The sequence below is a fragment of the Rutidosis leptorrhynchoides genome, chromosome 2, assembly GCF_046630445.1.
Source record: "Rutidosis leptorrhynchoides isolate AG116_Rl617_1_P2 chromosome 2, CSIRO_AGI_Rlap_v1, whole genome shotgun sequence".
Taxonomy (NCBI): domain Eukaryota; kingdom Viridiplantae; phylum Streptophyta; class Magnoliopsida; order Asterales; family Asteraceae; genus Rutidosis; species Rutidosis leptorrhynchoides.
In genome coordinates, this window is record NC_092334.1 from 482,890,420 (window position 1) to 483,034,598 (window position 144,179).

Here is a 144,179-nt window from a genome sequence, read left to right on the forward strand (position 1 = left end):
CCTGTAATTTGGGCCTCTAGTGTTTACATTGATACAGATATTTTACCTGATTATTTAATTCCTTTGAAGCACGTTTACTATCTGACATCCTATCTAGCCAGAACCTTATATTCTTTCAAAGTACAACTTGAGCTTCCAAGTCCATCCAAAGAGATAATAGTAGTTAAATACGTAGGGAGTATTACTTACTAGTGTATATTATTTATTAATAGAATAGAACTTCAAAGAATACAGTAAAAGTATAATCAAAGATTTGAAAACTGTTAAAAGTTGGTTAAATTTGAACAAGGGCTGCTTGAACATTTTTTTTTTTTCCGTAAGGCAAGTAGTCGGCATCGAATACTCTCATTTGCCACGTACGCACGCGCTTTCGGGAGAAAACCCAAATCACATTTCAAGAACCCGATCCTTAAACCATCCCGAGGTCAGGCGGACCGGGTTTGAATCCTCAATGAATCCGGGAGAAAACTCCCTCGGGTCAATATGGGGCTCCATCTTTCAGTTTTATTTGCGCAAACTATTTTCACCAACAAACAAATGAACTACGATGCGAACAAATTGATCCATTAATTTTTTTACTGAACAAACAAATATTTTAAACATAAAAGGAATAAATGTTAGAAATAGGGTATGATTTGACTGTCCGAATCACTCATCGTGTATTTACTTTCTCTATAAAGTATTTCGACCCAACGATTGCCTTGGTTTCACGAAATCTTTACAGTGATAAGACAAGAATGCAATTAGTGTTTTTGACAATGAAATCATTAATCAATATATCGGAGAGAATCCGTGTTTTCTGTTGTTTTTTTTTATGAATGCAGTATGCAAAAAATCGAAAATAACAAAACTGATATATTCGGCAGTTAGAATTTGAAAGGATGTAACCTTTCATTTCGGGCGGGAAAATTGTTATACCACTTAGCGGGACCCCTGCTAGGGGCGCTGTTCCTTGGACCCCGCAAGGGGGCCCAGCCCCCTTGACCCCAGCAATTACGTGACAGTTAGTAGCCAACTCTTACGGGCGTGTACTCCACACTCTCCGAACTCATTGTTAAGTATAACTAGCTAACTCTTGCATTCAAGTAAATCGCTATTAACTAACATGAATGTTTGATGACACTAAAATCGCCAACAATAAACAAATTCGCTACTGAGTTTGAACATTAAACACGCTCAATTATTATATATATACTGAATAAATAAACTGGGTTTGATAGTGACGATGTAAAAGACGATGGCGGTGTCGGATTTTGTTACTTGGTTTCGATGGAGATTGTTGCCGGAAGTTTTTCTAAGATCCGAATAGTTCATATTTGTTGCCGGACTCGTAATAGTTCACTGGAGGTTTCCATTGATACCTAAAGCATAGAAGATTGTAAATCATGGTGGTGGCATGAATCTTTCAATTTTGTAATGGTTTGTCCTTTTAATGGTTTGAATCTTCGTTGCCCTTAACACACACACAAAAAAAAAAAAAAAAAAAATTTGGGATTTTGCAGGTCTAATGGTCATTGTAAATCGTAGGTTTACTGTTTTAAGTTTGAGATTTTGAGCAAACTAGGTGAAGAAATTACGGTTTATCTTTTTTTGGTTGAAGATAAAGGTGAAGCACTTGTTATTAAAGAGAAGAGGATCCTAGTCATAATATGTAAAAGTCATATGTAAATACACATGGCAATAAAAAATATAAAAAAAAATTGATGGTGTCAGATATTATATCAGCTTCAACTATTTTCAAATCTTAGACCTTTCTAAGCATCAAATTGAAATCAAACTCCATGGGTGATTGAAAACCTCCTGGTTGTCTCTGTACCCCTACCTCCTTTATCACTGAGCGGTCATTTAGGGGCCTTAGTAGGTGATCCGGGCTGTTTTCCTCTCGACGATAAGCGAAAAAAATGTAAGGGCGTGCACTTGTACTCCTGCAAGAAAACGACCTAGTTAACGCACCCCTTATTGAATAGTCGAGGATACTGAATGATTGATATGAGAAAGAAGCGACCAAGGAGTTAGCCACCTTCCGAGTGAGAGGAAAACTAGACCCGACTAAACGACGTTGGGAGTTAAATATTTATTATCTTATTTTAAAATGACAATTCACACACCCAACATGTCATACCCCCAAATAGGGCCGGGGAAATATGACTTCACAATATCACAACACAAGTATGTATAAACGAGAACGACTCTATATGAGACGTTTTTAATATAAACTAATGTATTTAAAACAGCGGAAGGTAATAAGTCGTTACAATTGTAAATTCGAGATGTAAATGTAACTTAAATGTTTTAATGCAATAATATGAATGTATAAATGCGGACTCCAAAAGTAGCGAAGTCCAAATAGCAAGTAATCTTTAGCAATCTTCACCTGAGACAAAACATGCTTAAAGTGTCAACCAAAAATGGTTGAGTGAACAACATAGGTTTAATAATTATAACAAGTTTTTAGACCACAAGATTTAATTATAAAGTTTAATCAGTTCGGTAGTAGTGCTGAGGTATATGATATCGAAACTAACCATAAGTTACCTTAAACACATCCCGTTCGTGTCGTTGAATCATTATTATGTATCCATTTACCAGCGGTCATCCGGATAGAGACGTCACTCTCAATAGCGCTACTCACAATAACTAAGCTTGCCAAAATTTCAGCAATTAACGATATCATGGCAGGGATTTAGCATGAATCAAAGCATGTTAGCACAGTTTGAACTAATCAAATTAAAGTTTTCATGTACTTGTGTCTAAGCGTAAAACAGTTTGAAAGCAAGCATGTGTCTCACCCCAAAGTTTATAAAACAGTTAAGTAAAAGTAAAAAGAGGGGCTATGAAGTTCACCTTAGTAGCAAGTAAGAAATTCCACGCAAGTCGTAAGAACGGAGTACGTAATCGGAGATCTCAACCTAGAGATATAACCTTTAATTAGTTAATGTCTAACAAACATAAAGTTTGCTTATTAATATAGCAAACTATATTAACAGTGGTTTTCGAGGAAAGTTCCTATTTGTCAAAAGTTTCTATCTTTGGAAACCTACTATTTATGGAAAGCTTCCACTTATAGTAAGCTTTTAGTTTAAGAATGTTCGGGTTATAATTCTTAACAAAGATGTTGTACAATCTCGCCCAAACTTCGTTACTAACATGCAAGTCACTCGAATGATCTATTGTTACCGAGCGGCCCAGGATCTCTTGACCAGAATCTAAGTCATGGTATTCGAGATCCACAAGCGTCCCATAATGGTACCAAGGATCACCCTAGGCCACAAGTAGCGGTGATGTTTGTACCATTTGTACGCTATCTTTAATTATAACCTTCACGTTAATAGTGTATACACTTAACAAGTTATTAATGTACTTATTAATTATTTATATAGGTGATAATATATTTAGTGTAATTAAGTGTTACTATATAGATAAGTGTATAAGTTATACTAATAATAGTATTATTATTTAATTAATCAACTATTATGTATGCTTATCATTATATGTTACATATATAATTAAACCTATGTGATACATATATATATATATATATATATATATATATATATATATATATATATATATATATACTTTTTATTATTATTATACATGTATGTGTTCATAACTATATGGTATATATATATATTAGGTGTAGGTGTTACATATATATAAGTGTAAGATGATACATATATACATATATATACACTTATTACTTTTATTATTATATTTACTAACCTTATATAACTTACATAATTCACATTCATACATACATATACACGTACATATACAAACATACATACATATACATATACACGTATGTATATATTTACATATACACACACATATACCTACAATGTATACATGCACATACGTACGTATGCATGCATGCATGCACGTACACCATGATCATAATTACTTTACTAATTCATAATCATAACCTTTTATCATAAACTTAACCTAGTAACTTTAATATAAAATCATAAGTTTTTAACATAATAACTAATCATCTTATTAGCCATAATCAATTCGTATTCATAATCTTTATCTCTTTTAATCAACTTCATATCAAAGATCATGATCATAACTTATATTCATACTTGATTATCACTAGTTCATAACTTTCTAATTATTCACACAACATAATCTATTAACCATATTCATCTTACTCATAATCATTATCTATTTAACTAGTTCATAAATTAACCATATTATTTATAGCTAATCATGATTAACCTCATTAACAATATACTTAATATCATCTTAAATGTAATAGATTCAAAAGCAATATTAACTAGGGTTTAGGGTACACCTTTATAAGGTAAAGATCAAGTATTGATGATGATTATGACAACTGAATAGCAGCAGCCTTCCAGCAGAAACCCACGACTCAAAACAAAGTTTTCTTGGGTCCTCTTGTTCACGAACAGAAACCAACAGGTAGCAGCAGCAGATCACGCAAGCAAGGGTGCCAAAACAGGTTGTTTTGGGTGGTTCCTGGTCACGTAACAAAATAGCAGCAGAGGTGGGTTTCTTCGTGGTGTTTTGCAGCAACAAAGGAGTTGATTGTGGGCTGTTTTGTGGCGAAACAGAAACAGATACATCAGCAGGAATAATGGCGACTTACAGCTGCAATTTGCAGCCTGTTGTGGCTCGATAAAGGGCATCGGAAAAACAGGTTACTAGCGACTGTTTGGATTAAACAAAGTGGCGGTTTGGAGGGCTGAATGGGTGACAACTGCAGGCTGTTTTGGGTATGGGTTGAGTGTCGACTAATGAGAGAAAAAGGCTGAGCAAACTGCCGAATGAAAAGAGAAGGGAAAAGGAGAGTTTCAAGTAATTTTGGTGATTGATTTGTGAATGAAAAGCTAGCCTTAAGAGTGTTTATATAGGATGATCACTTAGAGTTTGAGTCCACTTACAATTACTTAGGAAAAGTATAGATTGTTAAGTGTTGGAATTTATATCTACTAGTTCAAGATTAGGATTTGTTAAATGTAATTTGAGTTGAATTTGGAACTTGAAGTTTATCCCTCTTTTTTTTTTTTACATGGACGACACCTTTCTCTCTCTTTTTTTTTACGGCCCATATTACTTATTTATATATATTTTATATATTTTTTTGTTACATTTATTTAAAATACATTTTATTTACACACTTATTTATTAGTCCATGTCTTTTATTAAATTTTTATTTAGTTCTCAATAGTTTTTAATTCATAATTGTCACATTTAAATTTAATACATATAGTTTATATTATTAATTTAATATTAGGGTTAGGATTTAAGGTCTTAAGTTAAAAGCATTAATTTACAGGACGCTTAATTAGTCAATCACTTATTATATCTGTATAACAACTCTAACGATAATACACAGAACATGATAATGAACCCTAAGGCAGTTTAGTAGATTCAGAATGAAAAAATGAGGGTTGTTATACAACACAAATTTATATATAAATATGTCACAACGGGGAATGAACCTCCAACCTTTTTGATTGAAAGGCTCTTCAAATACCATTAGACTACAAGCCCTTTGATACAAGAGAAACTATATTAATATTACCCTTTTATGCTTTACTTATATATTACTTTTACCCTTCAAAATTTTCATTCAAGCTCCAACACTTTTGACAAGAACTTACGATGCGTTTGTTTACCTCTTAATTGAATGATTAAGCATTAAATGCGGAACTATTCAACATTCAGTATTGAACCATTCAGAGCTGAAATTATCACATAACCATTAAGCACATAATTTTAAGTAATATTCTTTACAATTATAACAATAACACTTATTAAACAACTATATTGTAGTTTTTATTCTTGTCAAAGTTAATAAGGTAATTTATATCGTTTAAATTATTCGTTAAATAAACGCACCCTTAATGAGTTGAATGTGTCATCAAGTTAAAGATTTCGTGCAAGGTGATCTTTGTTAGTGAAACTTTCACTAAATTAGGCACAACTAAGAGACTGTTTACTTTTCACTTAGGTAAAATTGTTATTTCTTTGTCTCTCAATCTATCACTTAATCTGAAAATTGGTCTATTTGTAGGAGACATAGAATAATCAGACAACCCTTCTCATACATAGGTAAATGAAAACATAATTTAATACGGGAACAAAAATATACAATATTCCAATCCCTCAGTGAAATATTAGTGTGTAAAATATATATCTCTACCAAAAAAGCGTGATGCATCTCAAGGTTTTTGTAGGATTAATGTGCAAGGTACAACATATAACTATATGGCCAACTTCATTTGAGCCTTCGGGGTCACACACATATACACCGAGATGTCAAATAAAATATATATATATATGATGTATATATATATTACTCAAGTAACAAAATAGTAAATCGAAATTAATTCATTTACTATTCATATGAATATTAAATGAAACGAAATTAATTAATTTACTATTCACATGAAAGCGACATGATATAAATTATTAATTATAAGTTACATAACATACACCTGAAGTATTTGAGAAATACAACTTTTTAAAACAAAATCAATCGAAATATTAGATTTTGGGAATCAAAATATAGATAGAAACAAAATAACTTTGTACGCGTTTTGTTTCACGGACTTCACAATTCAATGTTTACTTTTACACATATATTATAAATATAAGCATTGATTGGTTTTTGGAAGAGTAAGTCATAAAAAAAGGAAACACATACATAGCAAATCAAATGAAGCCTTTTTATCTCATCCTTGGCTCTTTAATTCGTGAAATTAATTAGCATGAAGAGATGCTCGAGTGTTCTTGCAAACAAGAGTTATACGGAGGATTATTATTGTTTCATTAAATTAATCAAAGGTTGATTAATTGTTACTTGGATTTGGACTAGCATCCATTGACGGTCGTTTGAAGTGTAGTGTGGACTATCCTAAGAGACGGTCATATTTTTGATCGTAGGTTTCTCTCCTTCAATCAGTTTCTTCAAGAAAGGTATATCGTTTACTCACTTTATGAATTACATATTTTGACAATTATTATGGTGTAACTGGATCTTTGGGATCGTTAATCATGTGCATGTTTTATTAAATTTAAATATATGAATATTTAATTCTGTAAATGATTTATAAAATAATACTACGTAATTGATTATTATTTTAACTATCCGCTGCGTTAATCTGATTTAAAAGTACACACGATTCTCCAACAGTGGTATCAGAGCCGCTTTTACATCATCTTAATTGTCGCGTGATTTTCTTTAGATTTAGCTTTGTGGTGAATTGGTAAGAGTCAAAACCTTTATGGTTTTGAAAGTCAACTTTGTTGATTACTTCATGACGCACAAATAAGATCTGGAAAAAAAATCACTGTTATAAATTTTAAATTTATTTATTATGGCTTGAATAATTGTTGTTTATTTCATTCCATGGTTGTACACATGCATTGTAACCATGGACAAGCCATATGTAGGTTTTAATAATGTAGTTATTAAAATTATGATTGCACACATAGCCCATAATGCCCCGACCTATGTATGATTGTTGTGATTGTTGATTACGGCAATATTAAGTCATATTGATTATTTATTTTTATAAGAAAGGCCATTTTGAAGCCAAAGTTGTATTATATTTATTTTTTATTTTCATAGTATTGTATTTAAGTTTATTCTAAATTGTAAAAGTATTAGATTAGTTATATTTTTCAATTTTAAATAAATGTAATAAGATGAAGATTAAAGATAAAGATGCAACGTGGAGTTTGACTTAGAAGATGGCGAACAGGTCAATTTGACAACGATGACGTTTGTCAAGTTTTCACTTGATTCTTGAATTAAGAGAGAGCTACGATCTTACCCTTAGTTTGACCTCTTGATCCCATGTCGGCTCATGGGATTAAGCATAGAATTTTTGGGCTAGGCTATGTGTGTGTGATGCATGGTTGTGTTTTAATTTTGCATACATATATATATATATATATATATATATATATATATACATATATATATATATATATATATATATATATATAATTGTTGATTAGAATATATATGCTAAATGTTTTTGATGAAAACATTAAATAAAACCAGTAACGAGTTTCAAATATTAAAATTGATGATTTTAAAAGGTTAAACTCTAACGAGTTTAAAGTTAAATAATTTTGAGACTTAAATTACATATGTTTTTGATGGAAACATTAAATAAAACTCTAAACGAGTTTCAAAGATTAAAATTGATGATTTTAAAATAAGTTAAACTCTAACGAGTTTAATGTTAAATAATTTTGAAATTTAAATAATATATATGGACGACATCTTTTAAAACTGTTTTAAAACGATACACGTTTGTGTATTTGTTATTTTTATATCCTATAAATTAAATAATAAATTAGATCACAAACATATTTGACATATACAATTGGAAAAAAAAAATTAACTAATAGTGTAGCGAATCTTGTGTGCATGCATTATTCGTTGACACAAACTTTTTCCAAAATACCCGTCAAATTTAAGTCATGCCATCCAATAAGCTTGCAAACACTCCTCGTTATTTTTCTGATCTAGTAAGACTAAGCTGAATTATAGCCACGAGGTGGATTTTTTGATCTAGTGAGACTAGCGTGAATTTTCATTGTTTCCAAATTGGACGACTTAGTCGTATTCACGGTGAACCCTGAGTTCGAGGCAATGATGGGACAAACATGCCATTAGATAATAGTGGTTTGTTGGACTACATATATCTCTAGGTCCTATAAAGATCTAAGAGTTGTACTTGTAATGCAATTGGTAACCGCAACCTACCAATAGACTCCAAAACTGCTAGCTGATCAACAGATGTAGCTATGGAACCTCTATGTGGATCTTAGGCTTTCGTAAATTAATTTTTTTTTGAAAAATATTATAAAAAAACTTGGGTAGTTAATTTATTAAAGATCAATATCGAAAATACTAAATTGAATAAAGTTTAGAACCCATATCCTTTCTTCCTGTTGTGGCAGTTGCTACTGCTTAGAAAAATGTTTATCGAATGTTGTTCGATGATCAGGAAGAAATTGGATTGAAGGATGAAAAAGAATAAGCCGAATACTTTGTGGAAGGAAAATGACAAATCATTTGCTAAAAAAAATATTCCACCTTCCAAGAAGGAAAGCCCAACAAAAGACGCCGAATGTTTCCATTGTGGAAAGGTTGACAATTGGAGAAGGAAGTTGTCCTATCTTCCAATCTGAGCTGAGAAAAGGCAACGCTGGTGAGACTCGCAAATCAGTATATTCCATATATAGTTATATACTTCTTCTAGTGATTCCTAGATCTTTGTTAACTGGTCGTGGCCTTCACACCTGTAACAATATGAAGGGAATGAAAAGAAGTAATAGACTGAAGAAAGATACACTGGATTTGCAAGTAGGCAAGGGGGATCAAGCTTTTGTTAAAGTTATTGATACCTCTGAACTTACTTCTCTAAGTAGTCTTATTGTTTTGTTGGAACAATAGCATTATGCTCTCAATACTGCGAGCGACATAGTTTGAAAGATGTTAGTATTGAACTTGCATTTACACACTTAGGTATTTCAGTTTCTAAGGATAATATATTTATCTTAATACCTATCCATGTGATGGTATTTTTGAAATTGATATGCATAGTGTAATTTCAAATGAGAATTATGTGTATACCTACATCGCCAAAGTCTTCAAGCAAGACTTGAATAAGACCTATCTATGACATTGTCATATTAATCATATAAACAAACAATGCATTTCAAAACTCCAATCTAATGGACTTTTGAAATCAATTGACTCTGAGTCATTTGATGTATGCGAGTCATGTTTATGTAAAAAGATGACAAATGCTTCTTTCTCCGATTTAGGTAAAAGAGCTAAAGATCTTTTAAGACTATACATACTGTTGTATGTAGCCCTTTAAGAACAATGTATAGATTTAGTTAATTTTACTTCATTACATTTACTGATGAGTACAGTAGCTATGATTATGTTCACTTGCTGAAACATAAACATAAAGATAAACTATTCTAAAATGAAGTAGATAATCAGCTTGGAAAGACCATTAAAACACTTCGCTCCGATGGAGTAAGTAAGTTTATGAGTCAAGAGTTTTTTGGACCACCTAAAGAATTGTGGGATTGTCTCATAGTTCACTCTACCTTACACACCACAACACGATGGTGTGTCTGAGTAAGAGGAATTGAACTTTACTTGATATAGTTTGATTTATGATGAGTCTGATTTCTCTACAACCGTCTTTTAGGGATATACATGAGTGTCTGCTGTAGGCATACTCAATGTGATTCCAACTATGAAGGTAGAAAAGACACCATATGAGTTATGGCACGGGAAGAATCCCAAGTTATCTTATCTGAAAGTCTGGGGTTGTAAAGCGTACGTGAAGCATGACACTTCAAACAAATTAGAACCCAGAACTATCTAATGTTACTTTGTATGATACATAAAGGAAACAATGGGTTACTACTTTTACTACCAAGCTGAAGAAAACTTGTTTTCTGCTCGGTCTGCTGAATTCCTGGAAAGAGATCTTCTCTTACAAGAAGTCAGTGGGAGTAAAGTAGATATTGAAGAAATTCAAGTACTTTAAAGTAACATACCTTCAGTAAGCTCTAGCAATTCACACGTTAAAACTGAGCGCACTGTTGGTGAGCCAGAACGTGTTACACCTGCACTTTATAGATCTAGTAGAACTCATCAGCTTATGAGGTTTAATTATCTGATTAATTCAGATAAACCTCAACTAAGGGATTATGATGAACCCTCTAGCTGCGTGAGGCCATATCAGATCCTGAATCTGAAAATGACTAGATTCTATGAATATAGATATGCAGTCCATGAAGGATAATCAAGTATGAGACTTGATTGATCTTCTACCCAATTGTACGACAATGAGGTAAAAATGGGTCTTCATAGGAAGACTGATATGGACGGTAATGTAAACACTTTTAAAGCTCAATTGGTGAGAAAAGGTTATGTTGAAAGTTTTTCACCAGTCGCGAGCCTTAAAACAATTAGGATACTTATTGCCAAGTTTACTTTTCATAATAATAAAATATGGCTAATGAATGTCAAAACCACTTTCCTAAATGGCGACCTAAGCGAGGACGTATATATGGTTCAGCCGGAAGGGTTTATGAATCCTAAGCATCCTAATAAAGTATGCAAGCTTCTAAAATCCATTTATGGATTAAAGCAATCATCCATGAGCTAGAATCTTAAGTTTAATGAGAAATTTAAAGTGTTTAATTTTCCTCAAAACCAAGATAAGCCCTGAGTTTACATTAGATCTAGTGGGAGCAAAGTAGTCTTCTTGATCTTATATGTTGATGACATATTACTTATTAGAAATAACATTCCAACTTGCAAGATGTCAAGTCTTGGCTTGGAAAATGTATTTCCATAAAGGATCTTGATGAAGCTACTTATATTATTGGAATGAGGATATATACAATAGATCCAATTGGCTTATTAGTTTGAATCAAAGTACATACATTATCTTGCAGAGATTTAGCATGCAAAACTCCAAGCATGGAGTTTTGCCAATGCAAAAGGACATAACCGTGAGAAAGTCTCAAAAGTCTTATCACAGCAGATGAGATGAGACAAATGAAATGTATCATATATGCTTCGACTATATGATCCATTATGTATGCCATGATATGTACTATACTCGATGTTTAATTAGTTTTAAGTTTGACGAGTCATTGTCAACATAATCCAGGTGAAGTACATTGGTTGTTGTTAAGAATATTATTTAGTATTTGCAGAGTACTAATGATATGTTCTTGGTTTACGGTGGTTTAGAAGAAGAGTTAAGTATTAAGTTTTATACTGATTCTAGTTTCCAAACTGATCAAGATGATTCTCGATCCAGTCACGTTGTTTCTTTGTCATAATGGGCAAGACAGTTGATTGGAAGAGCTTTAGGCAGAGCACTATTGAACAATCTACAACAAAAGCAGAATACATTGTTGACTGGTAAGCTACTCAGAAAGCTGTCTGGATAAGGAAGTTTGTTGTTATACTCAGATTAGTACACAACATTTAATCTTCTATAATATGTATTGTGATAGTTCGAGTGTTAATATACTTTTGAAAGAATCACATGTACATAAAAGTATCTGGCACATTCTTTAAAAGTTTGACTACATTCATTAAGTCATTAAGAGGAATGATATTAGTATTCTTAAAGGTTCATACAAATGATAATGTGGCTGACCCGTTCATGAAGCCCATGATGCACAACAAGCATGATGATCATTCTAGTAATACTGGACTTCGTTATGCTGCTGATCTTTTTCATTTGTAATTTAGTATTTGGATATTTTTGGAACATTAAGCAGTTTTATATTAACGAATTGATATATAGTTGGTATGATCGTTTTCATTTATATTACTGTGTTCTATATTAGCATGTTTAATCCATGAATAATTTTTGATTATTCAAAATCTCCATAATCGATCATGTTATGGGAATAACATGAATTAAGATTAATATGAAGTTTTAGTTATATTTATTTATGATAAATAGTTAACTTGTAGAGACCAAAATTCATATGTATTCATTTATGATGAATATTGGAATGACCCAACCGAGATGTCACTACATGGATCGTTGTTAGTAGTGAATCTTTTAGTGATTATGTCTTTATGTCCTTAGACTTGAGATGCACACTAGTTTTGATGTGTGGAACATTGTACTTTGATATGGTTAAATGCTGTCCTGAATAAGGCTGTTATTGTAACACCCCGTTTTTCAGTTACGCGTTATTTCGAACGTTATTCGAAATACGAGGCATGTAAGCGTATATTTGGATCCCAAATAAATTTAGAGTTGAGGTTCTAAAACCTTACCATTGGATAGTAAATCTCATTACGTTTCCAACGATATTTGATTCATCAAAAATGGAGCTACGGTTTGAAAGTTATGACCAAAACAAGTTCCAGTTTCTGTCTCAGTTCATTGGGACGCCGTCCAAATGGTCTGACGGGCCAGCTGTGATATTTTGAAATTTTTAAAAGAGGGCATTTGGGTCTTTTCACTTGGGGTCGTTTGGGCCATCAAAACTGATCCAAATTCATTCTTATCCCCATTTCCACCTTCCCAAACACTCTCATCCATTCCTAGAGAGAGGGACCATTTTAGAGAGAGAGCGAGAGAGAGAGAGAGAGAGCTTGGTTTGGGGAAGAAGAAGGGTGAATCGGGTCGAGTCGCGAGTGTTAATGTTGTTCACCTCGTTCACGGTGGTAGTGTTGGTAAGTTCTAAATCCGAATTTCATTGTTAAGATTATTGTTTGAGTTAGAGTTTGTGCTAGTTAGAGTTATAACCCACTTATTGTGAAATTTGGGTGTTTTTGGGTAAGATTCATGTAAGTAAACCTGAATTGGTGACTTAGGGTTTTGATTGATGAAATTGTGAGTTTGGATCTTGCATGTGTTGGTTAAACTTAGAACACTTGTGTACTAGTGATTTTGGTGTGTGTTGACTTGATTTTGGGTGTAAACCCTAATTTGGGTCAAATGGGTATTTTGGGTCAAGTAAGCTTGATTCGGTGTCAAATTAAGTTTTGAGTCAAGTTTTGGTAAATCAAGTATGTAAATACTTGATTTAGGTGTTATTTGGTGTTTTGGAAAGTTAATCACTAGCCGTTAGTGATTAAAGATATTTTTGGAACATATGTCAAAATGGGTTGACTTTGATGGGTCAAAATTGGTAATGACACTAGTTTTGGTCAAATGGATGTTAAACGCTTTTGTTAAGTATTAAGTGGCGTTTTCGAATGAAAGTAATCATGGGAAGTGATTTTGATTTAAATGGTGTCAAGTATAATTTAGATTAAATTGTACTTGCTTGATGGGTCGAAATTACCACCCGTAGTGGTAATTGGTGAAGTCCACTTTAGGTGTCTAAATGAGCGGTTTGTGGAGGTAGGTACAAACCCTTGGTTAAGGGTGTTGAAGTCGAATTCTCTCGTAGAGAATGTATGTTGATTGTTTGTATATCTATATGCACATTATAGGTAAAAGGTTTGCTCGGTTGCGTTTGGAGGCGATTTACATATATGACTTGTGCGGGCAATTCGATGTGAGTGGAATAATTATATGCGTATGTATATAATGTATTTATTTATATGCTATCGTATGAACCAAAGAGCCAGTAGTGCCATAGTATGTGCGATTGTGCTATGATGTGAACCAAAGAGCCGGTAGCATCATAGTACGTGTGTTTGTAGTGTGAACCAAAGAGCCGGTAGCACTACAGCACGAGTTGTTAGAGTGTGAACCAAAGAGCCGGTAGCACTTTAACGCGAGTATGACTCGGGTTGTGATGTGAACCAAAGAGCCGGTAGCATCATAACCAATGCGTATGGTGTGAACCAAAGAGCCGGTAGCACCATGACGCGAAAATGGTTAACCATGGTTATGTGTTGTAGTGTAGCATATTATATTGTTCGAGTTATATGCTATTGTTTGTGCTAGCTTGCGTATTGGAGATGTAGCGTTATACTTTGTGATGGTATGCTAATTATATTGCTAGCGTTTATGCAGAAATTGTATAAGTGATTGCAAGTAAGTAGGTTATATATGTATGTCTATAATTATTGCATTCACTAAGCTTTATGCTTACCCCTCTCGTTGTTTACCTTTTTACAGGTATCGTGTTTTGAAGCTAACTAGTTGTTAGACTAGATGCTTAGGAGCGCTTGGGCTCGATGGGGTAGCTTTTGGATATGTTAATGCGGATTGGAGGTTTGGTAGCCCTCGGGATTATGCTCTTGGTATCGGGTTGGGTTGTAGAGTCCTAATCCGTCTAAAGTTATAAATCGGTCGAAATCGCTATATTATTGTAAGACGGGTCGTTTTGGGCCCGGTGCAGTAAAACTTGTTTTTATTGTGAAAATATCTTAGTTTTACTTAATATGATGTGTTGTGAAAGTCATTTCGTTTAAAAGTGTCGGGAAGCGGGTTTTCCGTTCGCGTAAGTTGGACCTCGGGGACAGAATTTTACAGTTCATTTGGACGCCGTCCAAATTGATTGGACGCCGTCCTGGTCTTCACTACTGGACGCCGTCCAGATAACTGGACGCCGTTCATGTAGTGGCCCGAAAAATTTCTACTAATTTTAAATCAAACTCTTGATATGATTTAATATCTTTGACACGATAAGCAAAGTCTGTTAGGTTGAGTCTCAAAGATTTTGAACTATTTTTATGAATGCAATTACCCTTCGACTGTTCTCGACGATTCACGAACAACTAAATGCAATTAGATATATATATATATATATATATATATATATATATATATATATATATATAATAATTTGAAATATTAATTGAAATAATATATGAGTTAATTGTTGGAAATAAATATATAAAATAATATGCGATATAATGAAAACTATTATTACAAATGTATGTATATGTATATATAAATATGTATATAAATACTACTTGTAAATATATAAAATAATATTAAATCTATTTGTTTAAAAATATATAATATATATTTATGTGATAAAACTTGTTATTTAAAACTGATTATATTTAGAGAGAGAGTAAATGGAAAATGAATGATTTCAATCTTAATTAGTAAACGTCAGTAACACTCGGTTGATGTTTTGTTAGTTTTAATATAGATATTGTACATGATCATGAAGGATTGAAATAAAAGTTGGACTGTAAATTGATTACGAAGATTTTAGATTTGTCAAAAAATATTTTTACCTTTTTAAGATTAAATATTAGTACTCCGTACATATAAATTGGAACATAAAATAAATAATTATCAAACCTTTTTGATCAGGTTTCAAACAGTTAATGAGTGAAATAATTAAATATATTTAATCTAAAAATTTGAGATTTTTAGGAACACTTTTGTATTGTAACTGTTTAGCAATGGACACGATATAATACCTGTGAAAGGTGTCGGCACAATCAAACAATTATATCATTGTGTAATTCTTGAAAACCTTGATTATTACTGTGATGTTATTATTATAATATTTAAATTATTGATGTCAATTGGTTGATCAATACCCGTGAATCCAAATTATCAACCAAGAATACTGCTTACTTTAGGAAAAACGTTTTATATTATTTATTATTATATTATATAATATAAATCTAAATATCTAAATTGTACATATATACATATATCTTCAGGAAGCTAGTAACCTCAATCCACCCGGCCACTTTGAAATCACCAACACTACATGCCCACCATCACAAACCCACTCTTTGTTTTTCTGTTTTATAATTCCTTTCGAACACGGCAACTAGAACCATTACATGCTTCTGTTTTTCCTTCTGTCTTGTTCGGGAACCAACATCTTCATCTTCTATCACCAAACCACTTGCACCACCATAACCATTCCACGTTTCTTTCTTTTTTCTTTCATGTCATGAAAACACTAATCATCACCCTTTTTCTTGCTTGTTCTTCTTCGTGGAACTTAAACGGCTATCACCATCACTCTTGTGAACCACCACCTGCAACCATCGACAAATAACCACCCATCGTGACCTACATCTCCAACTCCATCATCATGAATAAACTCCACCATCACCACTCCATTTCACCTCTTTCCGTCACCCACACCCCAACAACAAACATAAACCATCCACCATCTAAAGCCATCACCGTCGCCCAACATTACACACAACCATCACCTACACCGATTCATCACCATTAAAACTCACATAAACCGCTACCATCTGTGACCTATATGCTACAGTTAAAATCGCCACCTTTAATTCATTATTTTACTATCGTTCTCGTTTTTGATTGAAACCACACCACACCCACTTACTGTTTTCGGATCCATTCGATCACCATCACCAAAACAAGTTAAAAACTGCTGCATGGCTTTTCTGTTTTCTGATCCGTACGAAGACAACCCAAAGACCATCAACCTATTGCTACTATTTAATCATGATGTAAATACTCGCTTCTTTTTCTGTTAAGATGACGTATGGAATATTATAATAAACATGGGGTGGGTGATAGTCTAATGAAAGTGATGGATCACCAATTAATTCCACGTACAACTTGACAATTTTGTATATTGCATGTCAGACTCTTTTTGTAATGGGCCGTAGGTTGTTAGTGTTTATGTTTGGCCTGTTTTAAATATGGACTTCATCTTGAGCCTGTAACATAATTTCATTACATATATTAAGAAGAACGAAGATAATTAAGGTGACGATAATATAAACATGATGATGACGATTAGATGATAGCAATGGGGGACGATGATGATGATGATGGTGAGTCACGATGATAAAAAGAAAATAGTGGAGATGATAGTGAAGCGTTGAAGGTGATGAAGATGGTAACCGATAGATGTTGTTTGATGATGATGAAGATAAAGGTGGATGATGATAATTAGTTACGTACATAATGTTATTCGATGATGGTGGAATAACGATGATGATGGTATAATGACGACTAGAATGAGATGATTATGATAATGATGATGATACACTCGATTAAGTATGATGATGATGTTGTTATGGTGATCGTATGATATAGATGATGAGATATTATGATTTCAATTATAGAGATGATGAATTAGGTTTTAAATCCATGAAGAAAAATGAAACAGAAAATAGATTAAGTATGATTAGATTATAGACTAATCATGAAAATGGAATTGGAAGAGTGGCTAGGGAGTCTTTGTGTTTAACTAAGAGATCATGGGTTCGAAACTAAGCGTAGGCAACTGCATTTTAAAAAAAAAAAAAAAGACGGGCTGTTGTCAAGCTTGAGGTGTTGGGCCGAGGTTCACCTTCTTATATTGGGCCGAATTGTTGTTAACGGATTTGAAACAGGAAATAAGGATTATATATAAATGGGTTAGTGATTTAGTTAAGAATGCGTAATCAGCTGGATGGTTTGGGTGTGTGTAGTTAACGAGAGGTTGCGGGTTCGAGCCTGGGTTGAGGCAGTTTATTTTCTTTTTGGAGCTTTTCCTCTTAAGGTAGTCTTTTTATTATTATTATTATTATTATTATTATTATTATTATTATTATTATTATTATTATTATTATTATTATTATTATTATTATTATTATTATTATTATTATTATTATTATTATTATTATTATTATTATTATTGTTATTAGTAATTATTATTATTATTATTATTATTATTATGTCATCACAAATATTAAAAATATAAATATTAGTATCATTATTATTATTAGTAAGATCATTATTTTTATAGTTATTATTATTAGTATTCATTATTATCAAAATTATCATTTTTATTTAAGTTATCATTTTTATCATTAATTTTACAAGTAACATTTTTTAAGTCTATTATCATTAATATTTTTTTTTCATTACTAGTATTATTTTAATATCATTATAATTTTAACAAACAAATGATATATATTACATATATACACAAAGTTATATTTAATACACCTAACATAACAAAAGTAATATTTTTAATATATAAAAAGAATATATGAAACGTATAAGTTATTAATATAGGAATGATATGACTAATATATATATATATATATATATATATATATATATATATATATATATATATATATATATATATATATATATATATATATATATATATATATATATATATATATATATATATATATATATATATATATATATATATATATATATATATAAATTTGTACGATTACAAGTATGTGTGTTAATATATATATAAATGATATAGGTTCGTGAATCCAAGGCCAACCATACACTTGTTCAATGTCGTCATATGTATTTTTACTACAAAATACATTATTGTGAGTTTCATTACTCCCCTTTTAAATGCTTTTGCAATATATATTTTTGGGACTGAGAATACATGCGCTGTTTTTATAACTGTTTTACGAAATAGACACAAGTAATCGAAACTACATTATATGTTTGAATGATCGAAGCCGAATATGCCCCTTTTTGCTTGGTAACATAAGAATTAGTAAACCAGTCTACTAATTGACGCGAATCCTAAAGATAGATCTATTGGGCCTAACGAACCCCATCCAAAGTACCGGATGCTTTAGTACTTCGATGTTGTTTTTTTATCATGTCCGAAGGATTTTCCGGAATGATAGGGGATATTCTTATATGCATCTTGTTAATGTCGGTTACCAGGTGTTCACCATATGAATGATTTTTGTCTCTATGCATGGGACGTATATTTATGAGAACTGGAAATGAAATTCTCGTGGTCTATTAAAATTGATGAAAATGAATGATTATGATAAACTAATGAACTCACCAACCTTTTGGTTGACACTTTAAAACATGTTTATTCTCAGATATGAAAGAAATCTTCCGCTGTGCATTTGCTCATTTTAGAGATATTACTTGGAGTCCTTCATGAAATATTTCAAAAGAAGTTGCATTCGAGTCGTTGAGTTCATCAAGATTATTATTAAGTCAATTATAGTTGGATGTATTATGAAATGGTATGCATGTCGTCAACTTTCGATGTAAGGAAAGTTTATCTTTTCAAAACGAATGCAATGTTTGTAAAATGTATCATATAGAGGTCAAGTACCTAGCGATGTAACCAAATGTAATGTATTCGTCCAGATGGATTAGGACGGGTCCCTTCAGTCCAGATGTACTGAATCAGAAAAATTTTTTAGGCGTGTTTTTGGTAAAACGAAGTTGGGTCGTTACAGTTATAAAGGCCATTATTGGGTATAATGTAAAGCTCGTGATAGACACGTGTATGCAATATAGGATTTGTTCCTCTAAAATGTTTAGAGTTAGATACTTTTTGAGCTCCTCGATGAATGAATAAGATATTTTTGTGGCCGCACCCAGATGTAATTAAGATGATACTTAATTGGTTTGGTGATCTAATTCAGTTCTAAGATCGAGAAACAAAATTGTTAAACAAATGAGAATGACCGACGATCCATATCTCAAGTTTAACTAAAGTATCTGAAATAAAAGGACGAATGACATTTAAAACTTACCATAAACAGTTTCGAGAAACTACCCTCACATGAATTTGGGGACAATGACGTGTTGCTAGACGCTTACCATTGTTTGTATAGTTACTTGGTGTTGTGTCATGCACAAGTGGGAGTTTGTAGGATTAATGTGCAAGGTACAACATATAACTATATGGCCAACTTCATTTGAGCCTTCGGGGTCACACACATATACACCGAGACGTCAAATAAAATATATATATATGATGTATATATATTACTCAAGTAACAAAATAGTAAATCGAAATTAATTCATTTACTATTCATATGAATAGTAAATGAAACCAAATTAATTAATTTACTATTCACATGAAAGCGACATGATAGAAATTATTAATTATAAGTTACATAACATACCCCTGAAGTATTTGAAAAATACAACTTTTTAAAACCAAATCAATCGAAATATTAGATTTTGGGAATCAAAATATAGATAGAAATAAAATAACGTTGTATGTTTCACGGACTTCACAATTCAATGTTTACTTTTACACATATATTATAAATATAAGCATTGATTGGTTTTTGGAAGAGTAAGTCATAAAAAAAAAAGGAAACACATACATCGCAAACCAAAAGAACCCTTTTTATCTCATCCTTGGCTCTTTAATTCGTGAAATTAATTAGCATGAAGAGATGCTTAAGTGTTCTTGCAAACACGAGTTATACGGAGGATTATTATTGTTTCATTAAATTAATCAAAGGTTGATTAATTGTTACTTGGATTTGGACTAGCATCCATTGATGGTCGTTTGAAGTATAGTGTGGACTATCCTAAGAGACGGTAATATTTTTGATCGTAGGTTTCTCTCCTTCAATCAGTTTCTTCAAGAAAGGTATATCGTTTACTCACTTTGTGAATTACATATTTTGACAATTATTATGGTGTAACTGGATCTTTGGGATCGTTAATCATGTGCATGTTTTATTAAATTTAAATATATGAATATTTAATTCTGTAAATGATTTATAAAATAATACTACGTAATTGATTATTATTTTAACTATCCGCTGCGTTAATCTGATTTAAAAGTACACATGATTTTCCAACAGTTTTCTCATCAGTGAAATATTTTTGTGAGCATAGGGGTCTCAAATGGTTTTATATTAGTAATTGTATTTATGTGCGTACATGGGACTCAGATGGTTTTATTTTTGTGCGTTGATCAAATAAAAAAGTTCGGTTCGAGTGCAGGTAAATAAAAGAGTAATCTAACCTTCGGAAGGGGTTCCTTTGGTTAGATGGGATATGAAGGGTGTGGTGTTGTTTGTCTTTTGCCGAGCCTCCAAGGTAAGAATAATGAGAAGATTAGAGTGTGCGGATGTTGATTAACCTTCAAATGAGGACTTAGACCACTATTTATAGATAGATAACGGCGATTATATCCAATAACCGCTATTTAAGTGGCCACTTCTTTAGTAACTGCCTCTAGAATCTTCTAATCATGCATACAACCTACTTCACGTTCTCCTTGTGCCTGATATCTCGGACTTTGGTCCAGCTCAGCAATAACAAGTCAACACCCCAGTACGCTACGCTACCAAATGTGTGGCGTTGACTTGACCATGCTTTTACAAGGTCAGCAGAACAAAGTTCTAAATAAAAATAAGCAAGGCGTCATGCGTTGCACGTGACGCAACGTGGCATGACGTACGTCAGTATGCGTACAGGGACTCAGATGGTTTTATATATAGTAATTGTTCATTTTATATTCGTGTGACATATTTGTATGTATTGTAGCGAAGGTTACGGAGGATTTATTGAAAGGTCAGTGAAAGAGGGTTTTGTTGTTATGATGTTGATGTAGCTGAATGAAGATCATTGAAACTAGTGGTAAATGGAAAATAATCTAATGCAGGTGATAAAGTGTGTTAAATTCGTTTGATTCAATGATTTGGATATTTGATGAAATTATTTCAACTTTTTCTTTGATTAAGAAGTAAGTTTGATTGTTCAAACAATCTATTATTGTTAATTTATTATGTATGTATGTATATGTATAAAATATTATTTCTAGAGATATATTTATTTCATATTTTTGGTTATTCGTGTATCAAACATCAAACAACATTATCGTATCCGACATCCTATCTAACCAACCAGACCCTTTATATTCTTCGAAAACTACAACTTGAGCTTCTAAATCCAAAGAGATAATGTATACTTAAAAACATATATTGCTGTAAAGCCACATGCATATGATCATTGAATATAATGTTACAAGTATTAGCTAGCTAAGCTTCAACTAATTATTTAATTGTTATATTCTTTTAAAATTTAAAGCCATAACAGGCTAAATTAGAGCCCCAAATATATGTTAAGATACTTTTTTTGTTTAACTATAAATTTTTCAGTCATTTTCACCTTTTTGACTCATATTAATCCTATAAATATTACTCTCTCCGTCCCAAATAAAATGTCTGGTACAGATTATTGTTGGATTTAAGATAGATGTGATAAATATCAATTTTACCTTTATATTAAAGTTAAGTTTGACTGAATTTATTTTTGATATGAGTGAGAGAGTATATATGAGGGTAAATTAGAGAGTTAATGGTACTTAGAAGTTATTTTTTGCAAGTAGACAATTATTTTAGGACAAATATAAATAATAAGGTAGACACTTATTTTGAGATGAAAGGAGTACGTGTATGTATATATATATATATATATATATATATATATATATATATATATATAGTGGTAGGATCAAGAGGGAAGTAACCATTCGGGGGAAGCAAAAACTTGTTTTTTTTTTTCGTTTTTTGAAAAAACTTTGTTCACGAACATTATAGATGAGATGAAAATATGAACATTTAGTAGAGACACTTTGTGATAAATGTTTTTATTTTGGCGGAAAACGCTCGAAGAAATAATATATAACAATTATCGTGTTTTTCGAGCGTATTTTGAGATTTTAGCTATTGGGGTTTAGATATTAGGGTTTAGATATTAGGGTTTATAGGGTTTAGATATTAGAGTTTAGAAATTTAGAGTTTAGGGATTAGATTTAGGGTTTAGATATAGGATTTAGATTGAGTTTTTAACACGAACGGTTTAGAGTTTAGGGTTTAGGGTTTAGGGTTTGGTGTTTTGGGTTTATGGAATAAACTCAAAACACCAAACCCTAAACCCTAAACCCTAAACTCTAAATCGGGCTAAATTTTACTTCACAAAACATGGAAAAAAAAACGTTCACATTCTTCACGAACAATATTATCTTGAATGTTATTTTTGTCGATCGTTTTCCCGCCTAAATAATAACATTCATCACGAAGTGTCTCTTCTAAATGTTCATATTTTTGTGTGATCTTGATGCCGGAAAAAATTTTTCAAAAAAAACGAAAAAAAAAATTTTTTGCTTCCCCCCGCTTCCCCCCGATTGGTTACTTCCCCATTGATCCTGCCCCTCTATATATATATATATATATATATATATATATATGGGTTTTGCTAAATAATGCTCTAAGGTGTGATGAATCAACAAGTGATGTTCACTTTAAAAATGAAGTACAGAATGAAGTTAGTAAATTACACAAATGAAATGGTTAAATCACTAAAAAAAAAAAATGGAGGAAAATTTGTTAATGAAGGATCAAAATAAAATTGAAGTTATATGTAAATTAATGGCGCCTAAATGAGGGTGAACAAATTGTGAATGAAAATGTACGTAATATTAGGCATGTGCATATTTGTTACGGATTAAAAAAAAGTACTAATAATGAAAGAAGTCAAAAGCTTAAACATGGAAAGCAGAAATAATATCCATTTATTCAGGTATTGTGGTTAGGATAAGAATCTATGAAGAAAGTAGTGGGAGGGAGAAGGAAAAATGAAGAAATCACTAGAAGGGAGAATGCTTTTAAGGAGAAGAAGGAAATGCCGTTTTTAGGTAATTGTTGAAGACAGCGGTGATTTTTTTTGTGTGCTTTAGTGTTTCAAGGGTAAAATTAGTAGCTGTTAGACCATTCTTATAGGCCCGTCCTCCTTTCCTCCCTCAATTCCTTCACCCGAGGGCGCCGATGACATTCAGGCCGCCCTCATTCAACTTCGACCAGTTCGTGATGAATCCTTTCCTCCCAAACATGTTTCAAGACATAGTTTGTTGCCATTTTCCATGAAATAACGACTATATAGCCGTTAATTGCCTTTTTATTTTATTTTCAATATACCTGATGTATATTTGGGCCATATTGATATTGGGTCTGTGTCTAATACTTTGCTACGCCAAGTTCTTATTTGGCCCAATGATTGGAAAGCATGTTCTGGGAAGATGGATGAAGGAAACAAAATTAAAAGAGGTCAAGGATAAGTATTGACTTGGAGTTTGACTAGGAGTTGTTTATCTCCTTAAGTTTATCCACGTATTAGTTTGTTTTTGTTTAGCTATTCTCCAATATTTATATTCTTGTTTGTTAGTTTTGAAAAACTCAGTTTTTGGTATTGAATAATAAAATATACGTGAGTTCACATTTTGTTGCAAATACCCATAGTGGCTTTTATTTCATTTATCCAATCTAATTGTTAATTCTGTTTGGCCACGATATCTTCATTATTTGGTATCCAGAGCTCAGGTTTTGGCCAAACAATGTTTCGTGGAGGTTATCGAGGATGCTATTGCAGAACCGCCGACCGAGGCAGCGATGGAGATAATCGTAGACACGCCGAAAGAGGCAACGAAGACCCTCGAGACACAGAAATTGAACGATTATATAAGCGAATCGCCGAGTTGGAACTGAACCAACAACGATTTCCTGCGCGCTACGATTCGGAAAGAATCGATTCAGAATCCACTTATGATACTGAACCCATCTATGATACAGATGGTGAAGATGGAGAATCCATCTATGATACGGATCCCATCTATGATACTGATGGTGAGGAATCTTTATCTTTTTCTAACTCTGATGATGAAAGTGATTTTGAGGTAGTTATTGATAAAGACAACAACATGTTCAATGAAGATGTTGATGTTGATTTGAAAAAGTATTTCATAAAAATTGATGCGGGCCTGAAAAATATTTGTGTTGAGGATAGTCTCCTTAATGATGAAAACATTATTCGTGTAGTTCTTAAAGATCATTTAGATGTTTTGATCCTTGAAGTTGTAGACTCGAGGACGAGTCTTTTTGAAGAAAGGGAGGATGATGTATATTTGGGCCATATTGATATTGGGTCTGTGTCTAATACTTTGCTACGCCAAGTTCTTATTTGGCCCAATGATTGGAATGTATGTTCTGGGAAGATGGATGAAGGAAACAAAATTAAAAGAGGTCAAGGATAAGTATTGACTTGGAGTTTGACTAGGAGTTGTTTATCTCCTTAAGTTTATCCACGTATTAGTTTGTTTTTGTTTAGCTATTCTCCAATATTTATATTCTTGTTTGTTAGTTTTGAAAAACTCAGTTTTTGGTATTGAATAATAAAATATACGTGAGTTCACGTTTTGTTGCAAATAGCCATAGTGGCTTTTGTTTCATTTATCTAATCTAATTGTTAATTCTGTTTGGCCACGATATCTTCATTAATACCACTATAAATATACATTACAATTTTACTCTCATCCCATATCAATATATATCACACTTTTAAACTCTCAATATCACTCAACAAATGTCTCCAAAATTGGATAGTATCACAAAATATGCATTAGATGCTGCGAATTCGGATTTTAGTAGTGTTGTACTCGATCTGCTTGATATGATAGGTCAGGAAGAAGAAGAAATCGTCGAACCGATTCCAAGAGCGCCTAGAAGATTTATTCGAAGAGACCGAGAGGGAAGCGGTATGCGTTTATGGAATGATTATATTTCAGATAATCCCACTTTTTCCAGGGATTATTTTCGCAGACGTTATAGAATGAGTCGGTCATTGTTCATACGCATATGCCAAGGTATAATTAATTATTCTCAAGAACCTATTCCGGATTATTTTTTATATTTTCATCAAAGGCGGGATGCTACCGGGTTGCATGGTTTCAATATTTTTCAAAAATGTACTTCCGCGATACGACAATTAGCGTACGGTACTGCACCTGATGTTTTTGATAAGTATTTACATATGGGTCAATAAACGTCATACGAGTGTTTGAATAATTTTTGTAAAAGTGTATTTCATTCAATCATTTGTACGCTTTTTGAATATTTGAGAAAATCGACTCAACAAGACGTACAACGTCTTGTAACCGCGCATGCTGAAATACACGATTTTTCGGGCGTGTTGGGTAATCTAGATTGCATGCATTGGGCATGAAAAAATTGCCCATATAGATACAAAGGCCATTATGCAAGAGACGATCATGGATAACCAACAATCATGTTAGAAGCTGTGGTTTCGTATGACTTATGGATTTGGCACGCTTACTTTGGAACCGCTTGTTCAAACAACGACATCAATGTGCTTAATCAATCTGATTTATTTAACGAGCTACTTCAAGACTCGGCACCACCGTGTAATTTTTCGGTAAGTGGGTGTAATTTCAATAAAGGTTATTACTTAACCGATGGGATATATCCTGAATGGGCGAGTTTAGTTAAGTCTTTTAAAAGTCTGCCTTCCCCTGAAGCAGCAAAATTTAAGAAGTTTCAAGAAGCTGCCCGGAAAGATATTGAACGAGCTTTCGGAGTGCTTCAAGGTCGGTGGCCAATAATTAAAAACCCTTGCCGACAATTCTATATTGAAAGAATCCGAAGAATTATGCACACTTGTGTTATATTACACAATATGATCACCGAGGACATCGAAAGGGCAATGTGTGAGCTTCAAGAAAATTATGCGCCCGCTCGTCGGCCAAGAAGATCAATCGCGGAAAGGGTTCAAGCGCACATTCGTGCTAATAAAGAATTGTGAGATTCGACGATTCATCATCTTCTACGACAAAAGCTCATCGAACACATTTGAAATCTTCCTGCGAATTTTCGTGTTCGACATGTACCACAAGCAAGGTTGGAGAATTCGGATCTCGGGGAGATCTCGTTTGAACTTTTTTAGGGAGATCTCGGCATCTCGGAATAATCCCCGGGAGATCTCGGACTTTGACTTACGTTGACTTTATAAGTTTTTAATAAAAATATACATAAAATCATAAATATATGTATATTTATATACGTTTTTACAAGATTTTACAAAAATATTCCAGAGATGAGCGAGAAAATCTTAGAAATAACGAATTTTACAAGAAAATCTTACAAATTAACAAGAAAATTCGAGAAATCGTGACTTTGACTAAGTTTGACCCCGTTGACCGAGAAATCTCGGGAGATGAACATCTCGTCTCGGTTGCCTTCTAAAAACGAGATCTCGGGAGAGATCTCGGGGAGATCTCGGGAGATTTACAACACTGACCACAAGTAGGGCCTTCCGGTACAACCGCCGATGATGACGAAGACGAAGAAAACGAATACGAGGACGACGAATGTGACGAAGATGATGAGTAGTTTAATAGTTTTTAATTTATGTTCACGTTTATGTAATTTTTAATTTATGTTCAACTTTAAAAAATGTAACCATATTTGTGTTTCTTAATAAAAATGTTGTTTAGAAAAATTATTATATAAATTTAAAGAATAATTATAATAATTAAAATTAATAAAATGTCATGGAAGGCAATAGTGTGTTATGGGAGCGTTATGGGAGGAAGTGATGAGAAATGACGAGAAAGAAAGTTAATATGACGGTAGGAAAATGTTGAGAAAGAATAGGAATGGTCTTATGTATTCGCAGCATTATTTAGTTATTTAGCAAAACCCTTCTAGCAATCAGATCCGAGCCATGTTGGTAACTTTATTATTATGACTTTTTCTTTTTCAAAAAAGCAGCCAATCAGAAACAAACACAATAACTTCTCTTATGAGCAACTCCATCTCAAAACCCACCAAAAAGTTAAACCGGAACTATGTTTCTCACGCGCCATAAAGGTACTTCCCCGGAACTATGTTTCTCAGGCTAGGTTTTTTTTTTTTTTTTTTTTTTTTTTTTTTTTTTTTAATTTCGCAATCTGAATCAAGATTTGGCAACCGTGCACGAGTTATTGATGATAATGACAACAGAATGGTAAGAAGTAAACTAAAGTCGATATGATTACAAAAATTTGTTGAAATGTTCTTCATCTAAATAAATCAGACGTTTGATGCTTGGACTGAATTTGTTTCCGAATATGAAAAAGGTCGAGAATGGAAAATTCTGAAAGAACGAGTGTTTTGAGATTTGAGTTTTTTGGGGGAGCATGTGAATATAAATGGAGTATGAATTAAAAGAGAGATACAGAAAGAAGACATCTATTTGTACATGGGCAGGAAGTATTTTATGTGGGTGACTTCATCATGTTAAGTTTTTGTTTTAGTTTCACTTATGGGTACTTCAAATCTTAACAATGCATTTAAGATCTGTCATATTATGAAGATCTTAACAATGTAGTTCTGGGTTTCTTGATTTAGTTGAACTAGGTGAATGTGTTGCAGTTGGAGAATAGTGCTGGATTTATTTTCCATGGATTTAATGAATTATTGCACGTAGATGTATTAGTTTTTTTTTATTGTTGTTAACTAGATCCGGATCGGCCCGCGCGATGCGGCGGGACCTTTCCGGCTGCGTATTCATATTTAACGTAGCGTTATGGTTGGATCCACGTGATTAGTACCTAGTGTACCTAATGGCCTGCACGTTTTTTTGAACCAGGAAAATCGCGTAAAAAGGGAAGACGGAACCATGGGTCATGGGTGTGATGTACTTAGTTTGGCTCGTTTATTTTGCGTCTGTGTATATGTATGGAAAATAGCCCGAAATATTTAACATTTTCTAAAAAGTGTCCGTTTTGCGCGTACTTAGTTTCGTTGTATTCGTAATTTTGTTCCGAGTTGAACAGTGATGTCGGAAGAATTTACTCGCGGCGAGCGGAAAGATACGGTCCGTTTAAAATGTGGGTGGAGTTATTTAAAAAGGATATTAATTTTACATTTTTAGCCCCTGCAAATTCGGCATGTTTAACGTTGTTCGGGGGTGCGTTTTGTAAATATATTTAGTGATGTCGTTTTTAACCCGATGAAAGGTCCAAAATTTTCACGTGTTATAGTATATTTAGAATTAGAATTAGAATATCGTCTCATTTTTTGTCTGACTTTCGTGAGACCACCATTGTTGTGTGTTTATTAAATTTTGCTTATTTGGTTATATATATATATATGCCTTACATGAAGTAATTGGTGATTAATGTACATGTCTTTTAATATTGATATGAACGTAGTATTAGATCATTTCCAACCATTTCTTTATAAAGACTAAACTCCACATTAACGTCACGTCAATATTTCTTAAAAAAAAAAAAAAAACTATACACTACCAACAAAAACAGACTTCTTTCATAAAAAGTGTGACCCACTTATTTTATATATATTATTTATTAAATAATCAAATAATAATAATAATAATAATAATAATAATAATAATAATAATAATAATAATAATAATAATAATAATAATAACCCGTGCTATTTGCTCGTGGGGGACAACGGGTGGAAGTTTACAGCTTGTGAGGGAGTATTTGACAGAGGATTCTCCTATGTTGTCAGTGGTTGATGATGAGGTCCTTGATTTGGAAGAGCGTAATATTAAGCAGTGTCGTAGGAAGATTTGTGATGGCCATTACACCGCTGCAGCTCGTGTTCTTTCTTCATCAGGCGTTGCTCCTTATAATGACGCCACACTGGCGGACTTGCTGTCTAAGCACCCTTCTTCTATAGCTCCATCCTTGCCTGATATGACGGTTGATCACCTTCACCTCGTTACGACTTCTGCTGTTGTTTTGGGCCAGATTAAAAGTTTTCCTCGGGGCACTTCATGTGGTAGGGATGGTTTACGTGCACAACACCTTATGGATTGCTTGAGTGGTGCTGCTGTGGCAGTCTCGGATGAGTTGGTTGGCTTTATTACCGGGGTCGTTAATCTCTTTCTAGCTGGAAGGTGCCCTATGGAATTAGGAGAGTATATTGCTAGTGCTCCCCTCGCACCGCTTGTCAAGCCCGGCGGTGGTCTTCGTCCTATAGTTGTGGGTACTGTTTGGCGACGTCTTGTTTCGAAGGTTGGCGCTGCTATGGTTGGCCAATCTTTGGGAAGTTACTTCGATGGTCTTCAATTTGGTGTTGGTGTTTCTTCAGGTGGTGAGGCAATTCTTCATGCTGTGAATCGGTTGATTGAGGATCGTGGCTCTGATGTTGGCCTCTCTATGTTATTAGTTGATTTTCAAAATGCCTTCAATCTAGTTGATCGTACAGTCATGTTACGTGAAGTTCGCCGCCTTTGTCCGATCATTTCTCGGTGGGTTGAATTTTGCTACTCTAATCCAGCCAGATTGTATTATGGGAACCACACATTATGGTCTTCTCAGGGGGTGCAACAGGGTGATCCCCTTGGTCCGCTGCTTTTTGCTTTGGTCTTACAACCCTTAGTTTCTAAAACCAGTGATAATTTTGAGGTTTGTCTTCAGGCGTGGTATTTGGATGATGGCACTATTATTGGGGTCACTTTGGTGGTGGGGAAGGTTTTGCATTTGATTATGGAGGATGGGCCTCGTTTTGGGCTACATCTCAACGTTGAAAAAACAGAAATTTTCTGGCCTACGGAGGACCCTCGCAGCAGACAAGTAGGTGTCTTTCCTCCTAATATTGCTCGGCCTTTAAATGGTGTTAAGTTGCTTGGGGCCCCTGCAAGTTTCGATCCTGGTTTTAGTAGTGAACTGGTGATGCAAAGGGTGACCAAGTCCATTGCGCTTATGGATAAGGTTGCTAAGCTTGATGATCCTCAGTGTCAGTTGTTGTTGCTTAGGGCATGTACGGGAGTTTCTAAACTCTACTTTACCTTGCGTACTTGTCCTCCTTGTATATTTGAGGCGGCTCAACGCGCTTTCGATGGAGCCCTTCGATCTTCCTTGGAGCGTATTGTTACTGCTTCAGTGTCTGGGTTTGGTGATTGGCAGTGGCGGCTTGCCACCTTGCCATTTGCATTTGGAGGGCTTGGTGTTTATTCTGCGGGAAATGTTCGTCATTATGCTTTTCTGGCTTCTCGATTACAGTCTGCTGGGTTGCAGACCAAGCTCCTACGTCATGCTGGTATTGTTGGTCTTGGTCGTGATTTTGAAGATGCATTGGGTCTGTTTAATAAAACGGTTGGGTTTGATATTTTAGGTAATCCGAGTGAGGTCGCTGCCCCAATACTCATGAAGAAATTGGCAGATGTTTATTTCACAAAGGTTACCGCTTCTGCAGAATCAACTTTTTCGTTATCTCCCCGACAATCGGCCTTATGGAAATCACAGCAGGGTGATCACACCTCTGCTTGGCTAAGGGCAGTCCCTATTTTGGGGTTGGGTCAGACGATGAACGCAAAGACTTACCGATGCGTGTTGTGCTACCGGTTAGGTGTTCCATTGTTCTCTATCTCGACGGCATGCTCTGCCTGTTCAAGGGTTTTTACTGGGGATATTTTCGGGGATCACGCGGTGTCTTGTGCTGGTATGGTGGGTATTAAGCATCGACATAATATTGTCCGGGATTCCCTTGTTGATGTTTGTTATCGATCTGGGATTTCAGCGAGAAAGGAGGTTGACATTGGGTTGTCTGGAGGGAACGACAGGGCCCTTAGACCGGCAGATGTGTTACTTTATTCATGGGATTGTGATTGCGATGTTTGTGTTGACTTGACAGGGTCTTCTCCTTTGACACAGTCTGGGCTTTCTGACTTTGTCCCTGGACGTGCTGTGGTTGATGCGGCTCGTCGGAAGCGGGTCAAGTACGAATCTAGCTGTCAGGCGATTGGTTATGGTTTCATTCCTTTCTCATTTTCTTCCCTTGGGGAATTAGAGAAGGAGGCTGTTTCTTTGCTAAAGCGGGTTCAGAAGAGTTCGATGGCGCAAGATATTGGTGCCGGTGCTGCTGTTCATATTTTTACTAGGATAGGTTTTGCTATTGCTAGAGGTGTGGGGGCCCATATTATCTATAGGCTTCCCACTAATTTTTTATAAGTTTTAAAACATTTAAGTTTATAATAATAACAATAATAATAATAATAATAATAATAATAATAATAATAATAATAATAATAATAAAAGTCCGAGTATAAAACCACGTAGAGCCACTCATTTGAAATATGGATCCACCAAGAAAGATTAAATAATTGTATTGGGACCTTAAGGTTCGTCTTTACACTCCTCTAAGAGTACTATTAACCATGAGTCCATAACACAATGTCATGGCATCACAAGTGTCACATTACCACTACATCAACACCTTTTTTTCATCACTAACCAACCATTAAATACCAACAATCATAACGTATCCATCACACACTTTCTGAGACCCACTAAATTAACTAATTATTTACGGGTACAAGTAATAAGGCAAAATGTACAACAAATTAATACAAGTGTTCTGTGATCCATTTTGCTATCCAACGACAAAATGAAGCACGGGTGATCAAGGGCTAAGCAATGGCTAATTGCTAATATTGAGGTGATAGGAAGACGGAGCCAAGGGCGGAGCCAGGGACTAACCGTTACTAGTGCTCTAAAAGGACAATTTGAAATCTATTCTCCAAAAAGACGATAATGACGATGTAATACCTATGCTGTCTTTTAAATTTGGAGAATGATTGGAGATAATGACGAACTGTTAGTACAGCTCTTATTAAAGACAAGTATTGATATGTTGTTTAATTGTTATGTTATTGAAAATTACAAAATGACGAGAACATCTAGAACTTTTTAATTTCATAGTTATTATATATTTAAATGCAATAAATTACACTCAAATGTTAATCTTGCTCATATTATTAACAAACATATGTTCATTATCACAAGTAACATGTTAAATTGTAATAAGTATTTATACGTTCACAAACAAAAATACACATATGAACGAGAAACTATATATTTGATTATATAAGTAAAAATATAAGTATTTTTAAATTATTTAATCATCCTTTTTACTCTCCATCAACATTTATGGGTAATTCAATTTAATCACATCTAAAAATCTTTATAAATTAAAAGTTCTCTTAGTTCTCGTCTTTTTTGTGGTTCTGGTTTGAACTTTTATGATTATTCAATTAGACAAGACAAAGAAGTATGAAAGTGAGATAACTAACCTTGCTTTTAAATAATTAATGATAAACCATATTAAAAGGTATAAAATGATCAACAGTAACCATATGTATTGTATATGAAGTTCGTAGAACACCTGACTGTGAGTACGGATTGGAACTACACCAGAGTGTTTATTGATGTCAACGTTCCAACGCTCAACAATTTCAGATCAAGATATACATTTTAATCTTGATCAGCTAATCTCACATACAACTCAATAATCAGAGCATATATGGCATCTCATATATACTACACTTTTTATACTTGGAGTTTTCAATTTATATTTAATGTATCAACTAGTGTGGCCTGATATACAGAATTCTGGAAATTCACAAAAACGACGAATCTATCAGATCATTGGCACCATTGTTTACGCCACCTGGTAAACCACTAGACGAGTGGTTTAATAACATCACGTGTATTGGATGTGGTGACTTATCAATTGGTAAAGTAAGTTCTTTATATTTATGTAAATGTATAGATAAGGTTTCACAGTATAGTTATGTATGATGTTACTTATATTGATTGTCTTCTTTGTTCATTCAGGCTGGAATCTTTATCGTCCACGCAGAAATCATCGTTGTTGAACCTGATGAAACCATCGAGTTACATTGCATGTAAAAAATGTCAAAAGAAAGCACTAACAGTCACTAAGGATGTTGACTTTTTTTTTTTTTTTTTTTTTTTTTTTTTTTTTTTTTTTTTGAAAGGCAATGTTAGTGGTTAGCTCACGAAGTTAATTCACGAAAATCCCCCCCCCCCCCCCCGAGACTCGAACCCTGGTCTCCTCGAACACCATGTTAACATGGTGACCAATGAGGCAAAGCCCCATTGGCTAAGGATGTTGACTTGACTCTGGACATTAATCAACAGTTGGCGTTGAAGTGGGCATGTGGTAAATGTGGCGATAATGCAAGTGTCGCCCTTATGTAAGAAACTTACACTAGAAATAATTATAAACCTTGAATTTGTATACTGAACTTAAGTAGCTTGACGTTTTAATGTATAAAATCTTGCACAGGTTCAAGGTAAGCGTTCGCGTTGCGGATGACACCGGTACCATAACGTTGACGCTGTACGAAAGTCAAGTCGTCAAGTATGCTACCCAGATGGCTTATCACCTACAAAAAAGATGCCCTGATAATGCATACTCTTCAATTCAAGGTGGAGGTGACTAGCTAAAGTCAAAAGTATACACTTACGATTTACGCAGTGAAGATGCGACAACTGACGTTCCTTTTAAAGTTTCTGGACAAATATCAGGTTAACAGACTATATATATGTAGAGATATGATTACATACAAATTTCCATCGCGTACAATTTCGTAGCATCTTGCAGTTAACTCGCTCAACTATATGCAACGATGACACTTTCTCTTTACAGAATGGGAAAGTGAACAACAAGAAGAACAACTTTGAAATGTCTACGTCTACAAAGGTACGGTCTCTGTTGAAAATTACTCGAGCTAAAATTGAATAATCAACATTAATTAGTCTATTAGATTATAACGTTTTTCATATAACAATCTACATTCGTACGATATCATAAACACTCTAAAAACGATTTTTATTTTGTGTTTGCTTTACATCTTGACACAAAATTGTATTACTATATTTTTGACTATTTTTGTTTTGAACTAATATCAATAACTCGTTGTTGCATTCTATGGCTATTGAATCATAGCATTTTCGAAACTCATTTACACCATATGTGTAGTTTCAATACATATAATACAAACGTGTTTCGTTGTTAAACTGCTATCAACAACAAACAAATCTGTACAAATAGTAACGATTACGAAAGTATTTTTTATAGCTATCGTGCAACGCACATGCTTTAAAAATCTAGTAATAATAATAATTTATATCTATATTCTATATAATGTAGTATAAGATAAGAATAAGAATAATTAATAATCAGTAATAATATCTTAATATCTTAAAAAGTAAATAAATTGAAAAATATGAGATAACCTTTTGGTATATATGTGTCAACAAATTAGAAAGGAGTGATTTTAAACCGTAAACACTCACCGGTCAAATTGGCCAATCACCTAGGTAATTTTTACGCCAATTGTTATAACTAGTTTTGGAACCCTCGCTTCACGCCGGGGGTTCAGTTTTCAATATATTTTATTATGTTTACTTTGTAAAATTATTCCGTGGCTAACGATCATGTCGTTGAAGCGCAAATCGAGTCGAACTAAAAGGTATAACCAGTCAAAGATTTAAATGTTATTATAAATTAACAATATATGTGTATCTCCGCGTTTCGCTATGGAATTGTTGACTTTTTAAAAATTTAACTCAATTAATTCGTTATCTTATATTAACACTTCATATGATTTAAGAGTAGAAGATTTACTGAGATATATCCAAAAAATCACTAAACAATTAAAAAATAATAATAAGACCCATATGTGTTTATTGTTAATAGATGAAAATAGTTACGGAGCTTGTGAGTGAAAAATCAACGTGTATGAAAAGTATCCCAAATATTTAGCGTTTTTTTAAAAAGTGTCCATTTTGAGAATAGTTAGTAACATTGTGTTCGTAAAATTATTTCGAGTTTAACGATGGTGTCGGAAAAATTTAACTCGTTGCGAGCGAGAAGATATGACCCGTTGAATATTTGAGTGGAGTTTATTTAAGATTTTTATGAAAATGTTGATTTTACACTTTATTCCCCTGTTTTGGGGGTCGAATTTTAAATTTTGAACAAAGTGTGGGGGGTGTTTGTGGTGTAGTGGAATTTAGTTAAAAGGGAAAAAAGTGAAAAGACAAAAACACCCTCAGTACTATTCATCATTTTTGTCTAATACTACCTCCGTCCCACCAGAAGTGTCCATTTTGACTTTTGACAGTCTTTATTTGTCAACTTTGACTATAAATATTTATGTTCGTGTTATATAATATTTGATGAAAATTATATGAATGGATTGAGTTTTAATTGTATTTTCATTGATATAACTTTCATCAAATATTATATAACACCAACAAAAATATATAAAGTCAAAGTTGAATAAGGAAGACTGGAAAAAGTCAAAGTGGACACTTCTGGTGGGACGGAGGGAGTAGTTAATATAATAATACTAATTTAATAGGTCCGCGCTTTGTTGCATAGCACAAAAATAATTATTTACAATATTAAATTTTTTCTGCAGTTTAAATTTTATGATATTTTTTTTTTGAATAGCAAAGAAATATTAATATTAATGCTCACGAAAATTAGTTACATCGTCACGATTTACAACAGAAATTTGGTTGCGAAGTAAGCAACCATTAAAAAACTAAGATCTAACAAGATAGGTAAACATGTGGATTACTTAACCAAGTAAGCCACTCAAATTTTTTTCCCCTCGACCGAAGAGAAATCCATTTAAATGACTTGACTTGAATTTCGTTTAGAGTAACCGAAGCACACCATGATGAACCACGAAAGGCACGATTGTTGCGATTCTTCCAAATGTAGTAGACACCCCATTCTATAGCTTGCCACTTTTTTTTCTTCCAAATGGGGACATATTAACTCCGGCATTACCTCTAAGAATCTCGTTGAAACTAAGATTTGAAAAGGAACCCAACCCCCACCATCGAAATACCCTATTCCAAATGTCTTGAGCATACGAGCAAAATAGAACGGTATGGTCCGTAGTCTCGATGTCGTCGTCACAAATGGGGCATCTCACACTATGTAGGTCTATACCTCTTTTATCCAACTCGATTCTAACCGGTAATCTTTTCTTCAATAGGCGCCACACAAACACTTCTATTTTTTTCGGCACTAGATTATTGGGTAAGGTGCTCGAGATGATATTTCCCACATTTAGAATTTTTTCATCACACAATCCCGATAGTTTTTTGACTGTGAAAGGCTTGCCACCATCCATATTCCATACCAATTTGTCTTCGCTGTCGTTGAGGGTGATACCATCCAGAATCTCGCATAATGATCTAAGTTCACTAGGCCCACAGCCCATGGGCTGTCTGGCCCAATCCCCCACGAGCTTGTTACCTGAACCACTTTGGACAATTCGGTTGTTTACAGTGACCTGTTTGTCCATATCCAATCGATACAGTCGCTTGAACAAGTTCTCAAGTCTTCTGTCTCAAATCCAAACCTCGCTCCAAAATGACGTCTTCTCAACGTTTTTTTTTTTTTTTTTTTTTTTTTTTTTTTTCTGAATGAGTCTTTGAAGTTGAGACCGAGATTTTCAAGAGTGTTACCTGCACAAATAATATTTCACCAAGTACCAAGAGAAGGGCGCTAACGTAAGTTACCTCCCGACTCAAGGCTACCCGTCGAACCATAAATACTACGAATAACACGAGCCCAAAGTGAATTGGTTTCGATTTTAAACCTCCACCACCACTTTGCAAGGAGGGCCAAATTTTTTGCATATAGTGAACCAATATTTAGGCCCCCTTTTTTATAGGAGGCTAAAATATTATCCCACTTAACCCAAGAGATTTTAATACTCGAGTCCAACCCACCCCAAAAAAACTTTCTCCTCACACTCTCAAGTAGATTTAACACACATTTAGGGGCACGAAATAGCGAGAAAAAAATACAACGAGAGACTCGAAAGAACCGATTTAATAAGAACCAATCTTCCTCCAAATGACATCGATCTCATTTTCCAACTCGCGAGACGTTTCTTAAATTTCTCAATTACCGGGTTCCAATCTTTCAACTTATTCATTTTACACCCAATTGGGAGACCAAGATATGTGAAAGGGAAGGCACCCACTTGGCATCCAAGTTGGTTAGCAATCACAAGAGAATCCGAATTACTAAGCCCAACACCATAAAGACAACTTTTATGAAAGTTAACCTTTAATCCGGAAGCAAGTTCAAAACATTTGAGAAGGTGTTGGAGGCTACGGATATTTTCCCCACAACATTCACCTAAAAGGATAGTGTCATCCGCATACTGTAGATGAGAGATAGGAATTTTATCCGCCCCAACCTCAATACCCTTGAACATACCACGTTCCATCGCAACTTTCGTGAGGGTATTAAGACCTTTCGCCGCCAAAATAAAAAGGAAGGGCGAGAGAGGATCGCCTTGTCTAACTCCCCTTTCAAGAGAAAATTCTTTTGTTGGCGAACCATTCACAAGTATGGAGATAGAAGCCGTAGCGAGACATGAATGAATCCATTTGCACCATTTAGTGCCAAACCCCATACACTTCATAACTTCCAACAAAAAGTCCCAATTGATGCAATCAAAGGCCTTTTTGAAGTCGACTTTAAAAAGGAAGCCTTTTTTCTTACAAGTTCGAAGATAGTCAATTGATTCGTTAACAATTAGCGCACCATCTAAAATGAATCTTCCTTTCAAAAAAGCACTTTGTTCCGGTCCGACAAGAGATGGACTCACTTTCCGAATACGATTAGAGAGCATTTTGGCGATTATTTTGTAATAACTACCAATAAGACTAATAGGCCGAAAATCTCCAATATGGTGCGGGTCACTAACTTTCGGAACAAGGGTGACATAGGAAGCATTACACCCTTTCGAGATCTCACCCTCATCCCAAAACCAAGAGATAGCATCAATCAACTCATCTTTCACGACATCCCAATACTTTTTAAAGAATCTTAAATTAAACCCATCCGGTCCCGGCGCCTTATTACTACCACAATTAAGAATGGATTCGCGAATTTCTTTCTCATCAAATCTTTCCTCTAAACCTCTAACCTCACATTCCGAGGGAACCGGATAGTTAAGGTCTTCCAAGCTTAGTCTCTCACAATCTACCTCTTTGAATCTACACGAAAAATAAGAGAATGCTTCCTTTTTTATGTCTTCCGGATTATCTTTCCAAATACCCTCAACAAGTAGACCCCGGATATTATTTTTGTTTTAATTCCTTCGAACAACCGAGTGAAAAAATTTACTATTTTCGTTACCTTCCAACACCCATTTAATACGCGCTTTTTGCCCCATCATACTTGAAGCCACTTTCTCCTTTTCAAGCCAAAGTTTCCTAGCGTTCCTCCATTGTTCTAACTCGATTGCACTCAAGGTACTATATTCGGCCTTTAACTCAAGCTTCTCAGCAATTAATCTATTAGCCTCAATTTCACCTTCAAGGTTACTAAACTTAGATTTACTCCACTCCTTTAAGGCGGCTTTGAGATTCTTTAACCTATTTCTAAACACGCAATCCTCCTATTAATACACGGCACCACCAAACCCCAAGCATTATGAATTACATCCTTCACATCATCTTCATCTAACCATGCATCAAAAATTTTAAACGGTTTCGGACCGAAGTTTCTTTCTTCATCCTTTAAGACAATAGCATAGTGATCCGAGAGATGACGGTCCAAAACAACTGCTGTTAGATCTTTCCAAGGGTATAAAAAATTATCCGTTACAAGGAAGCGGTCAAGTTTACTAAACTTTAACCCGACATCGCTTACCCGGGTAAAAATACGACCCGATATCGGAATCTCAACCAAGCTATTATCAACAATGAACTCATTAAACCATTTCGCCCTATGCTTGATGAACTCGCAGTTAAATCTCTCGACCTCATTCCGTACCTCGTTAAAATCACCACAAAAAACCAAGCAACATTAGAATCAGAAATTATCATATTAGACAATTCAACCAAAAATAATTTCTTCCCGTCATCATCATGAGGTCCATAAACGTTACATTCCAACCCCGAATGAACCCAATTACCCTTGACCCCGATAGTGAAATCGCCCCTCAAAACTGAGTCAGCCAAGAATTCATGAGTATCCCAGATAAGTAATTGCCCCCCCCCCCCCCCCCCCGATTTACCCACCATTTCCTTTTGGATGAAATCACACCCATCCGAGCCCCAAATTGAACGCATCCAATCACGATTCATAGTTTTTAATTTTGTTTCTTGCAAAGCAATCAGAGATGGTTTTTCCTTCGCAATTAATTGTACCGACCCGAAAATATCGTCATTGACGGCGCCGTCTACTTACGTCCCGTTACGTGGTCATAAGTCTTTAAAACAACGTTTGACCAAAAGTATGTCGCATTCATTTCAAAAGTAAAGATGTTTCAAGGTTTACAAAGTAGTTCGACAACTAGTTACATGACAAAGTTTAAAGTGCAATTGAAACATATGCGACAGAATTTAAAAGTAGTCAAAAGACGCTTCACGTATGCATGTATACTCGACATCCAAGCAAGTATCAAAAGTAATGGGCGGAAGCATGTATCACAAAACGTTCAACGACCTGAAAAAAACATAGAAATCTGTCAACGAAAACGTTGGTGAAATCATAGGTTTAAGTAAGTAAGTACAAGTGAACCACAAGATTTGTAACATCGAAATAATAGTTAACCATTTCAAAATTTGTTTCACAAGCACCCAATTATCAATGCTTAACATTCCTTCCATAGAACCCCATCACAATAGTGTTAGAACATACACTGTTTCTCGAAAATATATTTCATTCGTAGACGGTAGCGAACCGCCTGAATGAGGGTTTGTCAAACCCATATGGCCATATAACACAAGTTCTCGCTTACACCCGGCAAGTGTAACTAATGATAATCGAATTGAGGATTTTTGTTCAAACTCGTATGTAGAATGTTTGTTTTTCTGTACTTGTGTTCACTTAGTAAAAAGAAACGTTTATGTTTTCTCATCCCAAATATATGTTTAAAATAGTAAACATGGGACTATGATCTCACCTTGAGTGCACGTATGAAAAGTACTTCAACAAGTAAACGTGTGCAAGAATGAATGCTAGTCTTGACCTAAACAAGTAGGTTTGTATCAATATTGGTAAACACGGTTGGTCAAAGATGTTCAATTAGTCTTGTGGCTCGTTACGACTCGATTATATAGCATGTGGATCAAATTGTCAAGTTTCATGCAAGATACAAGTATAGAAGCATATTAGAACGATCGCATAAACATTTGGTTAAGTTTGACAAAAGTCAACTTTGGTCAAAGTCAAAGTCAAAGTCAACGGGGTCCGGTCGGGTATCCGACAATTTTTCCATGATGAGAAAGTATATACAAACATGTTGGCCAAGTTTCATGTTAATCAGAGTTACGAGTAAACGGGGGTGAAAACGTGAAAATTAAAAAGAATTTGAGACAGTCCAAAATGGCGCGCCACTCCATTTCCCGGTTCAGCAAGTCTGGCAGTTTTCAAGTGTTTCAAACGAGCCAAACTTCAAACAAACATAATTTACGAACCGTAAACACTTAAAACGCGTATCTTATATCATTGGAAAGGTAATTTGACGAGGAACACAACTAAACACGTTTCATCAATCAAAAACATCATTTTCAAATATCGAGTTTCCAAATTAAATGATCAAATAAATGCTCATCATTAATGCTTCAATTTCATAAATGCACTTTGATGATTTGGGAATTAAATGCATACATAGAATACGCCGTTTCGTAGGTAATTACGCATACAATACAACTAAACACTTACAAACAACATTGCATAGCATTTGGTGCATCAAAAATCCATTTTACTCCTATCAAACCCTAACCCAAAATCACAATTTTGCAATTAAGTTTATGGAGTCCTTCCAAGTCAACCTACACCTCAAATTGAAGCTAGTGTTGCTAGTAACACAATTAATACATGCATTTATAACATTTAACAACATTCAAGCAACCAAATCACCAAATCAAACACATCAAAGTTCAAGTTCATGCTAGTTGCTTAAAATAACGAGATCGAACATATAAATCATATATTCATGTTAGACTTGAGCCATAGACACTAATTAACACTTTTACAAGTAAAAATCATCAAGAACACCAAATCTAGTGATTTTAGAAAGTTACCCAAATGCAATAAAGTTGGTATGGATTCGAAGAGGAAGATGCAAGGATTCCGAATACGTAATTTGTTTGGATTGGTGCTTGCTCGATTTGATTTAGATGATCAATCTTTGGATTGGTGTTTGAGAGAATTTGGTGAAAGTATTAAAGAAAAAGGAAAAATGAAATGGAAAAAGAAAGGAGGTGGGTGTGACTAGTCCATCTAGTCACATCTTTGTTCAATTGGCGAAACTAGTCCCTCGAGTTCGGTTGCGGGTGCGTGAATTACCTAAACGAGATAATTTGAATTCGTATCAACGGAAAGTGTTATAATTATATAACGGACTTTAGAATAAGTAAACGGAAAAGTAAACGGAAAAAGGCGGGATGTTACATTACCTACTCCTTAAAAGAAATTTCGTCCCGAAATTTAAGTGGGCGTAGTAGTCGTTGTTTCTTCCTCGAGATCTTGCGTTTCCGAATTCACGAATAGATGAGGATACTTCCTTTTCATTTGATCTTGTCTTTCCCAAGTAAACTCGAGTCCCCTTTTGGCGTTCCAACGGACCTTGACAATTGGAATTCGGCTTTGTTTTAACGTTTTGACGGAGGTGTCCACAATTTTGGCCGGTTCTTCCACAAAATGAAGTTTGTCATCAATGGTAAGTTCCTCGAGAGGGATGACGATATCAGGTTCGGCAAGGCACTTTTTCAAGTTGGATACATGGAAAGTAGGATGAACGGAGCTCAATTGAGGCGGAAGATCTAAACGATAAGCAACGGTTCCAACACGCTCCAAGATTTCGAAAGAACCAATATACCGTGGATTTAGCTTCCCGCGTTTCCCAAAACGAATTACACCTTTCCAAGGAGCGACTTTTAACATTACGCGATCACCGACATGAAATTCAAGGTCGTTGCGTCGTTTGTCGGTATAGCTCTTTTGACGACTTCGGGCTGTCCTAAGCCTATCTCGGATTTGAACGATCTTCTCGGTTGTTTCATGAATGAGTTCGGGACCGGTGATTTGTGTGTCGCCTACTTCGGGCCAACAAAGAGGTGAACGACATTTTTGACCATATAAAGCTTCGAATGGTGTGGCGTTAATACTCGCGTGATAACTATTGTTGTAGGAGAATTCGGCGAGAGGCAAGTGCTTATCCCAAGCTTTTCCAAAGTCGACAATGCAAGCTCGTAGCATGTCTTCCAAGGTTTGAATTGTGCGTTCGCTTTGTCCGTCAGTTTGTGGATGATATGCGGTGCTCATGTCTAAACGCGTTCCCAACGGTTCTTGTAAAGTACGCCAAAATCTAGAAACAAATCGGTCATCTCGGTCGGAGATAATCGATAAGGGTACACCGTGTCGGGCTACGATTTCTTTAATGTAAAGTTGTGCGAGTTTCTCCATGTTGTCGGTTTACTTCATGGCTAGAAAGTGCGCGGATTTGGTGAGACGGTCAACAATAACCCAAATAGTATCATAACCGCCAACCGTCTTTGGTAGTTTGGTGATAAAATCCATCATTATCCTTTCCCACTTCCATTGCGGGATTTAGGGTTGTTGAAGTAGTCAGGACGTTCTTTGATGTTCGGCTTTGACTTTGGAGCAAGTTAGGCACTTTCGAACATAAGTAGCAACGTCCTTTTTAATGTTTGGCCACCAATATTGTTCTTTGAGGTCGTGGTACATCTTATTGGCACCGGGGTGAATCGAATATCTTGACTTATGTGCTTCGTCTAAAATAAGGCTTCGCAAGTCCCCATAACTAGGCACCCAAATTCTTCCGGCGAAATATCGGAGTCCGGTTTCTTTAACTTCGAATCGAGAGGTGAGGACGTTTAAGTGTTCGAGAGAGATGTTTTCATCCTTGAGAGCCTCGTGTTGGGCTACACGAATTTGACTATTGAGGTTGGTGTGAATGGTGATGTTTAAAGCTCGGACACGAAGAGGCACTGCTCTTTCCTTTCGACTTAAGGCATCGGCTACTACGTTTGCCTTCCCGAGATGGTAACGAAGCTCACAATCATAATCGTTTAAAGTTTCAATCCACCGTCGTTGTCTCATGTTTAGTTTCTTTTGATCGAAGATGTGTTGAAGACTTTTGTGATCGGTGAAGATGGTACTTTTGGTTCCATAAAGATAGTGTCTCCACATTTTAAGTGCGAAGACAACGGCTCCGAGTTCGAGATCATGTGTCGTGTAGTTTCGTTCATGAATTTTGAGTTGTCGAGAGGCATAAACAATGACTTTCTATCGTTGCATCAACACGCACCCAAAACCATGTTTCGAGGCATCGCAATATACAACAAAATCATCATTGCCTTCGGGAAGTGACAAGATAGGAATGGTGGTTAGATTTGTTTTCAAGATTTGAAATGAGGATTCTTGTTCGGTCGCCCAAATGAATTTCTTTCCCTTGTGAGTTAACGCGGTTAGAGGACGAGCAACCAAGGAGAAGTTTTCGATGAATCTACGACAGTATCCGGCGAGACCCAAAAATTGACAAATGTGAGTAGGAGTAGTAGGAGTCTCCCATTTACAAATAGCTTCGATTTTCTTAGGATCGACTTTAATACCTTGATCACTTACAACATGACCAAGAAATTGAACTTCCTTCAACCAAAATTCACACTTGGAGAATTTGACATAGAGTCGTTCTTGTCTCAAGAGTTCAAGCACAAGTCGGAGATGTTGTTCGTGCTCTTCTTCGCTTTTAGAATAGACCAAGATGTCATTGATGAACACAATAACGAATTTATCGAGATACGGTTTGCACACGTGGTTCATAAGTTCCATGAATACCACCGGTGCGTTAGTGAGACCAAATGGCATAACAAGAAATTCATAACTACCATAACGAGTCCGGAAAGCGGTTTTGGAGACATCTTCCCCCTTAACCCTTAATTGATGATAACCCGGGCGGAGATCGATTTTTGAATATACACAAGACCCTTGTAGTTGATCAAAGAGGTCATCGATGCGAGGAAGAGGATATCGGTTCTTAACCGTAAATTTATTTAGTTCACGAAAATCAATGCACATTCATAGGGATCCGTCTTTCTTCTAACGAACAAAATCAGAGCGCCCCATGGTGAATGGCTAGGTTGGATAAAACTACGGTCAAGTAGTTCTTGGATTTGACTTTGCAATTCTTGCATTTCAGATGGATCAAGTCTATATGGTGCACATGCTACGGGTGCGGCTCCCGGAATAAGATCGATTTGGAATTCTACCGGTCGATGAGGTGGAAGACCCGGCAATTCGTCAGAAAATACATCGAAAAAGTCATTAACAATTGGTACATCATCGATATGCTTCTCATCGGACTCGACTTTCTTAACGTGGGCAAGGATCGCAAAACAACCCTTACGGAGTAGTTTTCTAACTTTAAGGCACGAAACGAGGTTGAGTCCGGTGCAACTCTTATCGCCATAAACAATCAAAGGTTCACCATTCTCGATAGGAATTCGGATTGCGTTAAGATCACAAAGGATGTGAGATTTCGTTTTGGCTAACCAATTCATACCGATTATCACATCGAAGCTTCCTAGTTCCATGGGTATCAAGTCAATTTCAAACTCATTACCCAAAATGTTTAATGTACACCCCCGGTAATATGTGTCGGCACTCAATAGTTTCCCGTTGGCCACTTTAATGGTATAAGTGGTATCTAATGGAAGTGGTGGAGTGCTAAAAGAATGAGTCAAAGTCTTGGATACAAAACTCTTATCGGCACCCGAATCGAATAAACAAGTAACATAAGTGTTGTTGAGAAGAAACGTACCCGTGACTAACTCATTGTCATCTCGGGCTTCCTCGGTGTTGATGTTGAAAGCTCGGCCGCGCGTGTAGGGGTTATCTTTCTTCTTCGGGCATGCATTTCTATAATGGCCCGTTTGGCCACATTCGTAACAAGTGCCCGTCTTTGGTGCATTGGGCCCCTTTCGAGCGACGGGGGCGACACTTTTACACTCATTGGCCTTATAACCAACTCCTTGGCACCGATGGCAAATTAGCTTGCCACATTCACCAAAGTGATGTTTGTTGCATTTGTTGCAAAGAGGTAGGTTTCCGGCATAACCCTTCTTGCCGTCGGAGGTGAAAGGCTTCTTGGAAAAGTTGTTGTTGCTTGATTGGGGGGCTTCCCATTTTCTTTTGTTGTTACCCGACTTATCCTCGGCTTTAGGTGCCGGCACTACAATTTCGTCCACCGTTTCTATTAATTTGCGGGCCATGTTCAAAGCTTCTTGATGATTAGTGGGTTTGGAAGACATTACTCCGTGTTTGATGCTCTTTGAAAGACCATCCATGTAAAGTTCAACCCTTAAAGCTTCGGGGTTGATAATGCTAAAAACGAACATATATTTCATAGCATTATCCCTCAAGAAAGACAAGCTTTTAGTTGCAATTGTTCTATTTACAAATGATATTCGTTTAAATAATAAAAGGTGAAGACAAAAGATAGATTCGACGAATTGAAGACGCAAACGACCAAACAGCTCAAAAGTACAAAATACAATCAAAGTGGTTCCAATTATTGATAAGAAACGTCTCAAAATTACAAGAATACAAGATTCAAAATGCAAAGTACAAGATATTAAATTGTACGCAAGGACGTTCGAAAATCCGGAACCGGGACCAGAGTCAACTCTCAACGCTCGACGCAACGGACTAAAAATTACAAGTTAACTATGTATATAAATATAATATAATATATAATTAATTATATAAATTATATATATATTATATTTATATATTAAAACCGTCGGCAGACTAGGATCCAAACTTGTGTGAGCTGGGTTTACGAACTCCGTGACTTGCGGAGTTTGTAGTGCAAAGGGACCGCGACTTGCAGAGATACCCTGGACAAAAATGCCTATAAAAGCTAACGCATTTTGATCGTTTTAAATATCATATATCAATCTCTCTATCATCAACGTATATATATATATATTTATATTATAATTTTAATTTTAATTTTAATTTCCAATAATAAGGGTATGTTAGCGAATGTTGTAAGGGTGTAAGTCGAAATTCTGTCAGTGTAACGCTACGCTATTTTTAATCATTGTAAGTTATGTTCAACCTTTTTAATTTAATGTCTTGTAGCTAAGTTATTATTATGCTTATTTAATACCGAAGTAATCATGATGTTGAGCTAATTACTAAAATTGGGTAATTGGGCTTTGTACCATAATTGGGGTTTGGACAAAAGAACGACACTTGTGGAAATTAGACTATGGGCTATTAATGGGCTTTATATTTGTTTAACTAAATGATAGTTTGTTAATTTTAATATAAAGATTTACAATTGGACGTCCCTGTAAATAACCATATACACTCGATCGGACACGATGGGCGGGGTATTTATATGTACGAATAATCGTTCATTTAACCGGACACGGGAATGGATTAATTGCCACTAGAATTATTAAAACAGGGGTGAAATTATGTACAAGGACACTTGGCATAATTGATAACAAAGTATTAAAACCTTGGGTTACACGCAGTCGATAACCTGGTGTAATTATTAAACAAAGTATTAAAACCTCGTTACAGTTTAAGTCCCCAATTAGTTAGAATATTTGACTTCGGGTATAAGGATAATTTGACGAGGACACTCGCACTTTATATTTATGACTGATGGACTGTTATGGACAAAAACCAGACGGACATATTGAATAATCCAGGACAAAGGACAATTAACCCATGGGCATAAAACTAAAATCAACACGTCAAACATCATGATTACGGAAGTTTAAATAAGCATAATTATTTTATTTCATATTTAATTTCCTTTATTTTATATTTAATTGCACTTCTAATTATCGCACTTTTATTTATTGTTATTGTATTTAATTGCACTTTTAATTATCGTACTTTTTAATTATCGCAATTTTATTTTATCGCACTTTTATTTATCACAATTTCATTATCGTTATTTACTTTACGCTTTAAATTAAGTTATATTTATTTTTAATATTTTACATTAGGTTTTAACTGCGACTAAAGTTTTTAAAATCGACAAACCGGTCATTAAACGGTAAAAACCCCCCTTTATAATAATAATATTACTTATATATATATATTTGTATTTTTATAAATTAAAACTAATATAGCGTTAAGCTTTGTTTAAAAGATTCCATGTGGAACGAACCGGACTTACTAAAAACTACACTACTGTACGATTAGGTACACTACCTATAAGTGTTGTAGCAAGGTTTAAGTATATCCATTCTATAAATAAATAAATATCTTGTGTAAAATTGTATCGTATTTAACAGTATTTAGTTGTAAAAATAAAGCTATTTCATATACACCTCGCATAACATCAAGTATTTTTGGTGCCGCTGCCGGGGAACGACGAAGCGAAACGCCACACATATAAAAAAAAAGAGAATTTTTATTAAGTTTTATTTAGTTTTTGTAAAAATACATTTTAAATATTAAAAAAATATAAAAATTTAAAAACTGAAAAAGAAAAAAATATATATATAAATCTATTTTTAAGATTTTTATTTATAAAATTATAAAGTATTTCTATTTTTTTATTTTAGTTTTTAAAATATAAGTTTTTATTTATTATATTTTATATAATTATTAAAAATAGAAAAATATATAAAATATAATTTAAAAAAAACTACAGAACCTGTCGAACGATATTTGTGCATTTAAAATTTTAACCTCCGCGACTCGCGGGGTTTTCTGGTACGTGGCACCGCAACTCGCAGAGCCACCCTGACACGAGCAGAAGCCCTAATTCTGCATTAATTACGTGTAATTATTATTATTATTTATTTAAAAACCCTAATTAGGTTTTGTTAATTAATTAATTTAGTTTAGTTTTAATTATTTTATATATTTAGTTTAATTAGTTTAATTAAATTGTAAAATTAATAGTTTTAATAAATAAATAATATAAAAATAACATTTTTATAAAAATTGTACTTTTTACAACTTTTAGTATATTTTTATATTTTGTCCCTTTTTAATTGTTTTAGCGTAATTTTTTGTATTTTTCGCTCATATTTAGTTTTAATCCATAGTTTTTGCCATAGTTATTTTTACTTCTAGATTTTTAAGCTTTGCCGTAAAATCCCTTAAGTGCTTTCTCTTTAGACTAAGATTTAGGTGCTTTAGAATTTTGCAACGCCTTTTTAAATTTTAGTACCTTTTTAAGATATTGCCATTTGGGATATAGTTTTTCTTGTAAGCTTTAATATTTTTAGACGCAACTTTTAATTTTTAGTTTTTAGTTCCTTTTTAAGTTTTGACGCACTACTTTCTTATTTTTATTTTTCGACGCCTTTTACCTATGTATCAATTATCATTCCAATTAGTAATCTCAATTTGCAATTTTAATTTTAAGTTAGTGATAGTAATAAGGTTGGGTTAGTCGAGTGTTTTAAAGTTTTATAAGTCACTCTTTTTCTTTCTTATTTTTTGACGCCTTTTATTTTTCAACCCTTTTCTTTTTCGACCTTTTTCGACGCGCTCTTTTTCTTTCTTATTTCTCGACATTCTAGTTTTAGGACTTAGAATTTATTCTATTTCTTATCTAAAACTTCTTAAAATTACGAAAATTTATTTTAAGTAGTTAAATTGATAGACATCAAAATTTTCTGGTTCGTAGTAATAGTTGGATTTGTACGTGGACCGGGTTATTGGAGCCAAACAGTACTCAATTATATTGAGACCAAACGAATCCTGCCCCTCTGCTGAATCTTTTGGCTATTCGAAACGTGGGCAAAATCAGAAAAGTCTATTAATTGGATAACTTATATAATTTTTCTTTCCTTTTAAAAACTAATAGGATATTCAGTGAATGCACCGAACAAGACGTTCACCACCTTTTGTACGTTCACCACCTGTAACTCGATCAAGACATCTAGCAAATATTGTCGCCGTTGATTTTCCTTTAGAATCGTCATCCAGTCGACCAAGTACTCCAATTCAAATTTCTGATAATCCATTTTTTGAACCCGACCTCACAATTGAGAATCCGGAGAATATTCAGGGACGATTCATAGATCAAGAACCATTAATTTTTCCTCCGGAACCACCAATCATTCAAACAGAGATTGTTGAGGAACGGACCATTAAATCAGAATCCTCTAGTGATTCAGATTCAACAAATTAATCATGGAGAATCTGGAACCTCTAAGTATGGAAGACCGAATGCGAGCTAAACGCACTGGCCAAGGTCACGCAATTACTCATCCAGACATTAATGCGTCAGATTATGAAATCAAAGGACAAATTCTACATATGGTGACTAATCAATGCCAATTTAGTGGTGCGCCGAAGGAAGATCCAAATGAACATCTTCGTACCTTTAATAGGATCTGCACACTATTTAAAATAAGAGAAGTGGAGGATGAACAGATATATCTCATGTTATTTCCCTGGACTTTAAAGGGAGAAGCCAAAGATTGGTTGGAATCGTTACCTGAAGGGGCGATTGATACATGGGACGTTTTAGTTGAAAAATTTCTTAAACAATTCTTTCCGGCATCTAAAGCCGTAAGACTTCAAGGAGAAATTGTTACATTCACACAGAAACCAAATGAAACTCTATATGAGGCATGGACCAGATTTGGAAAGTTATTGAGAGGATGTCCGCAACATGGTTTAGACACTTGTCAAATAGTACAAATATTCTACCAAGGATGCGACATCACTACAAGAAAAGACATAGATATAGCAGCTGGTGGTTCTATTATGAAGAAAACAGAAACTGATGCTTATAAAATTATTGATAACACTGCTTCCCACTCACATGAGTGGCACCAAGAAAAAGATATCGTTAGATCATCTAAAGCAGCTAGAGCCGATTCTAGCCATGACTTAGATTCCATTTCCGCAAAGATAGACGCTGTCGAGAGATGAATGGAAAAGATGACTAAAGATATTCACTCAATACGAATTAGTTGTGAGCAGTGTGGAGGACCACATTTGACAAAAGATTGTCTCAGTATTGAACTAACAATGAAACAAAGAGAGAATAATTCATACATAAACCAAAGGCCTGGAAATAATTATCAGAATAATTATCAACCGCCAAGACCGATTTACAATCAAAACCAGAATTATAACCGAAATGTTCCATACAACAACCAACAAGGTCCTAGCAATCAACAAGTATCCAATAATACTTACAACCAGCAAAGACCTAATTTTCAAAACAAACCACCACAAACCGATGATAATAAGCCGAATTTAGAAGATATGATGACGAAGCTAGTTGAAACTCAAACGCAGTTTTTCACATCTCAGAAACAAACGAATGAACAAAATGCTCAAGCATTTAGAAATCGACAAGCTTCTATTCAAAATTTGGAACAAGAAGTAAGTAACCTAGCAAGGTTAATAGGAGAAAGAAAACCGGGAAGTTTACCTAGTAATACAAATGCTAACCCCCGGAATGAAACAGCTAAAGCCATTACCACAAGAAGTGGTATTACACTTAAACCACCTGAAATACCTATAATTTCTGATGAAGCTATTCCTACTCCACAAGAACCACAACCTGATCAAGATAAGGAAAAAGAACCGGTAGTTGAAAAGGTTAATGAAGATAACACAGTTAAGGCTAAACCTTATGTTAAACCATACCAACCACCACTTCCTTACCCGAGTAAAATGAAAAAAGAGAAACTTGAAGCCGAGCAATCCAAATTCTTGGATATGTTTAAACAGATAAATGTAAATCTTCCTTTCATTGATGTGATTTCAGGAATGCCTAGATATGCTAAATTTCTGAAAGATCTAATCTCGAATAGAAAGAAAATGGAAGAACTCTCGGCTGTTACTATGAATGCTAATTGTGTAGCAGTGCTGTTGAATAAGATACCAGAAAAATTATCTGATCCAGGAAGTTTCACAATTCCATGTTTTCTGGGTAGTCTTAGTTCAATAGAAGCATTGACAGACTTAGGTGCTAGTATAAATTTAATGCCGTATTCACTATACTCTAAACTAGACCTTGGAGAATTGAAACCAACAAGAATAAGTATACAACTAGCCGATAGATCAATAAAATATCCTAGAGGGATAATGGAGAACATGCTAGTTAAAGTTAGTACTTTAGTATTTCCAGTAGATTTTGTTGTTCTGGATATGGAAGAAGATTCTCAAGTTCCTCTCATATTAGAAAGACCATTCTTAAATACGGCTAAAGCAATGATAGACGTGTTTGGTAAGAAACTGACCCTAAGTATAGAGGATGAGAGTGTTACCTTTTTAGTTGATAAAGCAATGCAACAACCGCAATCTGCAGATAATACATGTTATTATATTCAAACTATAGATTCACATGCAGAATTGTTAGAAGAATTTCCAGAATTACAAGGAACAGATGAATGTTCTTTAGGAGAAGGAACTGAACCAGTTGATGAAACTGAAATGTTAGCTACACTAATAGCTAATGGATATGAACCAACAACAGAAGAAATTCAAATGCTAAAAGAAGAAGACAGATATCGATATAAATCATCGATAGAAGAACCACCGACATTAGAGTTAAAGCCACTTCCAAACCATTTGGAATATGCTTATTTACATGGTGAATCTGAATTACCAGTAATAATATCGTCTTCTCTTACTAAAAATGAAAAATCTCAACTCATTTCTGTGTTGAAAGTTCATAAACCAGCCATTGCATGGAAGATTCATGATATTAAAGGAATAAGTCCTCCGTATTGCACACATAAAATCCTTATGGAAGAAGGTCATAAAACGTATGTGCAATGCCAACGAAGACTAAATCCTAATATGCAAGATGCAGTTAAGAAAGATATTATTAAACTGCTTGATGCAGGTTTAATTTATCCAATTTCTGATAGTCCATGGGTAAGCCCAGTTCAATGCGTGCCTAAGAAGGGTGGCATGACTGTCATTACAAATGAGAAAAATGAGCTTATTCCGACTAGGACTGTAACAGGATGGCATGTATGTATTGATTATAGAAAATTAAATGACGCCACCAGAAAAGATCACTTTCCCTTACCTTTCATTGATCAAATGTTGGAAAGATTAGCCGGAAATAGTTACTATTGTTTTCTTGATGGATTTTTCAGATATTTTCAAATTCCAATAGCACCCGAAGACCAAGAGAAAACCACGTTCACGTGCCCTTATGGTACTTTTGCTTACAAACGCATGCCATTTGGACTTTGCAACGCCCCTGCAACCTTTCAAAGGTGCATGATGGCGATTTTTCACGACATGATAGAAGAATGCATGGAAGTTTTCATGGATGACTTTTCAGTCTTCGGTGATACATTTGAACCATGTTTAGTTAATCTTGAACGAATGCTTATTAGATGCGAACAATCAAATCTAGTACTTAATTGGGAGAAATGTCATTTCATGGTTAAAGAAGGCATCGTTCTTGGACATAAAATTTCAAAGGAAGGAATTGAAGTGGATAGAGCTAAAGTAGATATAATTGCTAAGCTTCCACATCCCACCAATGTTAGAGGAGTTAGGAGTTTTCTAGGGCATGCCGGTTTTTACTGACGTTTCATAAAAGATTTTTCTAAAATTGCCACTCCTATGAATAAACTCCTAGAAAAGGATGCTCCATTCATCTTTTCAGATGAATGTATCATATCTTTTAATATTCTTAAAGAAAAACTCACTAATGCGCCGATCATGATAACACCAAATTGGAATCTACCATTTGAACTAATGTGCGATGCAAGTGATTTTGCAATGGGAGCCGTTTTAGGAAAAAGGATTGAAAAACGATTTCAACCTATATATTATGCTAGTAAGACGTTACAAGGAGCACAAACAAATTACACAACTACTGAAAAAGAACTCCTTGCTATTGTCTTTGCTTTTGACAAATTTCGTTCATATCTCGTTCTAGCAAAAACGGTGGTCTATACTGACCATTCTGCTCTTAGATACCTATTTTCGAAACAAGATGCCAAACCAAGATTAATCCGTTGGATCTTACTCTTACAAGAGTTTGATATTGAAATCCGAGATAAAAGAGGAGCAGAAAATCTCGCCGCTGATCATCTTTCTCGTCTTGAAAATCCCGAATTAGAAGTTCTAAATGAATCGGCCATACAAAACAACTTTCCTGATGAATATCTATTGAAGATAGATTATAATGAAATTCCATGGTTTGCAGACTATGCAAACTACTTAGTATGTGGATTTCTTGAAAAAGGATTATCGTACCAAAAACGAAAGAAATTCTTTAGTGATATAAAACACTATTTCTGGGAAGATCCACATTTGTTTAAAAGTTGTCCCGATGAAATAATACGCCGATGTGTATTCGGAGATGAAGATAGTAAAATCTTAAACCATTGTCACACAGGACCAACAGGAGGGTATTATGGGCCTCAACTAACAGCAAGAAAAGTTTATGATGCTGGATTCTATTTGCCTACAATTTACAAAGACGCACACCTTCTTTGCAAATCCTGTGATGCTTGTCAAAAGGCCGGAAAAATAAGTCAACGTGATGAAATGCCACAAAATGTCTTTTAAGTATGTGAAGTATTTGACATTTGGGGTATTGACTTTATGGGTCCATTTCCAAAATCTCATAATAATCTCTATATTCTCGTAGCCATTGATTATGTATCTAAATGGGCGGAAGCACAAGCTCTCCCAACTAACGATGCACGAGTTGTAGTCAACTTTTTAAAAAGTCTTTTTGCAAGGTTTGGAACACCGAAAGCTTTAATAAGTGATCGAGGTACTCATTTCTGTAATAATCAACTTGAGAAAGTTCTTAAAAGATATGGAGTAACTCATAAAATCTCCATCGCTTATCATCCACAGACGAGTGGACAAGTTGAAAATACCAACCGAGCTTTAAAACGTATTCTAGAAAAAACTGTAGGATCAAATCCGAAGGAATCGTCCATTAAATTGGAGGATGCACTCTGGGCTTTTAGAACAGCCTACAAAACTCCAATTGGAATCACACCTTTTAGACTCGTTTACGGAAAAACATGTCATCTTCCCGTAGAAATTGAACACAAAGCATTTTGGGCTTTGAAGACATGTAATCTTGATTTACATGAAGCTGGATGTCTACGGTTAAGTCAATTAAACGAATTAGAAGAATTAAGACATGTAGCATACGAAAATTCGTTAATCTATAAGGAAAGAATGAAGAAATGGCATGATAAAAGAATCAGAAGTTCAAAATAATTTAAAGAAGGCGACAGAGTTCTTCTTTTCAATTCACGATTCAAGCTATTTCCTGGAAAATTGAAATCAAGATGGTCTGGACCATTCATTGCAAAAGAGTTTTCCCATACGGAACGATAGAATTAATAAATTCAAATGGGATTGAATTTAAGGTTAATGGTCACAGAGTTAAATATTACATAGATAGTCCGATGGAAGTTGACAACGAAGTTAATCACAATTTCAACACCACAGCTAACTAAGTGTGGGGAGAATCAAGTCTTTAAAGGATAATATGTATTTCTGTTAGAGTTAGATTTTCTGTTTTCGTGTAGTTCTCGAAAATGGAACCCGAATGGTCTTTCCCTAGCAGACCCTAAAGAACTAGTCTTCTCCCCCCATTCTGAATTTTTATTTTTTTTAGGTTTTACGAAATGAAGAATTCCTGTGAACTAAACCATGGTCTAATGCTACACGCTTTGATTACTAAATATAATAATGACACACTTCCGAGTGAACTGGTATCAGTAATCAGAGAAAAATTGGACGGAGTAAGAAAAGAATCCAGATGCGAAGATAATAAGATACAATTTGGTAAAGGAAAATCAAAATTCGCAGCGAAAAGAAGAGCACGGCACCTTGAAAGATGTCACAAATGCGGAAAATGGTCACACGAAGGTAAATGTTCAAATAATCAAACCTATTCAAACACCGAATTTGTTACTTTATGCAGAGATGGACCGTTCATATGTTTAGAAGAAAAAACATTAAATGCTCGAGGTTACGCCTATGTAGCCATGGAAAATCAATTAGTCCGACTATCTTATGAGTGGGCTAGAGCATATCACTAAGAAATCTATTTCACAGGTAAGTTTGTACAGTTTTTATTTTATTTTTATTTTTAACCTTTTGATAATAAACGCTAATTTGTTCGCTATAAAGTATTAAATTGATATTCGATAAAATTAGGTCTTGCGACCGAAATTATTGATATCATACAAAAATTTATTACATCACTGCGAAATTTACCGTTTATTCTTAAGGTATAAATATCTTTAATCAATCAACCCAAAATATTTCAAAAATTCGTCATGAGTTAAATTAGGTCATGGAACCGAAATTACTTTACCGAAAAGAGGGGCGCATATTTTTGATAATATTTGATTGATTAAAGTGGGATAAAAGCCAAAAAGATTTTTAATTATATTTTTACCATGTTTTTAAAAAATTACAAAATTAATATTAAATAAATATTGTAAACTTTTAAAATTGTAAATATTTGGAAAATTAATATTTTTAATATAAGTTTGTATGTATAAAAACAAAAAATATAATTTAAGTTTGGTGTGAATTTATAATATGAATTTTTAATTAAGTTTGGTGTGAATTTTTAATTTTATACATTTTAAATTTAAGTTTGGTGTGAATTTAAAAACAAAAATTTACTTTATTTCGCTAAGTTAAAAATATGATTTTTAAAATTCGTCATGAGTTGAAGACTAGGTCGTTGAACCGAAATTACTTTACCCGAGGGAGGGACGAGAACTTTTATTATCATTATTTTTAATCTTATTGAATTAAAGTATGCCAAAAACATTAAAAAACCCAAAAATCTTTGCTTTTAAAACCACGCTTTAAATAGACAAATTTTAAAATTTTGTCTAGGGACGGACTAGGACATCGATCCGAAACGACCTCGTTCTAAATAACAAGGGAAACAAATTTTTAAAATTAATTAATATTTATTTTATAAGTTAAAGATTTAAAAAAAATAATAATAAACGCCGCGACTCGCGTAGTTTGTAATAGGGAAACACCGCAAGTCGCGGAGTTTGCAAGTTCCAGGAAAAAAAAAAACGCAAAAAACAGATCAGTCCCCAACATCCCACACCCAAAATACTGCGAAAAAACTCGAAAAAAAAAGCCTCTCAAATTCGCAATTTTTAACCATTTTCATCAAATCTTTCACAAAATCATGTTGAGAAGAATGCTATCAAGGAATTACTCAGGGAAAACGATAAATTTCTACACCAAAACACCCTTAAATCCAAAAATTTAGTGTTCTTGAGCAATTTTATACCCAATTCGATTTTGATGCTTTTTAGTGTAATTATGCTTAAATTGCTTATGTATTATGCTTATATAACCTAGAGTGATGCTATTTAACATGATTAGAAGCCTTAAACTTCAAATTTTGAGTAATCTAGGGTTTTTGTTCTTGAGCAAAATTGGGGCTTTTTGATATAAACAGGTTATGGCCGATTTTTGTCATGAATTATTGCTAAATTAAGTAGTGTAACATGTTTAGGTAATTAAATGATCCAAACTTTGAGCCTAAACATGATTTTTAAGAATTAAAGTGGACTTTTTCAAGTCTAAAATTCATGAACTTGATTTTTGAGAGATAATGCCATTTGAAACTTGTTTAATTGCTAATAATGATTATTTTGACATGTTATTTGAGTTGAATGCTTATGAACTTGGCGAACATTTTCGTATATGCTTATTTGAAAAAGTGTAGATTTGATAAAAATATGAAAATGAGCATAAGTTTGATATAAATTGAACATGTCATTGTAATTATGTTAATTGATAATTTTGCTGACACTAATGCATATTTGGATGCACAAAAATTGTGTTTGATGTGTTTTGCAGACTGAAGGGGGGTGAATCTTCATCCCAAGCTCGCATTGCTCCCCCTGAGAATGCAGAACAACAGGATGTTGATAACTATTACAAACAAGATATACCTCATCCAGTTATAACATTTTCAGATATGCACGTGGAAGATTTGCACCCGAACTTGAGATTAGACAGACGTTGGATAGATTATCCAAAATACCAAAGGGGCTTGCACACTCTTCATTCTAAAGCTGTTGAAGTACCAAGGGTAATAGAATGGGAACCATTAGAGGTAGTGCAATTGGCCGAGCCAATTAGAGAATTACTTACACAGAGGTATGGTAATTCTACTTTTAACAATTGGGTACGATTATTCAACATGCGTAGACCTGTATATAAAGTATGGTGTGAAGAATTATTGTGTAGTATAGAAATAAATGATCGGGTAGCTAGTTTAACCGATCGAACTTTTATTAGATTTTTGTTAGGAGGTTCGATGCGCCACATGGCTCTACTAGACATGGCTCAGGCCTTACGTATATATACGCCTGAGGAGCTAGCATCTACCGATTGTCAAGGGTTGATATTAAATGGTAGGAAGATTGATGAAAATTTTGATACGCATGGTGTATGGAGTCAAATGACTAGCCATCACCGATTTAAAGGGGGAAATTACTCTTATCTTGATATTGATAGAGCTGAATTAAGAGTAATCCATAGGTTTCTAGCGAACTCGATTACACAGCGAGGTAAAAATAAGGAAAAGGTAAATGAGCAAGATTTATTTTACCACATGTGTATTCAAGACCCACAAAGCGCTGTAAGTATACCTTATTGTGTGGGTTATTATTTATCGGCTATGGTTAGGGGATGAGACCGCACAGTATAATAGGAGGTGGTATATGTATTACATTAATTGCTGAGTATCTCGATGTGGATATAAGTCGGGGGGGGGGGGATTATTAATCGAAGAACCAGAACCCTACGATACAATTGGTTTAAATGTATATCATGGTGCTAAGGTTTTGAAGAGGCGAAATAACGCCGCAGTACAATATAATGGAAGACATCCACAGGTTGAAAGAAATCAACAGCCAGGTAATGTGGGATGGGGGAAATGAAATGACAGAAATGCAAAGGTTTATAGCTTCACAAGAGTATGAAAATGCTAGACATCGAGCATTTGAAGATTGGCAAGTTCATCAAAACCACATCATAGCTCATTGCCAACATATAGGTAGAAACTATATTCCTACTCCAAAGCCCATATTTCCTCCCAGGTCTATAGAGATCCAACCACCGTATCCTACTTATAACCCAGCTGGTATCAGTATCAACCCTAGTTTATTTAGTTTTATTTATTTTTGTAATGTTACTACATTTAACACTTATGTTAATATTGTAATAGTTTTTATAATTTTCTAAATTTTATTATTAGATTTTAATAATTTTTGAATGTGGGGTAATATACCAAACTTCAAAAATATGTATATATGTTTGCAGTTTATCTTATGTACATAACAGGGTAAAACAACGCATTTTCAAAGACTGGCATTAAGTTCAGCAAAAGCAACTAATTTTGACGACAAGATGCAAAATATATGTGAAATAACAACAAGACGGAATGAACAAATGATGTGCACCATTTATCATTCAACACAAACAACAATATGTTTGGAAACTTTGGTAAAATTTAATCATTTTTCTACGCTAATCACCCTCAATAATTTAAATTGTTACTGATTTCTTGCAAATGAGGGCATTGCAAGATCTTAAGTGTGGGAAGGGGTTAAATTCTTTCGGATTTTAAAATTTTTACTTTATACACTTGGTTACCATTAGAAATACTAGTAAAGCAGTAGTTGTATTAGAATCTAGTGCTCTCTGATAATAAAGAACAGCCCTAGTCTTATATACTGACTACCCAATTCTAGTAAAATTTTTCAAAATTTTCAATTAAATGAACTCAAAATCATGTTTATACATATTTATGAACGATAAAACTAGGTGTTAACACCGAAATTATTGTTACCTTGGAAAGGACATAAATTGAGAAACAAACCAAAATGTTAGAATTCATTTAAAATGGAATAGAGGAGAATAAAAAGGCAAAGAAAAGGAAAATAAAAGCCAAGTGTGGGAAATTTTTACCAAGTTATTCAAAACATATATCACATATTTTTGTACAATTAATTGAAAATACTTTTGTTTTGGACGAAAATAAACAGTTTTACCCGATTTATTATAATATATTTGAAAGAAAGTTAGATCTACACGATGAATCAATTCCATCATTAAAAGGAAGTAAAGTCTTCCGAAAAAGAAACGCGCTTCTTGATTTAGGTCATGAAGTTGTCGTCCAGACCAGCTGTAGGTTGACGAAAAACCTAGAAAAGTCATCTCTAAAATCAGCAGGAAATCCACGGACCTCAGCATAAAATAGGGTCGCCAAGTGGTCAGACTTATCATAACCATGAGAGGATCTGTCTTGTAAAATGGGGAGGACGCCGTGCAAATTAGCTTGATAAGACTAATGAGTCAGATCCCCAGAAAGGATAATCTCCTTAAAGATCAAAAATTAGCTTTTAAGACTGATATTACTCAATCCTAGAGATTGACCTTAAAGATTGAGAATTACAAACTCATGGAATTCAATGATATCTAAACTCGAGCTTGAACGAGAAAATATTTTGATCAAAATTTCAAACCGATTTGTTTTCTGAAAACTTATTTTCAATGCGTTCATTACCATTGAATGTAAAATCCTAGGAATTAACCTGAAATTCATTAGGTCACCTGAACCAAATCGGGTGTCAACCGTAAGAACGGTGGTTGCATAACATGGTCAAAGACAGGACCTTGTGCCAGACCGAGAAAAATTATAGGATGATCTTTACTATTGCTCCTACAAAGGATAGTAATAGCATCCGATACGTTATAGACCATAATTAAAAGTATGTCAGGGGACATTGCCTTAACAGTTTCTTGTTCAACGCTTTCCTTTACAACCGGACGGTAGTTTACCGAAAGGTAATATACGGGGCAAGTATACTGGACGAAAGGTAATATACGGGGCAAGCAACGCTCAAGTGTGGGAATATTTGATAATGCTAAAAACGAACATATATTTCATAGCATTATCCCTCAAGAAAGACAAGCTTTTAGTTGCAATTGTTCTATTTACAAGTGATATTCGTTTAAATAATAAAAGGTGAAGACAAAAGATAGATTCGATGAATTGAAGATGCAAACGACCAAAAAGCTTAAAAGTACAAAATACAATCAAAGTGGTTCCAATTATTGATAAGAAACGTCTCAAAATTACAAGAATACAAGATTCAAAATGCAAAGTACAAGATATTAAATTGTACGCAAGGACGTTCGAAAATCCGGAACCGGGACCAGAGTCAACTCTCAACGCTCGACGCAACGGACTAAAAATTACAAGTTAACTATGTATATAAATATAATATAATATATAATTAATTATATAAATTATATATATATATATTAAAATCGTCAGCAGACTAGGATCCAAACTTGTGTGAGCTGGGTTTACGAACTCTGCGACTTGCGGAGTTTGTAGTGCAAAGGGACCGCGACTCGCGGAGATACCCTGGACAAAAATGCCTATAAAAGCTAACGCATTTTGATCGTTTTAAATATCATATATCAATCTCTCTATCATCAACGTATATATATATATTTATATTATAATTTTAATTTTAATTTTAATTTCCAATAATAAGGGTATGTTAGCGAATGTTGTAAGGGTGTAAGTCAAAATTCTGTCCGTGTAACGCTACGCTATTTTTAATCATTGTAAGTTATGTTCAACCTTTTTAATTTAATGTCTCGTAGCTAAGTTATTATTATGCTTATTTAATACCGAAGTAATCATGATGTTGGGCTAATTACTAAAATTGGGTAATTGGGCTTTGTACCATAATTGGGGTTTGGACAAAAGAACGACACTTGTAGAAATTAGACTATGGGCTATTAATGGGCTTTATATTTGTTTAACTAAATGATAGTTTGTTAATTTTAATATAAAGATTTACAATTGGACGTCCCTATAAATAACCATATACACTCGATCGGACACGATGGACGGGGTATTTATATGTACGAATAATCGTTCATTTAACCGGACACGGGAATGGATTAATAGCCACTAGAATTATTAAAACAGGGGTGAAATTATGTACAAGGACACTTGGCATAATTGATAACAAAGTATTAAAACTTTGGGTTACATCGATAACCTGGTGTAATTATTAAACAAAGTATTAAAACCTCGTTACAGTTTAAGTCCCCAATTAGTTAGAATATTTGACTTCGGGTATAAGGATAATTTGACGAGGACACTCGCACTTTATATTTATGACTGATGGACTGTTATGGACAAAAACCAGACGGACAACTTGAATAATCCAGGACAAAGGACAATTAACCCATGGGCATAAAACTAAAATCAACACGTCAAACATCATGATTACGGAAGTTTAAATAAGCATAATTATTTTATTTCATATTTAATTTCCTTTATTTTATATTTAATTGCACTTCTAATTATCGCACTTTTATTTATTGTTATTGTATTTAATTGCACTTTTAATTATCGTACTTTTTAATTATCGCAATTTTATTTTATCGCACTTTTATTTATCGCAATTTTATTATCGTTATTTACTTTATGCTTTAAATTAAGTTATATTTATTTTTAATATTTTACATTAGGTTTTAACTGCGACTAAAGTTTTTAAAATCGACAAACCGGTCATTAAACGGTAAAAACCCCCCTTTATAATAATAATATTACTTATATATATATTTGTATTTTTATAAATTAAAACTAATATAGCGTTAAGCTTTGTTTAAAAGATTCCCTGTGGAACGAACCGGACTTACTAAAAACTACACTACTGTACGATTAGGTACACTGCCTATAAGTGTTGTAGCAAGGTTTAAGTATATCCATTCTATAAATAAATAAATATCTTGTGTAAAATTGTATCGTATTTAATAGTATTTAGTTGTAAAAATAAAGCTATTTCATATACACCTCGCATAACATCAGGGGTTCACAAGGTTTGGGCACATCAAGGCTAGTTCGGAAAATCATTGATTATAAGCCTTGAGATCGTTTTCGACCGCCTTTAAAGTTCTTAGCTCTTGTTCGAGCCTTCGGGTTTCTTCACGAGGGAAATATTCGACGATCATCTTTTCCCTTAAGTCGGCCCAAGAGAGGGCGTGAGCTTCATCGGTACCCACCGATTGTACATAGGTGTTCCACCATGTGAGGGCGACACCGGCGAAAGTGTGAGTGGAGTATTTGACCTTATCTTTGTCCCGACAACCGCTTATGCGAAAAACGGCCTCCATTTGTTCGAACCATCGAGTGAGAGTAACCGGTCCCCCAGTCCCATCAAAAGTATGAGGTTTGCACCCCATGAAGGCTTTGTAGGAGCACCCTTCGCTTGAGTTACCGGCCCCTTGATTGTTGTTGTTGTGGTTGTTGTTATTGTTGTTGTTGGAGGAGTGACCGGCCATGGCCACATCCACGGCGGTGGCTATCATCCGTTGAAGGGCTTGTTCGGGAGTCTCATGGCGTGGCACACGGCGAGGAGGCATTGTTCCTTCAAAACACAAGAATACCGTTGATTAGTATTTTCAATACTACTAATCATGATATGGAATAAGGATAGAGAGAAAAATTTTCCTTGACTCGCCTTAAATTCTTTGTGTCATAATGTCGGAACGTTCATATGAGTCACCGTAATATAATTTCGGAAATTATATTACCCTAATTCATATGTGCATTCGGCATTATTTCACTAAGTCAAGGTGGCGCGTCAATCAAATTAAACATCGTGAGATTAAGATGAATTAAGAGTGGATATGAGAAGAAATGTTCGAGTATAAATGCACAAGTAGTCAAGTAATTCCTACTTCAAGTCTATATGCCGGTTGTAGTCTAGACTCACCAATGTACCCTATGACTCGGGGTCGACACCAATGAACTCTAAGTCCCTACAACCAACGCTCTGATACCATCTGTAGCGACCCGAAAATATCGTTATTGATGGCGCCATCTACTTAGGTCCCGTTACGTGGTCATAAGTCTTTAAAACAACGTTTGACCAAAAGTATGTCGCATTCATTTCAAAAGTAAAGATGTTTCAAGGTTTACAAAGTAGTTCGACAACTAGTTACATGACAAAGTTTAAAGTACAATTGAAACATATACGACACAATTTAAAAGTAGCCAAAAGATGCTCCACGTATGCATGTATACTCGATATCCAAGCAAGTATCAAAAGTAATGGGCGGAAGCATGTATCACAAAACGTTCAAGGACCTGAGAAAAACATAGAAATATGTCAACGAAAACGTTGGTGAAATCATAGGTTTAAGTAAGTAAATACAAGTGAACCACAAGATATGTAACATCGAAATAATAGTTAACCATTCCAAAATTTGTTTCACGAGCACCCAATTATCAATGCTTAACATTCCTTCCATAGAACCCCATCACAATAGTGTTAGAACATACACCGTTTCTCGAAAATATATTTCATTCGTAGACGGTAGCGAACTGCCTGAATGAGGGTTTGTCAAACCCATATGGCCATATAACATAAGTTCTCGCTTACTCCCGGCAAGTGTAACTAATGATAATCGAATTGAGGATTTTTGTTCAAACTCGTATGTAGAATGTTTGTTTTCCTGTACTTGTGTTCACTTAGTAAAAAGAAACGTTTATGTTTTCTCATCCCAAATATAATTTTAAAAGAGTAAACGTGGGACTATGATCTCACCTTGAGTGCACGTATGAAAAGTACTTCAACAAGTAAACGTGTGCAAGAACGAATGCTAGTCTTGACCTAAACAAGTAGGTTTGTATCAATATTGGTAAACACGGTTGGTCAAAGATGTTCAATTAGTCTTGTGGCTCGTTACGACTCGATTATATAACATGTGGATCAAATTGTCAAGTTTCATGCAAGATACAAGTATAGAAGCATATTAGAACGATCGCATAAACATTTGGCTAAGTTTGACAAAAGTCAACTTTGGTCAAAGTCAAAGTCAAAGTCAACGGAGTCGGGTCGGGTATCCGACAATTTTTCCATGATGAGAAAGTATATACAAACATGTTGGCCAAGTTTCATGTTAATCGGAGTTACGAGTAAACGGGGGTGAAAACGTGAAAATCAAAAAGAATTTGGGACAGTCCAAAATGGCGCGCCGCGGGGTTTTGGCGCGCCGCTCCATTTCTCGGTTCAGCAAGTCTGGCAGTTTTCAAGTGTTCCAAACGAGCCAAACTTCAAACAAAAATAATTTACGAACCGTAAACACTTAAAACGCGTATCTTATATCATTGGAAAGGTAATTTGATGAGGAACACAACTAAACACGTTTCATCAATCAAAAACATCATTTGCAAATATCGAGTTTCTAAATTAAATGATCAAATAAATGCTCATCATTAATGCTTCAATTTCATAAATGCACTTTGATGATTTGGGAATTAAATGCACACATATAATACGCCGTTTCGTAGGTAATTACGCATACAATACAACTAAACACTTACAAACAACATTGCATAGCATTTGGTGCATCAAAAATCCATTTTACTCCTATCAAACCCTAACCCAAAATCACAATTTTGCAATTAAGTTTATGGAGTCCTTCCAAGTCAACCTACACCTCAAATTGAAGCTAGTGTTGCTAGTAACACAATTAATACATGCATTTATAACATTTAACAACATTCAAGCAACCAAATCACCAAATCAAACACACCAAAGTTCAAGTTCATGCTAGTTGCTTAAAATAACGAGATCGAACATATAAATCATATATTCATGTTAGACTTGAGCCATAGACACTAATTAACACTTTTACAAGTAAAAATCATCAAGAACACCAAATCTAGTGATTTTAGAAAGTTACCCAAATGCAATAAAGTTGGTATGGATTCGAAGAGGAAGATACAAGGATTCCGAATACGTAATTTGTTTGGATTGGTGCTTGCTCGATTTGATTTAGATGATGAATCTTTGGATTGGTGTTTGAGATAATTTGGTAAAAGTATTAAAGAAAAAGGAAAAATCAAATGGAAAAATAAAGGAGGTGGGTGTGACTAGTCCATCTAGTCACATCTTTGTTCAATTAGCGAAACTAGTCCCTCGAGTTCGGTTGCGGGTGCGTGAATTACCTAAATGAGATAATTTAAACACGTATCAACGGAAAGTGTTATAATTATATAACGGACTTTAGAATAAGTAAATGGAAAAGTAAACGGAAAAAGGCGGGATGTTACATTAGTTTCCTAAGTTACCCCGATTTATCCTCCTTGGACCCGAACCCAAAACCCCTAATGTTAAAGGCAATAATCTTCATAGGAAAAATAAAGAACGATATCATGAACAGTCAGAACTTACATGATGGAAGCTTTTTGCTTCCACTTGAGGCCCAACTTCTTCCCATATTCTTTCACTTCGGCAGGAATACCAGGAACATGATTAGGTTGTCCAGATGCAGCCTTCTGGTCAGCAGCCTTACACGAAGAACAAGTTGACTTAAGTGGCTGAGATGAAGATCTCGGGGCCCTAGCAATAGGTTTGACGTTTAACATCCTTGAAGAAGACTTCTAATTCCTTAATTTCGCCCAACAGCAATCTTTCTTCTTGCTAGAGATACCCATTCGACTACCTCTGCTTCCAGAAACAGGTACACCATTTTTAATTTCTTTTCTTGGGTTCTTTTACAAAGTATTATTGGCTAAACAACCAGGCCGTCCCACATTTGGATTACACTGGGCCGAAGGCCCATCAACATCTAAATCTTCAGAGGCGATAGCCTTCTTGCCATTCTCTTTAGAATTATTATTTTTTGCCTTACCCACTGGGCTACAGACATGCGGCCCACCATCGTTTGGATCACCCTCGACTGGAACAGCTGAATCAAGCCCATTACCAGAAGGCACTAGACTATGTACTTCAAGCCCAACACATGAAGGTGTTGGGCTGCTGCTAATTGAGTCAGGGACAATGGAAGGTCCAGTGTTAACTTTTACCTTGGAATTTGTACACGAGATACTAGGCGACAGGTTGGGAGATTTCTTGGGACCAGGTGAAGTGACATCTACTCGTGCGGCACTGTTGATTTACCCAAGACATCCTCATCATTTTTGTGGCAACCGAAGAGTTCCTTGACCCCCATAGATACAAAATCTTCATCTTCTGCCAGTGCCAGATTCCGGTCAACCGGGTAATTTTTGGCCATCTCTGGTGATTTATCCAAATTCTGAGAATTGATTTTATTTAGGTCGAACACCTCTTCATCTGATTCATAGAACTCAGACAGGTTCTCATCATCGTTATCTACCGTATCGTCTACGAATTCGACATTGTGACGCCCCGTACAAAACCATCGTGTAAGATTCGTAAACAACAGGATCTTTACACGGTCAAGTACTACATGCTGTTTGAAAACCAGTTTTGCATTCATAAAAGATAGCGTTTACAAAAGATAACGTGACACAAAGGTCGTTACAAAGTCATTATTTGATAATAACATAAACTACGAATGCAAGGGAAAAGTTTCATGATTGAGACATCTCTAAGTAATGCAGCAGAAATTCTAGCACAGCAGGTCCTTGACAGCAAGTTTAACACCAAGACAGCAAGTCTAAACAGCGGAAGCAACAACGTCTAAGCACCTGAGAAATACATGCTTAAAAAGTTAACACGAATGTTGGTGAGCTATAGTTTGTAAACAGTAAAGTAATGTAGTCCACGAGATTTCAGTGCTTCAACCAGCAGTTTAAATCAGTATTCAAAACAGTATGAAAAGTATATGTTTAATTGTGTACACATGGTAACTAGACTTAACGTAAATATAAATATCACCCCCTAAATGTACACCTGGCGGGTGCGTATGTCCTCGAAGTATTAAACACCCGTTAAATGCTAGCGCGACTAGCCCGAGTGAGGATGTCAAACCCTATGGATCCATATCTAATATTCGCGTCTACCGGTTCAAAAACCAATAGTTAAACGTTACCGTACTAAGGGGAATCTTTATGCCGTTGTATAACCCACACATATGTAAAGTTTAAGTACTCGTGTCAAGTAAGTAAAACATAAAAAGCGCATGTATTCTCAGTCCCAAAAATAGTATAAGTAAAAAGGGATGCTATAACTCACAGTGATAAGAGCGGTAAAGTCGATAATGAAAGTACGCAAGTAGTAAGTCGGTCTGAAAGGTCGTCAACCTAAATAAAAGGTTATTAGGTCAGTAGGTTGTCTTTATAAGTTCTAATAGTGCATAAAATAAGTTTAAGTGTCATCATCATCATCATCATCATCATTCATCATCATAAAAGCTAAGTAAGTTAATCAAGTATAGAGGTCAAAACAATAGGCTGACTTGGATCAGCTGCTACGACCTCTATGTAAATCAAAAAGACGCGTAGTCAGTGGCTATGGCTCGTATGTGAGTCCTCTAACCGCTGACCAATTTTCAGAACCTAACTTGTCTTCGTTTGACCGTGGCGATGGTTTAAGTGCAAGTAGGTCAGAAATTTTCAGCACAACGTTACAAGGGCGTAGTGACTTTCGGAGGGCCATAAATCCTAAACCGTAACTCGGATTAAGACGAGGCCTAAACGGAAAATCATCTACTCGAACCGAACTAATTGAAAATCAACTTTACAGTAGCCCAGGTTACTGATCAGATCCCGAAAAACAGTAAACAACTGCTCCAGTGGGGTTCTTAGTGCTTGATGCTCATCACGGTTCTCATCCTTGATGCATGTAGCTTCAAGTGTACAACTCGTTGATGGGTTAGCATCACCTTGACCAAGATTCTACCATTAACACACAATATATTAAGATCAAGTAAGAACACAACTCATTTAAGAGTCTTAGATGGATGATGAACCAAGGTTACATCATATCCTTAGTCTTAACACAATTACAAGTTACATTTACAACTAAAGCTACAAACTTTACTTCAATTAAGAAAGTATGAACATAATCTAACTCAAATGAAGTGATGGAACCCTAAGCTAGAGAGCTTGGATCCCTTTCACACAAGTTATAAGGTCACAAAGCTAGAAATCTTGAACCTTTAGTGTTTTTGAAGAACTTGAAGCATAAAGCTTAGATCTTTAAGTTACATGAAGACCATAAACACAAGTTTTGATCTTTATAACAAAATAATGAGATCATAAGTTAGAAAACTTAGATCCATCAAAAGATATGAAGATTCAAGCTAGAAAGCTTGCATCTTGGTTTTTCTTGAAGATCTTGAAGCATAAAGCTTGGATCTTTAAGTTACATGAAGATTACAAACACAAGTTTGAATCTTTAAAATAAAATAACAAGATTTAAAGTTAAAAGATATAGATCTAAAAAGTGGGTGAAGATTCAAAGCTAGAAAGCTTGAATCTTCCATGTTCTTGAAGGATTCAAATCCATGTTTGAACCTACAAGATGTAATCAAGATCAAAGCTAAAAAGCTAGACCCATGATGATGATGATGATGATGAATTCGTGAAGATGAGAAGGAGAAGAAGAAGAGAAATTCAAAATACTTATACTTTTTAGAGAGAGAATTAGAGAGTGAGTGTGTGTGAAATGCAAATGAGAGAAAGTGTAAAATGGATGGATTAAGGCTTGTATTTATAGATGGTGAGGGGGTGGTGGTGGTGTTAAAAACGTGGGAACATGGGGGGAATAAGGGGGACAACTTTTTGCTTTATGGTTAATGGTTGTCTAAAGTTGGTGCTTATGTTAGGATCCCATGCAACATTAAGGATAATACTTGACAGAAATACTAGCATGTTCCCTCTAATAAATTGGCATTTGTCTTACTTATTAATGGGTCACTAGCTATTAATAATTGGGCTAATTAAATAGTCCACTAACTAGTGTAGGGTGGGCTAAGGCCCAACAAGGTAGAAAGTTCAACAAGACTAACTAGTAAGCATAAGTAAATTACTACGCGTAATTAAGCATCCAAAAACTCAAGTAATTATTATTATAAAATAATAATTAATATTTCGTAGTCATAATATTCCGATTACGACAAAAGTTAAACGTGTACACAGTACGCAGTTCGTTAGAAACGTCAAGTGACACTAACGGTCATAAAAGCTTCTGGGGTTCAAGTCAAGTAACCTACGTACTTAAAGGCACGTTTTAACATATTAATGAAAGAAATCAACATGTAGGGAGTTTCCAGAGTATAATATAGCTCAGTACGCACAAATACGCAGTTTCGCAAAAACATAAAGCACAAAAGCAAGTCGAAAAAGCCGGGTTGTTACATTACCCACCTGTTAAAGAAAATTTCGTCCCGAAATTTGAGGAGTGACCAACAACGGTACCGTTTTTGAATAAGGAGGAGCGTATCGAAGTTCCGAGAGACTCGAGGGCTCAGAAGTGAGTTAATTGCCTTGAAAGGTACTTCGGCGTATAACAGTAAGAATATGTATATGCCATTAATTAAGTCTCTTGTCCTAAGAGATCAACAAATTGATTTTGTTTCTGGTTAACATGAATATGTCATCTGAATATATACCCACAAAAGGAAATATGATGTTTTTAGCCTTACAGGCATCTTCAGTAAGCTGGATGCATGAAATGCATCTTGAACGTTACCAAACTCATCTAAAACATTAAGCGCTTATGTCGCAATACAAAGCTGATAGGTAGGATGGAAAACATGGTGATCATAACCATGCGATTTGATGTCTGGATAGTGTTAGCCACGGATTTTTACTAACCCCTTGATTTCGGAAGGAGACCATAGGCGTAAAGAACTCGATATTTAAGAACGTTTCATTTGACTAAATGAACTGAAATTTTAGCTGAAAGTGACTAATCGGACTTATATGCAATGCAAGCCATATTTATAGTGTCTTCAGGACGGTCTGAACGAACAATGAAGGATATCGCCCAGTTTACCATATTGCAGGTGAACTTATCCTTAGATGGAATGGAAGCACAGTTCCATAATGTAACTTTATCCTTTCAGTTACATGTTGAAGTTAGGGTTAACATCGACTAGAACAACATATAGTTGCAACCAATGAAGGAAAGAATGTGTAGAGTAACCATATCCGTGTTACAGACGTTTTAACCAGTCCCTTCCAAGAGGATAGAAAGATTCATATATTCTTAAAGTATTTTATACTACATTTCCGAAAGAAAATCGCACGAAAGGTGTGGTCCTTGAACGAGAGTGAACTCTCCGAGCGGTTCGTCCTGAATTTTTCCTTATACTTAAGGGGATGCGCGGATGAGAAGATATGTGAACCCTATGTCATAAAGAATGGTTTTCTCCGAGTGAAAAGAAATTCAAAATGATTCTTGTACCTCAACATATTGGTTCATAGAGATGATGTTTACGAGAGTGTTGCGATTAGCCGGGATATATTGAGAGTAGAAACCCGCCTAATGCCTTTCCTACGATAGGGTGACCACCGAGTGTACCTCGGAAAACTGATTTATCGACCCGCGTTTTTGCCATGTCTAACCTTAAAAGGAACATTTTACGAGCGCAGAGACTTCCTAACAAATTTTTATAAAGCTGCCACCCCAACTGGCTCAAGCGTTTTTAACAAAGATTTTAATAGTAAGCTTCATCCCTAACGGAGGGAGAGAAGAAGTGTGATCCCTACATGGTGTAGTCTAATACGAAAACCTTTAATAAAATCAACCGAGAAAGTTTTGAAAAACCTTTAAATGTTTGATGCGACAACATAAATGGAACGAAGTTCTTGGTAAATTTAGAAGTATGTATAACGAGTACCATTTTGCACAAAATTATTTGACTTAAAACAACTCAATAAAGGAGTGATTTTTAATTATCTTGAAGGTATAACTTAGTATGTACTAATCCAAAATAAGTAAGGGTAAATTTATATATATATGATTTTATAAATCGCGTAAGTGATAGAAAAGTTTTTAGTACTTTCATTTGTCCATAAATCTCGTGAGGACCGCACAAATAAGCAACGTGTAAAAATTTTGATAAACATAGTTTTTCGTATTTCAGAGATTACGAGTTGAAAAAGATCGAGTGAAAATCTTTGAATCATCGATTGACATGTTACTAGGTAATGAAAACTAATGAATTAAATGTACTTTTGATGATTATCAGGGACTTAAGTCTTTGGCCCAAAAATCTTCACGTGCGAAGCCGTTGCTAAAAAGTGAGGTATGAAGGATAGAGCATGTGGATGAGAAGTTAATCGCTTCTTGACTTTGCAAGATGCCAAACAGGTTATGACTAACATTAAAGTCGGAATACTAATGATGTTAATATCGCTAGATGAGAATCTCTTGGAATAAGTCAGGACTTCGAGTTATGTAAGAAAGAGCATCGTTCCAACAGACGTGGCAAATAAGATCCTTAGGGTAACGCAGTAATTTTGAATGGTTTAAGTGTTAGTGGATGCCCGAAGGCTTTACAGGACGTGGTAGTAAGTACCTTCATCACATACACACACACATGAATCTCTCAATTTCGACAGTTGTAAAGTCTTCATGATGACTTGGATACGAATAAGCAACGAAAATTTTTATATGACAAGCAACAAAAATTTTATAGAAATCGTTTAAGGTGACAACGTAAGAAATGAAACGAAGTTCTTAGTAAACTAGGGTTATGTACAACACGTGCCATTCAAAGTAAGATATCTTTTGAATAGAAGATATGATTTGCAAAAGTGAAAGTAAATTTCATATGTATTTGTCAAAAATAAGTAATCATTTAATTTATTTTATATAACATATACGATTTAAAAAATTTGCACGTATGGCAAATAAAATAAATTTACTTTTATAAAACTTTGAGAGGATCGTACCGTAAAATAGTGTGTGAAAAATTTTTGGCAAACAAAATTTTCATATTTCGGAGGTTACAAGTTGGAAAAAAAGATTGATGAGGATTGAGTAAAAGATTTTTGAAAAATTTCGGGTGATATTTGGGGTAATAAAAACTATTGAATTTAAATGTGGTTGATGACTATTAGTAGGGCATAAGTCCTTTGACCAAAAATGCTTAAGTGTGAAGTTGTTGCTTATAAGTGAGATACGGATGGGAGAGTATGAGGATGGGGATTAACTACCCATTGATTTTGGAAAATTTTGAACTGGTATGACTAATATCGAAGTAAGAAGGATGATGGTGTGATTATCATCAAATAAGAAATCTCTCGGAATAAGTTAGGATTTAGAGTCGCGTAATAATGAGTATCAAATAAGATTCCTGGCTAGTCCTTAAGATAGAATTTGAATCTCCGAAGTGACGGGATACAATTTCCTTTATGTATCGTCGTGTAAGTTTATCCATTGTATCGATTTCTTTAATGGTTAGAAAGTGAGCAGATTTGGCGAGGCGGTCAATGATAACCCAGATAGTGTCATAACTGCCTACTATTTTTTTTAGCTTCGGGATGAAATCCATTGTCATCCCTTCCCATTTCCATTGTGGGATCCCGGGTCATTGAATTAACCCAGATGGTTTTTGGCTTACCATTCTCGCGAGGTATACGAATAATCTTCTTATTATAAATAACTTACGCTTTCATCCTTGAAATCCAGTCCGTTCCAACTATTTCATCAGAGCTTCCTAACTTGATGAGTATTAGGTTAATCTTAAGGTTCATTCCAACCAAATCTTATTATACTATCGCGAAAAATTCTATAAACCTTCTCAAATAACATTTGTTTGTGCATAGGTAACTAATCCTTTCCAACTACTACATTAAAGTTTCCAAGTTTTGTTGGCATGAGGTCATCTCCAAATGACCCACCTGTTAATTTTAAGGCACTACCTTAAATCATTCCTCTATCTCTGCCAGATTACCATTAGCTTGTCCTAGAGAATACTTAACTCTCATGGTTGTTAACGGCTTATTAGTCATAACACTAAGGTCCTTAGATATAAAGTTTCTATCGCTCTAGCATTAAACATCTCCGAGACAATAAACGTTGTGAAGAAATGTACCCTAACTAAAATCAGGATCCATGCGAGTCTCCATAACTGAGATAACGATTGCTCTACCGCAAGTAAATCAAAGTTTTTCATGTTTGAGAACTTTTTCCTTAAGTATCCAGGGTGTCTATATCAATAACAAATTTTCGGGTTATCAATTCTGCAATCAAGGCCCTCCTTGTACAGTATCTGGGCTACGTGGTTATTCTTTCCTTACCTCTAACAGACCAGAATGCATATGCTCAAGTGATTCCTACCAAAATTTCCTTTGAATCACTTCATATTCCTTATATAATAACATTAGAACTTCTGCATGATTTACTTCAATATAACCACGTTGTCCTGGCGTCATTATATTGTAATAAATCGTAGGTTCATTCCAATATCACTCCATATGGTCAATGTAACTTGTTCACTTCAAGTTCTACTCAATTTCATCTAACAGTGCTTTATCTATGCTATCTTAAAATAAAATCTACATAATTAATCTCACGGTTTCTCGGTGCAGGTGCGTAGGTTTCGTAGGTCATGCACCAATGCCTAAATGTCCCAAAATTTCTTCAAAATGTTCGGGTTCAGGTAACGTCGTTAGGTTCCTTTCTAGAAATTCAATTTGGGTCTCGCGTTGAGTTGTACATGTAGCAAGTAGTAATACGATATGTTTTGAGGCGACTCCCAAGTCTTTGGGTATGACTGAGCATCAGTGGAAGACACTACGACCTTGTAAAAGGAGATGTCCTCCCGACTTCTCCAATCCCTAAGAGTGTTGGGGACCTAAGTCCGGAAGTGTCGTTAGATCGTCGAGTAGTGGGGAAGAATGAAAGAGATAAGTGATGGTATGAAAGCGTACGGGATACGGGTCAACTTGCAGAAGCTGAACAACCTTCGAATGGTCACACGTCGTACGTGGCTATTTAGAGTAAGCTCGGGGTGCGGTTACTCCGACAAGTCCTCCAATATCTCCTCCTCCGAGGATCAACTTTAGTGGGCGTGTAATCTGAGGGGTACTCCTCCTAGATTGCGTGAAGTAATGTTTCGATCTCCGGAATGATGGAACGGTAGTAACGGGTGGATTACAATACCAATCCTTAGGATTAGACGTGTGGGAAAAGGGTTCAGGAAAACATCTGAACTAGGAAAGGTAAGTTTTCCAAGTCGGTACAGCGAATAGCAGGCATGAAGCAAGCACGTAATTAGGCACTACAACAACCTAGATCATCTACATCAGTATATAGTATGGCAATATTAACAGTACTAAACAGAAGTATCATGCAAAAAGTAGATAGTAGCATACAGTAGCGAGAATAAGTAATAGCATACAACAAGTTCACATAGCAGTAAAAGTAAGCAATATCATCCAGTAGTAATAAGCAGTAGCATGCAGTAAGATCTAACAGTAGCATGTAGTAGTTCGCAGAAACTAGTAAACGTGCAAGTTGTAGATTAGTCCTATTAGTGAATACTACTTGGCCTGGTCTAGACTCACTAATTCAACCTAATTCCCTACAACCAATGCTCTGATACCAAATGTGACACCACGTACAAAACCATCGTGTACGATTCTTCAACAACAGGATCTTTACACGGTCAAGTACTACATGCTGTTTGAAAACCAGTTTTGCATTCATAAAAGATAGCGTTTACAAAAGATAACGTGACACAAAGGTCGTTACAAAGTCATTATTTGATAATAACATAAACTACGAATGCAAGGGAAAAGTTTCATGATTGAGACATCTCTAAGTAATGCAGCGGAAATTCTAGCACAGCAGGTCCTTGACAGCAAGTTTAACACCAAGACAGCAAGTCTAAACAGCGGAAGCAACAATGTCTAAGCACCTGAGAAATACATGCTTAAAAAGTCAACACGAATGTTGGTGAGCTATAGTTTGTAAACAGTAAAGTAATGTAGTCCACGAGATTTCAGTGCTTCAACCAGCAGTTTAAATCAGTATTCAAAACAGTATGAAAAGTATATGTTTAACCGTGGGCAAATGGTAACTAGACTTAACGTAAATATAAATATCACCCCCTAAAAGTACACCTGGCGGGTGCGTATGTCCTCGAAGTATTATGTAACGACCCTGGAATTTCCAACATTTATTTATTAATAATTACTATTATTAATACGCGTGTTTAAACGAATGTACGTTATTACATTTACATGTTACCATGATTGCCCGTACTTGACTTTTAAGTGCCCGAAACGTCTTTGTGACACCCGGGACTTTCACGAATAATATTTTTAGATATTATTTACATTCATGATTAAATTTATTAATCAATTTAATTAACTAAGGCTATTAGTTAGTTACTTGGGCTTTAATTGGTTTAACTTGTGATTTATTTGAACTTGGGCTTTGTTAGTGTAATGGACTCATGTTATTGGACTTCCAAGCCCACCCTACTTCTCTAATGGACTAGTTAGCCCATTTCTTCATGCAAGTATTACTTTTAAACTTAACTAAATGGATTAAACACTTAAGGAATCTAGTTACCATTTACTTACTCATCCTTCCCATGCAAATACATCTAATAACCAACTTTTGTACCTTTAACATGCAATGGACTTGTGGACTAATCCCTCCCCCCTTGGAACCCCAAAAACCGTCGGCTAGGCATCATGGGGGAGTGGTTTTTGCTTTCAAACTTTGTTAACTTATTACTTGTATTCTCTCATTCACTTCCTCACTTTTACACACTCTTACTTGCCTTCATTTTTCTCTCATCTTTTCTCTCTAAGATTGTAAGTAACTTGAATAAATCTTCTTCCTTTTCTTGACTAAAACCGAAACCAAACACCTCTTCATCATCAATCTTTGTTTGTTGTTTGTTTACTTGTTAGCTTGTTTCATGAAATTGTTAGTTAATCTTACTTAGTTCCAAGAATCTAACTTCCTAGTCTTGATTCTTCATAATATCTTGTATTCATCAAGAACACAAGAACTAAACTTACTAATTTATGTTCTACATATATTGTTTCAAAAGATATAAGTTCATTGTTGTTGAAATCATACTTGTAAGTCATGGAAGTAAACTTAAAGTTTACTTTACTTAAAGATCAACTTTGGTTGAATCTTTAAAGTATGAGCAACCCTTGAACTAATTACTTGTTTAATTAACTTGTTTCTTTATTTTATACACTTTAATTTCATGTAGTTTGTTTATATGGTCAAGTACTACAAGTTAGTCTTGATCTCATATCTCTTGAACAAATTAAGTTAACTTTGAAAGTTCAAGAACACACAAACAAGTTTTCTTTAAATATAACTTTGGATCTAGAATTTTGAGTCTTGGATCTTCAAGATCAAACTAAGAACTATGTTCTACTACTTATGATCTTGATTAGTTAGTTAACTTTCATGTTTATAGTTCATGTATGTGTTAGATCTAAGACTTTGATGTAACTTTGGTTCATCAAACTTCATACAACTCTTAAGTGAGTTGTGCTTCATGTCTTAGACTTGCACTAGGGTTATGATGGTCAAGACTTGGTTAAGATGATGTAGATACATCAATGAGTTGTACACTTGAAGCTATATGCATCAAGGATGAGAACCATGATGAACATCAAGCACCAAGACCACCGGAACCCTTTTAAACTCACTGTTCTGTCCAAAACCTACTGACCTGATGCTTCTGGAACAGACCAGTAGACCTGGGCTGTTCTAACCATGATTTTTAGATAGAACTTTTCGAGTAGATAACTTTTCATATAGGACTCGTCTTAATCCGAGTTACGGTTTAGGATTTATGGCCCTCCGATCGTTACTATGTCCTTTAACGTTGTGCAGAAATTTCTGACCTACTCGCACTTAGACCGTTGCCACGGTCAAACCAAGACGAGTTTGCTTCTGTAAATTTTACCACACTTAAGGGACTCATAGACGGAGCCATGGCCACTGGTCTCACCTTAATTCAGTAAGGTTAGAGGCCGTGGTGACTGACTGAAGTCAGACTTTGTTTTAAACTACTTTCATAAACGAAACCTACTTTACGCCTTTTGTTTAATGATGATTGATGATGACCCTTAAGACCTTAATTACATACTTTTAAACCTATTAAGATGATTTACTGACTTAGTACTATTTGACTTAGGTTGAGGACTTCGGACCATTTACTTGCACACCTTTCCCGACTACTACTTTACCGCTACATATCATTGTGAGTTATAGCATTCCCTTTTTACTTTAACTTATTTTGGGAACTGAGAATACATGCGGATTTTATGTTTTACATACTAGGCACGAGTACTTAAACTTATATATGTGTGGGTTATACAACGGCAGAAACATTCCCTTTAGCTCGGTAACGTTTAGTCATTGGTTTTTGAACCGGTGAACGCGAATCTTAGATATGGATCCATAGCGTTTGACATCCCCACTTGGGCTAGTCGCGCTAGCATTTAACGAGTGTTTAATACTTCGTGAACATACGCACTCGCCAAGTGTACTTTCAGGGGGTTATAAACGTTAAGTCTAGTTACCGGGTGCCCACGGTTAACATATACTTTATCATACTGTTTTGAAACGCTCTTTGTAGCACTGAAATCTCGTGGCCTACCTTACATACTGTTATACTTAAACTATATCTCACCAACCTTTGTGTTGACGTTTTTAAGCATGTATTTCTCAGGTGCTTGAGGTTGCTTCCGCTGTGAACTAGTCGTGCTGTAGAACCCGCTGCTTAGAGCTGTCCACGCATGAACTACTTTACTTTGCATTCAAACATTCGTACTTTTGAACTATGACTTGTAACGACCATTGTGGTCACATACACTTATTATTTGCTTCTACTTAGTGAAGCATGCTTTTGAAATGTAAAACATTTGATGTCGGTTATGACATCACCTTTTTATCATGAATGCAACTTCTTTAATTACAGCATATAGTACTTAACCTTGTAATGATCCTGTTGTTGATGATTCGTACACGATGGTTTTATACGGGGCATCACATTTGGTATCAGAGCCTTAGTTGTAGGGAATTAGGTTGCATTAGTGAGTCTAAGACCGACCCGAGTAGGATTCACTAATAGGACTAATCTACAACTTGCTAGTTTACGTGTTTCTGCTGAACTTACTGCATGCTGCTGCTTACTGTTACTGCTATATGCCGTATGCTACTACATGATTTCACTACTGCATGATATTACTTGCTTTCGATTGCATGCTACTTCTGTACGATTCGTTATTATTGCCATGCTACTTATTGTTATACATGATTTAAACTGTTGGCCTATTATTTACTTGCTTTATGACATACTGACATGGAAAATTTATTTTTCCTTGTTCAGATGTCGGATGTTCCACCTGCTGGCATTTCGGGCAGTACAGGCTCAGACCCCATCGCCCTACCTACTGCTACACCTGCTGCTGCTACTGCCGATACACCGGCCCCGACACCCACTAGTGATCCCGGCGCTTCTACTTCCGGAGCTGGTACTAATGCACCTGCTCCAGTGTCTGCTCCCGGACCCTCGAGGTCACAGCCCCGCATTGGTGGTATTGAGATCCCCGCGGAGTTCGGGGAAGGGCCGTTTCGTAACCACATGCGCACGCCTTGCCGAAGCACTCCCGACGGGCGTTTAGTCGTGATTCCGCCAGGAAGACACAGACAGATGTTGGCCGCCTTCGGACGCTTCAGATTACCAGCTCAGCCACCAGTGTCACCACCACACGATTCGGATGACTCATCATCCGCCGATTCTTCATCATCAGACGACTCCAGCAATGATGAGGATCCTGCTGATAGACCTATTCAGGCACCCTCCACCCCACCGAAGAAGCGGTACCGTTCCGACGGCACCGTCATTCCAGGGGTGAATGGAGGTCGTGCTTTTACTGACGCTTTTGGCCATCGTCGTAGGGTTACTGCTCGTAAACGAGTTGTGCCATACCCTGCCGACCCACAGATACGTAAGGTTCCCCGTTACGTATTGACTATTCCTGGAACCGTACCACCTAGATTTAGATACGGACCACTTACATCTAGGGACGTACCGTCTACATCCGGAGCCGGACCATCTACATCAGCACCACCGGCACCACCCGCCCCACCTGCACTGCCTACCCCACCAGCTCCCTCTAATGAGGAACTGATGAGGGAGATTGAGACTCTCCGAGCTCGAGTCACTGAGCTCGAGGAGCAGTTGGCTCGAGGAGCAGTTCACCCGCCTTCACCGTAGGACTTTGTATTTAGATTTCATGATGTAATCTAGTTATAGTTTCATGTATTTCATATGTATTGTACGAACTTATTCAGATGTATGAAACTTATTATTATTAATGAATGGAACTTTGCGTTATTTAATTCTTGCACGATGTTCTATTTACATTGCTGTACGATGATTCTGTGGTATTTGTACCTAGATGCATTATTTAATAACATGTGATGTTTTGATTCCATGTTGGTTACTATGTACTATATTACTACATATCGAATGCTGGATTTTGACTTGGGTCAAAATTTTTGTTTAGAATATCATGGCTAACGGAAGATCCACACCTACCGCCGCCCAGATTGAGGACACGATCAACGAACGGGTCACTGCAGCCCTAGCAGAAAGAAATCTCGAAGCTCCACCGCCACCACCACCGGTTATTCCACCCATTCGAAATGGGTGTACATACAAGGAATTCCAGAGCTGCAAACCGCATAACTTCAGCGGCACCGAGGGACCAGTTGGTCTCACCAGATGGTTCGAAAAACTTAAATCAGTATTCCGAGTTAGCAACTGTTCGGAGGACAATAAGACCAAGTTTGCATCTTGCACGCTATCAGACGGAGCGCTAACGTGGTGGAACACGCTAGCTCAAGCGAAAGGTATCGATGAGGCATATGCTACGCCATGGGAGGAATTCAAGGCGGCTATGATTGATGAGTATTGTCCAAGAACCGAAATTCAGAAGATGGAAATTGAATTCATGCAGTTGAAGGCCGTAGGGAACGACCTTAACAGTTATAATCGTAGGTTTTTGGAGTTAGCATTAATGTGTCCGACCATGGTCACCCCCGAATTCAAGCGCATGGAGAAATACTTCTCGGGACTTCCTAAGTCCATCAAAGGAAATGTCACCTCATCCAAACCACCGAATGTTTCCGAAGCAATGCGCATGGCGCATACCCTCCTGAATCAAATCATCCTTGACGAGCCGGAGAAGGCTAAGTTTAAAGCTGGTAGTAGCGAAAAGAGGAAATGGGATAACAACCACAACAACCACAACAACAATAACAACAACAGGGGTAGAAACTATGATCAAAACCCGGCGAAGCGACATGAAGGGTTCAGGCAAAACAACAACAACCCCAACCCCAACAACAACAACTCCAACCCGAACTACAAGGGCACGATGCCACAATGCAAGAGGTGCTACAAGCACCACACCGGGTATTGTAATGCTATTTGTGAGAAGTGCAAGAAGAGCGGGCACATCGGTAGAGACTGCAAGACTACCACGATGACAGGGAGGCCGAACACCAACGGGCCGAAAAAGTGTTACGAATGCGGGCAGACGGGCCATTTCAGAAACGAGTGCCCGAACAAACGAAAGGATGGCGGACCACCGCGTGCTAGAGCTTTTAATGTTAATGCAAGGGATACATGCAATAACCCCGACTTGGTGACAGGTATATTCACAATCAACAATCTTTTAGCTTCTGTCTTGTTTGATACTGGTGCGGATAGAAGTTATGTATGTAGACATTTTTGCGATAAGATTAATTGGTCATTAGTCCCGTTAAAAGAGAGTATGCTTGTCGAGGTCGCCAATGGAAAACTTGAAAAGGTTGACCATATTAGTCGTGGAGCTATTATCAACATAGCTGGTGCAGATTTCGAAATTGATTTGATACCTATCAAACTGGGAAGTTTTGACGTGATCGTCGGTATGGATTGGTTGAGCAAGATAAAGGCCGATGTTATCTGTGGAGATAAAGCACTTCGCATACCACAAGGAGATGGTGAACCACTGGTTATCTATGGAGAGAGATGTACCTCGAAGTTGAACCTCATTAGTTGCGTGAAAGCGTAAAAGATTATGAAGAAGGGATGCTTTGCTGTCCTAGCACAAGTGAAAGCGGTAGAAACTGAGGTGAAGAGCGTGAACGACGTTCGAATTGTGAACGAATTTTCCGATGTCTTCCCAGAGGAATTGCCTGGATTGCCGCCGCAGAGAGCCGTAGAGTTTCAGATTGATTTAGTGCCAGGAGCTGCACCTGTAGCTCGCGCACCTTATAGACTCGCACCTTTCGAGATGCAAGAATTACAGAGTCAACTACAAGAGCTGTTAGACCGAGGATTTATTCAACCAAGCTTCTCGCCTTGGGGCGCACCTGTTCTGTTTGTGAAGAAGAAGGACGGATCCTTCCGTATGTGTATCGACTACCATGAACTCAATAAATTGACTATCAAGAATCGGTATCCTCTTCCATGAATTGACGATCTTTTTGATCAACTACAAGGATCGAGCGTTTATTCAAAGATCGATTTGCGATCCGGATATCACCAGCTGAGGGTGAAGGAAAGTGACGTGATGAAAACTGCATTCAGGACCCGTTATGGTCATTATGAGTTTCTCGTGATGCCATTCGGTTTGACAAATGCACCTGCCGTGTTCATGAACCTCATGAATCGTGTCTGCAAGCCTTACTTGGACAAGTTTGTTATCGTCTTCATAGATGATATCCTCATCTACTCTAAGAGCGAAGAAGAACATGAGCAACACCTCCGATTAGTGCTTGAACTCTTAAGACAAGAGCAACTTTACGCCAAATTCTCCAAGTGTGAATTTTGGTTGAAGGAAGTACAGTTTTTGGGTCATGTTGTGAGCGACCAGGGTATCAAAGTTGATCCCACCAAGATTGAAGCCATCAGCAAGTGGGAGACCCCCACTACTCCAACGCATATTCGCCAATTCCTAGGTCTCGCCGGTTATTACCGAAGATTCATCGAAGGATTTTCTCTGATTGCGCGTCCTTTGACCGCACTGACTCACAAGGGCAAGAAGTTCATTTGGGAACCCGCACACGAATCAGCATTCCAAACTTTGAAGAAGAAGTTAACCTCCGCACCTATTCTATCGCTTCTCGAAGGCAGTGACGATTTCGTTGTTTATTGTGATGCATCGAAGAGTGGTTTTGGTTGTGTACTGATGCAACGATCAAAGGTTATTGCCTATGCCTCCCGCCAATTGAAGATTCACGAGTGGAACTATACTACACATGATCTTGAGCTTGGAGCCGTTGTCTTTGCACTTCAATTGTGGAGACATTATTTGTATGGAACTAAGAGCACTATCTTCACCGATCACAAGAGTCTCCAGCACATCTTCGATCAGAAGCAACTGAATATGAGACAGCGTCAACGACTACGATTGTGAACTTCGTTATCACCCTGGTAAGGCCAATGTTGTAGCTGACGCTTTAAGCCGAAAGGAGAGGACGGCACCTCTTCGTGTTAGGGCTCTGAACATCACCATTCATTCGAACCTCAACAACCAGATCAGAGTAGCCCAAGTTGAGGCTCTCAAGGAGGAGAATATATCTCATGAACATTTGAACATACTTGTCTCTCGATTCGAGGTTAGGGAGTCTGGACTCCGATGTTATGCCGGAAGAATTTGGGTACCTCTTTATGGAGATCTACGGAACCTGATACTTGATGAAGCACACAAGTCGAGATATTCGATTCATCCTGGAGCGGGTAAAATGTACCACGACCTTAAAGAACAGTATTGGTGGCCGAATCTTAAGAAGGACGTTGCAACTTATGTTGGGAAGTGTTTGACTTGTTCGAAAGTTAAGGCCGAACATCAGAGGCCTTCTGGGTTACTTCAACAGCCGGAAATCCCACAATGGAAGTGGGAAAGGATAACAATGGATTTCATTACCAAGCTACCAAAGACGGTGGGCGGATACGATACCATTTGGGTTATTGTTGACCGCCTTACCAAATCTGCACACTTTATAGCGATGAAGGAAACGGATACAATGGAGAGACTTGCTCAATTATACATTAAGGAGGTTGTATCACGACACGGTGTACCTTTATCGATCATCTCCGATCGCGATCCCCGTTTTGCCTCTAGATTTTGGCGTTCTTTGCAAGAAGCCATGGGAACTCGTCTTGACATGAGTACTGCTTATCATCCTCAGACTGACGGGCAAAGTGAACGAACGATTCAGACCTTGGAGGACATGCTGCGTGCATGTGTCATTGATTTTGGAAAGGCCTGGGAAAGGCATTTGCCACTCGCCGAATTCTCGTACAACAACAGTTATCACTCTAGCATTAATGCTACACCTTTTGAAGCATTGTATGGCCGTAAGTGCCGATCTCCTATTTGTTGGGCCGAAGTAGGCAAAAAGCAAATCACCGGACCCGAGGTAGTCCACGAAACCACGGAGAAGATTGCTCAGATTCAAGCTAGACTTAAGACTGCCCGTGATCGCCAAAAGAGTTATGCCGATCTTAAACGTAAAGACTTTGAATTCAACGTTGGTGATCGTGTAATGTTGAAGGTTGCACCTTGGAAGGGTGTGATTCGTTTTGGAAAACGTGGAAAGTTAAACCTACGATACATTGGTCCTTTTGAAATCTTGGAACGTGTTGGACCCGTTGCATATCGTATGGATCTACCAGCACAATTGAGCTCAGTTCATCCTACCTTCCATGTGTCAAACTTGAAGAAGTGTCTTGCTGCACCTGAACTTATCATACCACTTGAGGAGCTTACGATTGACGACAAACTCCACTTTGTGGAAGAACCAGTTGAGATTATGGATCGTGAGATCAAACTTTGAAATGCAACAAGATTCCGATTGTTCGAGTACGATGGAATGCCAAACGAGGACCTGAGTTTACTTGGGAACGAGAGGATCAAATGATGCGGAAATATCCTCACCTTTTCCCGACTCCTCCATCTACCTCAGCTTAAATTTCGGGACGAAATTTTCTTTAATAGGTGGGTAATGTAACGACCCTGGAATTTCCAACATTTATTTATTAATAATTACTATTATTAATACGCGTGTTTAAACGAATGTACGTTATTACATTTACATGTTACCATGATTGCCCGTACTTGACTTTTAAGTGCCCGAAACGTCTTTGTGACACCCGGGACTTTCACGAATAATATTTTTAGATATAATTTACATTCATGATTAAATTTATTAATCATTTTAATTAACTAAGGCTATTAGTTAGTTACTTGGGCTTTAATTGGTTTAACTTGTGATTTATTTGAACTTGGGCTTTGTTGGTGTAATGGACTCATGTTATTGGACTTCCAAGCCCACCCTACTTCTCTAATGGACTAGTTAGCCCATTTCTTCATGCAAGTATTACTTTCAAACTTAACTAAATGGATTAAACACTTAAGGAATCTAGTTACCATTTACTTACTCATCCTTCCCATGCAAATACATCTAATAACCAACTTTTGTACCTTTAACATGCAATGGACTTGTGGACTAATCCCTCCCCCCTTGGAACCCCAAAAACCGTCGGCTAGGCATCATGGGGGAGTGGTTTTTGCTTTCAAACTTTGTTAACTTATTACTTGTATTCTCTCATTCACTTCCTCACTTTTACACACTCTTACTTGCCTTCATTTTTCTCTCATCTTTTCTCTCTAAGATTGTAAGTAACTTGAATAAATCTTCTTCCTTTTCTTGACCAAAACCGAAACCAAACACCTCTTCATCATCAATCTTTGTTTGTTGTTTGTTTACTTGTTAGTTTGTTTCATGAAATTGTTAGTTAATCTTACTTAGTTCCAAGAATCTAACTTCCTAGTCTTGATTCTTCATAATATCTTGTATTCATCAAGAACACAAGAACTAAACTTACTAGTTTATGTTCTACATATATTGTTTCAAAAGATATAAGTTCATTGTTGTTGAAATCATACTTGTAAGTCATGGAAGTAAACTTAAAGTTTACTTTACTTAAAGATCAACTTTGGTTGAATCTTTAAAGTATGAGCAACCCTTGAACTAATTACTTGTTTAATTAACTTGTTTCTTTATTTTATACACTTTAATTTCATGTAGTTTGTTTATATGGTCAAGTACTACAAGTTAGTCTTGATCTCATATCTCTTGAACAAATTAAGTTAACTTTGAAAGTTCAAGAACACACAAACAAGTTTTCTTTAAATATAACTTTGGATCTAGACTTTTGAGTCTTGGATCTTCAAGATCAAACTAAGAACTATGTTCTACTACTTATGATCTTGATTAGTTAGTTAAATTTCATGTTTATAGTTCATGTATGTGTTAGATCTAAGACTTTGATGTAACTTTGGTTCATCAAACTTCATACAACTCTTAAGTGAGTCGTGCTTCATGTCTTAGACTTGCACTAGGGTTATGATGGTCAAAACTTGGTTAAGATGATGTAGATACATCAATGAGTTGTACACTTGAAGCTATATGCATCAAGGATGAGAACCATGATGAACATCAAGCACCAAGACCACCGGAACCCTTTTAAACTCACTGTTCTGTCCAAAACCTACTGACCTGATGCTTATGGAACAGACCAGTAGAACTGGGCTGTTATAACCTTGGTTTAGGATTTATGGCCCTCCGATCGTTACTATGTCCTTTAACGTTGTGCAGAAATTTCTGACCTACTCGCACTTAGACCGTTGCCACGGTCAAACCAAGACGAGTTTGCTTCTGTAAATTTTACCACACTTAAGGGACTCATAGACGGAGCCATGGCCACTGGTCTCACCATAATTCAGTAAGGGTAGAGGCCGTGGTGACTGACTGAATTCAGACTTTGTTTTAAGCTACTTTCATAAACGAAACCTACTTTACGCCTTTTGTTTAATGATGATTGATGATGACCCTTAAGACCTTAATTACATACTTTTAAACCTATTAAGTCGATTTACTGACTTAGTACTATTTGACTTAGGTTGAGGACTTCGGACCATTTACTTGCACACCTTTCCCGACTACTACTTTACCGCTACATATCATTGTGAGTTATAGCATTCCCTTTTTACTTTAACTTATTTTGGGAACTGAGAATACATGCGGATTTTATGTTTTACATACTAGGCACGAGTACTTAAACTTATATATGTGTGGGTTATACAACGGCAGAAACATTCCCTTTAGCTCGGTAACGTTAAGTCATTGGTTTTTGAACCGGTGAACGCGAATCTTAGATATGGATCCATAGGGTTTGACATCCCCACTCGGGCTAGTCGCGCTAGCATTTAACGAGTGTTTAATACTTCGTGAACATACGCACTCGCCAAGTGTACTTTCAGGGGGTTATAAACGTTAAGTCTAGTTACCGGGTGCCCACGGTTAACATATACTTTATCATACTGTTTTGAAACGCTCTTTGTAGCACTGAAATCTCGTGGCCTACCTTACATACTGTTATACTTAAACTATAGCTCACCAACCTTTGTGTTGACGTTTTTAAGCATGTATTTCTCAGGTGCTTGAGGTTGCTTCCGCTGTGAACTAGTCGTGCTGTAGAACCCGCTGCTTAGAGTTGTCCACGCATGAACTACTTTACTTTGCATTCAAACATTCGTACTTTTGAACTATGACTTGTAACGACCATTGTGGTCACATACACTTATTATTTGCTTCTACTTAGTGAAGCATGCTTTTGAAATGTAAAACATTTGATGTCGGTTATGACATCACCTTTTTTATCATGAATGCAACTTCTTTAATTACAGCATGTAGTACTTAACCTTGTAATGATCCTGTTGTTGATGATTCGTACACGATGGTTTTGTACGGGGCATAACATATTAAACACCCATTAAATGCTAGCGCGACTAGCTCGAGTGTGGATATCAAACCCTATGGATCCATATCTAATATTCGCGTCTACCGGTTCAAAAACCAATAGTTAAACGTTACCTTGCTAAGGGGAATCTTTATGCCGTTGTATAACCCACAGATATATAAAGTTTAAGTACTCGTGTCAAGTAAGTAAAACATAAAAAGCGCATGTATTCTCAGTCCCAAAAATAGTATAAGTAAAAAAGGGATGCTATAACTCACAGTGATAAGAGCGGTAAAGTCGATAATGAAAGTACGCAAGTAGTAAGTCGGTCCGAAAGGTCGTCAACCTAAATCAAAGGTTACTAGATCAGTAGGTTGTCTTTATAAGTTCTAATAGTGCATAAAATAAGTTTAAATGTCATCATCATCATCATTCATCATCATAAAAGTTAAGTAAGTTAATCAAGTATAGAGGTCAAAACAATAGGCTGACTTGGATCAACTGCTATGACATCTACGTAAATCAAAATGACGCGTAGTCAGTGGCTATGGCTCCGTATGTGAGTCCTCTAACCGCTGACCAATTTTCAGAACCTAACTCATCTTCATTTGACCGTGGCGATGGTTTAAGTGCAAGTAGGTCAGAAATTTCAGCACAACGTTACAAGGGCGTAGTGACTTTTGGAGGGCCATAAATCCTAAACCGTAACTCGGATTAAGATGAGGCCTAAATGGAAAATCATCTAATCGAACCGAACTAATTGAAAATCAACTTTACAGTAGCCCAGGTTACCGATCAGATTCTGAAAAACAGTAAACAAATGCTCCGGTGGGGTTCTTAGTGCTTGATGTTCATTACGGTTCTCATCCTTGATGCATGTAGCTTCAAGTGTACAACTCGTTGATGGGTTAGCATCACCTTGACCAAGATTCTACCATCAACACACAATATGTTAAGCCCAAGTAAGAACACAACTCATTTAAGAGTCTTAGATGGATGATAAACCAAGGTTACATCATATCCTTAGTCTTAACACAATTACAAGTTACATTTACAACTAAAGCTACAAACTTTACTTCAATTAAGAAAGTATGAACATAATCTAAGTCAAATGAAGTGATGGAACCCTAATCTAGAGAGCTTGGATCCCTTTCACACAAGTTATAAGGTCACAAAGCTAGAAAGCTTGAACCTTTAGTGTCCTTGAAGAACTTGAAGCATAAAGCTTAGATCTTTAAGTTACATGAAGACCATAAACACAAGTTTTGATCTTTATAAAAAAATAATGAGATCATAAGTTAAAAAACTTAGATCCATCAAAAGATATGAAGATTCAAGCTAGAAAGCTTGCATCTTGGTTGTACTTGAAGATCTTGAAGCATAAAGCTTGGATCTTTAAGTTACATGAAGATTACAAGCACAAGTTTGAATCTTTATAATAAAATAACAAGATTTAAAGTTAAAAGATATAGATCTACAAAGTGGGTGAAGATTCAAAGCTAGAAAGCTTGAATCTTCCATGTTCTTAAAGGATTCAAATCCATGTTTGAACCCACAAGATGTAATCAAGATCAAAGCTAAAAAGCTAGACCCATGATGATGATGATGATGAATTCATGAAGATGAGAAGGAGAAGAAGAAGAGAAATTCAAAATACTTATACTTTTTAGAGAGAGAAAGACTAGAGAGAGAATTAGAGAGTGAGTGTGTGTGAAATGCAAATGAGAGCAAGTGTAAAATGGATGGATTAAGGCTTGTATTTATAGATGGTGAGGGGGTGGTGGTGGTGTTAAAAACGTGGGAACATGGGGGGAACAAGGGGGATAACTTTTTTGCTTTATGGTTAAAGGTTGTCTAAAGTTGGTGCTTATGTTAGGATCCCATGCAACATTAAGGATAATACTTGACAGAAATGCTAGCATGTTCCCTCTAATAAATGGGCATTTGTCTTACTTATTAATGGGTCACTAGCTATTAATAATTGGGCTAATTAAATAGTCCACTAACTAGTGTAGGGTGAGCTAAGGCCCAACAAGGTAGAAAGTCCAACAAGACTAACTAGTAATCATAAGTAAATTACTACGCGTAATTAAGCATCCAAAAACCCAAGTAATTATTATTATAAAATAATAATTAATATTTCGTAGTCATAATATTCCGATTACGACAAAAGTTAAACGTGTACACAGTACGCAGTTCGTTAGAAACGTCAAGTGACACTAACGGTCATAAAAGCTTCCGGGGTTCAAGTTAAGTAACCTACGTACTTAAAGGCACGTTTTAACATATAAATGAAAGAAATCAACATGTAGGGAGTTCCCAGAGTATAATATAGCTCAGTACGTACAAATACGCAGTTTCGCAAAAACACAAAGCACAAAAGCAAGTCGAAAAAGCCGGGTCGTTACACACATCGTCTTTAATTTGATCAATTGAGCAATCTTCCCCAATGCTGACTTCCTCTTCCAGTTCGATTGGCGTAATACCATTCTCCTGGACATATACCCTAACAATATGAGATCCCACCTTAACTTTCACGAACTCTTGAATCTTATGTAGGACCTTAGTATGAACGCTACCCAACACCAAGTTTTGGTGGTCATTGTCTATAGTGAAATTGAAGAAATCTAACACATCCCCCCATAATTTACCAATCTTGCCAAAGGAGGATTCATTCCAACACCCCACCGGCATACCACGTATATCAAGCCACACTAACCGACTATTATCAATTACTGGATCATCACCAAGTAGTTCGCATTTACACGATTTATGAATGACATATTCCTTGTTGTTTAGTACTCTTTCTGCCTCAATAGATGATTTAAATAATAGGAGGAATTTTAATCCTCCCAAATACTTGACATCACCCCTAGAATGTCGTCTGCTTTGCACAGAGATGGAATCTGTGCAACGTTTCTCCAGTCAAACCCAGTACCCACAATGGAATGCTTGGAAGAGAGCCTAACCCTGTCTTCGTGTCTTAATTCAATCATCTAGTTGATATTAGGTTCAACTTTGTCTCGGTTATTCTCCTCATTACTGCGATTGAGATAGTTTCTGAGATCCTTTTTGTGCAAGTTGTTACGTAGGTGGTTACGTAAATCGTCTTCAAAATGGCCAGTAACATCTCGATAAGCACGTTCATCTCTACGAGCAGATCTGAACATACCATAACCTTCTCTATTATGTGTTTGCTTCATCTTCTCATCTTCTGCACCTCGTTTTGTTGCTTTGAAAATGCGAATAGGATTATTATCAAAGTAGATGTTGCTGAGATTTGATAATAATCTATCTTCATTAATCACATTCGTGAACCTTACAAAATCAGATCTTTAGCCGTTCTTTAGATGCTTACCCGCCATATACACATCCCTCACGTCCCCATATTTTTTGAAAATTCTCCAGAGTTTCGGGACATTCCAATCCTCCGCGAAGTTAAAAAACATGAACGAGATCAAATGGATTCCGAATAATATTGTTAATCGGTCTTGTGGTCTCGCGTTGTAGTCGATCTTACTTCTATTCGTGCCCCCGAAGTTTTTCTCTCCCAGCTCTCTCTCACCCCTCTTTCTGTTTTTAAATTTTATGAATTTCATATCATGACAATAATATTTCAACATGCAATTTTAAATAGCATAATGACTATGCAATTTATGTTTAAGTGATCATCCAAAATTTTATAACCATTATTTAAAAATGTGTGGTCTTTATCGAAATTTCATAATCATTATTTAAAATTGCGTATCATTAATAATAATAATAATAATAATAATAATAATAATAATAATAATAATAATAGTCTTATTAATAATAATATAATAATAATGATGATAATAATAATAATAATAATAATAATAATAATAATAATAATAATAATAATAGTTGAGTAAAAGAAATAGAAAGGGAAAAAAATTGTTAACCGATCATATAGCTTGTTGACTTATAATAATTAGAAGGTACTTAGGGATGGCAATGGATCTAAAAAAATCCGAGATCCGCGGGTACCCGCACCCGTGATGGGCGGATAAAATTAAAGAATTTTACCCGCGGGTGGGCGATGGATGTAATCTTGTACCCGCTGACGGGTCGCGGGTGGGTGATGGATGTAATATATCCGTTGCGGGTAAAATCCGATCCAAAAATCCGTAATACCCGTTTGAATAATCCGCGGATATACCCGTTCTAAATGTGAAAAATGCCACCTTGAATAAATGGACAATAGGTAATAATTTACTCCGTATAAGTTTTTACATTCCTCATATGATTGTGGTATCGAACTTTTTAGTAACTAGAGCATCCTACAACTCCACATCACATTTATTATATAATCAAAGCATGTTGTTGATTGTTTCATTTATTAGACTATCTTAATAAATCTAATTTTTACCTATCACTTTAGTAATTCGTCCAACCTATGGTATGATTAGTTTTAGCTACTAAATTTTGATTGCTACTATTAAACATTGTAACTTCACATATAATAACAAAAAAAAAGTATAATTAATATACGTTTTCTCATTGTATTATATCATAAACATGAGTATATGATTGGATGATATTTTTCATGTCACTTTAAATTGCATAATGATATTTATTTTTGTTTTTTGAACACTTTAATTTACATATATACTTCATGAATAAGATCCGCGGGTAAACCCGCGACCGGCGAATATCCGTGGGTACGGGCATGGATCTAAAAATAAATCCGTTAATCAAGATCCGCGGGCTAATGGATCCTCAAAAAATCTACGGGTGCGGGTGATGGATGTAGTGGATCCGCGCCCACGACCCGCGGGTGCCATCCCTAAAGGTACTAGTGAAATGACCCGTGGAACCATTAGTTTGTTTAAACGAAACAGTTTAATAATATATTTTAGGTATTAAGTGGATGTAAATACGAAAGTCATTTAGTTTAATGAACCGTGAAACCAAATATTTCGACTAAGAAACTGTTGTTGTTTTTACAAACATATTGATATACTTAATTTGGTCAGGATAAATGTACATTTATTCCCCCAACACCCTCGGCCAATTTCATCACAATTACTATTTTTTCTTATTATAAAAACCTACATTACAACCTTTTATTTAGACATGTATTTCGCATACATATGTAACGTAATTAATTCCGTAAAAAGAACCCATATTTGAATAATAATTATATTTATAAGTATAATAATAAATTTTGCTTTAAAATTGAGTATTTATATTTTTAATACTAATTATTAGTAATAACAAATGCCTCTTGAAATTTTTTCAAAAAATTAAAATACATTTATTATATAAAAGTTGTACAATATGTTTTAAAGTTTATACATGTATTCATGGGATGTTTTGTAAAAGATTTTACAATTTGTTTTAAAGTTTGTACATATGGTCTTGGAGGTATTTTATTATAAGGTTGTACATAATGCTTCAAATATTGTACATATGATTATGAGGGTGTTTTACCACAAGGTTATACATAATGTTTCAAATGTTGTACATATGGTCATGGTGGTATTTTATCATAAGGTTGTACATAATGCTGCATATATTAGACAATTAACATGTTAATATTTTTATTAAATACAATCAATTATTTTAATGACATTATCATGGGAAGCTTAAATTTTGTCTATTTATTTTTAAAATTTTTAAACTTAAATAATCCTTATTTATGAAATCATCATTTTAGTGATTTATATTACGTTATAGATTGATACAGTTTTTACATATGTTGCCAATTTGCCATAGTTTAATTATTAAGTTCATGAAAGCGAAAAATATGTTTGATCAAAAAAGGATGCTCTTCAATAATTTTGATTCTACAAAAATGATTCTATAATTTTATTTCTACTATTTTAATTCTATAAATTGAACTGACTTCGAACAAATTGAACTGAAATCGAACAAAAAATTGAATTCAATTCGAACAGATTTTATTCGACAAAATTGATTCTACATTTTTCATTCTATAATTTTTCATTCTTCAAAATTGATTTCATAATTTAATTTTGCAATCTTAATTAGTTGATTCTACATTGTGAATTCTATAATCCCGAGTTCGAATCAAAAAATATTCGAACACTATGAAGGATGTTTGAACGTAATGGAGAATGTTCGAACTCAAACAAATTTAAAGTGCATCATTACACATCATTTTGCAATATGAAGATGTGAACTTTTAACCTGAGTTCGAACGACGAGTATTCGTACAATGCATAATTACATGTTCGAACTTAATTAGTTACGATTTGATGTGATTCTTAGTTTGGAAATTGTACGTCCTATACACAATTGCAAAAACGTCAATTTTTGTTTGAGTATGTGAAAGTTGTTTGTATTTTCTTCAATTGTCCGCGTTTTAATTTTATTGTTTACTTCTCACAGATCTTCACCTTATATATATATATATATATATATATATATATATATATATATATATATATATATATATATATATATATATATATATATATATATATATATATATATATATATATATATATATATATATATATATTATAGTGGTAGGATCAAAGGGGAAGTAACCAATCAGGGGAAAACAAAAACTTTTTTTTTCGTTTTCTGAAAAAACTTTGTTCACGAACATTATAGATTGGATGAAAATATGAACATTTAATAAAGACACTTTGTGATAAATGTTTTTATTTTGGCGGAAAAACGTACGAAGAATTAATATATAACAATTATCGTATTTTTCGAGCGTATGTTGAGGTTTTAGATATTAGGGTTTAGATATTAGGTTTTATAGGGTTTAGATATTAGGGTTTAGAAATTTAGGGTTTTGATTTAGGGTTTAGATTGAGTTTTTAACACGAACGGTTTAAAGTTTAGGGTTTAGAGTTTAGGGTTTAGGGTTTAGGGTTTTGGGTTTTGGGTTTAGGGACTAAACCCAAAACACCAAACCCTAAATCCTAAACCCTAAACTCTAAATCGGGCTAAATTTTACTTCACAAAACATGAAGAAAAAAAACGTTAACATTCTTCACGATCAATATTATCTTGAATGTTATTTTTGTCGATCGTTTTCCCGCTTAAATTATAACATTTATCACGAAGTGTCTTTTTTAAATGTTCATATTTTCGTGTGATCTTGATGCATGAAAAATAATATTCCAAAAAACGAAAATTTTTTTTTTTGCTTCCCCCCGCTTCCCCCCAATTGGTTAATTCCCCATTGATCTTGCATATATATATATATATATATATATATATATATATATATATATATATATATATATATATATATATATATATATATAGTCTAAGGAGCAAATGAGAACGAATCCTATGAACTTTTGGGAACTTCATATTTGAACAAAAATGGTACATAGTCGAACAAAATAGAGCTTATTTGAACATTTCTCCGTTCTACAAATTTTTGTAAAACAACCATGTTCTACAATCTTTTTCTACATTATTTTATTTTATTTTTTTGAAAAGCATAAGATTTCCATTAATAGAAAGATGAAAAAACATTATTTTATTATGTTTTACATTCATTAACTAAGTTTTCTACATTATTTTTTGTAAAACAATCATGACCAAATTATTAAGTACGTCAATATGTTTATAAAAACGATAAGTTTTTTAGTCGGAATCCGTGGTTTTTCAGGTCATTAAACTTAATGACTTTAGCATTTACATTAAACTGTTTCATTTAATATATTATTAAACTGTTTTGTTTAAATAAATTCGTGATTTTACGGGACATTTCACTAGTAAATATTTAAAATTAAAGTATAAAAATAAAAACATTTAAAAGTCAATATGGGACAATCCTTTAGTGAGAGTTTTTAAAATTAATCGGTATTATCAATATTAGCAGCAGTATTTTAATAAATCAACTCCGTAAAAATAATATGTTTGATAATATACCTATCATTATAAAAAATAATATGTTCACATAAATCTTAACATGTACTGCTAACTAATGAAATAGCGTTTAATGTATATAGCAAAGTATATATATTGCTACATGTTGAACTAATAATCCATTTCGATATATATATATATATATATATATATATATATATATATATATATATATATATATATATATATATATATATATATATATATATATCATTTTAACCGCAATATTGCTATAGCAACGCGCGACCATCTCCACTACTCGTTTATCTAATTCAATGCCTAACGCGAACGACATCAAGATGATTGTGACGTACTAGTCACACTTTAGAATTAGTTTCAGTAGATGTTTTCATACTTGAGTTGTTTCTTTGTATTTTCAAACTAATTTTAATCAATTATTTGGCCCCAATATTGGGGAATTGTCCCCACTATTAAATACCATGTGATGCATGCCTGTCGTGATATTTTAGTGGACATAAATCAAACATCCAACAATGGCGTGGTAGGTGTCGAGGCAAATCACACGATAAGCACGTGAATAAGACATTGATATATATATATATATATATATATATATGGGCAGGTTCAAACGAGAACCACTAAAAAGGTGAGAACTGCGAGAACTATTTAATTTAATAGTCTGTATGCGTTTATGCAAATGTTAATTAATTAATGTTAATTAATGCACATATCATTAACAAACATATGTTAATTAGCTCAAATTACATGTTAAATTGTTAATTATATGAAACTGTTCACATGTTCGAAAACAAATATGCACATGTGAACGAGAAACTATATATTTAATTATATAGGTAAAATATAAGTGGTTTTCAACTATTTTATGTTCATTCTTACTCTTCCTCAAGGTTTGTATGTGATTCAATCTAGTTACATGTGAAAATCTTTATAAATCAAAAGTTCTCGCAGTTCTCGCATTTTTTATGGTGGGGAAGCGGGGGGAAGCAAATTTTGTTTTTTATTTTTTTTCGTTTTTTTGGAAATTTTTTTCAGGCATTAAGATCACACGAAAATATAAACATTTAGAAAAGAAATTTCGTGATGAATGTTATTATTTATGCGGGAAAACGATCGACAAAAATAACATTCAAGATAATATTGATCGTGAAGAATGTTAATGTTTTTTTTCCATGTTTTGTGAAGCAAAATTTAGCCCGATTTAGAGTTTGGGGTTTGGAGTTTGGGGTTTAGGGTTTACCGTTCGTGTTAAAAACTCAATCTAAATACTAAATCTAAACCATAAATCTAAACCCTAAACCCTAAATTTCTAAACGCTATAAACCCTAATATCTAAAACTTCAACATACGCTTAAAAAACACGATAATTGTTATATATTACTTCTTCGAGCGTATTCCCGCCAAAATAAAAATATTTAATCACAAAGTGTCTTTATTAAATGTTCATATTTTCATCCAATCTATAATGTTCGTGAACAAAGTTTTTTCAAAAAAAAAAAAAAAGTTTTGCATCCCCCGATTGGTTGCTTCCCCATTGATCTTACCAAAACACACTTTGTGTCCATTTCAAATGATACATTAAGGTAGAAATCAACTATATCTTGACATGTGTCCATTTCAAATGAATGAAGTATTTTTAACATAAAGGCTAATATAGTAAATAGGAAATGAATTTTTAAATTATATGCTAAATTAGTCGTCGATGTACTGCATTAGTGGATCAGTTCAACTTCTTCTTATCATATAGGAATGTTATTTTTTCTGAAATTGAAATATCAATATTAATATCCGTAGGAGAACAATTCATTTGTACTCAATTATAAAACGAACGAGATCGTCCATTATTTCAATTGCAATTGGATCGTCATGCTATGTCAAACGAGATCGTTCCGTCCGTGAAATGCATTGTATCAAACGAGGAGATGATGGAAACTAATAGTAAATTTAAGAATCGCTTCAAACTCATGTCTCATCAAGCTTGTTTTTGATAGTCCTCCAACGTCTCTAATATTGGTGGTGATTGGTGTATCAATGTTACACAATAACAATGTATCAACATATAAACGTATGCAATAGTGTATCTTGCTTTTCTATTTGTATCTTCCTTTTCTTTTTATCTTTTTGAGAAAAAAAAAGATGTTATAAATTAAAGTTTTATGTTTTGCCAAAAAAAGAAAAAAAAAAAAAAAAACATATGCAATATCATCAATGTTACTTGCTAGTGTATTAACATTTATATTTATAGTGTATCAATAATGAAAAGAGTCACATACTATTTGTATCAACTATGTTATTGTATTATCAGTGATAGTGTATCAGCATTTATAGTGTATCAACAATGAGATTGTATCAGCATTTCGAATCGCCTATATGCTGCATTGTACTCCATTAATAAATTGATGCACAATTTTGTTTGAAGATTTGAACAACTAAATTTAATACCTACGAGTTGAACCTAATTCATTGGATTTTCTTGCTTTGATCTTCAAAAAGTTATAAACTTACATTAAAAAATTGGTGCATCGATTTTTCAATAAAAACCTTTTATCTTATCTTATATAGTTAATACGGAATACAAAATCACTTGATAAGGTCTTGATTAATTACGTGTATTATAGCTCTACAAAATAATAACTTTTTAATAATTTATATTGCTAAAGTAGTTGGAGACCGATAATTTTAAGATAAAATCGTGACTTACTACATATTAAAAATACAATTTCATCCCTGTCATAAAGTATCCACTCATGACACCTTTCCCATATCATTTGAGGGTAAAGAGGAGGGGGTTTTACTTGGTCGTGTCCAAGGTTGGAGAATTCGGATCTTGGGGAGATCTCGTTTGGACTTTTTAGGGAGATCTCGGCATCTCGGAATAATATCGGGGAGATCTTGGACGTTGACTTATGTTGACTATATAGTTTTTTTTTTAATAAAAATATACATAAAAACATAAATATATGTATATTTATATACGTTTTTACGAGATTTTACAAAAATATCCGAGAAATGAGCGAGAAAATCTTAGAAATTACGAATTTTACAAGAAAATCTTACAAATTAGCAAGAAAATCCGAGAAATTGTGGCTTTGACTAAGTTTGACCCCGTTGACCGAGAAATCTCGGGAGATGAACATCTCGTCTCGGTTGCCTTCTAAAAATGAGATCTCGGGGGAGATCTCGGGAGATTTACAATACCGGTAGTGCCCTTGGATCGGTTTCAAGGTTTCCCCCAGGACAGTGATGGGGGCGGAGTTATTATCGCTGCATCGGCATAGTTGAAACGAGAGATGATCGTAACGGATGGTTTAGTCCCCCTCGGGTAATCCCAATAGCTGTCAAAAAAAACTATCATGTATTTAAATAAAATAACTATATTCTCTAAATATAATATAAACTCCCTGCCATCCAAATTAACAAATATTATTGATATGCCATTATTAAATCAGTGAGATATTGTGATGCAATTAACGGCTAAGATGATCCCCTACCCTTTGTATTTTAATATACTTTGTATCATAACCTCACCACATATATATATATATATATATATATATATATATATATATATATATATATATATATATATATATATATATATATATATATATATATATATATATATATATATATATATATATATATATATATATTGAAGTGATCCAGAGAGAACTAAGGGTGAGAGAGAACCCATAGAACCCACATATTAAGTTCAATCTGCACACCGATGGACCTCAATCTGCACACCGATTGACCTCAATCTGCACATAGATTGACCTCAATCTGCTCACACACTAAGCTCAATCTGCACACAGATTGAGTCAATTTGCACACAGATTGAGTCAATCTGCACATAGATTGAGTTTAGTCTATAAGTTCTTTGAGTTCTCTCCTACCCTTGGTTTTCTCTAGATCCTCACCATATATATATATATATATATATATATATATATATATATATATATATATATATATATATATATATATATATATATATATATATATATATATATATATGTATATATATGTCACACCCCCTCCTGACCCTTTATGACGTGGCGTGACTTCATGGTCCCATTGCTTGGCTTGACCTCTAAGCATCAACAAAGTTTTAGCGGAAGCAATAAGTACCTGAGAATAAACATGCTAGAGTGTCAACACAAAGGTTGGTGAGTTCATAGGTTTTTGTACAATGTATAAAATTTACGAAAGTTTCACAGTTTCAAACAATTTGAGATAGTTTAAAACAGTAACACAAATATTAAATTTTCGAGTCCATAAATAGTTTGATAGTAAAACTGATCACAAGATCTCAAGGTCATAAACAGTTTAGAAGTAATATGATCTCAAGCTTTCAAGTATGAAAATAAGTTCGTAGTTCGTAACATATCAAGTTTTTAAACAATTCAACGGTTTATAAGATTTCACAGTTATCAAAACCATAAACGGTTTCCAAACAGTTTCAAAGTTTATATGTTTCATGAGCACTCGGTAATAACGCTTAACACCACATGTAGTATCCCACATGATTTTTCTTTACCCAATATTGGACTATACACTATGCTAAATGTATTGTGTCGAAGTAACTAGCACCACTTTTAAGTTAGGGTGAGGTTGTCAAATCTAACAGATCTGCTCTAGTGATTCGCGCTTACAAGTCACTGTAATTAATACTACCGAGTTAATGACTTTTTAGCATAAAACTCACATATAACAAACTTCGAAATGCATAAAGTGTTTATTTAATAATAAGATTGTTTATAAAACAAACTTTATAAATCAAGCGTAGTAAAATAGTAAGCATCTTTTGGAAAACATAAAACATGTCTTAAAACATTAACCATGATTCTCAGCCCAAAAATATTGAAAAGGGGAACTATGAAACTCACTTATAACGAACTTTATAAAATCATAAAGCATCATAATACATAAAGAATGTATTAAAATAGTAAGCATGTATTCTCACTCCAAAAATGAAAACAGTAAAAAGGGGCTATGAAACTCACTAGTGATGCAATGCGGTGCGATACTCGGAAGTGCGAGTTAGACAGTTGTCGGTGATTCGGGCTCGGAATCTAAATATGGATTAAGGTCAGAGGCCATACTATATCTATTATAGTATTTAGATTGAGTCAATGATCAGTTTCGGTAAGCTCTTGTATGTATATATCGGTCTTCGGGTTTCTAAGTTATCTAGATTATTAGTTAAGCGATTTCAGAATCACTGATTTTAACCAATAAAGTTACCCAAGTGTTTCTCCCAAAATACACGTCCATTTTTTATGAGGTTACCATCACTGGAAAGGTTTATGTGTCTAGTATTCAAATATATAAGTTTTGTTCTCAGATTCAATGTAAAAGTTGATCAAAAGTGTAACTCTTTATTACATGTGTGTAATTCTGTTCATATACACTATATACATTCATGCATGCTTAAAAATAGTAAATTTCGTTTTTATGACTTAAGACTTTTACAAAGTCTTAAGTAAAGGTAAATAATCATATCTTCAAAAGGACTCACTTTAATTCATTTAAAATCATAGTTTTTATAGTTGATCATTTAGACTAAGTTTTGACAGAAACATTTTCATAGGTCCAAGTAAGATGAGCTTTTCTCTTTGAGCACTTAATGGATTTGGGTGTTTCAAATCTTGTTATATTCCTTTATATTTACCCTTTTTAGAAAACTAAGATATGTTTTCAGAATCGAATTAGTTTTTGACTTATATAAGATTTTTGAGACATATGTCAGATTCACCAAAATTCAGACATGCGTAGAGTAAATAAAAATGAAGAATACATTTTTCGTTTTAAAAAATTATGAAACTTTTGCCGTAGCCTTAAAACACATATGAGAACATGTAGTAAAAGTTTTAGGTTCAAATTCAAAGTTTAGGCAAGTTTTTAGGTCGTGATCTTTCATAGAATTATTAAGGCAGACTTGGACAGATTCAACCTTATAAGGTTTTCAAGTGTTCTAACCCATTATGTCCTTATATTAAGATGAAACAACCCAACCCGTATTTAAACCGGTTCATAATTTTTTTTTTCTTTAATACATTAATAATTTGGTCCCAATTATGTTTTCAAAACATCTTGAACACAATTAATAAGTTCAATAAACTTTTAAAACATTTATTACATTAGTTTAAATATCCGAACGGGTAAACACGACCCGACTATTTTAATTTCCAACAAAACCGAGCATGGTGATTGGGAATACGCTACCCAATCCTAATAAGTCCAAAAGCACGTCTTCTAAATCAAACTACGCGAGTCCACTAGTCCCCACGCTTACCCGAGCCACCGCCTCCAAGTCAATCTATAAAAATGAAAACAACGAGAGGGTAAGCTAACACTTAGTGAGTGAGAATATACTACATACATATATATGCATAAAATGGACACGCCACACAAGAAATCAAATAATGCATACCGGAGCATCCAAGCATAAAGGCAAGCTAAGCTAAGCATACCGTACGATCACTAAGCAAAAAGCTAAAATAACAACAAATATAAGTTCACCAACGACGATGTGAACAACGCCAATAAGCTACACCCGGAGGGTTAGCTACAACACAACAATACGGCAATATATAAAAAAAACAATATATAAACGTCCAAGGTTAACCCCTTAACCCAATACCAAAACCGATTACCAATTACCAAAATGTAGATTGGCCGAACTACACGAGCCTTAGTAGATCTGCATCCACACGAGACTACTATCTTCAATCACACAACAACATCGAGGTTGGCCGAACTACACGAGCCTTAGTAATCCGCAACCACACGAGATCACTACCTCAATAAGATGACCGAACTACACGAGTCATCGTGAATCCGAACTACATGAGACTCACTTTCTCAATAAGATGACCGAAGCTACATGCGTCATCGTGAATCCGCATCCACACGTGATCCACTTCTCCAATCACAACTCAATACTACCCTTCGCCATTGGGGTTGTATAATCCACATCACAAGCATATGTGATAACGTACACACAAAGTGTGCACCACGCCGAAGGGAGTCAACCAAAACGCATAACCGTGCCAATTGGACCTATACACAAGTCCATCAAATCCACCTATATGTGAAGTGAGTTCTATAATCGAGAATCACTTCACCCGACCCGCACCCATCCTACATATATATGCACATAGGATATTAACACTCACCTTGTCGCCTTGATGAATGCCACCGAATAATCCGCAACTCGCCGATGGAATGTACCTATTCCATTTATCAGATAACAAACAACACAATTAGGGTGGAGCACAAACCAACCCATATTTACAATTAGTGCAAATTCGACCCAATTGCACTTCCAAGTCCAAGACGCGCCCAAACTAACCAATAATCACTAACACTAGTGACAATGGTCCTAATATGCCAATTTAACCCAAACACAAGTGTTAAACACTTGTCTTGCCCAATTTGACACCAAAACCCTAATTTTAACCCATTTCAAAATTAGTCAACCAAAACACCTCAAATGGTTTCCAATACTTCCATAATCACTAATCATAGTGATTACACTTAATTTAAAGCCCTAATCAAGGCTAAATCATCAACCAACCCAAAACCCGCCTTCATCACTAATAAACTCGAATCCTAGTTATTACCTTCCATTAACAACTAGTGGGGTTCCATGTATGAACATACAATCAAAAGCCCTAAATTTGAATGATGAACACAAGAAAGAATTTCGGAGTTAGAGCTTACTGCTAGTATCACCTTGTAGCTAAGAACGAGGAGAACAAACTTGTCTCTTACGCTTTCGATCAAAACCCGCTTCTTCCTTTCCAAAAATCCCTTTGAATCAATTTGGGGTTTGAAGTTTTTGAGAGGAAAATAGAAAGAAAAGGAAAAAGAAATAAAAGAAAAAGATGAGTGGATGGGATTTAAGATCCTAAATCTGGCACATAAGCGAAATGATCAAAATGCCTTCGAATATCCTTTAAAATTGCAAATCTAGTACCAGCTCGCCCAGAATGCCGCGCCGCGACCTTAATCGCCGCGCCGCGACCTATAACATATTCTGGTGGTTTCCTTAACATGCCTCCTGGAATTGAAATCAGCTGAATGCCGTGCCGCGGCCCTTTCTGTCGCGCCGCGACCCAAGGCATGGTCTGGTGCCTTCCTTACCTTGCCTCCTGATCCTGATTTGTTTGTGATGTCGCGCCGCGACCCATACCTCCGCGCCGCGACCTTTAACTTGGTCTGATCACTTTTCACATACAAGAACTTTAACGCACGAACATGTATCATTTCCTTCATACACCTATCGTACATACGCGATACAGCTGTAAATCATGTACGGAGAAAAATGGGGTATTACAACTCTCCCCCACTTAGATTCGATCACGTCCTCGTGATCCTAATCACTTAACCAAATCGAACCTACACTCGATGGTTCTCAAACAATCGTTCCAATCTAACTTCCAACACATTCCTCATTAACCCGAAGATTAATTCATTAACTAATTACACACTTGCATGCATTCCGAGCCGTGCAATACACGCGACAACCGAAGTCTATAACGATCACTTAGAATACGCGAATCCACCACGTATCCTTCCAACTCCTCTAGGAAATTCTTCTCATAGAGTTATCCTTAACAACTAAATCATCATTCGCGATTTATCAAGTGCACTAATCCGAGCACTAAAACTTGCTCAATCCCTCATATCGGGAAAACTCCACCAATCTCGTACCGAGATATCAACCCTTTAGCGTACCATACCAAGTACAATGCTAAAAGTAAATATGTCCCAAACTAAAGTCAACCATCTAACCGATGAAGACCAAATAAAAGTGAAATCTAACGGATAACACTTACCACTTAGCATCCCTTGTAGTGCGCAACACTACCAATATGCAACTACCGTAACATCATAAACAAATGGCTAAAACCGTTAGCGCCCCAAACGACTATGGCAACGCAAATCCCAAGGTGTACAGAATCGACTATCGTCACACCCGTAACAACATGTGAGCGAAACACGGCTATCGCATCACTAATCCCACAACATGGTCCTCACGACCCCACCATTGGCGTATAAAACAACCAATAGATCAAACATCAAACAACATGAAGGCTGGCCAAAAACTAAACGCGCCTTAGTGAATCCGAACTACACGCGACTTACTACCTTCACCTCAACAACAATCGGGATTGGCCGAACTACACGCGCCCTAGTGAATCCGAACTACACGAGAGTCACTATTCCAATAGAATGACCGCAACCACACGAGTCATTTGTGAATCCGAACTACACGTGACTCACTCCTCAATACAATGACCGCAACCACACGAGTCATTTGTGAATCCGAACTACACGAGACTCACTTCCACAATATAATGACCGCATCCACACGTGTCATTTGTGAATCCAAACTACACGCGATCCACTTCCCAAATCTCAACACATGAATGGTACTCCCATTCCCCATCGGTACTCGAATTTCCTGATAACGTTATACCATACCGATATAACACTACTCATATGATGAAGTCATCGGACCACATCAACGGTCATGCTTCACCAATCACACGCACTTTTGGCCTCATACAACAAGTAGTGTAACATCGCGCTCTGCTACACTATAGTGAATCCTAACGGATACCACTAACCTTCCACACCAAATAAATATCTATTAGTGTTACTTAATCAACGCGTAAACACTAATTCCCCGGGTGATGTCTTAAACACCGCGACTAACTCACCCCCATGACAATGTGATGTCTTAAACGCCGCAACAATACCACATGTCAATCAAACTAATGAGTGATGTCTTAAACACCGCGACAATACCACTCGTTACGTACACGCGAACATCGCTAACATAATTGAGCAAGAACCACCTATTTCGCACATAGGTGCAACACAACAATTCTCTAAAAGAGTATCTGACACACACATCCCTTAACCGAGGGATTTCGCCTTGCTCGTCAAACACGTCCGTTATCTCTCAACGATATTACCACATTATCACCTCGATGATAATTTACATCCAAAACCATAAGTGCAATTTAACCGAAATTACACTCTACCATAAATCGACCAAAACTAGGTCCCGACACAAATTTCGGATCTACCATAAGCATTGTCCGAACTCTCACACTAAAGCCTCCTCGTGCGGGAGTGTAACTCTCCCACTTGGAACTACGTTCCATAACCGCATCTTGTGCAACCGTACATTGCTACCAAAGGTAGACTTTACTAACAATTGGGTTCACACGACCCATCACCACATCTTGCTCCAACCTTTAGCATACTAAGGATCTTAACCTATCCTTAAACACTTCGAACGAAAAGTGTACCACAAATTACACAAACTATCCTCTCGCAATCATCCAATTGCTTTAGCTTGTCAAATTTCACCCGATCACTCATGTACCTACGGGTTTCACTTCGGTACCCTAAGTACAATGTAAGCGCAACACAATCGGAGTCGAACACCACGCTAGTAGGTATAAAAGAGGCACCTAATGTCGCGTTACATAGACTCCTTTACCAACATACATCGAGATTGATGTGTATTATCGTGTCTATAATTTATATTGGGAAAATGTCGGTTAAATGATTACTACACACTAACGGGCAGTGTACCCGATCGTGTAATAGTATAAAATTGGTAATTCCGAAATCGTTCCAAGGACAGTTTTAACGTGAGAATTAAGAGTGCAACTAATAAAGTAAACTAAGTTAATCTATGAAAATCGAAAGTACGAGATAGTTTGTTTTGTGGATATTTAACGATTAGCCAAATCAAAGATTGATTAAAAGTAAAAGACGATATTTTTGTATTTTTAAGTTTATAAAAATAAATGCTGACTCAACAAAAAGTAAAGATATTTGAATTCAATAGATAAAAGAATGTTCGCCTAGATCTCCTATTCGCAGTGTTGGATGATTTGTTATTATGCACTAGTTCTATTTATCAATGCACGCAATTACAGAGTGAGTTTACCCAGAGTTCTCTTTTAGCAAACACGTCAAACTAGGATTTATTGGCTTAGGGTTCCCTTTCACCAAAGACCTCTTTCGTTTGTGACTTAGTAATTAACTAATTATAAGATTAAGATTCAATTGGTTACGCGTTCGCTCCACACAATTCACCCCTATTTTGTGCAATCAATGTTACCCGGTTTACCCCTTGGTCCAGTAAGCACCCAATTGGTTAAGACAAATCAATTGGAAATTAGATCACTAAATTGAAACAGGGTTCCCTTTATTCAAACAAGATTCACTAATCAACCTAGTAACAATAATCAACACCCACAAGAATGGTTCTTAATCAAAACTCGTAATTATCATGCATTAATCAATAAAACATTAAAGTATCATCCAAACACATGCAAATATTCAATCTAGACAAACATTAAAAGCTTAGCCAATCATGGCTAGAACAAAAATCACAAATAAACAATTAAAGGTATTCATAATGATGATAAGAATTAAACCTAATGAATATTGTGTTCTTGATTGATAGACAGATCGAGACTTGTTTCCGGAATGATTGATGTGTTAGAATGACTTGAGAAACCCCAAAAATCACCTAAGTTCGTCAAAACGCTGCTGGAAATCGTCTGGATGCGAAAGTGTCAAGTTAGGGTATTTTTCGGGCTTTAAATAGGAAACAAAAACTGAACCGGGCTCAAAGTGGCGCGGCGCGCCAGGCACTCGCGCGGAGCGCCAATACCCTGCGCGGCGCGCCATATAGCTGTGATCTGACTTCTGGATTCCTGAAAACTGTCGAACTGATTTTTATGCCCATTGGAGCGGCGCTCCAGACCTCTTTTTGCTGAATCTGAGCTGAAAACTCACTAAAATCACCTGTTTTCGAACCAAACTCGAATCAAACCAATCCCTTTCACTTGCTTTCATATAAAATCACTAAAAACCATCAAATATCTTCAAAATTCATCTCCTTGGTCTTAGAACTCGAACTTTCACAACTCTTATCAAAATATCACCAAATCGTATCCAAAAGGACCAAAATGTACCCGATATCGCTAAGGAAAACACGTATGAAATATGCGATATCAAACAACCCCACACTAGAGTTTTGCTTGTCCTCAAGCAATTAAACTCGATAATAATCTTTTACCATATGATAACTTCTTCAAACATGTATGTAGAACCAAACGAACAAGAAACCAAACCAACAACTAGCGTGGGCACGATTTGAAGTGAATAACCACCATGGTTCCCACTTGCATTCCCCCAAAATAACTTCCCAAACCGCAATCAATATGTAATGGATATAGTAACCAAAGATAATCTCGAATAACGTACCATACTGATGAAGTAGAGAATCTTGAATCATAAATAAGTCTTCAAAGGAAACGAGAATCGAGTGGGAACCGAGCACCAAAAAGTATAGCAATCGAACAAATGTGCCAAAAGAACGCACGGGCTACCCCGCAATTGGTCAAGCCAAGCCTCCCACAGTACCTAACATCGCGAGATGTCGGTAAGAAAATAATGTGCTTAGGAGGATACACATTACGTCCAGATATCATCGATAATCATGAGGTGATCATCTAATCCGTTAAGTCAACCATAAAGATTGAGGTTCATCAGGCTTAAAAGCTGATATCTTACCTTTCTGGAGGTTATCCACTGGGAATCTGATCAATCACTGACATTTTGTGTATCATGGTGCGCTTCCCATTTGGCTAGCAAATCTCCCTCATTGAGATAAGCTTTGACTACCAGTTTCCATGTTTTACGTTGAGGCCTGGTAGATTTCCAGTCAATTTTAGCAATGACTTTTCAAGATTTTTCGTCACCTTACAACTGGTCTGGACTACATCTTCTGAAACAAATCAGCAAGTGTGTCGTTCGGGAGACTTGACTCCCTTAAGGATGGAAAAGATACATCCTGTGTGGTTAAATAAGGTGGTCGGGTGCAACATTGTCCTTATTAGGAGAAACAATGAGGATCGACCTGTTTAAGTTTTTGATCTAGCGCATGGTCCGGTTTCGACCTCACGCCACTATCACCGTTCATACGGTTGACACCCTCCTTGGTGCAGATGACCTACGTATGAATTTTAATGTTCATGTAGGATTTCACATTCAAAATAATGAACATGTTTTGAAAGTTCAAGACTTTCTCCTCTAACAGTACCTCATCGTGAAATGATGGGTAATGAAATGGTACGCTTAAGAGGTATACGTACCAAGTGAAACGGTCGGAAGACTTTACTTCCTTAATGAGTGGATCTGAGTCACTCGGAAGTGCCAATCTATTTCAATTGACACCGGTTTGCCTACTTCCCACATGACAAGCTTTTCTGCTTGTTTTAAGAAAGGTAAGAAGTAGATACTACCCTTCCAATAAATCCCAAAAACCTTTGGGTGCCATAGCTTTTGGCTATGGGTTGTGTTGTCTAAGCAAACACAAGCACGTAGCTATTGCTCCTAAAAAGGACTGCACTGGTGAAACTCGAGGCTCCTCTTCCCACAGTATCACACCATTAGATGATGTAATAATAAAATGATATAGTTTCGGAAGTCTGCTATACCAAGTAACCAAAAGTTTGTGATCTGGCACGTGATTCGGTCACAATCACGCTATGCAATCACCGCTCTCTCACGGTTTACACCCGTTTTGGTACAGGTGACCTACTATTGAGTTCCCCGAACTCGTAGGATTTCATGTCCAATGGTAATGAACATGTGGAACACTTTTGGCTTCTTTGAAAACGCGAATTATACCATAAAATACCAAGCCAATTATCAAAATAAAGGTTTTGGCCGAATTTTCAATTGTTTTTCTATTTTTTTTTCTTTTTCTACTAACTTTTCTCATTTTTTTTTTCAATTTTTTTTTACGACCAAAACCCCGTGAAACGTCAAGTCTTTTAATATCAAAACTAGTATGATGATGATTTCATTAACAACCAACCCGAGAGATTTTACATCCCCACCCCACACTTGAGATCAAGTAATGTCCCCATCACTTGAGATCAAAAATAGATGAAAACCGAAAGGGTAAGAAAAATAAAAACTTATCGAGTTAACCACTAATCGTGGAATGACAGTGACAGATGGCGCTGAACTGACTGCCAGCATAAGAACATCGTCCATTCCCGATCCTCACACCAATATCATCAATCAAGTAGTTTTACTGAACTTAATGCCAGACTTGAAAAAGCGTTTCACCAACAAACCTAAGAAAATAAAAAATACGAACTACATAAACGGGACAAGGTGGCACCACCCGGTACCGAAACGCCTTGTCCCCGAATAAATCCACAGTACATAGGAAAAATATAAAATTATCCAAGTACAAACCAATGAAACGGAAATAGTTTAAAACAAATACAACATAACATGCGCAACAATCAATCACTGCTCGGCCAAAAATCTCGGGTAGGGTCCCAGTTCACACCATACGTATCCTGACTAGCTTGGTACGGGTCATATGAAGGATCCGGTCTCGGAGGAGTAACAGACGTAAAATCGGGAATGGTAGTTCGCGTCGGAATATACTCCTCCGGGTTATGACGCATCTGACGCTGAATTTGTCGCTGATGGATCTCCCACTGATTGTGGGCCCTAATTCCCCTAACATCGTACTCAACCCTGTCAACACGCTCTCCCAAATGACCCAACTCTGTTCCAAACTGTCCTAGTGTTGTGTTAATCGACCCATAATTTTGTTGGTGCCAAGTCATCAAATCCTCATTATGCCTACGCTGCTCTGCCAACATCCGCTGATTATGCTCCACCTGAGCATCATATGTTGACCTGCTATCCCTATACTCGATATGAAGACCGTCGACACTGTTCACCAATGAATTCCAACTCTCTTCACCCATTGACCACGTACCCTGTACGTTCGCACCACTTGAGCTACCAGCCTCATACGTGGATCGATTAGCCCCACATCCACGTCCACGACCTGCACCTTCACCTGGCTGTTGCTGTTGCTCTTCATCAGACCACAAAACCCAACCCGCTGGACCACGACGAATAAACTCAGCCTTAGAGAAAAAAAGAATATTGGTGGGCATCGCCTCATGTAACGCCAGCCAATTTTTTTTTTTAATTCACAGCGGAAATCTTAATTTAACAAACACCACGTTATTTATAAAACACGTAATTAAGTTATTTATTACAAACCATATTATACAAAATACAGTTTCATTTTAAAATAAGACACATCAGAGTACTTCGAGTCAAACACGTCTTTAGCCCAAATCCAATCCTAGCAGTACCTAAACCTGCAGGGGTGTAAATGTGGGGGTTAGCGCACCGCTAAGTGAATGGAACCTATCTAACAGAATAAGCTTAAGCATCACACAAACTTTACACTAATATCACAACATGCTAACCACCAACTAGCATACGAACACAACAATATGAGGATCGGCGGCTTGTACGAGCACACGACTCCTAGCTGATCGGGCTAGAGTCTACCGATAGCCCTCGCTACTCGATTCACAATATAGTCATCCAGACACAGGGGATGCGTCATTCACACTATACTCACAATCATTAGCCTATGGACCCAACCTCCCTAGGCACGGTTGACCTCATACGGACTCTAACCTCCCTAGGCACGGTCACGAGTCCCCAGTCTCCCCAGGCCCGACTGGTGTCAATCACATAGCGCACATACAACCACATACAACAGGCTTACAACAACTCACGAGCATGGTAATCACTAACTAACATTGCAACTATCTAAGAATAGCATTTTACACAGTAAAATCAAGATAAACGAGAGTAAACACAAGTAGCGTGATCAGCTACTTAAACTCTCTCTAGAGATAGACCCACTCACCGACCACCAGCTAAACTCGATAGTCTAATATCACCGGGTCTTATCCTTGTTTGTACCACCTGAGAATAAACACTGAACAAGTTAGTAAATTGCACCACAAATACTAACTATATGATATTCATTATATTTATATATATACGCCACACATATATATATATATATATATATATATATATATATATATATTTACATCTCTATATATATACATATACATTTACACTCACCCAAACACATCACTTATAATAAACACTTATATATATACATATTTACATACCCATATATAAACGTACATACACTATACGTATATATATACACGCACACTATATATATATATATATATATATATATACACACGTATATACACTATATGTATATATACACATACACTATATATATACATACGTACATACACTATATGTATATATACACATACACTATATATATACATACGTACATACATCATATGTATATATACACATACACTATATATATATACTTACGTATGTACAATACAACAATATTCTCAATTATATATTTATATATATATATATATATATATATATATATATATATATATATATATATATATATATATATATATATATATATATATATATATATATATATATATATATATATATATATATATAATCACATATACGGGGTCAAACGGGCGAACAAAACCCACTTTACACAAATGAGCTCAAACCCACTTTAAAATATCGAAACATATAAATACACTTGACACGATATCATGGACGTATCAAAACCAACAAATACCCATTTTGACACAATATAGTCCAAGTGAGTCAAACGGGGTCAAACGGGCGAACAAACCAACACACGAACCATAGAACAAGTGTACGGGTCATCGGGATGCGGCCACGCCAAGCCGATGCGCACCACGATGGGCGAACATCAGCAAAAAAGCTGCGAACAGTAGCTAATATGAAAGGACCCGTCCTAATCCATCCGGACGAAGTCCATATCGATTATAAACGATTCACATCAGTTGATTACATCGCGAGGTACTTGACCTCTATATGATACATTTTACAAACATTGCATTCATTTTTGAAAAGTCAATCTTTCATTACATCTAAAGTTGACAGACATGCATACCATTTCATAATATATCCAACTATAATTGACTTAATAATGATCTTGATAAACTCAACGACTCGAATGCAACGTCTTTTGAAATATGTCATGAATGACTCCAAGTAGTATCTTTAAAATGATCAAATGCACAGCGGAAGATTTCTTTCGTACCTGAGAATAAATATGCTTTCAAGTGTCAACCAAAAGGTTGGTGAGTTCATTAGTTTAGCATAAATAATCATTTCATAATTTTAATAGACCACAAGATTTCATATTTCCATTTCTCATAAACATACGTCCCATACATAGAGACAAAATAATCATTCATATGGATTGAACACCTGGTAACCGACATTCACAATATGCATATAAGAATATCCCCATCATTCCGGGATCCTCCTTCGGACATGATATAAATTTCGAAGTACTAAAGCATCCGGTACTTTGGATGGGGCTTGTTGGGCCCGATAGATCTATCTTTAGAGTTCGCGTCAATTAGGGTGTCTGTTCCCTAATTCTTAGATTACCAGACTTAATAAAAAGGGGCATATTCGATTTCGATCATTCAACCATATAATGTAGTTTTGATTACTTGTGTCTATTTCGTAAAACATTTATAAAAGCAGCGCATGTATTCTCAGTCCCAAAAATATATATTTCAAAAGCATTTAAAAAGGGATTAATGAAACTCACAATACTGTATTTTGTAGTAAAAATACATATGACGACATTGAACAATGCAGGGTTGGCCTCAGATTCACGAACCTATATCATTCATATATATATTAAAACGTATACTGGAAAGCACATAATTTCATTTATTAATATATGTTATTTATGTAATTGAAGTTATATAATATTCATACTAAACTTCATTTAAAAATCATATATTTATATTATATCTTAACTTATGTGTTGTATATGTTTATTTTGTGTATATCTATATCTAAAATGATTATTGTAGTTATATTAGTATCTATATATATTTTGTATTATATTAAAAATACTTAATTTGTTATATGTAGTCATATATAATGACAATATGTTTTTCATATACTTATATGGAATATCAATATATTAGTAGTATATATAATAGGTGTGTTTTTGTGTATAAAATATTTATTGGTCAAAAATGATATTTTTTGATATTAATATTTTACCAGTGTAAATAATAATAACTTTTTTTATAATGAAAATATCAATAATAATAATGCTATTTGTTTATAATGATACTCATGTTATTAATAATCAATATAATCCTAATAACTATAACAATGACATTAATACTAATACTAATAATTCTAATACGATTCTAATACTAATATTAATGGAAATAATAAAAAAAATTATATTATTTTCATACTAATAAAGATAACAATAATCATAATTTTAATGATAATAATAATAATTATAATTGTATTTATAATTATGATAATAATAAAAAGTAACTAATATTTATAAGTCACACTAATAATAATGATAACTACAATACATAGTAGAAATACTAATAATTAATAATAACAATAATAATCATAATTTTAATAACATAATAATAATGAAAATGATAATAAAAATAATAATACTAATTAATATGTGACTACCTTCAAGGAAATGAGCCTTTTAAAAAAAAACTGTCTTGAACCAGGCTCGAACCACTGACCCCTCGCTAACCCGACACCCTCCTAAACCATTCGGCTATCGCCTCATTTCTGTTTATATCCTCCTCACAATTTGTTATAACCCGTATGTTCACAACCATAATCTTCTTCAATCCCAAATCGACAGAGACCCAGATTAATTCACACAATGTTTGCAGGTTTAGGTTATGATATAGATTTGAAACATAAACGTATTGGTGATTTTTAAATTAACAGAAGCGAAGAAGAAAAAAAATTAAGAACAGCAGTAGTTGTTCGTTCAGAAAAAAAAAGAAAAATTTTTATAAATAACTCAAAATCGATTTTGAAACTAGAGGCTGTTACAGGTTATGATTATAACATGAAAAAGGTTCCAAATAGTTAATAGAAACTATCTGGATTATCAATTAAACTTAACTTAAAACAGAAAACTCGAATTTTGTTGATGAACAATCTTTGACTTTTTATTTCCAAACCTTTGACTTTGAAATTACAACTCGATAAACGGAATTGGAAGATGAACTTTCCAGATAGTTTTAATAAAGGATTTCTAACATCTTCACATTTATAGAATTTAAAATGAGATTCAAATTCAATATTTTTGGAAAATTAAAAAGAAACAGGGATGCTAGCGGTGTTCTTCAATATTTATGAACTAAATTCGATTTAATTGGAGACTGTAAAGGTTGTTTGTGATTTAGTTAAAAGTGTAAATTCAAATGACTTCGTATCAACTGGTATTGCTCGCTTATTATATCGACTTGATCACTAGACAGAAAGAAAAAAAAAAGTCATCAGGTACAAATAAAATAAATAGAAAAAATCAAAAGAAGAAAGGGATGGGTAACTGATTGTACCATATTCGATCTTGATAATTGAAAAATTCAGATAGGAACAAAAAATCAACAGCAGAGGATATGTACGTTCATTGAATCTGGTTCTGATTATATATAATTATAATAAATAATTAATAATTATAATTATTTTACAAACAATAATAATAATATTAATAATAATAATAATAATAATAATAATAATGAGAGTAATAGCAATAGTAATTCATAAAAATAATAATTTTTAGTGTAATTGATATTAATAGTATTATTAATGATGATTAATAATAATATTAATAATAGTTATTTTTATAGTATTTATATTATTAATAAGTAATAATAATGATACTATAACAACTTATATATATCAAGTTTATATATCTAGATAATATTAAAAACACTAGTATTTATTTTAATATTGAAAGTAATAATAACATTATTATAATAACTATATTTTTATTAAAACTTTATATTTTATTATTACATATTATTGTTTCGGTAATACATCTATATATTATACATTATATAACAAGTTATCGTAAGTACTAAGTTTGATATATTTTAACATATATTAAAATAAACATATAATGATAATTATATATAGAAGTCATATATTTATAGTAATGTCATGTATCATTTTTATTTACACAAATAAACTAACTCATATAAGTTTCTATTTTAAATTATTATATTTATATTTATTTTTACAATTTATTACTTGTATAATGTCTACTTATTATATTCATATAATTAATATTTATATGTGTTAATATATTACAATATATATGAATTTATTAATTATATAAAAATCATCTTCATATATATAACTTCTTTTATAAATATATATATATATAGGTACCTTTTAAATAATAGTTATTATATATTATTTTATTTCACATTATTAGTTCTAACAATTACGTCATATAATATTTCAATTTATATTTCAAATTCATATAATTAAATATATGTATCCATTTACAATTAGTGGTTCGTGAATCGTCGAGAGCAGTCGAAGGTCAACTAGTTCATAAATTTTTGAAATTCAATTTAATAGACTTTGCTTATCATGTCGAAATCGTATAAAGATTAAGTTTAAATTTGGTCGAAAATTCCCGGGTCACTACAGTACCTACCCGTTAAAGAAATTTCGTCCCGAAATTTGAGTGAGGTGGTCATGGCTAACAATAAAAATATTTTCATGATGGATATGAGTTGATAAATAGGGTTTATTATTGTTAAGTAATATGGATAAGATAATTCAATTACTCGAAGAGTACGAGTGAAGCTATCACCACTAGTGAAAAAAGAAAGACATGTTTCATCATAACTTTTGAATAAACATGGTTGAATTCCGGAATTCAAGGGATTTAAAGAAAATCTTGGAAATCTATAAGATCTGATTCTCCGGGATTTATGGAAATTAAGATCTCTTTAATTAAATACGGTGATCTGCCCCGATTACTACGTCTGATATTTTCTTTATAAATTTACCTTTTCCGTTCCGTTTGTTTTCACCACTTCTATACTCAATTCCCAAATTCACAAGATTTATGAAAATGCTTAACCCTGTTTTGATCCTTGTTTTTTTTTTCTAACTATCGCAATGATCGTTCTTCTTTTCCAACTCCCACCTGAAGAATCTGTTTATTTCTATTATGCTCTAGGGATTATTGTATTCATACTCCTCCCGTGTCTTTATATTGCTATACGCTCTGATATCCACAGTTTGTAATTTCGGTGTTGTTGTTGGGCTTTATATTTTCCCTTATATATCGGAGCTTCATGTTCTTGTTTTCTCTTTTCGACTTTAAATCAAGCGAATAATGGTCCAGAATTCGTAGGTATAGAATTTTGAATGAATTTAATGTTCTAAACAAGAAAGAACGTAATAGCACGATTTGATTTGTCAAATTACCAGAATCACTGAGAATAGAATTATCAAGAATATATTTTCTTGATATGTTCAGAAATTAAGCAGAATGAAAGAGTTATGTAACATGGCACATGATGACATTATGATCTGTGAATCATCATGCTCCATTTAGAAACTCAGCATGACTTACTGTAATATAATCACGTTGATCAAGTGTCATTATATTATACTAACTCATGCATCAGTTCCCAACATTACTTCAATAACATTCATATTTTAAGCTCGAAAGTTTACAAAATATAGAAACTAACAGTTTCTATATGATGTAACACTGATATCATGAAGAGATTAATGATTTCAGATAAGAATACTTATGAAAATATCTTCAGAAATATGGAGGATATTTATAATGAAAGATACGATGATATCTTGTAATTTCTAATATCAATGGATGATGAAGAAGATTTATCCGTAAGGGTTTAGATTCGGAAGCAAAGTACTCGCTAAAGATTTCATCAGAAACGGAATCATTTGGATTCTTTGAAGTCAAACTTATTCTTTGTGATTTGACCACGGCTTCCCTTATAGTTTCGCATGATCTGCTTTTCGGTACTAAATTTTATATTGAATGTTTCCAATATAATGATACACAGGAAACACGAGGAGGTATATAATTTCGGACGAGAATATTTATGAAAATATCCTCAGAAATATCGAAGATATTGATGATGATATTTTGGAATTTCTAAGTTCGATGGTTGATGGAGAAAGATTTTCCGCAAGATTTTAACATGACTTCGGAGTAAGATATTCTCTAAAGATTTCAATGGATCCAGAATTACCTGAATTCTATGAATATAGGGTATGGTCCTTGTATTTGTCCTTGGTCTCCTTCATGATTAACTCTATCCATTTTCCAGTTCCAACGTTTCTGAGCTTTTCCAACATATCATTCTTTATCATCAACTTCCGACGGTTAAGGTCGTGTACAGTTTTTGCTGCTGTATTCAGCTTTTTCATAATTTGTGGTATTGATTTGTAGACTGAGTGCTTTTCAGAATTTCAGAATGAAAGATCATAATTCTAAGAGATAAATGTTGTACATATAACTGTTGATGTAAGTATGCTGTGAGTTTTTCAAGGTATTGATTGCTGATTCTCGGTATTTGGTACGGCAATTCTCGTTATCAGATGCAGATGAGTAGATGATAGGATTTCAATGAATATATTAACTTTTCATAAGGTCAAAGATCAATGATGTTGCTGGTAAATTTGCTGCTAATGTAGTGAGATATAAACGGTTTTCCGGTATTGATGACGAAAGGCATCTTTTATATCAGGGTTATAATAAGGTTGTTTCGAATGAAAAATTGAAGTTGACTTGTTGGAGCTGTGACAAAATTGGAAAATTTGAAGAGAGATTGTAAAGTTACTTTCGGTAATAATAACGCCAAGGAGTTAGCACAGATACGTGTTTAATGCTTATTCAGGTTCCGAGTGTTTTTAGGTGCATAACTATATGTATAAATTCTTCCTTCCGTAGCTGAAGTGTGGTTGGTTCATCCTCTCGATTGAGGTGTTTTCAAGAATCATGAAAGGTTTGAACGCAGACTGGAATTGTCAAGATATCAATGAGATTTAAGATGAAATCAAGTGGCAAGCTTGAAGAATTATTTAGTTTCATATGTTATAATTAATATTTTAATTCATTTTAATTGTCCAATGTCATTAGTCCACAGTCGATAGTCCACATTTAACAGTCCAATAATTCATATATAATTTAATATATAATATTCGAATTAATTAATACGTATCGTGACCCGTATACGTCTCAGACTCGATCACAACTCAAAGTATATATATTATTTGAGAATCAACCTCAACCCTGTATAGAGAACTCGATCATTACTGCATATAGAGTGTCTATGGTGATTCTAAATAATATATATAGATGTGTCGATATGATATGTCAAAACCTTGTATACGTGTCCCGATATTTAAAGTGCGTAAAATAAATACAGAAATTAAATGACGATAAATAAAATGCGTAAAGTAAATAACAGAAATTAAATGACGATAATTAAAATTGCGATAATTAAATTGCGATAAAATAAATTGCGATAAATAAAGTGTAATATGGAATTAACAGTTAGCTAGGATTTTGTTAGCGTGAATTCTTAACAATATTCCTTATAGTTAGTTTGTCTGTTTCTAATAAATTTTATTTTGTCAAATGTTTTCTTCATTATGCCACTTGTTGGATTCTGATAGATAAAAATCTAAATATGAAATTTAAATGAAAATGGTTATTCTGAGGTGAACGAATACGTATATCTGTGGATGTAAGTAGGATAGTAAATGATCGTCGAATCAGATTCGAAGAATGTACAGCGTAACTTATTAATGTGGAATCTAAATATTCCTCGGGTATTACCTACCCGTTAAAATATTTTCATCATTAACAGTTTATACGAAATAATTTTTTTTTAATTACAATCTTTATGAAATTATATATACATATATATTTTCTTCAGATGTAATCATGGATTTAACGAGTCAATATGATATTAAACTCATTTGATTTACCGTTAGAACAAGAATATATAATCTCTAAAACATTCGAGATTACATAATCGTCATGTCGAACTAAGAGAAATGATGTAGAACGATTCATAGAACGATGATTATACTCGAGGTACATAATGAGATGTTGAGGCATGGATTGTTGAAACTTGGGTTGTTGGTGGTACTGGTGCTGTTATTGATTGTACTGTTGGTGCCGGTGATGTTGCTGGAGCTGGTACATTTTGCACCATATTCTCCGAATTGATTATTCGAGCACGAAGTTCGTTGACTTATTACTCCAGGATGATTGTCGGTCAGAACGAGCGGATGAATAAGATTCAGAATTGTGGATAGAATATAATCTTGTCGAGTTACCCTGGAAATGAGACTGAAAATGGTGTCTCGAACAGATTCGTCAGTAAATGCTTCAGGTTCATTGTCAAGGGGTGAATTCGGTTGATGGAAGGGATTTCCTTCTGCGCGTTTCCATTAATTAAGTTGACTATGAATCCATCAGATGAATTGGGGATGGATGATTGGTTGTTTCATTCTGGTGTCGTTGCTTTCGGAGCTTAGATGACTATCCATTCTGAATAACTGTCGGGATAACTATCGGAATAGCTGTCAGAATCCGAAGGACTCGAACTGGTTGAGGGATTCATATCGTACGATCAAATGAAGGATTTTCGATAAGAAATAGATTATAGGATGTAGATTAGTACCCTGCAATACATAATTTACATATGCATATATAATACTAAAATCCCATAAGTTACGGAGGAATCTATGAAATATGTCAGGCAAAGTTATAGTAACAGATATGCTAAGCTATGAAGTAGCAGATACGCTAAGATATGAATTTTGTCTATACACTATTCATGCAATCATTGCAGTAAGATGTGTTTGGACTAAGAATGATAAGCAGGTAATTTTCTAAGGATGATAAACAGATGATTTCCGACAAAAATGATAAGCAAAACTTTTGACATGTAGACACGGTCGAAGTCCAGACTCACTAATGCATCCTAAAGACTATCAGTTAGACACACTAATGCAAGACCTGGTTCGCTAAGACCACCGCTCTGATACCAACTGAAAGGACCCGTCCTAATCCATCCGGACGAAGTCCATATCGATTATAAACGATTCACATCAGTTGATTACATCGCGAGGTACTTGACCTCTATATGATACATTTTACAAACATTGCATTCGTTTTTGAAAAGTCAATCTTTCATTACATCTAAAGTTGACAGACATGCATACCATTTCATAATATATCCAACTATAATTGACTTAATAATGATCTTGATAAACTCAACGACTCGAATGCAACGTCTTTTGAAATATGTCATGAATGACTCCAAGTAGTATCTTTAAAATGATCAAATGCACAGCGGAAGATTTCTTTCGTACCTGAGAATAAACATGCTTTCAAGTGTCAACCAAAAGGTTGGTGAGTTCATTAGTTTAGCATAAATAATCATTTCATAATTTTAATAGACCACAAGATTTCATATTTCCATTTCTCATAAACATACGTCCCATACATAGAGACAAAATAATCATTCATATGGATTGAACACCTGGTAACCGACATTCACAATATGCATATAAGAATATCCCCATCATTCCGGGATCCTCCTTCGGACATGATATAAATTTCGAAGTACTAAAGCATCCGGTACTTTGGATGGGGCTTGTTGGGCCCGATAGATCTATCTTTAGAGTTCGCGTCAATTAGGGTGTATGTTCCCTAATTCTTAGATTACCAGACTTAATAAAAAGGGGCATATTCGATTTCGATCATTCAACCATATAATGTAGTTTTGATTACTTGTGTCTATTTCGTAAAACATTTATAAAAGCAGCGCATGTATTCTCAGTCCCAAAAATATATATTTCAAAAGCATTTAAAAATGGATTAATGAAACTCACAATACTGTATTTTGTAGTAAAAATACATATGACGACATTGAACAATGCAGGGTTGGCCTCGGATTCACGAACCTATATCATTCATATATATATTAAAACGTATACTGGAAAGCACATAATTTCATTTATTAATATATGTTATTTATGTAATTGTAGTTATATAATATTCATACTAAACTTCATTTAAAAATCATATATTTATATTATATCTTAACTTATGTGTTGTATATGTTTATTTTGTGTATATCTATATCTAAAATGATTATTGTAGTTATATTAGTATCTATATATATTTTGTATTATATTAAAAATACTTAATTTGTTATATGTAGTCATATATAATGACAATATGTTTTTCATATACTTATATGGAATATCAATATATTAGTAGTATATATAATAGGTGTGTTTTTGTGTATAAAATATTTATTGGTCAAAAATGATATTTTTTGATATTAATATTTTACCAGTGTAAATAATAATAACTTTTTTTTATAATGAAAATATCAATAATAATAATGCTATTTGTTTATAATGATACTCATGTTATTAATAATCAATATAATCCTAATAACTATAACAATGACATTAATACTAATACTAATAATTCTAATACGATTCTAATACTAATATTAATGGAAATAATAAAAAAAATTATATTATTTTCATACTAATAAAGATAATAATAATCATAATTTTAATGATAATAATAATAATAATTATAATTGTATTTATAATTATGATAATAATAAAAAGTAACTAATATTTATAAGTAACACTAATAATAATGATAACTACAATACATAGTAGTAATACTAATAATTAATAATAACAATAATAATCATAATTTTAATAACATAATAATAATGAAAATGATAATAAAAATAATAATACTAATTAATATGTGACTACCTTCAAGGAAATGAGCCCTTTAAAAAAAAAACTGTCTTGAACCAGGCTCGAACCACTAACCCCTCGCTAACCCGACACCCTCCTAAACCATTCGGCTATCGCCTCATTTCTGTTTATATCCTCCTCACAATTTGTTATAACCCGTATGTTCACAACCATAATCTTCTTCAATCCCAAATCGACAGAGACCCAGATTAATTCACACAATGTTTGCAGGTTTAGGTTATGATATAGATTTGAAACATAAATGTATTGGTGATTTTTAAATTAACAGAAGCGAAGAAGAAAAAAAATTAAGAACAGCAGTAGTTGTTCGTTCAGAAAAAAAAAAGAAAATTTTTTATAAATAACTCAAAATCGATTTTGAAACTAGAGGCTGTTACAGGTTATGATTACAACATGAAAAAGGTTCCAAATAGTTAATAGAAACTATCTGGATTATCAATTAAACTTAACTTAAAACAGAAAACTAGAATTTTGTTGATGAACAATCTTTGACTTTTTATTTCCAAACCTTTGACTTCGAAATTACAACTCGATAAACGGAATTGGAAGATGAAACTTTCCAGATAGTTTTAATAAAGGATTTCTAACATCTTCACATTTATAGAATTTAAAATGAGATTCAAATTCGATATTTTTGGAAAATTAAAAAGAAACAGGGATGCTAGCGGTGTTCTTCAATATTTATGAACTAAATTCGATTTAATTGGAGACTGTAAAGGTTGTTTGTGATTTAGTTAAAAGTGTAAATTCAAATGACTTCGTATCAACTGGTATTGCTCGCTTATTATATCGACTTGATCACTAGACAGAAAGAAAAAAAAAGTCATCAGGTACAAATAAAATAAATAGAAAAAATAAAAAGAAGAAAGGGATGGGTAACTGATTGTACCATATTCGATCTTGATAATTGAAAAATTCAGATAGGAACAAAAAATCAACAGGCGAGGATATGTACGTGCATTGAATCTGGTTCTGATTATATATAATTATGATAAATAATTAATAATTATAATTATTTTACAAACAATAATAATAATATTAATAATAATAATAATAATAATAATAATAATAATAATGAGAGTAATAACAATAGTAATTCATAAAAATAATAATTTTTAGTGTAATTGATATTAATAGTATTATTAATGATGATTAATAATAATATTAATAATAGTTATTTTTATAGTATTTATATTATTAATAAGTAATAATAATGATACTATAACAACTTATATATATCAAGTTTATATATCTAGATAATATTAAAAACACTAGTATTTATTTTAATATTGAAAGTAATAATAACATTATTATAATAACTATATTTATATCAAAACTTTATATTTTATTATTACATATTATTGTTTCGGTAATACATCTATATATTATACATTATATAACAAGTTATCGTAAGTACTAAGTTTGATATATTTTAACATATATTAAAATAAACATATAATGATAATTATATATAGAAGTCATATATTTATAGTAATGTCATGTATCATTTTTATTTACACAAATAAACTAACTCATATAAGTTTCTATTTTAAATTATTATATTTATATTTATTTTTACAATTTATTACTTGTATAATGTCTACTTATTATATTCATATAATTAATATTTATATGTGTTAATATATTACAATATATATGAATTTATTAATTATATAAAAATCATCTTCATATATATAACTTCTTTTATATATATATATATATATATATATATATATATATATATATATATATATATATATATATATATATATATATATATATATATATATATATATATATATATATATATATATATATATATATATATATATAGGTACCTTTTAAATAATAGTTATTATATATTATTTTATTTCACATTATTAGTTCTAACAATTACGTCATATAATATTTCAATTTATATTTCAAATTCATATAATTAAATATATGTATCCATTTACAATTAGTGGTTCGTGAATCGTCGAGAGCAGTCGAAGGTCAACTAGTTCATAAATTTTTTAAATTCAATTTAATAGACTTTGCTTATCATGTCGAAATCGTATAAAGATTAAGTTTAAATTTGGTCGAAAATTCCCGGGTCACTACATAATAGGCTGCGAACAGCAGCTAATAAGCTGTTAACAGCAGCAGGAAACAGTAGCAGCAGCTACGCTGCTGTCCCTCTCGGTTTTGCCCACAAAAAAATCAGGTTTCGGGCTGTTTTTGAACAAGTGACAAGTTCACGATCAAGCACATAAATTAATATAATAATACACAAGATATTCTAACTAACTGGTCAACGGTCAAAACAAGTATTCCACACCAAATGCACCATTTGCACAATTTAAATCCCAAATTTATTATTTCATATAAACGGGTCAAAAGCAACACGACACGAGCTAAAACTTACATGAACATAAGTTTCATATAATTCAATCAATTCAAATAATCAAGTCACGGACAAATCGAGTATTTCATTTTAAAAATTACACATTTACAACAATTAACCCAAATTAATCCATCAAATGGGTCATGGTCTTAAAACGACAATCTACCCAATATGCACACTTTTATGTAATTAAATAAATCAAACAAATGTATTAAGGACCAAACGGGCCACCCGAATATTTTAATTCACACAAACCATAAGTACGGGCCACGAGTTTCGGGTCGCGACCAACCGAGCATTCCGCACAAAAAGTCCACTTTTATAATCTCTAACCCAAATTAAACTAACAAAATGGGTCAATGTCTAAATAGGCGAACAAGTCAATATAAATAACACTAACAGGTCGGGGTCCAAACGAATAAACCAAACCATCCCGTGCACTGAAAAATGACAACAACCGCCACCAGCCACCAACCACCACCGCTGGCCACCAGTTGCAGCCGGTAGTGGCGGTTAACCGCCAGAAACTGAACAGCAGCAGCAGCTACGACTGCTGTCTCCACCATGGTGCACACCTAAAATGTAGTTCTTAGCAATATTGGACCCAAATCAAACCAAATACAAATAGCACAACAATCTCTACTAATTATTTAACACCAATTTAACTTAAAATAAGCAATTTGATCATTAAAATTAAAGAATCAAACACAAATTGCATCTTTCATGAAAAACCAACATAAACCCAAATTAAATATATAAGATTCACAAAAGAGAAGACAAACCTTGTTAGAGAAGCAAGAAAACATGAATTAAGCTTTCAATTTCAACACCATCTTTATCAATAAAAAGCTAGGTTTTTCAATGGTGGTGATGGCTATGTCGTGGCAGAAAAGAGAGAAAGGAGGGAGGAAGAAACCACAATTTCAAGCTAGCTATTTCATCATCATCTTCACAATTTTGGAAACTAGGGCTCATGTATGTGTATGTGTGTGTATCGATTGAAACAAAGAAAGGGAAGGAGAAGTATAAAACCACGATCAGTTAATAAAACAAGGGGTGGAAGTGGTTTTATTTCTAAAGTGGAGATTAAATTCCTTACCTGATAAAACTCGGGTATTTATCTGTTTACTGAAACGCAACGTACTTTGTTCGGTAGCCCAAACAGAGTCCAAAATTAATAAACAAATAAGTTCTGTGACCCAACTTGTAACACCGGCAATTTTTTTTTTAAACACAGCGGAAGAATTTATTAACAAACACACTATAAGTCGCGTCATTACATTAATCTGAGTAATTAAGTTTAAGTTTACACAACGGTGTTACGTTATTACAAAACATGATTTAAACAAAAGTCCACATCAGAGTAGGTTATCAAACTTGTCTTCTGCATCAGCACCCATCCCGACTAGCAGTACCTAAACCTGCAAGGGGAGAATATGTGGGGGATTAGCGCACCGCTAAGTGAATGGAATCTATCTAACAGATATAGCTTAAGTCACACACAAGCTATATACTAACAACAACACATGCTAACTACCAACTAGCATACAATAAGACAATACGAGGATCGGTGGCTTGTACGAGCACACGACTCCTAGCTGATCGGACTTGAGTCTACCGATAGTCCCTGCTACTCAATTCACAGTATAGTTTTCCAGATGCAGGGGATGCATCGTTCACACTATACTCCACAATCAGTAGCCTATGGACCCAACCTCCCCAAGGCACGATTGACCTCATACGGACTCTAACCTCTCCTAGGCATGGTCTCGAGTCCCCAGTCTCCCTAAGCCCAACTGGTGCCATTCACACAGTGTACACATAAATCACATACAACATCAGACATACTATCTTATTCTAACATGGCAATTTCTACACTATGCATGGTAAAAGAGTCAACCACATTAGCATGATATGCTACTTAAACTCTATCCGGATATAGACCCACTCACCAATTACCAGCAACTGCTCAGTTATTATTTCTGAGCTTCCTCCTTGTCCTTATAACCTGAGAACAACACAAACAAAGTTAATATACATATCCAATAAATAATATAATCATTTCATACGATTTACTAGGTCATAACACCATATATTCATAATTTTATGAGTCTACATCATGACTCCACTCAATAATGGCATACAGGTGCGTGCAAAACACGACATACACACTAAAACTCCTTTTCTGGCCCAAAAACAGTGTGATCTACTTTCTTAAAAGTTCACCATTGAAAAGTATTCTTTATTATGATTCTAACAATAGTTTATTCATCAAAAACGGAGTTACATTTTGAAAGTTACGTCCGTTTCAATTTCATAAAAGGTACTGTAGCAAATAGCGGCACTGTAGTAATTCGGCACTGTAGCAAATAGCGACACTGTAGCAACTCGGTACTATAGCAAATAGTGACACTATAGCAACTCGGTACTGTAGCAAATAGTGACACTGTAGCAACTCGGCACTGTAGCAAACAGTGACACTGTAGCAACTCGGCACTGTAGCAAACAGTGACACTGTAACAACTCGGTACTGTAGCAAATAGTGACACTGTAGCAACTCTGTACTGTAGCAAATAGTGACACTGTAGCAACTCGGTACTGTAGCAAATAGTGACATTGTAGCAAAATAATGTAGCAAACTGGGTTTCGAACTACTTCGCTGATTTTGAGCATTTTTCGCCCAAAACTCGATTTTTGAGCGATTTTGATCAAATTTTAAGCACATGGAAGTTACTAAACATATATACAACCTATTTCTAATATCAATTAAGCATAACAAACACAAAACATGAAGATTCAAGCTCAAAAATGCCTAAAACCCATTTTACACCTCAAACCCAATATCTAGGAATTAAGCCACGAATCTAAGCAAACAAACCTGGATTAATGATCACAAAGATGATATGAATCAATCCTTAAAGCCTCTTGATTCAATTTCTAGCGTAGATCAATTAGGGTTTGAGATGAGATGAAGTTTGGTACGTACTTGTTTGAGAAAAGTCTAGAAATGAGAAGATAGAAGCAGTTTGCACTCTTAAGTGGGTATTAAAACCCATACCCCACAACACACGGGTATTTACCAGTTACCTTATCTGATAATCTTTCGTATCTCCTTAGGCGGTCCTAACGGAGTCTAAATTAAATAAACCAACCTGTTCTGGGACCCTTGTCACAAACTGGTCACAACACAATTATAATAAAACACAAATAAAATAATTAAAATAAAAGCACTTAAGACTAAGCACAAACCCTAAGGGCAAAATAGGTAACTTACAACTAGCCCGAGTTTCAGTCTGTTACAAATCCACCCCCTTAAGAAGATTCCGTCCTCGGAATCTGGTCTTGGTCAAACAAACGAGGGTAGCGTTTTCTCATCAACTCTTCCGTTTCCCACGTAAGATTAGAACCCAAACTGTGTTTCCACTCAATCAACACCATTGAAATCTCTTTCTTTCTCAGCTTAGTCACCTTTTGGTCAACCACACGGACCGACTCTTCCACCAATTTCTTATTCAAATCGACCCTTAAATATTCTAAAGGAAGAAGTTGTGTTTCATCGTCGACTTTACACTTACGAAGATAACACACGTTGAATGTATTATGAATACCGGCTAACTCTGACGGAAGATCTAACACCACAGTCTGATCATTTAACACTTCACTGATCGAAAACGGACCAATAAATCTCGGTGCTAACTTACCACGTTTACCGAATCTGATAACCCCTTTCCATGGTGAAACTTTCAGATACACTCGTTTACCCACATTAAAGGTTACCAGACGTCTACACGGATCAGCATACATTTTCTGCCTATCTCTAGCGGCTTTCAACTTTTCTCTCGCAATTGCAACTTTTTCGGCTGTCATTTGAATAATTTCGGGACCTGCAAACTGTTTCTCCCCGGCTTGTAACCAACAAGTCGGAGTTCTGCAACGACGACCATATAACATTTCATAGGGCGGCATCCCTATACTCGAATGATATGAATTATTATACGCGAATTCGACCAACGGCAAATGTGTATCCCACGAACCACCGTATTCTAACACACAAGCCCTTAACATATCCTCCAAAGTCTGTATCGTTCTTTCACTCTGTCCGTCTGTCTGAAGATGATAAGCAGTACTTAAATTCACTCGTGTACCCAGATTCTGTTGAAGACTATTCTAAAAATTTGACACAGATCTGGAATCTCTGTCTGAAACGATCGATAACGGCAGACCATGTCGAATAACTATTTCTTTCACATACAATTTGGCTAACTCACTTAACGAAGATGTCTCACGAGTAGCAAGAAAATGAGCACTTTTAGTTAGACGATCCACTATTACCCAAATCATATCATGTCTTTTCTGAGTTCGAGGTAATTTGGTCACAAAATCCATCGTTATATGTTCCCATTTCCACTCTGGAATCTGTAACTGACGTAACGAACCATAAGGTTTCTGATGTTCTGCCTTCACTTGAGCACATATATGACACTTTTCGACATAACGGGAGATATCTAATTTCATTGTTGGCCACTAATACACTGTTTTCAAATCATGATACATCTTATTACTACCCGGATGTACTGTCAATCTGGATTTGTGAGCTTCCGTCATGATTAAATTCCTCAAATCTCCAAGCTTAGGCACCCAAACACGATTGTTTAAGGTCTTTAGTCCACGTGAGTCATCAATTAAGTCCACTTTTCGTTTGGTCATTTTTCAGATTTAATATGATCGTCCTCTAAAGCACTGGTCTGAATGGTTCTTAAGCTGTTAATCAAATCTGAAGTTATATTCAAACGAAGAAATTTCACATTTTCACGACTTAGCGCATCTGCAACCACATTTGCCTTACCCGGATGGTATTTAATTTCACAATCGTAATCTTTGATCAACTCTTGCCATCATCTCTGACGCATATTCAATTCTTTCTGTGAGAAGATATACTGTAAACTCTTGTGATCTGTACATATAACATAATGGGTTCCATACAAATAGTGTCTCCACAGTTTCAAAGCATACACGACTGCAGCCATTTCACGATCATGCACTGGATAATTCTTCTCATGAACTTTCAACTGTCGCGAGGCGTAAGCGATTACTTTATCTCTTTGCATTAATACACAACCCAACCCAGCAAATGATGCATCACAGTATACCACGAAGTCGTCTGAACCTTCTGGTAAAGCTAATACTGGTGCCTGACACAGTAGCTGTTTCAAAATCTGAAAAGCCTTTTCCTGTTCATCAGTCCATCGAAAGGCTACATCTTTACGAGTCAACTTAGTCAACGGACCCGCTATTTTCGAGAAATCCTTGATAAATCTGCGATAATAACCGGTTAATCCCAGAAAACTCTTAGTCTCAGTCAGAGTCTTCGGAGAATTCCAATTCATTACTGCTTCTATCTTTGTCGGATCAACTTTTATACCCTCGGCACAAATCACATGACCCAAAAACTGCACTTCACATAACCAAAATTCACACTTTGAAAATTTTGCAAATAGTTATTCACGTTTCAACATGTTCAAAACCTGTCTCAGATGTTCAGCATGTTCACTTTCGGTCTTTGAATATACTAGTATATCATCTATAAACACAATCACAAACTTATCTAAGAACGGGCGACACACTCTATTCATTTGATCCATGAATATTGCTGGCACATTCGTCAACCCAAACGGCATTACAAGAAATTCATAATGACCATACCTTGTTCTGAACGCTGTTTTCGGTATATCTGATTCAGCAACATGAACCTGATGATATCCGGATCGTAAGTCTATCTTAGAAAAGAATGAAGCACCCTGTAACTGATCGAACAAACCATCTATTCGAGGTAACGGATACTTATTCTTCACTATTCTTTTGTTTAATTCACGATAATCAATACACATACGCATTGACCCATCTTTCTTTTTAACAAACAATAACGGAGCAACCCAGGGTGATGAACTCGGTTGGATAAACCCACGATCTAATAGTTCTTGAATCTGTGACATCATTTCACAGAATTCAGACGGCGCTAATCGGTATGGGGCTTTTGCAACTGGAGTTGTTCCAGGAACCAACTCAATCTTATTTCAGACGGCGCTAACCTGGTAACTCATCTAGGAACAGTTCAGGGAATTCTGATACTACCGGAATATCGGCCACTGTTTTCTTCTCTTTCTTCGCATCAATCACATATGCAAGAAATGATTCACAACCCTTTGCCATCGACTTTTTCGCTTTCATCATAGTTATCAAGGGAAAATTATACCCGACCCGCTCCCCTCGGGCCACAACACGGGTTTCATCGATCGAACGAAAGGTAATCATTTTCCTGTCACACTTAATATTAGCCCTAAGCGAGCTCACCCAATCCATTCCTAATACTACATCAAAGCTAGGAATAGGTAACACTAAACAAGTCACCGGGAAAGACTTCCCTTCGATCTCTATACAAACCCCAGTCACATAGGTTGTGACGGGTGTGGTCTTACCATCGGCTACTTCTACACTAACCGGCTTGGGTAACACAGTAGCAGATAAATTCAACTTAGCACAGAAATCTAGGGACATAAAACACCTATTGGCACCACAATCAAACAATATGCGAGCAGGTATTGAGTTGATTAGAAACATATCGGTGATCACTTCGTCGGTTGCCACCGCATTCTCCACCGTCATCTAAAAAGCTCTAGCTTCTGCTGTTGGAGGGTTCTTCCTCTTCTGCCCACTCGAGGCAGTTGACCCTACGGCTGATGCTGAACGCGCCTCTGACCCTGCCCCGGAATTACCACTCTTCGACGGACAACTAATTGCAGGATGCCCTGGTTTGTGAAAACTCCAACATACACTATTCGGATACGGGCATGCTGAAGACTCATGTCCAACAACACCACACTTTAAGCATCTTCTTGTAGCCTCAGAACACTGACCATTGTGTGAAGATCGACACGTGTGACACCAATTCCCTTTACCTGATCCAGATCCAGTACTACTCTGACCACTTTTACCCTTCGATTTAAACCCACTAGACTTCTTGGATTTAGATCCTGATTGACCAGATACTTGCCCACCTTGTTGTAGCACATTACCAAACATTCTATTTCTGGCGGCGTGAACATCACTTTCTACCATCTTAGCCATCACAACAGCTTGAGACAATGATGTAGCTGTTCTATCAAAAGTTCGGTACTCTGGCAGAATAATATTAACAAAATGCTGAATACGAGATGCTTCGTCTGGCACCCATTGTTGTACAAACCTCAGTTTATCCATAAACTTCTCTACTACCTCATCGATCGTCATTTGAGGTGTCATCTTCATTTCAAGAAACTCAGTCTTGATTCGGTTCATATCAAACGGATTACAATACTGTTCACACACCTTCCGATAAAACTGCTCCCATGTGATCATACTCACTTTCTATTTCGGTATACTGGAAATCAAAGAATCCCACCAAATCATAGCCCTACCTTTCAACAGTCTACTAGCATATGTTACCTTCAGCTCGGGTTCACACTAACACACTTCAAATACCCTTTCAACTTCTCGCAACCAATTGAGAGTTACAGTCGGATCAGTACTTCCAGAGAACTCGGAGGGTTTGCAATCACAAAAATTTTTATAAGTACACCTTTTGGATGGTTGCATGTAAGGTTGTTGGAACATTTGCATTTGGTATGGATTCATCATCATGGGATTTTGGTAAGTAAAGGTGTTTTGTGGTGGCATATACTATTGGTTAGGTATTTGATTCTGAAACTGGTTCTGGGGCACATTAGGTATCGTTTGGGATTGCGCTGTTGGGAATCCAGGTGGTGTATCATCATTTCCAGAATGCCTCGCCAATTCAAGCTAATTAATTTTGTCCTCAGCCTCTTTTAGCTTGCTTTCTAACTGAAGGATGTAACTACTCTGATCATCATCCGACTCAACACCCTCTTCTGGTGCTCTGAATATTCCAGAGTTGGAGGGGCCAGTTGTGTTTCTATCAGCCATACCTGTGCTACAAAACATCTCACACAAAAGCTTAGTGGATAACAGTTAGTTCAATCACAACTAACACAAGTATATCCTATTTTTCACTTAGCCCCCACTCCCACAGACATGTTTGACTTGCCTCTGGGTTTGGGAACAAAATACGCGCACGTATTTGCTGCCAAACCATGCTCTGATACCAACTTGTAACACCGACAATTTTTTTTTAAAACACAGCGGAAGACTTTATTAACAAACACACTATAAGTCGCGTCATTACATTAATCTGAGTAATTAAGTTTAAGTTTACACAACGGTGTTACGTTATTACAAAACATGATTTAAACAAAAGTCCATATTAGAGTAGGGTTGCAAAACATGTCTTCTACATCAGCACCCATCCCGAATAGCAGTACCTAAACCTGCAAGGGGTAATTATGTGGGGGATTAGCGCACCGCTAAGTGAATGGAATCTATCTAACAGATATAGCTTAAGTCACACACAAGCTATATACTAACAACAATACATGCTAACTACCAACTAGCATACAATGAGACAATACGAGGATCGGCGGCTTGTACGAGCACACGAATCCTAGCTGATTGGACTTAAGTCTACCGATAGTTCCTGCTACTCAATTCACAGTATAGTTTTCCAGATGCAGGGGATGCATCATTCACACTATACTCCACAATCAGTAGCCTATGGAACCAACCTCCCCTAGGCACGGTTGACCTCATACGGACTCTAACCTCTCCTAGGCACGGTTTCGAGTCCCCAGTCTCCCTAAGCCCGACTGGTGCCATTCACACAGTGTACACATAAATCACATACAACATCAGACATACTATATTATTCTAACATGGCAATTTATATACTATGCATGGTAAAAGAGTCAACCACATTAGCATGATATGCTACTTAAACTCTATCCGGAGATAGACCTACTCACCAATTACCAGCAACTGCTCAGTTATTATTTCTGAGCTTCCTCCTTGTCCTTATAACCTGAGAACAACACAAACAAAGTTAATATACATATCCAATAAATATTATAATCATTTCATACGATTAAATAGGTCATAAAAGTTCACCATTGAAAAGTATTCTTTATTACGATTCTAACGATAGTTTATTCATCAAAAACGGAGTTACGTTTTGAAAGTTACGCCCGTTTCAATTTCATAAAAGGTACTGTAGTAAATAGTGGCACTGTAGCAACTCGGGTATTATAGCAAATAGTGACACTGTAGCAACTCGGTATTGTAGCGATACCAACTGTGAAGACCCATCCTAATCCACCTGGACGAAGTCCATATCGATTATAAACGATTTACAACAGTTGATTACATCGCGAGGTACTTGACCTCTATATGATACATTTTACAAACATTGCATTCGTTTTTGAAAAGACAACCTTTCATTACATCAAAAGTTGACAACATGCATACCATTTCGTAATATATTTTACTATAATTGACTTAATAATAATCTTGATGAACTCAACAACTCGAATGCAACGTCTTTTGAAATATGTCATGAATGACTCCAAGTAATATCTCTAAGATGAGCAAATGCAGAGCGGAAGATTTCTTTCGTACCTGAGAATAAACATGCTTTAAAGTGTCAACCAAAAGGTTGGTGAGTTCATTAGTTTAACATAAATAATCATTTCATAATTTTAATAGACCACAAGATGTCATATTTCCATTTCTCATAAACATACGTCCCATGCATAGAGACAAAAATATCATTCATATGGGTTGAACACCTGGTAACCGACATTCACAATATGTATATAAGAATATCCCCATCATTCCGGGATCCTCATTCGGACATGATATAAATTTCGAAGTACTAAAGCATCCGGTACTTTGGATGGGGCTTGTTGGGCCCCGATAGATCTATCTTTAGGATTCGCGTCAATTAGGGTGTCTGTTCCCTAATTCTTAGATTACCATACTAAAAAGGGGCATATTCGGTTAAATAATCCAGCCATACAATGTAGTTTTGATCAATTGTGTCTATTTCGTAAAGCATTTATAAAAGCAGCTCATGTATTCTCAGTCCCAAAAATATATATTGCAAAAGTATTTAAAAAGGGAATAATGAAACTCACCGAATGTATTTTGTAGTAAAAATACTTATAACAATATTGAATAACTGAACAATGCAGGGTTGGCCTCGGATTCACGAACCTATATCATTTATATGTATATATTAACACATATGATTAACATGTAATAATAATCAAACCAGTATATATATATATTAATTATATAATATAATACTTATTTAAAATAGTAATGTATTTGTTATTTCAAATATTATATATAACTATATATGCTATTTTTATATTAAAATAGTACATTAGATATACTTATGATATATATAATAACTTTATTTTTTTTTATATAAATATCTTTTGTTTGTTAAAATAATTATGATAATACTAAAATAGTAATAGTAATAATAATAATATTAATGATAAAAATAATAATAATAATGTTAGAGATAGTAATAATAATTAAAATAATACTTATAATAATAATAATAATAATAATAATAATAATAATAATATGAGATATGTTAATAATGATAATAATAATAAAAATGATACTTTTAACAAAAAATGGTAGTCTTTAATAAAAATGATACTAATAATAATAATAATAATAGATATAATACTTATTTTTCTGATAATAACAATAAATACAATTATGATACTTATAATAATAATAATGACAATAAAGATAATAATACTTTAATACTTAATAATAACAATAATAATAATAAAAATAATCATATTTGTAACCTTAATCATAATAATAATAAATAATATTTATTACTTGTATTAATAATAACAATAATAATAATTTTTTTTTATATATAATAATAATAATAATAATAATAATAATAACAATAATAATAATAATAATAATAATAATAATAATAATAATAATAATAATAATAATAATAATAATAATAATAATTTAGAATAATAAGAATTAGAAGTAATTATTAATAATTAATAATAATAATAATTATATACCTAAATAAAAAGAGTCACGTTTGACATTCCCAAATCAGATCGAGAAGTAACAATATCATACGCAGAGAGAAAAATAAATTAACGCCATCATATTATCGATATTGATCATCTTCACCATCAATAGATCAATCAAGTAACAACCTTCGATGAATAGCAGACTATCGATTCATCACCATCTTCGTTCAACATCATCATCGGTCGTCGTCCCCATCGTTATTGAATAGCAATCGAATCAGGGTGTTTGTTCATCTGGGAGGAAATCGATAATTCCTGTAGCATAATAACAGGTACTGCATCAGTTTTTATCTCTATCTTTCGATCATTATCAATTATTATTATCATCGGTTATCAACAGCGAACAATAATTGAAGTTCTTTTCATTTATTTCCTTAATTATTTATATAAATAAATTTTTATTAACCATTCTTGTTCGTTGTAATTTATTAATTAAATTTCGTTCATATCTACTGCTATGAAATCTATCTGTTCGGTTTGTTAATAAAAGGTTGGATTATTTGGTTTTTCTTCTGTTAACAAAAAAAATTGATTTGATTTGATTCGTATAAAAAATTCTATGGTGCTTTGTAGAGGAGATGGTTTGATAGTATAGAATGAGTAAGTCGCATCAGTTTTTAGTGATTTTGTTGGGTTAGGTTATTGAATAAATACAGGAATAGGATTTGGTCGAAAGATGTGATCTTAAAAGATTGTTGCAGGTTTGTTATCGTGATGTTTTTTTTTTGGACAGAAACAGGTTAACGAAAGTAGTAGGAACTTACAGCAGGTTTAATCGTGGGGTTCTCGTGGGCTGTTCGAGCAGACAGGAAAAGAGCAGTCACAATTATCAATACCGTGGACTTCAAATTATCTCAGATAAGTGTTTGTTTGCTCTTGATGATTTCAGGTTATTTTATTATGAAACAGAAAACAAAGTAGAAGCAGGTAGAGTTTAAAGAATTGATGTTTATGATGTTTCGAGGTTCATGGTGGTGGTTGATAGAGGTTGAAGGTGTTGATTGTCATGGTGGGGACCGAAGATGATAAAGGTTCGATGATAGACCAAGAGTAACGGCAGTGGACATTCGGATGAGGTGGTTTTGGTTGCAGGTGCTTAAATGGGTGATGTTTTGTGTAATGGATATGTACATGTATATGTTTATACTATAGATAGATAAGATTAGTTAAAGGTAGATTGAGAGGATAACAAATTGTATTAAAGTAGAAAAGGATGGTGAGTTTGTTGTAATGTATCGACTAGTTGAGATAGATCCAAGATTGAATTAGTTGAAGTTGACTAGTAACAATAATCCGACACTAATAGAATTTAATTACAGTATAGATAGCGATGGAGAACTGACTCTTTTTGGTTTTATGTACACAATTTTCGCATCTGATCTTTTCTTCCTGATTTTATAATTTATTTATTTAATATCAATAATATACATATAAGTAATAACAATACAAATTAATAATATTTGTATTAATAATAATAATAATAATAATAATAATAATAATAAGATATTAATAACAATAAATTTGAATATAATGATAATAATAATAATATGATGATATCAAAAAAATATAAAAGTGATAATTTTTATAAATTTAATAGTAATTAATATTAATGATAACATTAATAGTAGTAATAATAATAACACAACAATTTATGTATAACAAACTTTATATATAATATAATATTACTAACACTAGTATTAATATTAATATCGGAAGTAATAATAATATTACTATAACAACTTTACTCTTTAACTTGAGTTTAATATAATGATATTTCAATTATCATATTTACTAATTATAAAATATAATGTATTGAATATTTACTCTTTATAGTCTCTATATCCATTACAATATCTAATATTACTTAAGTATAGAATTCATGTATATATACATATATATTCATTTTAATGGCAATTTAATTATTCCGTATATTATTTCATATTTTCAATATAAATGATTAAATTGTATTGTATTAATTTAACTTAGTATATATACATATATATATATATATATATATATATATATATATATATATATATATATATATATATATATATATATATATATATATATATATATATATATATATTATTTACATAGTTATTTACACACAATTGTTCGTGAATCGTCGGGAGTAGTCAAAGGTCAAATTAATACATAAACACAGTTCACAGTTTTTGAGACTTCAACATTACAGACTTTGCTTATCGTGTCGAAATCATAATTAGATTAAGTTGAAATTTGGTCGAAAATTTCCGGGTCGTCACAGTACCTACCCGTTAAAGAAATTTCGTCCCGAAATTTGAGTGTGGTTGTCATAGCTAACAATAAAAATGTTTTCATGACGAATATGAGTTTGATAGATAGGGTTTTATCATCATTGAGTAATATGGATAAAACAATTTTATTATACGAAGAGTACAAGTGAAGCTATCGCAAGAGAGTGAAATGAGTAAATGTAGATTCATTTTAACCGATGACACGGTTATGATTGGCTTCCGAAATTTAAGGGATTTAAAGAAAATCTTTGTAATCTATAAGATTTGATTCTTCGGTAAATAATAAAATTAGGATTCTCTTTAATTTAATGCGGTCATCTGCCTCGATCGCTTCGCTATAAATCAACCTCTTTCGTTCCTTTTATTTTCATCACTCATATACTTTCTTCCTCAATCTATTCTTCTAAGGATTGTGAAAATGCTCAATCCAGTTCTAAATCTGAATATTATTCTGGTCATTGCAACAATAATTCTTCTTTTTCATTTGCCACCAGAAGAATCTGTTTACTTCTATTACGCTCTAGGGATTATTGTATTCCTGTTCCTCCCGTGTCTTTATCTTGCTATTCGCATAGACATACACGATTTATGACTAGCACTTAATAATTGAAATTCTGCTATTCTGGTGTACTGTAACAAATAGTTACAATGTAGCAACTCGGCACTGTAGCAAAATACTGTAGCAACTGGTTTCGAACAAGTTCGCTGATTTCGAACATTTTTTGGCCAAAACTCGATTTTTGAGTGATTTTGATCAAATTTTAAGCACATGGAAGCTACTAAACATATATACAACCTGTTTCTAACATCAATTAAGCATAACAAACACCAAACATGAAGATTCAAGCTTAAAATCACACTTTTTATTCAAGAACACAAAACCCATTTAATCAAGAATCAAAGCAAGGATTCAAGTAAACAAACCTGATTAGATGATCACAAGGATACAAGAAATTAGTCACTTATGCTACTAGATCCAATTTCTAATCTTGAATTAAACTAGGGTTTGTGTAGGAGATGAAGTTAGGTACGAGCAAGTTTTGAGAAAAATCTAGAAATGGAAATAAAGATGGTGCCATTCACTCAGTGTACACATAAATCACATACAACATCAGGCATACTATATTATTCTAACATGGTAATTTCTACACTATGCATGGTAAAAGAGTCAACCACAGTAGCATGATATGCTACTTAAACTCTATCCGGAGATAGACCCACTCACCAATTATCAGCAACTGCTCAGTTATTATTTCTGAGCTTCCTCCTTGTCCTTATAACCTGAGAACAACATAAACAAAGTTAATATACATATCCAATAAATAATATAATCATTTCATACGATTAACTAGGTCATAACACCATATATTCATAATTTTATGAGTCTACATCATGACTCCACTTAATAATGGCATACAGGTGCGTGCAAAACATGACATACACACTAAAACTCCTTTTCCGACCCAAAAACAATTTGATCTGGTTTCTTAAAAGTTCACCATTGAAAAGTATTCTTTATTACGATTCTAACGATAGTTTATTCATCAAAAACGGAGTTACATTTTGAAAGTTACGTCCGTTTCAATTTCATAAAAGGTACTGTAGCAAATAGTGGCACTTGTAGCAACTCGGGTAATGTAGTAAATAGTGACACTGTAGCAACTCAGTACTATAGCAAACAGTGGCACACTGTAGCAAACAGTGGCACTGTTTCAACGCGGTACTGTAGCAAATAGTGACACTGTAGCAACTCGGGTACTGTAGCAAATAGTGACACTGTAGCAACTCGGTACTGTAGAAAATAGTGACACTGTAGCAACTCGGTACTGTCGTTTACTCTTTTTTATTAGACTGTGGTTATATCCGATTGCCATGATTAGATATTTGATTGCCATGTTTAGATAATGGTTAACATGTTAGTGAATTATTACATGTTGATGATATTGTGTGATATTATGTGCACCGTGTTTGACGCCAGCCGGGCCTGGGGAGGCTGGGGACTCATAACCGAGCTTGGGGAGGTTAGAGTCCGTATGAGGTCAACTGAGCCTGGGGAGGTTGGGTCCAAAGGCTACTGATTGTGGAGTATAGTTTGAATGACGCATCCCCTGCGTCCGAATGACTATACTGTGAATCGAGTAGCGAGGACTATCGATAGACTCTAGCCCGATCAGCTAGGAGTCGTGTGCTCGTACAAGCCGCCGATCCTCATATTGTCGTTGTCTTTGTTTGTATGCTGTTAGGACGTTAGCATACTTTTATGTGGTTGCTGATTGATGCTTAAACTTGCTCTGTTAGATAGATCCATTAACTTAGCAGTTGTGCTAATTCCCCCACATTTCCACCCTTGCAGGTTCAGTACAATTGCATGTATGGTGAAGATGGGATGCGGGATGATATGTTTGACAAGTCGAAACTCTGATGTCGTGTCTTTTGTTATTAGTGTCTTTGCTTAACGTAACACATGGTTTTTATATATGTAACAGACTTCTAATATTTGATATAATATTAATGTAATGTAATACAGATGTCGTGTTTATTACGTGTCATATTTTATAAACAGGACTTCCGCTGTGACTTTAAAGAAAAAAAAAATAGGGTGTTACAATTGTGGTATCAGCTGAACGGGTCAACTGCCTCGAGTGGGCAGAAGAGGAAGAACCCTTCAACAGCAGAGGCTAGAGATTTTCAGATGTCGGTTGAGAATTCTGTGGCAACCGACGAAGTGATCACCGGTATGTTTCTAATCAACTCAATACCTGCTCGCGTATTGTTTGATTGTGGTGCCAATAGGTGTTTTATGTCCCTAGATTTATGTGCTAAGTTGAAATTACCAGTTACTGTGTTACCCAAGCCGGTTAGTGTAGAAGTAGCCGATGGTAAGATCACACCTGTCACAACGTATGTGACTGGGGTTTGTATAGAGATCGAAGGGAAGTCTTTCCCTGTGACTTGTTTTGTGTTAGCTATTCCTAGCTTTGATGTAGTATTAGGAATAGATTGGCTGAGCTCGCTTAGGGCTAATATTAAGTGTGATAGGAAAATGATTACCTTTCGTTCGACCGATGGAACCCGTGTTGTGGCCTGAGGGGAGCGGGGCGGGTATAATTTTCCGTTGTTCGAAACCAGTTGCTACAGTATTTTGCCACAGTATTTGCTACAGTACCCGAGTTGCTACAGTGTCACTATTTGCTACAGTACCGAGTGCTACAGTGTCACTATTTGTTACAGTACCGGGTTGATACAGTGTCACCATTTGCTACAGTACCAAGTTGCTACAGTGTCACTATTTGCTACAGTACCGAGTTGCTACAATGCCACTATTTGCTACAGTACATTTTATGAAATTGAAACGGGCGTAACTTTCAAAATGTAACTCCGTTTTTGATGAATAAACTATCGTTAGAATTGTAATAAAGAATACTTTTCAATGGTAAACTTTTAAGAAACTAGATCAAAATGTTTTTGGGCCAAAAAAGGAGTTTTAGTGTGTATGTCGTATTTTGCACGCACCTGTATGCCATTATTGAGTGGAGTCATGATGTAGACTCATAAAATTATGAATATATGGTGTTATGACCTAGTTAATCGTATGAAATGATTATATTATTTATTGGATATGTATATTAACTTTTTTTGTGTTGTTCTCAGGTTATAAGGACAAGGAGGAAGCTCAGAAATAATGACTGAGCAGTTGCTGGTAATTGGTGAGTGGGTCTATCTCCGGATAGAGTTTAAGTAGCATATCATGCTACTGTGGTTGACTCTTTTACCATGCATAGTGTAGAAATTTCCATGTTAGAATAGTATAGTATGCCTGATGTTGTATGTGAATTATGTGTACACTGTGTGAATGGCACCAGTCGGGCCTAGGGAGACTGGGGACTCGAGACCGTGCCTAGGAGAGGTTAGAGTCCGTATGAGATCAACTGTGCCTAGGGAAGGTTGGGTCCATAGGCTACTGATTGTAGAGTATAGTGTGAACAATGCATCACCTGTAACTGGATAACTATACTGTGAATTGAGTAGCATGGACTATCGGTAGACTCAAGTCCGATCAGCTAGGAGTCATGTGCTCGTACAAGCCGCCGATCCTCGTATTGTCTTATTGTATGCTAGTTGGTCGTTAGCATGTGTTGTTGTTAGTATATAGTTTGTGTGTGACTTAAGCTATATCTGTTAGATAGATTCCATTCACTTAGCGGTGCGCTAATCCCCCACATAATTACCCCTTGCAGGTTTAGGTACTGCTAGTCGGGATGGGTGCTGATGCAGAACACATGTTTGACAACCCTACTCTGATGTGGACTTTTGTTTAAATCATTTTTTGTAATAACGTAACACCGTTGTTCTCCGGATAGAGTTTAAGTAGCATATCATGCTACTGTGGTTGACTCTTTTACCATGCATAGTGTAGAAATTGCCATGTTAGAATAATATAGTATGCCTGATGTTGTATGTGATTTATGTGTACACTGTGTGAATGGCACCAGTCAGGCTTAGGGAGACGTGGGACTCGAGACCGTGCCTAGGAGAGGTTAGAGTCCGTATGAGGTCAACCGTACCTAGGGGAGGTTGGGTCCATAGGCTACTGATTGTGGAGTATAGTGTGAACGATGCATCCCCTGCATCTGGATAACCATGATGAAAGCGAAAAAGTCGATGGAAAAGGGTTGTGAATCATTTCTTGCATATGTGATTGATGCGAAGAAAGAAAAGAAAACAGTGGCCGATATTCCGATAGTATCAGAATTTTTCGAAGTGTTCCCAGATGAGTTACCAGGTCTGCCGCCGGTAAGGGAAGTCGAATATAAGATTGAGTTGGTTCCTAGAACAACTCCAGTTGCAAAAGCCCCATACCGATTAGCGCCATCTGAAATCCGTGAAATGATGTCACAGATTCAAGAACTATTAGATTGTGGGTTTATCCGACCGAGTTCTTCACCCTGGGGTGCTCCGTTATTGTTTGTTAAAAAGAAAGATGGGTCAATGTGTATGTGTATTGATTATCGTGAATTAAACAAAAGAACAGTGAAGAATAAGTATCTGTTACCTCGAATAGACGATTTGTTCGATCAGTTACAGGGTGCTTCATTCTTTTCTAAGATAGACTTACGATCCGGATATCATCAGGTTCGTGTTGCTGAATCAGATATACCGAAAACAGCGTTCAGAACAAGGTATGGTCATTATGAATTTCTTGTCATGCCGTTTGGGTTGACGAATGCGCCAACAATCTTCATGGATCTAATGAATAGAGTGTGTCGTCCGTTCTTAGATAAGTTTGTGATTGTGTTTATAGACGATATACTAGTGTATTCAAAGACCGAAAGTGAACATGCTGAACATATGAGACAGGTTTTGAACTTGTTGAAACGTGAACAACTATTTGCAAAATTTTCAAAGTGTGAATTTTGGTTACGTGAAGTGCAGTTTTTGGGTCATGTGATTTGTGCCGAGGGTATAAAAGTTGATCCGACAAAGATAGAAGCGGTAATGAATTGGAATTCTCAGAAGACTCTGCCTGAGATTAAGAGTTTTCTGGGATTAGCCGGTTACTATCGCAGATTTATCAAGGATTTCTCGAAAATAGTGGGTCCGTTGACTAAGTTGACTCGTAAAGATGTAGCCTTTCGATGGACTGATGAACAGGAAAAGGCTTTTTAGATTTTGAAATAGCTACTGTGTCAGGCACCAGTGTTAGCTTTACCAGCAGGTTCAGACGACTTCGTGGTATACTGTGTTGCGTCATTTGCTGGGTTGGGTTGTGTATTAATGCAAAGAGATAAAGTAATCGCCTACACCTCGCGACAGTTGAAAGTTCATGAGAAGAATTATCCAGTGCATGATCTTGAAATGGCTGCAGTAGTGTTTGCTTTGAAACTGTGGAGACACTATTTGTATGGAACCCATTGTGTTATATGTACAGATCACAAGAGTTTGCAGTATATCTTCTCACAGAAAGAATTGAATATGCGTCAGAGACGATGGCAAGAGTTGATCAAATATTACGATTGTGAAATTAAATACCATCTGGGTAAGGCAAATGTGGTTGCAGATGCGCTAAGTCGTAAAAAGTCAAGTGAAAATGTGAAATTTTTTCGTTTGAATATAACTTCAGATTTGATTAACAGCTTAAAAACCATTCAGGTCTGCTTTAGAGGACGAACATATTAAATCTGAACAAATGACCAAATGAAAAGTGGACTTAATTGATGACTTACGTGGACTAAAGACCTTAAACAATCGTGTTTGGGTGCCTAAGCTTGGAGATTTGAGGGATTTAATCATGACGAAAGCTCACAAATCCAGATTGACAGTACATCCGAGTAGTAATAAGATGTATCATGATTTGAAAACAGTGTATTAGTGGCCAACAATGAAATCAGATATCGTCCGTTATGTCGAAAAGTGTCATATATGTGCTCAAGTGAAGGCAGAACATCAGAAACCTTATGGTTCGTTACGTCAGTTACAGATTC